The sequence below is a fragment of the Trichomycterus rosablanca genome, chromosome 2 (assembly GCF_030014385.1).
Source record: "Trichomycterus rosablanca isolate fTriRos1 chromosome 2, fTriRos1.hap1, whole genome shotgun sequence".
NCBI classification, from domain to species: Eukaryota; Metazoa; Chordata; class Actinopteri; order Siluriformes; family Trichomycteridae; genus Trichomycterus; species Trichomycterus rosablanca.
In genome coordinates this window covers 8,695,714-8,826,584 of record NC_085989.1, presented here as the reverse complement: position 1 = coordinate 8,826,584, position 130,871 = coordinate 8,695,714, and the positions used below count along the sequence as shown (strand labels likewise).

At 39.5% G+C, this 130,871-nt stretch overlaps 2 protein-coding genes and 1 long non-coding RNA gene across 3 annotated transcripts in view; all 3 read left to right on the top strand.

Moving 5' to 3' along the window:
• The first annotated feature begins 9,617 nt into the window (after window positions 1-9,617).
• Window positions 9,618-34,452, top strand: dbpa (D site albumin promoter binding protein a). The gene is made up of 4 exons (XM_062990031.1): window positions 9,618-9,970; window positions 15,627-16,034; window positions 30,604-30,851; window positions 32,833-34,452. The coding sequence occupies exons 1-4, from the start codon at window positions 9,790-9,792 to the stop codon at window positions 33,046-33,048; spliced, it is 1,053 nt and encodes a 350-aa protein (XP_062846101.1). The 5' UTR covers window positions 9,618-9,789; the 3' UTR covers window positions 33,049-34,452.
• A 9,695-nt stretch (window positions 34,453-44,147) lies between these two features.
• LOC134329599 (uncharacterized) lies at window positions 44,148-56,353 on the top strand. The gene is made up of 3 exons (XR_010014893.1): window positions 44,148-44,226; window positions 55,133-55,221; window positions 56,182-56,353. It is a non-coding gene; the product is annotated as an uncharacterized LOC134329599 (long non-coding RNA).
• A 54,698-nt stretch (window positions 56,354-111,051) lies between these two features.
• The window catches only part of grin2da (glutamate receptor, ionotropic, N-methyl D-aspartate 2D, a), a 232,600-nt gene continuing 212,780 nt past the window's right edge, over window positions 111,052-130,871 (top strand). Inside the window, exon 1 of the mRNA XM_062985506.1 lies at window positions 111,052-111,207. The gene's annotated coding sequence lies outside the window, so the exon portion shown is untranslated. The remainder of the gene's footprint in view (window positions 111,208-130,871) is intronic.

Genomic DNA, 130,871 nt, shown 5'->3' with positions numbered 1-130,871 from the left:
CCCGACAACATTCAAGTATTGAGAAAAAATGGCCTATAGGTTTTACTAAGAAAAACAGAATAACAGGTTTAAGAAGTGATCAGTCACTTTCTGGAGCCACATTTGTCTTTAATTACATCTCTTAATCTCTGAATGTGTCTCTACCAGCTTTGCACACGTCAATTTGGGAATATTCACCTATTTTTCTTGCAGGCTTATTTCTTTTTCGTCACATTTCATACTAAGTGGCCACTGATTGTTCTTCAGGATTTAGGTCAGAGCTCTGACATGTCCAAGACTAATCAATGTATTATTCTTAAGCCAGTATGGTATTGGTATATGGTATTTTTGTTTTCCGCAAATCAGGGTTGTTGTGCTTGTTTTCCTCAATAATTTGGGTGCACTTGGGAGCATCTATTTTATATTTAATCCTGACCAATTGCCCAGTTCCCACTGAAGAGTGACTCCCTAGCAATATGTCGCTTTGCAGTAGGTATGGTGTATTTTGGCTGGTGTGCTGATTGGTTCAAAGTAATTTTGGCCCGAAAAATTCGGTCAAGTGCAATCGAGACACTTCTACTTGCCACCTTGCTGTACTAAGCTTGTCAAGTTCGTGTGTAAAACTGGACTGACCGGTATCAGCTGGAAAAACTTGTAAGTCCTTCAGAGTTGCTGTTGGCCTCTTAGTAGCTTAATAGCAATATTCTGTTTAAAAAAACCGCCCAATGTATGGGAATGGTGCCATAAACTGTCCACTTCTTAATCTTGCTCTGTACGGTACTCAGAAAGATATCTCCCGACTTTAAAAACTAAATCATGGGAACCGGTTTTATTCTGAATGCATCAAAAACACTGCAGTTCATGCCAGGTTGGGGCCAAATAATCTGGCGTGTGATCCAGAAGGCAATTAGCTGTACCTGACTAAGCAAGTTAAGATAATAGTTACCCTAAGGGGCTGATCACTTATCCAAACAAGGTATGTTCCAAATTCAATTTCAACAATACAGTGGATAAGAAAATGTTTATGCTGTAATGTGGATTGATTAAAATACAGCTGGAAAAAAAGTTTGATGTCATGTATAATAAGGATTTAACAAGAGGTAAGCATTTTCACTGGTGTATACTTTGTTATTAATAATATATACACTGATCAGTCATAACATTAAAACCACCTCTTTGTTTCTACACACACTGTACTGACTGTAGTCAATCTGTTTCTCTGCATGCTTTGTTAGCCCCCTTTCATGCTGTTCGTCAATGGTCAGGACCACCACAGAGCAGGTATTATTTAGGTAATGGATCATTCTCAGCGCTGCAGTGACACTGACATGGTGGTGGTGTGTTAGTGTGTGTTGTGCTGGTATGAGTGGATCAGACAGCAGCGCTGCAGGAGTTTTGTTCACTCTATTAGACACTCGTACCTAATTGGTCCACCTTGTAGATGTAAAGTCAGAGACGATCGCTCATCTATTGATGCTGATTGAGTTGGTCATCTTCTGGACCTTCATCAGTGGTGGCAGGACGTTGCCCATGGGGCGCTGTTGGCTGGATATTTTTGGTTCTCAGTCCAGCAGTGACAGTGAGGTGTTTAAAAACTCTTGCTGTGTCTTATCCACTCATACCACCACCATGTCAGTGTCACTGCAGTGCTGAGAATGATCCACCACCTAAATAATACCTGCTCTGTAGTGGTCCTGTGGGGGTCCTGACCATTAAAGAAGAGCATAAAACGGGGATAACAAAGCATGCAGAGAAACAGATGGACTACAGTCAGTAATTGTAGAACTACAAAGTGCTTCTATATGATAAGTGGAGCTGATCAAATGGACAGTGTATATAGAAACAAGAAGGTGGTTTTAATGTTTTGGCTGATCACTATGTATACTGAAGGTTGTATTATTTAACTAGTGTGTATCATGTATATTTTTGATTTACCTTTATTGTTTTATTACCGTTTTTATTGCAGTTTTATGTGCGTATACATCTTGGCCCTTTTCCTTACTACATATTTTTGTAAATGTGCCCCCCTTAAGCCAGGTCAGTAGGATACTAAGTGTAAATGTTTTACCTTTGTGGCATTAGTGTTTATGTTGTATGACACAGCTTTATGATTAAAGAAGACTGACAATCCCAAGATTCGATGCTTTAGGATTAGGACTAGGAAGAGTAGGAAACTATTTACCTAGTTGAATAGGATAAATTAGTAGATACATAACATGCAGTACATATAGGGTGCACTAGATGGGGTAAAAGACCCACGTGTGACTATTGTTTATGGTGATTCTGAGGGAGAATATGGAGGTAAAATTCTCCTTCCACAGCAATATAACTAACAATATGCATTAGAATATGTGTATAACTTTTGTTTATGGTATCATATGTCTTACACGATAACTGTACATTTATTGTTTAAAATTAAATTTGATTATACAGTATGATGATATTACAAAAACACTATACTGTACATTACCATCATGATAGACTCAACAAAGTATCATCAGAACCGTTTTAAAGAAGGCCAGAGCAACTAAACATCCCCTGGCAGTTATTTCTCTCATACCAAGCCAAGGGTCCTATTTTTCTGACTGGAGGTAGAACTATATCGTTAAAACTCTAAGCCAAATTCAACAAAACAAAACAGAAATCATACAAATTGTCTCTCAAGTAACAAGTCTAACTTTTGGTTAGACTTTTTTATGCCTCTCACTGGTAGTGACTCCTAAGGAAGGCTGTATCCCAAACTGCCTTATCCTTGCGCATCATTAAATAAAACAAAATAGCTTGTACACTCCAAGTAGCTCACTACTGTATAGGGTGGCCAGTCGTCCGGCTTTAGGTCGGACAGTCCGGTTTTTCAGCTGCCAGTCCTCCGCCCATGCAACGCTAGGACGGACACTTAAAGATCCTCCTTTTGGAGTGAACTGGTTACATTTTTGATCGATATTATCGGTCATTGGCTCAGGTACATGTCAAAACAAATGCTTTGTTTTTCATTGGTTTAACAATCTCATTTGACTGCTTATAGTGCTACCTATCGTGGCTTGTCCACCACTGGCCAATCGCAGAAGGTCCGCCCTCAAAATGCTAGTCTGTGATTGGGTGGTTGAATTTCGCCCGCTCGCTGTGTTCTGCATACACCTCTACCTGAGTCAGTTATGAGTTAATATAATAATATGAGTTGATAATGTCAAGGCAGAACTTTAGATTTGTGTGAACCTCACATAAGGGTGTACAGAGATGTACCACAAATTCCTGGCCAATAGTAAACTTTTGGAGGCGGCGAGGAACGGACTTAAATATCAAAAGTAGACACAACATTTGGTGAGTGAAACAGTAATTTGTTATAGAATTCTTGCTTAAATTGGTCAAAAACTCTGTTATATGGGTTCTGGTTTCATTCTATGTGTTGCAGTATCATGTCCCCCTGTTCCTGGTATGACGTCCTCCTTTTTGTGACTATGAATGTGGCCACCCTACTACTGTAGCTACTACAAAGCCATTTAGGATTCACTACATTTACATTTTTGGCATTTAGCAGACGCTTTTATCCAAAGCGACTTACAGTATACAGTCTAAGCAATTGAGTTAAGGGCCTTGCTCAAGGGTCCACCCGTGGCAACCTCGAAGTGGTGAGGCTCGAACCAGCAACCTTATGGTTACAAGTCCAGTACCTTAACTACTAGGCTACAACTGCCCTACACTCGTTAAATTTTAGCTATTGTGCTAAGTAGTTGCTGAGACGTTCAGCGAGGCAGATTTTAAACTGGTATTGTTCTGCCATCAATATCAGTGCTTTAATTTGAAAGCTAAAATCTATGTTTGTTCAGCACATCATGCACATCAGGAACAAGAATAGGTCATTTAAAAAGTTAACGAAGGTCTCAGATGACAGGGAGCTGTGCACCAGTGATGCGCTGAGCAGTCTTCTCCACCCTTTGTAGAACTTTTCTGTCAGCCATAGTGGAGCTGCTGTACTACACGGCCACACAGTTGGTCAATACGCTCTCGATGGTGCAATGGTAAATGTTTTTAGATGATCTAAGGCACGGGTCATAAAATTTTTTGTGAACCTGAGAGCTACTTTCAGAGATACTGAGTACCAGGTGCCCGGGCACCGTGTTGGTGACCCCTGAGCTAAGGAGATAAATGGTACTTTGCTTAAAAAGTCTCAAGAAGTAAAGACAGTGTTGCACCGCCTTTACCAAACAAGAGGTATTGAAGGTCCAGGAAAGCTCCCCAGAAAAATGGACGCCCAAGAACTTGAAGCTGGAGACATGTTCCATCTCAGCTCTGTTGATATCGACAGGAATGTGTTTGTGTAGCCTTTAATTTTATTGTAGTTCACAATTAGCAACTGGTCTTTTAGGTGTTGATTGAGAGGTTGTTAGGTGCTGGATCTCCTCCCTGTAGGCTGATTTGTTGTTGTCACTAATGTGGACAACTACTGTGGTGTCATCTGCTACCTTGGGAAACAATAGCCTGGGCTTACTGTTTAGCACACGCTCTGAGGGCATGTCCAGTTATACTGTACATATACCACAGGAGCATTTGTGGTATGTTGTCCGATGCTGTTCTAAACAGATGTAGAACCGATTAAGCTGGTGTTAGACAGATGTTGCTTAATTAGAAGGTTGTAGGTGATGGTCTGAGTTGTGGAAGTGCTTCTTAAAAGACAGTGGCTGAACTCGTCCTGGCACTAGCCTTGAAAAAAGCCAATGAACTATTATATTGGGTGCCAAATAGGGTGGCCACATTCATAGTCACAAAAAGGAGGACATTACACCCCCAAAGGAGGACGTCATACCAGGAACAGGGGGACATGATACTGAAACACACAGAATGAAACCATAACCCATATAACAGAGTTTTTGACCAATTTAAGCAAGAATTCTATAACAAATTACTGTTTCACTCACCAAATGTTGTGTCTACTTTTGATATTTAAGTTCTTTTTGGCATTTTTACAGTGTTCCTGAGCATGAGAGCTGACATTGACTTAAGTAGAGGTGTACGCAGAACAAAGCGAGCGGGCGAAATTCAACCACCCAATCACTGGCCAATCGCAGAAGGTCCGCCCACGATAGGTAGCACTATAAGCAGTCAAATGAGGCTGTTAAACCAATGAAATACAAAGCATTTGTTTTGACATGTACCTGAGCCAATGACAGATAATATTGATCAAAAATGTAACCAGTTCACTCCAAAAGGAGGATTTTTAAGTGTCCGTCCTAGCGTTGCATGGGCGGAGGACTGGCAGCTGACAAACCGGACTGTCCGACCTAAAGCCGGACGGCTGGCCACCCTAGTGCCAAATGTATGGCTTGGTAAAATTTGAGTTAAAAGGTTAAACCAGTTGCGAACCATTGCTGTAAATACTACATGCACGTCTGATTTAGCCAGTATATATGAAGTACTGTGTTCTTTGTACATAAATGAATGTGATTTATACTAGATTGATATAGACTACCTTAAAAGCTGTACTTATCATTTTGAAATGGCATAAATAATACCCAAATCAGGCTAGTCAACAAATACACGTTTTCATTGGTAGGCATGCAAGGACACATTTGATTGTGTGCTTTCCACACTAATCCATTGGATCTCACCAGGCTGCATGCGCGTGCTGCTTTTCTCCCCGTCTCACGTGGCTCTAGCATGGAGGAGGAGCGAGTGCCTTCGATCTGGCCAATGGGATGCGGTGGAGGGCAACGATGACCTACTTTAATCCAATCGGATCGCTGCAAGGTGAAGGTAGGCTGTAACTACGCGTGGCTGGGCCATGTGCTCGCTCGCTCTGAGTACTGCTGATGGGTTTCAGGCTGTGGGTGAGATTTGAATCGGTTGAATGAAAATGTTCATCCTTGTCTTCTCCTAGTAATCGTTTACCTTCTGTTAATGATGTTAAATCACAATTAATACTTAAAATGTTTTATTTTCAGTGAAACATTTTTTTTTTACAAGTATTTAAGGCAAGGGTGGACATAATAATAATAATAATAATAATAAAGTGTGGGTGCATCTTACACCTGAATTATTTAACACTTATTATAGCGCCATGTTCATAACAGGTACAACATTACAAAGTTAAATCAAATTTGTGATTCAATTTTTAGAGTCGATTCACTTACTATCAATGCCCTAAACAAAGAATCGACTCCTATTGATCGACTCTCTTCCTTTTTGGGGCAGGTCCCTATTATATTATAAACTACAATGACTATATATATATATATATATATATATATATATATATATATATATATATATACCAAACCACAGATCATGAAATACATCAGAAACAAATGGCAACCTGAATTGGAAACACAACACAACAATACCCCAATATCAACACATACCACAAACCTACGCCAACAAACAGAATGGAGCAATCTGTATGGACTAGATGCCGCATCGGACACACCAAATTGACTCATTCACACCTATTGAGAGGAGGACCCCCACCAACATGTGATATATGTCGTACCATCATAACAATAAAATTCATAATTATTGAAGGTCACAAATGCAGTACAATAAGGAAACAACTAGGAATCCTAAATCCAACGAATTACCTTTCAGCCACGATTATTAATTTCATGTAGACATGGTGTTAAACCCCTCAGTCAACCAATCATTCACGAACATAAAACTGAGGACTCGCATACGAAGATAAAACAAAAATGAAACAAGAAAGACTATGACTTGGAAAAATAAATAAATAAATAAAAAACTTCAATGTTCCAGCCATGAATGTAACCAATGTGTTAACATGGCGTTAAACAATAAAATAAAGAAACAAACAAACAAACTTAAATAGCAATGGAATCACATAGGCCATATAATTTTTGGCTGTGTATAGGACAAATGAGCAAATCAGACAGCTGTAATACAACAATGATACACATAAATGTATTACATTAATTTACCTTTTTAAGTTTTCTATGTTTAAATTACACGCCGTAATGGGAATATAACTTGTCATACTTAATGAAGCTAAAGTTGCTCAAGGATATCATGTGCAATGCTTAATACTAATGAATATTATACATAACTTAACAGTGTATAATGTAGCACAAGACAGTGGATCTGTACAATTTAACTAATAACCCTTCAATCTCTCATGTATCTCTTAGTGTCTGGGTCTAAAATGATGAGGTCCTAATATTATCTGCTGAACTGTGAAACAATTTTTGTCCTTGTCCTAATGTCATCCATTCGTACATTATTGTCACAATTGTATGTTTCCGATTATATAATAGACAAACATAACCCAAGTAAACAAAAATGATTTCTTTAAATGATTATTGTATTTACTTAAGGGCAATGCTGTTCAGCCCTACCTTTTTTTTTTTTAAAGCGAATATGGCGAATATGTTAAATTTCTATGTAATAAATGCAAGTTACATGCATTTGCTAGTTTCTACCCAGCCTATAGCAACATGACACATTTATTATGTTACATATCAAAAGAACACTAACAACAGAGGTACATTGCAGTACTTTTTGAGGCAACGTTTTAATAACTATTCAATTCTGTAAGTAAAAACTATAAAGGAATTAAAAGGGACGAGTCCCCATCACGAAAAAAGAGCCCTCTTTGAATTGAGTTTGATCCCAACAAGATTCTGTGCATTAAGAATGGGTCATTCGAACCTAAGCCAAGTATGGCCAGGCTATGTCCAGACCTCTTTCTCAGCTCCTACTTTTTCCAGATCTCTCATCTGGGGGTAGTGCACTATTTAGCTTTACTAATGGAGCGACCAGTGGCCACCTAAACTCTGGCTAGTCTAAAGCCTCTTCTCCAGCTTCCCATCAAAGGAGACGTTAGAGGGAAAGACTGGCTGTCAAGGTTAGGCTTTAAACAATAACCCTTCAATCTCTCCTGTATCTCTTGATTTGTCTGGGTATGATGATGGTGTCTTAATATGATATGCTGTACTGTGAAAAAATATTTGTCCCCAATTAATAACTATTTAACTCTGTATGTAATAACAATATAAGGAATTAAACAAGATCCCAACAAGAGTCTGTGCATTGAGAATGGGAGTCGACTCTGAAGCTTTGGAGTCATGAGCTCAACAAGATTGTGTGCATTAAGCATGGGTAATTGACTATGAAGCTTTAGAGTGCAATCCCAACAAGATTCTGTGCGTTGAGAATGGGAGTCGACTCTGAAGCTTTGGAGTCGCGATTCCAAAAAGATTCTGTGCGTTGAGAATGGGAGTCGACTCTGAAGCTTTGGAGTCAAGATCCCAACAAGATTCCGTGCGTTAAAAATAGGAGTCGATTCTGAAGCCTTGAATTTGCGATCCCAACACGATTCTGTGCATTAAGAATGGGAGTCGACTCTGAGGCTTTGAAGTCGCGATCGATGCCAGCAAGATTCTGTTTATTAAGAATGGGCAATCGACTCTGAGGCTTTAGAGTCGCGATCCCAACAAGATTCTGTGCGTTAAGAATGGGAGTTGACTCTGAAGCTTTGAAGTCGCGATGCGAACACGATTCTGTTTAGTAAGAATGGGAGTCTCGATCCCAAGACGATTCTGTGCATTAAGAATGGGAGTCGACTCTGAAGCTTTGGAGTCGCGATCCCAACAAGATTCCGTGCGTTCAAAATAGGAGTCGATTCTGAAGCTTTGAATTCGCGATCCCAACACGATTCTGTGCATTAAGTATGGGAGTCGACTCTGAAGCTTCGAAGCTGCGTTAGCTCTATTTCGCAATATTACGCATGACACGGACATTACGCTGGACATATAAACTAGACGCTTGATCACTTTTTTTTTTTTTTTTTTACTTTGCACGCTTATGTACGGTGAGCACGGTGGTGCTTTCGTGATTCCTTTCACTTGGCTCTTCCTGCACAAACGCGCTAACCCGTGTAGGCGTGTTGTGTTATTAATATGAGTAAGAAGCGTTTGGCTATTTGCTGTAATCTGCGGGGCGGTATAAGGCGTACTCGAGGCGTACCCGTGTAATATTCATGAGCACCCCCCGACCGGGTATTATTCATGAGCAATGCCACTCAGCGCCGCTCAGTCCCCGTGAGTGGTGACGTCACGGGAGCTCGCCCGTGTTCGGTGCAGCTGACCGTATAGTCGCGATTCCAAGCGCGGCTCCGCTTCACCTCACCAGCAGCCTTCAGCCAAAAACAAGCCGAGCTCAGCTACTGAATACCACAACACATCGACGCGGTGAGTGCATGGAAACGAGCTTATATAGGGGGGAATTATTACGTCATTTCGGACATCGGTTTCAATTAGATTTTCTTGCATTTCTGCACCACGTTATTGCTATTTGTAATAAGCAGCAGTTGCGACTATTCACTGGAGTGTCCGTGTGCTGTTTTATTATAGCCGTTTTGTTGCCCGTGAGTCCAATGGACGCCTGTCGTTTCCAACCGAATCGCTTTTTTGGGAAATATTTTCGCGTCGGCCTGCAGGAGCCCCAGCTCAGCTCGATGCCCAAAGTCAACAAATGCGCGCACAAGACGAGAAGCGCAATCTTCATCTGAACTCAACTTAAAGACTTAAAAACAATCCAGCCTGCAGGTTTCAAAAACAAGATGGATAGATTGTGCACCAATGCGAATCACGTCCTTTCCACTTCCATATGAACATGGAATAAGTGCAGTTTTGCAAACATTGTGGGTGCACTCCAAGCTATAAACCAAGTTCATGTTTTCTTATCCTCTAATGGTCAGCTGAGGCATTTCCGCAAGCACTTCTTAGTTAATCACCGGATTTCTTCTCCCAAACTTATCAGCTGGGTCCATCGACTATTCGAACCTAAGCCAAGTATAGCCAGGCTATGTCCAGACCTCTTTCTCAGCTCCTACCTCTTCCAGATCTCTCATCTGGGGGTAGTGCACAGTTTGGCTCTACCAATGGAGCGACCAATGGCCACCTGAGCTCTGTGACTAGTCTGAAGTCTCTTCTCCAGCTTCCCATCAAAGGAGACGGCAGAGGGAAAGACTGCTGTGAGATGATAGGTGAGTACATTTCACTCTATTTACCTCATCTGTCAAGGTTAGGCTTGAACTAATAACCATTTCATCTCTGCTGTATCTCTTAGTGCCTGGGTATGATGAGGTCTTACAATTGTATGTTTCAAATTATATATTAGACAAACATAACCCAAGTAAACGCAAAATTATTTCTTTAAATGATTATTGTATTTATTAAAGGAATATGATGTTCAGCCCACCTGACCCTGTGTAAAAATTGGTCTCTCTTTAGCTACCAAATCAACCAGTTAAACAAATGTAATTACCGGTTACTACTACTACTAGAATCCAGGGTTTTATCTCCAGACGTTCAATCAGCTGGTCAGGTGTCAACATACGGACATAGTTGGATTGGTGTCCTGTCCCGGTTTTACATAGGAACCCTATATTAAAACCGCCCCTTTAGCTACCAAATCAACCAGTTAACCAAATGTAATTACCGGTTACTAGTTCTACTAGAATACAGGGTTTTATCTCCAGAAGTTCAATCAGCTGGTCAGGTGTCAACATACAGACGTAGTTGGATTGGTTTCCTGTCCCGGTTGTAAAACCCTATGTTAAAACTGCCCATTTAGCTACCAAATTGACCAGTTAACCAAATTTAATCAATGGGTCCTACTACTACTAGAATCCAGGGTTTTATCTCCAGAAGTTCAGTCAGCTGGTCAGGTGTCAACATACAGACATAGTTGGATTGGTGTCCTGTCCCGGTTTTACATAGAAACCCTATGTAAAAACCGCCCCTTTAGCTACCAAATCAACCAGTTAACCAAATTTAATTACCGGTTACTACTACTACTAGAATCCAGGGTTTTATCTTCAGAGGTTAAATTAGCCGGTCGGGTTGGTTATACCTGAGGAAGGGATGGCCAAGGCCTTACGTTGGATTGGTGTCCTTTCCCGGGTGTGTTATTGCTTTGTGCCCAATGACCAGAAAGTATTGGTGGTAAAACATGCAAATAAAATGAAATAGAAATTTAACACCCAGGTATGATTTCCAGCAAACCTATTCAATCTAAACATCACTTAAATAGAACCTGTCTGGCCATTTCTAGGGCTATGGGACTCCAGTAAACTACTGTGAGAGTCATTATACAAAAATGGAGAAATCCTGACCTTCAAGGATATGTAATAGACTTTTAGCAAGTTATTATAATCATTTGACTGTGGCACAACCTGTTAGCATACTTTCATTCAGCAACCATATACATACTTTTAAGAGACAGTCTCAATTGCGTAGTGGTGAATGATGTAGTCTTGATTATCTAATTTAAAATGATGTAGTCTAGATAAACTAGAATTGTGTACTCATGCATATGCAGTCTATAGATCTATAGATAGTATCTATACTTTAGGCCTAGAATCTCTATTACTTAGTAGGCTTGTCTGTAGTCCACAATATAGCTTAGAATAACATAGTATACATTTCCTAGAATAAAGTCATCATGGCAGCATGGTGGTGCAGTGGGTTTGATTCTGTAGTGTTGTTGTCTGGTCTACAAACCCTATTTTCAGAAAAGATGGGACAACACCCGCACAGCCAATGGTCTCTGTTGTCTGATTTTCCTCTTCGTTATGCCCCAAACATTTTCAATAGGGAACAGATCTGGACTGCAGGCAAGCCAGTCAAGCACACGCACTCTGTGTCTACGAAGCCAATGTGTTATATTTGTCACAGCATTTGTCTTGCCGAAATAACCTTGGACTTAACGGAGACGTCGCATAGATGCCGGCATATGCCGCTCTAAAATGTCAATGGAAGCTTCACACATACGCAAGTCACCCATGTCATGGGCATTAATGCACATCCATTCCATGACAGATGTTGGCTTTTGCGCCTTTGTTTGGTAGATGGTGAAAGACCTACATTATTTACAGTATTGCATCAAGAAATGTTCGTTTTAAATTGATTTGACAATCTCTCACATAAGTGGTGAGCCATGACCCATCTTTGCTTACACAGACTGTCCCCCAAAGGGTACACTGTTCCCAATTTAATACACTTGTCTGGATTGTCCAGTGTAAACTAACATAGTCTGAATTGTCCATTCTAGAATGATGTAGTCGTGATTGTTCAAAATAAAACGTCAAAACGTCTGCATTGTCAATTGTCTAGAAGGAATTGATGTCTACATTGTCTAGTTTTGAAAAATGTAGTCCAAATGCCCATTTTTACCATGGCTGTGTTAAAAGCCATTAGTTAGTTTTTCAACGTTCTAAACTGCTGGTGTTTTAGTCAGAAAATAAATGGGTGCAGTATAAGAACTCTAACTCTACCATAGACCAATGATCCATTAGGGACTAAAATGGGGTTGCTTCAAGATATAATGTTAAAATATGGGAGAATAAAGCATTTATAAACAGTTGAAGGGGTCCATCCATTTCTGACCACACTGACTGGGTTTAAACATTTTTTTACCTTGTCATTTTTAAGGTAATATTAACAAGAACCGTGTAGATTTCACATATAAAACATGGTTTTACCCTCACCCAGAGCTGATTCTCTGTGGTTCTTTTCAACGCCTTCAAATCCACCCACGCTTACTCCTTTTCTGCTTCTCGTCCTACTCTATTTAGCTTCCCTCCCATTACGCCTCTGTCTGTCAGCCTCTCATCCTGTTCTCTTGTCAGCTCTTCACTCATTGAAGTCTTGACATTGCTCACTCATCTCCCTCGCTTTGAGCCAGACTCATTGCCAATGCACCGTTCCCCTCTTGTCATGTACTTTCGTCCCTCAGCCCAGAGACTTGTTTTGGCCTGTAGCACTTCACAGCTCTCTGCCTGGCTTTGTGACCGTCCAAGTGCGATTCAAAGCCCACAGTGGACACTTCACACTGGAGTCTGCACGAATGTGTTCTTCTTTCTTATTAAAGCGTTTTGCACCGGCTTCTTCATAAGCAGTCTGAATTTTATTTTATTTTAGTGTTTAGGTATATTGGGAATCCTCTAAACTATACAATTCTGTAAAAAAGCAATTGCTTTTTTTTTTCAGAATCCTTCTGTTATTACACATTTGTAACACTGTATAGTCTTGGATCATTAAGCAAAACATGATAATAGACAAAGAGAAATTAAGTAAAATAACAAAAAATCTCAATACATTGTAGAGGCTTTTTTGTCCTCCTGGGCGGCACGGTGGCACGGTGGGTAGCACTGTCGCCTCACAGCAAGAAGGTCCTGGGTTTGATCCCCAGGTGGGGCGGTCCGGGTCCTTTCTGTGTGGAGTTTGCATGTTCTTCCCGTGTCTGCGTGGGATTACTCCGGGGTGCTCCGGTTTCCTCCCACAGTCCAAAGACATGCAAGTGAGGTGAATTGGATACACTAAATCGTCCAGGACTGTGTTCGATATAACCTTGTGAGCTGATGAATCTTGTGTAATGAGTAACTACCGTTCCTGTCATGAATGTAACCAAAGTGTAAACCATGACGTTAAAATCCTAATAAACAAACAAACAAATTTTGTCCTCCTGGGTGTCTCTACAAGCTTTTTCATACCTGTATTTGAGTAGTTTATCCCTATTTTCATGGAGAATGATAAGTCTTGTCTTTGGCTGGGCAACTCGGCGTTGTTTTGGCTGTATGCTTTGGGTCATTGTCATTGAAAGGTGTTTTTTCAAGTATGGCTATTTGGCTGTATTTATCCATCCCTCAATTCAGTGTCCCTGCTCCTAAGAACTACCACATATCATGACGCTGCCTCACAGCAACAAGGTCCTGGGTTCCATCCCCAGGTGGGGCGATCCGGGTCCTTTCTGTGTGGAGTTTGCATGTTCTCTGCGTAGGTTTCCTTTGGGAGCTCCGGTTTCCTCCCACAGTCCAAAAACATGCAAGTGAGATGAATTAGAGATATTGAAATTGTCCATGACTGTGTTTGAGATTAAACTTGTGAACTGATGATTCTTGTGTAACGAGTAACTACCTGTCCTGTCATGATCGTAACCAAAGTGTAAAACATGACATCCATTAAATCCTAATAAATACATTATCCCCAATCAGTTTGAACTAATGTTTATGCATAAACAAAAAATGGGAACTGCTGAAAGGCATAACAACATTACAACATTTCATGGTAAGATGAAATTGCTGGTCAAAAATTGCTGAACTGGGTGCCCCCAGCGGGCCCAGTTGACAGTGCCTGCAGCAGGCAAAATTGGCCACTAAAGTCTGCTGGGTGGGAAAAGACCAGACTGAAAAGTGGACGAGGTCTTCGACGCTGTGTAAGGACTCTAGTTAGTAGCCCAAGGCGTCTGCATAGGACGTAGAGCTGGAGGAACGTGGAGATCAAAATCCACCGAAGTGGTCGGTAGTCAGGCAAATATACCTTCCTCGGATGCGATCAGGGTCTCCAGCAGTGGCACAAAATTGGGAGAAAATGCAAAAATAATGGAAGAAATTAGCCATTATCGAGGGACCCATGAATTTCACTATTTGTCAGATCATTTGTAAATGAGCTGGAGCTGAAGCTGAGGCATAATTGGCTCTTGAAGCGGTACACTGATCCAATTAATGAAAGCAAGGTCACATCTTAAAAGCAAAAATAAACAAATTAAACACTGAGTGGTGTATGGTGTAGTCAAGTCCTTCCTTAAATCCAGTAGAGATACTGTGATGAGTAATTATGTCCAAAACTTAAAAAGCAGTGTATCTGATTTGAATCAATTCTGCAAAGAAAAGTGGACCTAAGGTGCTTCACGGCTATGTGAAAAACTAAAATCGTATTATATAGTGTTCATTTGGTTTAGTTTATACGTCAGTTATTAAATTATAGGGCTGTTACTTCGCAAGGGTGATATGCATTTTGTATGACCTCGTTCTCTAGCCACATAAAATCATGTTTTATAAAATGCATTCTGTTTTTCTAGTTCTCTGTTTAATAAAATGTCTTGTTTACCAAATATGCACCAACTGAAGCAAGCAGAAAAGAGACAAATCCTTTTTTATACACTGTGTATGAAATTGTATGTAATTGCATTTACGTTATAAAAGTTGTAGTGACACTGATGAAAGATCATCAGCATAAACAGCCTAATACATTCTCAGCACTGCAGTGACTGACATGGTGGTGGTGTGTCAGTGTGTGTTGTGCTGGTATGAGTGGATAAGACACAGCAGCGCTGCTGGAGTTTTTAAATACCGTGTCCACTCAGTGTCCACTCTATTGGACACTCCTACCTAGTTGGTTCACCTTGTAGATATAAAGTCAGATACGATCGCTCATCTATTGCTGCTGTTTGAGTTGGTCATTTCTGAGATCTTCATCAGTGGTCACAGGACACTGCCCATGGGATGTGGCGCTGTTGGCTGGATATTTTTGGTTGGTGGACTGTTCTCAGTCCAGCAGTGACAGTGAGGTGTTTAAAAACTCCAGCAGCGCTGCTGTGTCTGATCCACTCATACCAGCACGACACACACTAACACACCACCACCATGTCAGTGTCACTGCAGTGCTGAGAATGATCCACCACCTAAATAATACCTGCTCTGTGGTGGTCCTGATCATTGAAGAACAGATGGACTACATTCAGTAATTGTAGAACTATAAAGTGCTTCTATATGGTAAGTGGAGCTGATAAAATGGACAGTGAGGTGGTTTTAATGTTATGGTCGATTGATGTATAATCCAAATGTCTTTTTTATTTAGACAAAGACAAGCCCTTGGACTCTGATGAAGACTCGCTTGGTGGAGTTGGAAATGGCTCCATGCGGACCCCCTCCCAGGCGACGTTCACGGGCCCATTACTGTGGGAACGCACCCTACCGTGCGATGGCAACCTGTTCCAGAGGCAGTTCATGGATCTGGAAGAGTTCTTGACAGAGAATGGCATGGGGTGCATGCCAGTGGGGAACAACTCCAGCACCCAGACCCTGATCCTCTCTCAGAGCACACAGTCTGCCATGCCCAGCCAAAGTTCCTCACCGTCTCCGGTCTCTTCCTCCGCCTCGTCTATTTCTTCCTTGTCCTCGTCATCCTCACCGGCTTCTCTTCTGGGCCTAGACGTGCCGCAGGGCCCGACTTCAGGGATGCTTGGAGGTCCTGAATGTCTGCATGGTAAGTGTTTGTGTACATTTCTGTGGGTTTACACTTTTATAGGTTGGAAGATCTGTTCTTTTCTATGGCTTCCTGATTATTTCAGTTTGGAAGTGCACTTTATAGAGCGGTACAGCTGCAGTTTTGCTCCATATGGTGATGTGTGGATGCTTTTTATTTAATGAAAATTGCATGTGCATAGTTTTATTAAAGACAAACACAGGCTTAGCTATTCATGTTGAATCTATCAAGACGAATCAGCCTGCCTGGTGCAGCTGGGTTTTGCTGTCTATTATAATAAGCACCAAACTGAGGCGAGTTCCAATCTGAAATATGGACCACATTGCCAGTCTGCACATTATTTCTTGGTATCCAACACTGTTGGTAGGCAGTGGTAGCTCTGCACTTTAAGCACTGGACTAGTAATCAGAATATTCTCTGGTTGTGAATCAGAAGGTTGCTATTGTGCCCATTAGCAAATCTGTTATTCATCAGTTGCTTGAATTGTATTCAGTCTTAATTGTAAGTCACTTGGGCTAAATGCCAAAATGTTGATGTGAAAATCCCTGCTGGCTGGAGTAAGTCCATTGGGTTAGAATAGTGGGAAACAAAAAATATCCAGTGAGCGGCAGTTCACCATTGTGACTAGGAATGCTAATCCTTGTCAATATTTTAATCAAATAACATGTGATCTGGACGGCACGGTGGCTCAGTGGGTAGCACTGTCGCCTTACAGCAAGAAGGTCCTGGGCTCCATCCCCAGGTGAGGCGGTCTGGGTCCTTTCTTTGTGGAGTTTGCATGTTCTCTATGTGTCTGCGTGGCTTTCCTTCGGGAGCTCCGGTTTCCTCCCACAGTCCAAAACTGTGTGCCTTGCGCCCATTGAAAAGCTGGGCTAGCACCCCCTCCACCCGCGACCCTGATTGGATAAGCGGTCAAGATAGTGAGTGAGTGAACATGTGAGCTCAGTGACACTACTGGTAACAGCAGTGTCAAAGTTCCAGGGTTTAAATCGTGGTCCGGGCTCACAAATACACAAGGCACACGGTGTTATGTGAATCTAGCCATTGAAAGGGACACAGCACAAATCAGTGCACTTTTAGTGCCGGTCCCAAGCCTGAATAAGTAGGAGGGTTGTGTCAGTAAAGGTATTCAGCGTAAAAACCATACCAAATAAAATGCACGGTCGAATGATTTACTGTGGCAGCCCCAACCTGTTATTAATTGTATTTAATTTGATTAACATCATTAGTTGATACTTAGCCAGTAGTCTGACAAGTTTATAGAGTCCAAATCTAGAACACACAGCTAACATAGCAGCCATGTACACGGGATCTTCAAAAAGTTTCCGCACTTTAAAATTTTGGGTTGGAAACTGTCAGGGTGAGAGGAGTAGTAACTGGTCGTGTCTGAGAGACTGAGAGAGCTTATAGTCAGGATTTAGCGCTATCTGATTTCCAGAGGTGGAAAGAGTACTAAAATATTGTACTCAAGTAAAAGTACTATTACTTTAATGAATTTTTACTTAAGTACAAGTAAAGTTATTAGTCTAAAAATCTACTAAAGTAAAAAGTAACTCATTTAAAATGTACTCAGAGTAAACGTTACTTTTTAACAGGAGAGGGTGACAAGTGGATATAAATCTCACAATAGTTGTTTTTTATTCAAATATGATAGAAAAAACATGTTGATACAACATTTAAAACATTTAGGGATGTGTAATGTGTCATTTTAGTACAGACCATCCTATAAAACTTTTTCAAACTGTATAACCACTAGTGATGGGTCGTTCGTGAACGACTCGATTCTATTGAACGGCTCTTTAAAATGAACGAAAGGAACCGAGTCGTGCCTTTGGGAGTCGTTGCCTCGCTGCCTGAACAAAAGAATGAAGAGCCATTTTTTTGAACGTCTCTTTAAAAGGAACCGAGCCAAAAGATCCGACTCCCCATCGCATAATTTACTGCAGCAGTTTCCCAGACGCGATTTTTTTAGCGTTTATTTTACTCAGTAACGGATCTTATTTAAAATCTAGTGAATTACAATTCTTAATACAAAACATACTTAAGTAAAAGTAAAATTACTGGTTGTGAAATCTACTTTAAAAAGTACAAGTACACAAAAAATTACTCAATTACAGTAACGTGAGTAAATGTAATTCCTTACTTTCCACCTCTGCTGATTTCCACCTTTTTGGACGCTCAGAGAAGCTGTAATGGGAAGAAGATTTTCATGTGATGATGATGTGAAAGCAGCCTCAGTGGCTACACGCTCAACCAAAAACATTTTTTGCTGATGGCATTAAAAAGCTGGTATGACGCTGGCACAAATGCATCGGAAGGTGACTGTGTAGAAAAATGATGTCATTTGTTTTTGAAATTCTTAATAAATAAAGTTTAAAAAGTGCGTAAACTTTTTGAAGAACCCTCGTAGAACATTAACATGCATAAACACCCCGACCAAACGTAGTTTGGCAAGTATTAATGTGTTTAATTAATGTGTTAATTAAGAAAATAAGAAGCCTGCATTCCAAGACATTACAAGACAGAGCAAACAAATCGTGCTTATAATTAAACACTGAGGGTGTAAAATAAAGTTTGATTTTAGCACTGCTTTGTTTGAAAGGTCTGCAGCTCAGTACTGAATTTAAATCAATCGTTAGCTAGTGGACATAAATCAAAATGATCTTTTTAACCCACAGTAATAATTAAAAAAAATGACTTATTTGTTTCATTGACATTATGCTTCATTTAAAATCTCATGGTACTTTATGGCAGTGGTCCCCAACCTTGTTTGCACCACGGACCGGTTTCATATAAGACATAATTTCACGGACCGGGTAGGGATTTAAAATAGAATAACTATAGATCGAAAAATGTAATTGCTCTTGTAGCGATCTCTAATTATTTATTCTTTTTGTGTGACCTGATAATAAATTACCCGCGGACCGGTACGGTGATTGGGGACCACTGCTTTATGGAGTCTCTGATGCCACGTGTCCTAACAAGCATCCCCAGTCGTTTGAAAAACGTCCCAAAACCTTTTAAAAGTCAAACGTCAATGGCATTTATGTCTTGGAAGTCTTGGGGTTTTAATGATTTCCACATCATATTTATTTTCTTTCTGAGACATACTTTGAGTTTTTTGTGTGTCCAAAATATTCATACAGCTGCCACGCACAAAATAAGTCCCAGCTCTAGCTCGTTCTATTTCCATGTGATCAACATCAAACTTCCATCAGACTTTAAGATGTCGCTTTGTGACAGTGGTAACCTAGTGGGTAGAGCTTTAGGCTATCAATCGAAATCCCGGCTCTGCCATGTTGCCACTGTTGGGCCCCTAAACAAGGCCCTTAACCCTCTCTGCTCCAGGGGTGCCGTACCGCAGCTGTGCCTGCGGTGTGACCCCTGTTTCTGAACAAGCTAGGATATGCGAAGAAAATTTGTTCTTGTACTGTACATATGTTTATATGACAAATTAGGGCATTCAATTCCATTCTAAAGCAGCTTAAATTATGGCAGATCTGTACTATCTCTACTATCGGGCACAGTTGGGGGACAGTTTGGGGTTTTTTAACCCTACCAAGGGACCAGGAATCTAATGGGTGCAATGGGTACAGTCAAACATAGTGTCAATCAATCCAGGGCTTTAAATTTGTAATTAGACTGGGATTTCTTCTGGCATACATTCCATATACAATGTGGTGACTACTTGAGGGTTTAGAGATGTGTTTCTTGTATTCTCCAAAGGCATTTTTTCCCTAACATTTTGACCCAACTTAAACAAGGATGCGAATAATTGTGGACACTTATACCGCAGCATTTCTTGCAACTGCAATTGATAGATGTCTATATTAATGTCCAACTGAGCTCATGGTCATTGCCATATACACTGATCAGCCATAACATTAAAACCACCTCCTTGTTTCTACACTCACTGTCCATTTTATCAGCTCCACTTACCATATAGGAGCACTTTGTAGTTCTACAATTACTGACTGTAGTCCATTGGTTTCTCTGCATACTGTGTTAGCCCCCTTTCATGCTGTTATTCAATGGTCAGGACCCCCACAGGACCGCTACAGAGTAGGTATTATTTAGGTGGTGGATCATTCTCAGCACTGCAGTGACACTCACATGGTGGTGGTGTGTTAATGTGTGTTGTGCTGGTATGAGTGGATAAGACACAGCAGTGCTGATGGAGTTTTTAAACACCTCACTGTCTTTGCTGGACTGAGAATAGTCCAGCAACCAAAAATATATCCAGCCAACAGCACCCCGTAGGCAGCGTCCTGTGACCACTGATGAAGGTCTAGAAGATGACCAACTCAAAAAGCAGCAATAGATGAGCGATCGTCTCTGACTTTACATCTACAAGGTGGACCAACTAGGTCTAATAGAGTGGGCAGTGAGTGGACACAGTATTTAAAAACTCCAGCAGCACTGCTGTGTCTGATCCACTCATGACACACTAACACACCACCACCATGTCAGTCACTGCAGTGCTGAGAATGATCCACCACCTAAATAATATATACTCTGTGGTGGTCCTGAGAGAGTCCTGATCATTGAATAACAGCATGAAAGGGGGCTAACAAACCATGCAGAGAAACAGATGGACTACAGTCAGTAATTGTAGAACTACAAAGTGCTTCTATATGGTAAGTGGAGCTGATAAAATGGACAGTGTTTGTAGAGACAAGGAGGTGGTTTTAATCTTATGGCTAAATGTCGAAAATGTGCATGTAAACACTGTTTACCGCATGCTGGGATTTAGCCAGGCTTATAAGTTGATTTGGATAAGACAGATAAAGAAATAAACAGTATATATTTGTGTTCAAATTGAGGTCTTTGTAGTAAATGTGGAGAAGAAAAACAGCTGCAGAACGAGCAAGGAAACAGAAAGAAAACGAAAGCGAAGGGGAGGGAAGGAGAGGGCAGGACTGTTTTCCACTGTGTTTTCTTTGCATGTTTTTGAAGCTTGTTCCCGAGTCCTCCCTCTCGCTGCCTGTCTCACACGTTGAGGCCATGTGCAGGCGACTGGTCACGTGCCGATGCAGAGCCGAGTGGAGGGAACTAGTGAAGGGAAGGGAGGGGCATAGGAAGACCTAGAGGCCCAAGCAGCCTACCGAAGGCAGGAGAGAAACACACAATCAGCAAATCCCTATGAGCTCTGTCAGAGGTAGCTTTATGATCGCTGTGTCATTACTGTCTGACACTGACAGTTGGCATGATTAGACACCTGAGGATAAAGCAGATTGGTTCTGATTGAGAACTGAAATTGTGTTGTATGCTCGAGCAATAGGTGAATGCAAAAGTGAGCGCTGCGGGAGGTTGTTCACATTTATGTCAGTGTTAACTCATCACATGAATGCATGTGTCCCCATGTGAGTTGTGGATGTGTTTGGAAATATAAAGAGTCGCCTGTTAAAGCCTCTGATTTTCACACAAATACAGTAGTACCTTGAAACTCGACGTCAGCTTCAAGGTATTTTTTACCTTAAGGTTGTATGGGAAACCTGTTAATGCGTTCCATGGTCCCGTGGACTTGCATATATTTTATTCTAATGTAAAATAATGGGGTTGTTTTGGCACTTATACACTGAAAATAACACAAGTTTAATATAAAAAACACTGAAATACAAATCCCGGAGCGGCTCATAAAGTACACCGGATTCACCTAATTGCTGCTCAGTTTGCTGTTGACCTTTTCAAAGTGCCTCCAATGAGACCAAGTGTTTGATGTGACACGAACCTGTACGAACAAAATTTAATGTGACGTATTGTACTAAAACAACGAGCGAGGAATTTCATTAGTGGAGAGAACTTATGAGCAGTAATAATTAAGAGAGGTTAAGTGTTTCTGTGTCTCTCGGAAAAGCGGATTCTCACAATTTCTCAGCACCTCGAGCTATAACACAAGTTTAAAAGTGAAACAGTGAGGAAAATCCAGATAAACACAGATACATGTGGACGGTTATTCCACACAAATGCAGGTTCGTCTCATATTCGCACTTTTTTATGTATAAGTATTTTGTTTATACATTTTCTCCCTTTTCTCCCCTTTAGCACGTCCAATTGCCCGATTGCGTCATGCTTCCTCTCCACCAATGCCGATCCCCGCTCTGATTGAGGAGAACAAAGCTAACCCACACCCCCTCCGACACGTGGGCAGCAGCCGTATGCATTTTGTCACCTACACTTTGATGAGTGCAATGCGGATGAGCACTGTGTACTGAGAGACACACCCTGACAGCACTCTTTTCCCCGTCTCTGTGCAGACGGCATCAATCAGCCAGCAGAGGTCGTAGTTGCATTAGAGAGACTCTATCCGACTTTTAATATCCCAATCGTTGTTCATGTGGCTGCTCAGCCCAGCCGGCAGGCAGAGCTGAGATTCGATACGATGTATTCGAGATCCCAGCTCCGGTGTTCAGCGCGTGTTTTACCGCTGCGCCACCTTGATGACGTTTTACCGCATCGCTCACACCAAGCACTGAACGAAGTGGCAGTTGCACACACGTCAAGTTAAAGGGTACAAATATTTTTAGTTCAAGAGAGTACAATTAAGTTTGTGGCTAATGAATGTAATCTTACATGCGGTAAATGTTATGCTAGTGGTAAACTTTATGCTAGCCCACTACTGCCTGAATCCAGGGTTTGAATCCCCTGCAGTGCTATCAGACAGTCAGGCGTCTACATACAGGCTCAGGTGCCTTCGTCTCTGGATTGCCGTCCTATATGGGGTGCATTGTGGCCAGTGATTCCAGGCAAACCAGACCCACCATCTGTAATTTGTTTTTCTGGCAATACAGGACAAAGTGTTTTCTTATGATCCTCATTGTTAATTCTCCTATTCAGCTTATTCCACAAGTCCATAGAGGTGTAGGTCAAGGGACTAAACTGGCTATGACAAAAGCCATATTCTATCAATTGACATGTAATTCTTCTATTTGTCCATCTGCTTGACGGAGGGGCTGCAGGTATTATGGCGGCATTTTGTGGGCACTAGGTGCCAAATAAACAGCATTTAATATACAGCCACACAGGATGCATGCTACAACTAATTCCAAGTTTAAAATCGTTGACAAAGCCTGTCATTATCAATCTGTCAGTCTGTTGTTCATTCCACACCGACGCGGCTAAATATGGAACTGCTGATTAATTGTTTTGGCCACGCTAGCGTCAACGTCATTGAGTAGAGCGAGCGAGAAAAACTGAGAATGAAAATGATGAGCATCACAGAGAGTACGGTGGCTCAGTAGGTAGAACTGTCACCTCACAGCAAGAAGGTCCTGGGTTAGATTACCTGTCCTGTTACGTATGTAACCAAAGTGTAAATAAATACAAAGAGCACACAAGTCAGGGGAGGTCCTGTATCCCAAATACCATCCTATATACTAAATAGTGTGCTAAATAAGAGTTCGGCCAAATAGTGACGCTACTAGTGTAAGCACACTGTAAAGGATGTTGAGTGCAGATTGAGACACATCCCACCAGTGATGTCTTCACCAGTGAGTTCTAATGCGGATCAGCACTGTGTACGGAGAGACACACCCTTATCAACACACTCCTTTCCCGCCCCTGTGCAGCCAGCATCAATCAGTCCCTATCCGGCTTATTACTACCCCACCCCAATATGAACAACAGGCCAATCGTTGTTCATGTGGTCGCTCAGCCCTGTCAGATGGCAGAGCTGAGATTCGATATGATGTATTCGACATCCAAGCTCCGGTGTGCTAGCGTGTGTTACTGCTGCGCAGTTCATCCATCACTCTCCGATGGAACTTCATGGTCAGTCCTCATACCCAAACCTATAGCTGGCATTAAAAAAAGAGGATGTCCATGAGACAGGAGGGAGCTGTTCTGGCATTGTTTGAGAGGAATAATTGCTCCGTCCCAGTGAGCGGCAGAGGATGGCACACCTGTCGAGGAGGCTTATTATCTCTCCACGTGGACCACCACTATCCTTCAGCTCTGGATCCCGCAGCTGTCGACTTGGTTCTCAAAGAAAACAGGTCTCTCAGAGAGGGGATCCTCCAGCTGAGGAAACAAATCGAGATGTGTACTCTGCAGCAGCGGTTGTGGATTTACCGTTTAAGCTTAGGGATTCTGTTTTTTAAATTAGGCACAGGTAGTGTATACACGTCATGCTTTCAAGTACATTTCTAAAAGACACTGATAGTGGCTGCTCAGGTGGCGCAGCGGTAAAAAAACAAGCTGGAACCAGAGTTGGGATCTCAAATACATCATATCGAGTCTCAGCTCTGCCTGCGGGCTGGGCTGAGCGGCCACATGAACAACGATTGGCCTGTCGTTCAGGTATGGGTGGGATCTTTAAAAAAGCCAAATAGAGACTCTCTCATAACTAATGCAATTATGACCTCTGCTGGCTGATTGATGGCGCCTGCACAGAGATAAGAAAAGAGTGCTCTCAGGGTGTGTCTCTCCGTACACAGTGCTGATCCGCATTGCACTCGTCAAAGTGTAGGTGACAAGTTTTTCTCAATCAGAGTGGGGATCGGCATTGGTGGAGAGGAACCATGATGCAATCGAGCAATTGGACATGCTTAAAGGGAGAAAAAGGGGAGAAAATGCATAAACAAAATATATATATATACGTATATATATAAAGACACTGATAGTATCACTACACTAGCATTGACTAGTAAACAAACATTGCTAGCTGAGGGGTAACATTACACATCTTACCTTCGTGATTGTAGATGTAGCTTGAAACGTAATGTTTGAAGACTTTCTCCTTCTTGATAGCTTACATCAGCCAGGATGTAATAGTGCGACTAACGTGTTCGACCACAAACCTGGGCGGGTTTTGAAGTGGCCGTGTGAAAAACACCATAGGTACTCTGTTAAGTGGCTGGCTGACTTGGTATGTGGAAGAGTGTGCTTATAGACTTCTGGCAGCATCCATTCAACTTTTAATCCTGACAATTAAGCCTGGACATTCCATTTAAAAAACAAATGGTATTAAAATAGAATGACTTGCCGCTCAGGTGGCGCAGCGGTAAAAACACACGCTGTTCACCGGAGCCGAGATCTCGAATACATCGTATCGAATCTCGGCTCTGCCTGCCGGCTGAGGCTGAGCGGCCACATGAACAACGATTGGCTTGTTGTTCAGATAGGGGCGGGATTCAGTCGGATGGGGACTCTCTCTCAGACTAGTGCGATTACGATCTCTGCTGGCTGGTTGGTGGCGTCTGCACGGAGATGGGAAAGGAGTGCAGTAGCGGGTGTGGTTCTCCGTACACAGCGCTGTACTGCACTGCACTGCACTCATCAAGTGTAGGTGATAAGATGTTCGATTGCTGTTCATGTGTCGGAGGGGGCGTGGAGCAGCCTCGTCCTCCCCAATCAGGAGCAGGGACCAGGATTAGTGAGAGGATGATTGACGGGCAGAAATTGGATGCGCTAAAGTGGGAGAAAAAGGGGAGGGGGGAATAGAATGACTTGTATTAAGACTTTGAGTATGAATGTGGGAATTGAGTCAGAATTGTATGGCTGGGCACTGATGTTGGTCAAGAAAGCCTTGATTGATGTATCTTTAATTTCCTTTGGGATCCATGAAGTATCCATCCATGAAGTATCCATCCATCCATCCATCCGTTCATTCCAGAGCTGTTCAGTGGGGCTTAGTTTACAACTCTGTGCAGGCCACCGGAGTTTCTATAAACCAAGTATTCCTTTATGTTTTTATAGATCTTGCTGAAACAGGGAAGGGCCTTCACTAAACTGTTGCTTCACCACTGATAGCATATAATTCCCTTTTATAATTGATTTATTACAGCTGTTACCAATTGCTGTATCTAAAACACATGAATTCAGTAATTAGAATTGGTGTCCCAATACTTTTGTTCATACAGTGTATGTTGTGTGGTGTGCTGTGTTTGATTTTGGCCAGACATAGCTTGGAATTCAGTCCAAAAATGGATGTAATTTTAAATTAACTAGGAGAAAAGAGTACACTGTTAGAGTTGTGAAACTTGGGATGATGTGGGATAACAGTTTCACAAAATCTTTTGCCAACCAGGAACTGTTTTTGTGGATTGTGTTAAATTTGAGCAGATCTAAATATATTATGTATTTACAATCAGTACCCAATAACATTAAAACCACCTCCTTGTTTCTACACTCACTGTCCATTTTATCAGCTCCACTTACCATATAGAAGCACTTTGTTGTTCTACAATTACTGACTGTAGTCCATCTGTTTCTCTACATACTTTTTTAGCCTGCTTTCATGCTGTTCTTCAATGGTCAGGACCCCCACAGAGCAGGTGTTATTTAGGTGGTGGATCATTCTCAGCACTGCAGCGACAATGACGAGGTGGTGTGTTAGTGTGTGTTGTGCTGGTATGAGTGGAGTTTTTAAATACCGTGTCCACTCACTGTCCACTCTATTAGACACTCCTACCTAGTTGGTCCACCTTGTAGATGTAAATCCAGAGACGATCGCTCATCTATTGCTGCTGTTTGAGTTGGTCATCTTCTAGACCTTCATCAGTGGTCAAAGGACGCTGCCCACGGGGCGCTGTTGGCTGGATATATTTTTGGTTGGTGGGCTATTCTTAGTCCAGCAGTGACAGTGAGGTTTTTAAAAACTCCATCAGCACTGCTGTGTCTGATCCACTCCTATTAGCACAACACACACTAACACACCACCACCATGTCAGTGTCACTGCAGTGCTGAGAATGATCCACCACCCAGATAATACCTGCTCTGTAGTGGTTGGACAAGTTGGAAAAACAGCATGAAAGAGGGCTAACAAAGCATGCAGAGACATAGATGGACTACAGTCAGTAGTTGTAGAACTACGAAGTGCTTCTATTTGGTAAGCGGAGCTGATAAAATGGACAGTGTAGTTGTAGGGCAGGAAGAGAGGGTTCCACACATGTCAGTATGGACCCTGAAGACCTTGGTTTCAATCCCTTTGGCAGAATAACAAAAGACAATATTTTGTGACAGCAAACTCTAACTTGCCCCCAGGTGAAAGTGATTAAATGTGTAAGTATGTGGTTTCCTGAGATAGATTGGCACCCTGTTCAGGGTGTAAATCTGCCCTGCACTTAATCCTGCTTTTCCCACCCTGACCAGGATTACGCATTTCATAAAAAACTGCATGAATGCATCATTACTGCAATTTTATTTAACTTAAGAGGCTAGAAATGGATTACCAATATATCACATGCACTGTCAACTGTACAGTAGTATTATATTCTGTGAAAAGTAAGGTGGAGATTGTGATGCCTACTTTGGTGTCCACCCAGGCACCCACCACTCAAAACATTCCAGTAGGTGGATAAGCTGCTTTTAATAGTCCTTAGTTTGAGCGAACAGTGTCTGGACCCACCTTAACTCTAACCAAAATAAAGCAGTTACTGAATACAAAACACAAAATACACGTTCTTTAAGTTAGAAATTTCAATTCTAATTCTAATTTCAATTCATGACTGTCTAATATATACTGTCAAATATATTTCTGTGTTATTTAAAATAAGATTAAGACAAAGTGTTTCTTTACATAAATTGAAATGTAGAGAAAGGTAATAAAGGTAATAAACTTCATGTTGTTGTGATCATGACAGCTGGAGGTGTAGTTTGGTTTTTTACTGACCCCTGGTGGATGTAGTGCGTAATTGCATCAAGCCTAAATAGAGACGAGACCATGCCAACTCTTCATCCGTTCCAGTTCATGCATTTGACAAACAGATTGATTGAATTATTTAACAGCACCATGGTTCAGCTCGTAAAGTGGATGCTGCACAGCAGTGTGCTTTCTGAAATTCTGGGTTTGAGGAGTTTTGTGTGCTCTTCATCTTTTCTGTTCCTCCACATTCCGAAAGCATGCAGAGCGCAAATTGGCTGCTGTACTTTTTCCACAAGGTGTGTGTGAGAGTTTTCAGGGTGTGTTCCTGCTTTGAACAGGATTGAATATAAACAGATTTTGAATTTGACGCCAGCAACACGCCTAGAAAAGTTGGGATTGGGTAAAATATTAGCGAAAGGTTACACTGTTTTGAAACATTCCACAATAAACAGGTGAATTGATAACAGGTAAACAGGTAAGGGTATCATGATCGCTTGCAAAGACTAAGACTTGATCCTCCTTTTGTACTCAATGATAGTTTGTGGCTCGCCACTTGAGAAAATTATGAGAGAGTTGTTCATCAGTTCAAAAAGAACTGTGGAACATAGAGAGCCCATGTGGCTATATTTATAACAGTTACATTATTTATGCAGTGCCGTCTCTGGACTTAAAGGTCACACACATTTAACAATGGTTTCCAGTCTTGCCATATATGGGCTGAGATTTCCACCATATTATGTATGGTAGATGGTAAAAATCTACAGTATTTGCAATAAAGTTTGGCACAAAGTGTTGAGTCTTCACACATTTTTGCTTGCAAAGACTAAGCCTTTGGTTGATTCTTCTTTAATACCCATGCATGATTCCCTCACCTGTTACCAATTTACCTTCTTATCATGTAATAAATATTGTATTCAGGCATCAAATTCAAATTTGTTTTTTATTTACAAAATACAATGAAGTTGGTAATTGAAATCATAACGTGTGTCAGTTAAATAAAGGTTCAATAAAATGAACAAAACTTTCTTGTTTTTATTAATTACATTTTACAAAATGTCCTAACTTATCCAGAATTATAGATTGGTAATAGTGACTTAATTCTAACTGGACTGGGGCTAGTACGTTTTGTAAGTAAAAAACCTATAGTAATTTCTACCCTTTCAACTATTTCCTTTGTGCGTTCCCCCAGCTGTTTTGGCATATAAATAATTGTCACCATCAAGAATTAAAAACATTTAACCCAGTCGCAAATTCTCAGTAAAGACAAAACAATATATCTGCTTCCTAATGCTATAATTAATTATTTTGCTCTATGTATTAGAGCAGTTGTGGCCAATTTGTCTTTACAAAATTCTGCCAGATTAGATTAGCAATTTTAAGGTCTCCACAGAGAGTTTGATGGGGCCTCTCAAGAACATCAGTGTTCTTCATTAAAATATATTCCAGTGTTGCCTTGACAGGGGGCTTTGGGTCTAGCAGTAGAGAACAAATTTCAATTCAGACCTAACCACATTTGTAGTTCTTGCTGATGAAAAAGCAGCTTAGTAACACAGTGCTACCACCACCATATTTTACAGTGGGAATTGAATCATGTATGTATTATTTCTAATGTGCATTGATAGATTTACACCACATTAAAGCTGGGTGGTATGACGGTACGTTCGGTATACCGGCTTTGATTTCTCGTACGGTATGGATTTTTCATATACCGTCATACCGTCGCACAGGTAATGCAACAGCTGTGGCTTCAGTAGGCTGCAAATCATCTAATATCGTTCGGCGCTAAAGGTGCTATGGAGCGCAGATTAGATACAGCTCACTTGTTAACCAGGTAGTGTTAGCATAACAGTGTTAACAGATGAGAGAGGTTTACTCAATATGGTGGAAAAATAAACAAAAGCAGCAAAGAAATGAGCCGTGTCTGCAGTTTAGAAGTTGTTTTTTGTTCCAACACAGATTTAAAAACTATATACTGTACGCTTTGTTGAAGCACGTTTGTTGCAAACGGTTAAGCGACGTTAATGCCGTGGCCTCAGTTTAAGGGTATAACTGCACTTCATCAGTGGTAACTGGAAGACTGCAAACATCGTTTTATTTGTTAAAGAGAGAGCTAAAGATAATTGTAGAATACTTAAATATTATATTAATAATAAACATTGTATATATAATGTGTCGTTTTGTGGGGCCAAGCAAAGCTTATACAGTAGTACTCAAAACTTTCATTATATACATTGTGAAATGAAAAGTGAGAAACAAAAAATAAACCATACCGTGATATACTGTGAAACCGTATACAAAATTTTGGTCATATCGCCCAGCCCTACACCACATATATAGTTTAATTTGAGTCTTATAAGGCTGCTAGACTGCTATTTTGTTAGAGCATCCTCCGAGTAATCTTTTGAAATGTTTTCTTTTAGTAGTGGCTTGTTCTTTCCAACATTTACACATGTACCCTATTGGTGTAACACTGTAGATATTGATAATCATATTTTTTCCAATTCATAATAGGCTGAAGTCTGCTTGAATGATACTACTCTCTTTGGTGGTGGGGTATTGCATGAAAACTGCAGAAAAAAATGATTGAGGCTTTCACGATGTGTAAAAAAAGGTGTTCATTCCATCTGGAGGTCATAAGTTTGAGCTCAGAAGATGCAGTGAGCTGTTTGTTGGCGGTAACTTTCAGTAATGCAATGCTGCTGTATCTGAGTATATGTATACAAACAAGCTGTTAGTGCCTCTAGTGTGTCAATATTCCCAATGATAGAGCATGAAAAAGCTCTCTGATTTCAAATTAGGCTGTTGGTGATAGGAACGTTTGAAAATTGTGAATCAGAATAATTGGGAATCTTTTTTGCTTAATAAATTATCTGTTAATGGAATAAATTTTCCTCTATATGATCCTTTGAAAAGGAGAGCTAAAGTCATCACAGTGAACAAAGTCCACTAACCATTTCTTTTTTTCTTGCTTTTTCTGTCTACAGGTGGACAGGCAGTGCAGCAGGACCCCTCACTCAGCTCCAGCTGCCAACCTCCACCCGTACCCAACCCTGGTGCTCCGGCGGCAGACGTCATGGTAAATTTTGACCCAGACCCTGCTGACCTAGCCTTGTCAAGTGTGCCTGGCCAGGAGGCATTCGACCCGCGGCGGCATCGCTTCTCTGAGGAGGAACTAAAGCCTCAGCCCATGATCAAAAAGGCCCGCAAAATGCTAGTGCCTGATAATCAGAAGGTACCACACGTGGTAATGTAGTATATAACATTGCTTAAATATTTATACTCTGTCAGAATATTTAATCAAGCTAGATTGTTGTGTTTGCACAAAATGATGAAATACTTTACATGGCTAAAAATGGTAATTACTGAACATCATGACTATACATGCTTGTAGAAACAATTTATTCCAAAACCACTAGTACTAGTAATCGAAAGGTTGCTGGTTCAAGCCCCACCACTGCCAGGTTGCCACTGTTGGGCCCTTGAGCAAGGCCCTTAACCCTCAATTGCTTAGACAGTATACTGTAACAGAACTGTAAGTCGCTTTGGATAAAAAGCATCTGCTAAATGCTACAGCCATAAATCCTTTGGGATTACAGTTGGTGTTCTCATTCATTCTGAAGATGTGGGTTGTAATTGATGTTAGGGTTGACGTGACAGACCTTTTTCTTAAAAAGCCATGCTTAGTACTCTTGGACCTTGTGATACCTATACTTTCCTGGTACCGGCTGCTTTAGAGTCCAGTAGTTCCAGAGTCTGGTTGCCCATGATGATCTTGGACATTTGTTTGGCTACTTGATGACATAAACCCACGCCATGAACATCCCAACTTACAGCGCTTGTGCTGGCGTCACTTTAAGAGGCGATTATTAGAAACTCAGTAGCATGATGATCTGCAATCTATTGAAATTTCATAGGTTGCTTGATTGTATTTTATGCATGTCCAAAAGCATGTGAGTTTGGTTTGGAGCAGTGGCGATTTCTCTAAGACTGCAAGGGAAGCTCAGCTTCCCCTAAAATGTCAAAAATTAAATGGTCAAATATGTACAGTTGTGTTAACATTTCATTGACTACAAATGCGTTAGAACACGTTCATCTCGAAGACGAGTTTGTTCAGAATCAGCTACTTATCACAAATCGACTGACTCGAACTTCTCATACATTCCCGTAGCGTCAATGTATTTGCCGGCAGAAGCTGAGCGTCTATTAACTTTAATGGGGCTGCATGGGAGGGTTTTATTCATTGCTTCGAAACTCGTCGGTCATTGGATAAATGCCACGATTTTGTCCCGCCCCCGGACGCTGAGCGTCTCTGGGGGTGAATGGAGCTGTGGGCGGGTCTGGACGCGGAGCTTCTGCAAGTTGATTGGAGGATCAGTCGAAAGGCTGAATCCCGTTTTGATTGACAGCTATCACTTAAAGCTTCAGTCCCATCGCGGATTTTGCGAGTGAAGTCTAAAGACAAACTGCAACCCATTTCAGGCCATTTTCTTGAAAAGGAACAGAGGGCACAATTTATATATAAATAAATTGACAAATTTTATGATGTAAGCCGACAATGAGCTTCCCCTGTTTGAAAGACCAGCAGCCGCCACTGGTTTGGAGGAACTCCAATGGCGTGCATCAAGCCCTGACTTAATCACTTGATCACCTTGGCACAAATTCCCATGACACAATCCAAAAACTTATGGAAAAGCTGAAAGTGTGGAGACTGTTATAGCCTAAAAAGGAGAGAAGGACATTTTACATTATTGGCCATTGTGCATTGTGTTGCCAGAGGGGGCGGCATGGTGGCTCGGTGGGTAGCACTATCACCTCACAGCAGGAAGGTCCTGGGTTCAGTTCCCAAGTGGAGTGGTCTGGGTTCTTACTGTGTGGAGTTTGCATGTTCTCCCCGTGTCTGTTCCGATTTCATTCAGGAGCTTCGTTTTTCCCACAGTCCAAAGACATACAAGTGAAGTGAATTTGGAGATACAAAATTGTCAATGTCATTAAAAGACTTAAACTGATGAATCTTGTGTAACCAGTAACTACCTCTCCTGTCATAAATGTAACCAAAGTGTGTAACATGACGTTAAAATCCTAATAAATAATAGCTAGAATTCTGGTCAGTTTTATTTTCACCCCTGTACTCAACTAAACTTAAATGAAACTGTCGCAGACTTAACTGAAATCAAGTCCTAATAACTCTGAACTCTTATTCTGTACTCTTGAAGGACGAAAAATACTGGAGCCGGCGCGTCAAAAACAACGAGGCCGCCAAACGCTCCCGAGACGCCCGCCGCTTAAAGGAAAACCAGATATCCGTCCGCGCCGCATTCCTCGAACGCGAGAACGCGGCGCTACGCCAGGAGGTGGCCGACATGCGCAAGGAGCTGGGCCGCTGTCGAAACATCATCAACAAGTACGAGAACCGCCACGGAGACTTATGAAGAGAAAGAAGCGCTTTGAGAAACTGGTAAATGGAGAAACGGCGTACCAGCAGGTCTGATGAACTATTCAGAACTAGAAGTTAGAGTTTTAAACCTATGAACGATGGTGTTTCTTGATGAGTGTGGTGTCTTGCATGAATGCAGCAAATACCTGCTAACAGATGAGTAGTGTTAGTAAAAGCGAATGCTCACTAAGTCTACCAGAACCGTCGTCCGTTCTAAACTCTGTGATACCACGCCAGATCCTAACTTTTGCTGGACAAATCAAACTTGTATACTATACATTTTTAAAGTTCAAAACGAGTTCGTGCAGTGTTGCTCAGATCTTATGAACATTCCTTCATTATTGTGGCTTTTCATACAGAGAAGATTATACAGGTTAATATACACAGGTGTAATATTTTCTATGATTAAAAATGACTTGTATATTTTTGAACCGGCTACGGAAAGAAAGAGAGAACAGAGAATGAAAGCACAAAGAGATTTTGAAATAGGTATATTGTATATTTTTATACTTGCAGATGCTGACAGGGAGTGATACGTTGGTATTGATTATTTTCCTCTATATTTTGTATATGTGTGGGAGTTGTAAAGACAGAGGGCTATATGAAGACGTTTTCTGAAATCAGGTCGACAACTCGATTACCTACTTTTGATGTGAGGAACAATCTGGATGATTAGAGGAATGGAAGAATACGGTGTAAATTCAGTATAAGCGATGCACAAAGAAACATTAATGAACTTTGCTGAAAGGAATAATGGTGAACTTTGCTGAAAAAAAGCTAACTAACTTTCATTTTTATTGCTTTGGATTTAATTACGTCTAATTCCTTTTTTTCAATTTCCGCGTTCCGTCTTGAGTTGAACAAAGAATACAGCGAGAGAGAGAGAGCGAGAGATAGAATACACTACATTGTATAACAATAACAGATGATTTAATGTCGAGATTTCTTAAAGGTATGTATTTAATTGTTTAAAACGCTGAACTGGACCTTGTCTTGCATGTGCACAGACCAGACTGATTTTAGGAAAGGCAACACACACACAGATACACACACAAACGCACAAAACGAAAGCTATTTCTGCACAGTGTTCCCCTTTTCTTTACTCTATCTCTTCCTTTGAAATTCTTCGTTCAGCCTTTTACGATACTGTAACGTCGTTTTGATTTTTTTGGACGTTTATTTGGACGTGATTTGCATGGTGGTCGTTTTTCCTTACTATTTGATCAGCACGGAAAAAAATACCCATATACTCGCGCAATCCTTGCACTAACTTTGTTTTTTACTCTTTACTCTTTATTATTTCATATTGTAAGAGAAATATTATATTAATATTAATGTTATTACCTCCACAATATACATTTTAACAGCTAGAATGCACCCTGATACTACTGTAATAAACAACAGACCCTTATATATAGAAGATTAAACTATTTTCTCACTAGGTATGTGTGTAAATATTAATATATGTGATTACGTGATTATATCCTTTATATAACTTAAATATTTACAGAAGTATTGATACCGAAACCCCAGATGTTGGGCAAGAGAAAGATGATTATATAGACTTTGTGGAGGCAGAGAAGTGAAACGTTTATACCAGTGCAAATTCTTTACACATTTTTCCTCAGTTTGACATTAAAGCAGCAATTAACAGTGACCATCTACAAAGTAAAGGAGGTCTAGTACTATGACAAAACATAATAATATCCACATCGACATGTATACCTAGACATAAGCTTTTCTACCACTGCTTTGTTTGTTTTTCTTTTCATACCAAGCTTGGGAGATAAAGCCATGAAGCCTAACTGGTGAATATTTGCCAAATCTATCAATCTATTTTTATTAATACGCCCATTTCGCCCTAGCTTTACCTACCCAATACATATATTTTCTTGAAATAAATCAATTTTGGGTGATGGGTGGCGCACGTACCCACCCAAATGCAATAGCCCACCACCACTGACATCTGAGCTCTCAAGTTTGAATCTCTGCCGCTTAGGTGGTGCAGCGGTAAAACATGCTAGCACACCAGAGCTGACATTATGAACTTTTCAGTTTGAAACTCGGCACTGCCATCCGGCTGGGCTGGGTGGCTACATGATCAAAGACTGGCTTGTTGTTCATGCAGGGCGGGAAGCCAGTTAGGGACCTCATAATTGATGCAGTTATGAGCTCTGCTGGCTGGTTAATGGCACCTACACAGAGTCGAGGGATAATGTGGACAGGGTGTGATCCGCATATGAACTCGCCTCATGCAGGTGAAAAGATGCAGTTGGCAGTCTCGCTCACCTCAATCAAAAGTGGGGATCAGCATCAGTGGAATCATAATGCAATCAGGTAATTGGATACGACTAGATTGGGAGGAAAATTGGTAAAAATGCTAAACGAAACAGTTTGAATCTCAGTCGTGCTGTCAACCAGCTAGGTTTCCATACAGACACGATTAGCTGTGTCTGAAGGACAGAATGATCGAACGGGTCCCTTACTTTTGGTGCAGTTGTGGCTTCTGCTGGCTGATCAAGGCACCTGCATGAAGGATGGTTGGTTCACGGATAGCAGTGCGTGACTCTCCATACATGATACTGCTCTCTGTAAGATCTTGTCTCTGGTAGTTGAAAAGAAGCGGTCGTTGACTGCATGCAAGTCGGACTCAGCGTGTCAGTAATGCAAGTCAATTGGGGGGAAAATGGGTAAAATAGTTTAATGATTTTAAGCCCTGTGAGATTTTGCAGCAGAGATTTTATACAGTGGGGTAAACCATGGTAAATGTGTTCATTAGTGGTGCTAGCATGCTGCCCTCTTTATTTATTAAGTGGGTGCCACAGAGCAATATGGTTCCTGGGGACCAGGGTAGGAGCTTGCATGTTATTACCATGTCCGTTTGGGTTTCCACCTTCCTCTTTTGCCCCGTCCAGAAAGTATTCCTGTCCTGCACCCCAGTGTTTCCGGGTGCCCTGGACATATGGCAGAGGAGAGAGATTGCATTTATACAGGACTCCAACTGAACACGATTAGAAATGGTTATTCAAAGGTGCAGTGGAATTCATACCAATACCATATACTTCTCCTTTTCCAGAAAAGTTGGGACATTTTGTAAAGTGTAATAAAAACAAGAATCTGTGATTTATTAATACAGTTGAACCTTCTACAGAAGTAGAAAGATAGATGTTTAATGTTTAGGCTAATAAACATGATAGTATTTTGTAAATATAAACAAAATTGAAATGTGATGTCTATAATTCACTGGAAGAATTTATCATTGGTTCAAAAAGAACATTTCTCAGAGCAAGATTGCTAATAAGTAAGGTTTTTCACCATCTACCATGCATAATATTGTGGAAAGATTCAGGGAATCTATAGAAATCTCAGTCTGTTCAGGTCAAGGCCAGAAACCACTGTTAAATGTGACACAAAGAGAAAGCCATACGTCAATCCTATGCAGAAGCACTGCTGAGTTCACTGGGCTCGAACTCATCTCAGACCAAAAGAGGGACAGAGGTCTTTGTGCTGTGTGCTTTGGTCAGTCCACGTTTAAGCTGTAAGGTTCTCCATGCCAAAGACAAAAATAACCATCCAGACTGTTAACAGTGAAAAGTGCAAAAGCCATCATCTGTCATGGTATGACGTGTCAAGGCACCATGGATACAAGGCCATGCCATGTCCCAAAAAGTCTATGGTTATTTCAGCCAGACCTTTTGTCTAGGGTTAAAAAAAGGTTCAAGAATATAAACAAATTACAGATTCTTATTTTTCTTGCACTTTACTAAACATTTCAACTTTTCAAACTAAGAACGATAAAAAATAGATCATTTTTTTCTACCATCTTATAACACAAATATTTTACAATACATCGATTATTATGCCTCATACACCATTTATACCAATATGACGCTACAGTGTCATAAACCTCTCCCATGATATACGAGGGTTCTTTAAAAAGTTTCCGCTGCTTTCACATCATCATCACATGAAAATCTTCTTTCTCTTAAAGCTTCTTTAAGGGGCGCCCAGGTGGTGCAGCGGGATATTCCGCTAGCACACCAGCGCAGAGATTCTGAACTCTTTGGTCGGCTGGGCGCCATCCGGCGGGCATAATTGGTAGTGCCTGCAGCAGATACTAATTGGCCACCGTATCTGCTAGGGCGGGGACGACCGGACTATGTGTGGGTGGGATCTTCATACGCTGTGTAAAGACCCCTTATTGGCAGGAGCCCCATGTGCAGAATCCTGGGGCGAGAAGAGGAGGGCTGTACTTGTGTCGGAAAGGGGCGTGGGCAGTGACGTGCTCTCCTCGGATGCAATCGGGTATCCCTCAGCAGCGGAAGACAAATTGAGTGCGCTAAATGGGGAGAAAATGCATTAAAAAATGCTTCTTTGAGCGTCCAAAAGAGTGGAAATCAGATGGCGCTAAATCCGGACTATAAGCTCAATCAGTCTCTCAGACACGACCAATTACTACTCCTCCCACCCTCACCGTTTCCACTGAAAATATAAAAGGGCTGAAACTTTTTGAAGATCTCTTGTATAAACCACATTTCCGGAAAAGTTGGGACATTTTGTAAAGTGTAATAAAACAAGAATCTGTGCTTTATTAATACTGTTGAACCTTTACTAACAAAACTAGACAGATAAAGTTCTAATGTTTTGGCTAATAAACATAATAGTATTTTGCAAATATCACTCACTCACTTTCTTAATCGCTTATCCAATTAGGGTTGCAGGGGGGTGCTGGAGCTATCCCAGCTTTTCAATGGGCGCAAGGCACACACTAACACCCTGGACGGGGCGCCAGTCCATCGCAGGGCAGACACACATACACACATTCACCTATAGGGCAATTCAGTGTCTCCAATTAACCTGACTGCATGTTTTGGACTGTGGGAGGAAACCGGAGCTCCCGGGGCAAACATGCAAACTCCACACAGAAAGGACCCGGACCGCCCCACCTGGGGATCGAACCCAGGACCTTCTTGCTGTGAGGCGACAGTGCTACCCATATTTTGTAAATATAACAAATGTAATTTAATTTAAAGGTCCAAACGTACAAAAGATTTGAGAGTGTAAACAAATTACAGATTCTTATTTGTCTTGCATTTTACTTACTATTCCAGCTTTTCTGAAAATTAAGTTTTTAAAATGACAAACTGTGATTGATTCTTATTTGGCACACGTCTATTTAAATACATTTTATTTACAGACCTGATGAGTAAAGCAGTAACAAAACCTTGGCCTTGTTCTGCTTCAAATCATCCCCTGTTAAGGCTGATTTTTTTTACACCAACGTATACACCGATCATCCATAACATTAAAACCACCTCCTTGTTTCTACACACACTGTTTATTTTATCAGCTCCACTTACCATATAGAAGCACTTTGTAGTTCTACAATTACTGACTGTAGTCCATCTGTTTCTCTACATACCTTTTTAGCCTGCTTTCACCCTGTTCTTCAATGGTCAGGACCACCACAAAGTAGATATTATTTGGGTGGTGGATCATTCTCAGCACTGCAGTGACACTGACATGGTGGTGGTGTGTTAGTGTGTGTTGTGCTGGTATGAGTGGATCAGACACAGCAGCGCTGCTAGAGTTTTTAAATACCGTGTCCACTCACTGTCCATTCTATAAGACACTCCTACCTAGTTGGTCCACCTTGTAGATGTAAAGTCAGAGATGATCACTCATCTATTGCTGCTGTTTGAGTTGGTCATCTTCTAGATCTTCATCAGTGGTCAGAGGACGCTAACCACAGGGCGCTGTTTGTTGGATATTTTTGGTTGGTGGACTATTCTCAGTCCAGCAGTGACACTGAGGTGTTTTAAAACTCCATCAGCATTGCTGTGTCTTATCCACTCACACCAGCACACAGCACAACAAGTGTCACTGCAGTGCTGAGAATGATCCACCACCTAAATAATACCTGCTCTGTAGTGGTCCTGGGAGAGGCCTGACCATTAAAGAACAGCATGAAAGGGGGTTAACAAAGCATGCAGAGAAACAGATGGACTACAGTCAGTAATTGTAGTACTACAAAGTGCTCCTATATGGTAAGTGGAGCTGATGAAATGGACAGTGAGTGTAGAAACAAGGAGGTGGTTTTAATGTTATGGCTGATCAGTGTATCACTACAAATCTGACAGCACAAACTTGAATGTTTACTGACCTGCGACGGCGGCTATCGGAATCATTTGTAATATAGATTTGTGCTGCAAGGTGATGTTCCAAAATGTCCTTTTTCAATCTGCAATCTGCATGCAATAATATATGTGTTCCAGAGAGGTCTTCAAACCCCTGAAGGTTTATCACTGCGGCTTTGAATTCAGTCTCTCTTGATTTACATTCGCTGTACTTTTCTTTTCCCTGTGTACTTTTCCCTCTTCCCTCTTTATTAATATTGCTTGTATGATCATTGTTGAAACTATTATGATGACTTTTCTTCGATTTCCTTTCAGTGTTTTCCTGCAATGATGTTTAAGTTCAATGCTAACACTTGTAGTTGTACCTACACCTTGAAAAACTTGTATTTTCACTAGACTGTTCACTGTTGGCACCATCCATACCGTCCCTGCACCGAGGTGCATTGTGGGGGCTGTAGTATATTGTCCTTGTTTGAGTATGTGTGAGTTTATACAGTATAAGCTAATACAAACCATGATTTCTTGAAAGAATTTGATCTACCCCTTCTGCCAGCATTGGTGCTGCTTGGTGCTGATTTTGCTGCCAGCAGCCATACGTCACAGGGGTACGCTTTTTGTTACACCGGAACTGTTTGTAGAAGCTTCAATCAAAATTTTGACAGTGCTATTTTTCTATGTAATCTTGTGTACACGTCGAAGAGGTCGCACAGGCGTTGGTAGCCTATCCTCTCTTTCCAGTGACAGTAACCTACCAAATGTTATTGCGGGTATTGTATTCATTATATTTGCCTCTTTACATGTAGAATATTAACAACTCCCTGGTTGTGACTGTTATGAACTACAAATACCGACAGCATACCACTATTGAACTTAATATAACCAATAATGTCCACTGTTTGTACCTTTAGAGATGCTGGGAAATGTAGTTTCACTTTTCCTGACACACCAATAAATGATTATCTTTATTCACTGATACGAAATCCTGTTTCATCTCGTGTATTATTATATATTTATGAAATGCAGATTTTGTTTTTGCCATTTGGCTCACTTAGGTGAATCATGACTCACTTAGGTGAGTTGATTCTATCAAAGTATAATTTAAGGTAAATAAGATAATATTTATAAAGCCATAAATCAATTCTATGCAGAACCACTGCTGAGTTTACTGAGGTAAGTCATGAGGTGAATCAAGACTCAATTGAACTGATTCTTTCTCAACGTCATTTGAGGTAAATTGTATAACATTTATGAAGCCATAAATCAATTCTATGTAGAACCACTGCTGAGTTCACTGAGGTGAGTCGTGAGGTGAATCATGACTCACTTGAACTGATTCTTTCTCAACGCCATTTGAGGTAAATTGAATAACATTTATAAAGCCATAGTTCAATTCTATGCAAAATCACTGCTGAGTTCACTGGGCCCGAGCTCATCTGAGATGGACCAACAGACAGTGGTCTTTGTGCTGAGGTCAGGTGAGTCCATGTTTTCTTGTTTCATCTTGTGTATTATTATGAAATGGAGATTTTTTGACATTTGGTTCCCTTTGGTGAATCATGACTCGAACTGATTCTTTCAAAGTATCATTTGAGGTAAATTAGGTCATATTTCTAAAGCCATACATCAACTCTATTCAGAACCACTGGTGAGTTTACTGGGCCCTTACTCATCCCAGATGGACCAACAGACAGTGGGAAGGTGTGCTGTGGTCAGATGATGATGATTCTTTCAAAGTATCTCTCTGTTAAGGTAAATCAGAGCAAAATACATTTGTTTGACCTATTCAAAAAGAATGATCAGACATGTTGGATCAGAAGCCTATTCTGCAAGACAGGAATACACCCTGAACTGGGCATAATGGGATTAACTACTCTAAATGCCCCTAGCTGTGAATTAGTGTGTGATGCCCTGTGAGGGATTTGCTCTCCGTCCAGGATCTATTTGCCTTATGCCCCCTGTTTGCAGGATATACAATAGACCCACTGTGACCCTGATCAGAATTAAGTGTTGACCACACTGTCAGAACTTTTTAGGTTAACAGGTCAACAAAAGGGCGCTTGGGTGGCACAAGGGTTTAATGTATTAGCCCACCACCAACACAGAGATTTGAGTACAGAACTTAGCTGTACTATTGACAAACTGGGTGCCCACTCACAGGCACAATTGGCTGCAGTACAATAGTGGCCTCAGCTGTCTGGGCAAAGCGCCTGCGCTAGCATTGGATGAACCAATGGGACTCAACTGCAGGCAGGTGAAGAGACTATGCGACTACGCACGTGTTGGAGGAGGCGCACAATAAGCTCAGCCTTTTTAAAAATGAATTAATAAATGTATTAATTAAATTTAGAATAAATTAACTGTTTATTCTTAATGTGTATGGCACACGATGAGAGGAATCCGAACCCTGCAACTACCGACTGTTATTGGTTGAGCAGTATAAGTAAATAAAGCTGTTACACAAAGACAAGAGGCTTCTAGAATCTATAGAAAGACTAAAGCTTAGGACAATAGCAAAGCCAATTGGTAGTGCTGGCACGATGCCTGTCCTTAATACAGCATTGCTTAAAACAAGCACACTCTGTTTGAGGACAGCTGGACCCAAACTTAACAACCTCTGTGGGTTGAAATATCGTGTACAGAAAATGTTTGCTAGTGGTAGAAAAAACATCCTTCAATTCATACTGGCAGCGTTTCCTGAACTATAGTGCCATATGCTAACGGCTAAGAGAAAAGTGTAAACCACACACACACAAGGAAGATAATTAGGATTATACAGCTGGGTCATTGTTCCACTGTTTGGCAAGAGCTGTCTGAAACTGAAGCAAAGAAGTAAAAATGTAGCAGTAGCACTTGCAAGGAACCTGGAATTCCATATAATCTGCCAATAATTAATAATAATACAAAATAAATCAATGTAAGAATGCTCTTTATTAAGCACAGGAAGGACTTTCTAACTACTTCCTGTGCATACAGCTGACAAAAGAAGCAGGTTTGGCAAGTGCATGGTGAGTAAAACCACTTCTTACTAATTAATAGAGCTTAATTGCTCCATGTTTTATATTATGTATAAAATGGTATAATATGGCATAATTTTCTTCATAGCAGGTAAACTTACACGCTCTGACATTGTTAATTCAAGTTTGATAGTGTACAGTATATTGTATGTTTCTATTCTATGTTTACGTACTGTATATATGGTATTTAATTTTTCTATTTTATTTAATAAGATCTACAATATGTTGACACTTGCACCAAGTGAAATTCCTTGTACACCTGTTACTTAGTGAATAAGAAAATCTAAATCTTAGAACCTGAATTTGCAGCAGACATAAATTATGAAAACACTCTGTGTTACCGTCAGTGGGTCATATAGTGGTGCTGTTAATTTCTAAAACCACTGAAGTACAACTGAATTTGTACTTACCCACCTGGAAATGTAATATATGACATATATGCCCCTATATCAATAACGTTTTTTTCACGTATGATACATATAAGGTGATATATTATTATAGCATACATGTATCCTCTGGCTAGATATAAGTTTATAACATATATGAAATACCCATAATAAAATGTGTGCATGTACATATATTAAATATATCTATAGAATAAATTTTATATGGTATTATATGTTGTATCCATATATGTTAGCATATATATGTTATATATACAGTATATGCAATTTTATTAATATAACATATATAAAAAGCCTGTATGCCAACATATGATTTTTCTTATTTCTAGGCATTCATGTATTTGTTTTGACCTTGACCTTGCAACAATGCTGTTGGTAAAAATGCACCCAATAAAACACATTTAATGCTTCTAAATGTTTTTATTTCATTTAATGTATAATTTGTCTTGTAAACTAAACTCAACAAGCTCCTCAAAAAATTTGCTCGATTTTTCTCCAGAGCAATATTGATATTCATGCTGCAACACAAGCACCAAAACCTTATTTTGAGTTTAAAAGAAGTTGACTTTATAGAATTAAAAGATTGTATTTAGTATGATCAGGTGGTGCGGCGAGATAACGCGCTAGCACACCAGTGCTGAGATTGTAAGCTCCCGGGTGCAAATCTTGGTTTTACATAATATATAGTATAGAAATAAACATTTTTGACATACAGTATGTCGAGATGTATTACACATAAATGAGCATACATATTTCTATGGGCCACACATATATGTCAATAAATGAAATTGTTCCAATTTCTTTTAGGTTTCATATATAGTTTGCACAAATATGGGCATATATGTTATATATGAAAATTGTATATATGTACATGTATTACATTTGCGTATGGGTAAAACCCTTTTCCCTTGTTTTCCTCCACCTAATGGGGCAGCTTTCAAATACTACTATAGTAAAATAGTAAACTGATTGTCAAATAGGTATAAATGCATGGAAGTTTGCTTAATACTGAATATATAGAGTTTGTGGCAGGGGTGGCAGGTGCACTGGGGCCCATGGAAGGGGGGGGGGGGGGGTAATTGACATGAACTCAACCCCCGATTGCTGCACATTGCTTTTATAAATATGAAATTTGTTGAGGGGGCCCAATTTTTTTTGGCACTGGGACCCATGAGCTCCTAGTTATGCCACTGGCACAAACCATGTATTATTAAATGTATTTGTTAAACTGTGATTAATTCTAACACACTTTTCTACATCTGACTTAATTACACCAAATCATCATAACAGTAACTGTGCACACATAAAGTTCTTCAGCACCTTCTGCACACACAGTACACAGGAGCTGCACCGAGCTTTAAGAAAGGGAAAAAAAACTGGATAAAAATTCCAAATGTTAAGTTGTACATTTAATTTTTTATTTTGGTATATATAATCAAATGTGTTTAACAAATATTGTATGCTTTTAATGGTGTGTGTTATTTCATTTCATTTTCATGTTGTTACCACCATTTCGTCCTGGTCAGGGTCGCGGTTGGTCCGGTTTCTCCGGCAGCACTGGGTGCAATTCATCAACACACCCCGGAGAGGATGCCAATTCATTGTGGAACCTGTGCAAGTAAGACATTTGAGTTCATTTGAATTGAACTGCATCACATTTTTTGAACACCCTCCTCCCATTGTCTTTGTTTACAGTCAGATCTAAAATGTATGTTAGATTAGAAAAACAGTATTGTTAAAAATGTACACTGATCAACCATAACATTAAAACCACCTCCTTTTTTCTACACACACTGTCCATTTTATCAGCTCCACTTACCATATAGTAGTATACCGTATTGTAGTTCTACAATTACTGACTGTAGTCCATCTGTTTCTCTACATACCTTTTTAACCTGCTTTCACCCTGTTCTTCAATGGTCAGGACTCTCACAGGACCACCACAGAGCAGGTATTATTTAGGTGGTGGATCATTCTCAGTACTGCAGTGACACTGACATGGTGGTGTGTTAGTGTGTGTTGTGCTGATATGAGTGGATCAGACACAGCAGCGCTGCAGGAGTTTTTAAATACCGTGTCCACTCACTGTCTACTTTATTAGACACTCATACCTAGTTGGTCCACTTTGTAGATGTAAAGCCAGAGATGATCGCTCATCTATTGCTGCTGTTTGAGTTGGTAATTTTCTAGACCTTCATCAGTGGTCACAGGACGCTACCCGTAGGGCGCTGTTGGCTGGATATTTTTGGTTAGTGGACTATTCTCAGTCCAGCAGTGACAGTGAGGTGTTTAAAAACTCCATCAGGATTGCTGTGTCTAATCCACTCATATCAGCGCAACACACACTAACACACCACCACCATGTCTCACTGCAGTGCTGAGAATGATCCACCACCTAAATAATACCTGCTCTGTGGTGGTCCTGTGAGAGTCCTGACCATTGAAGAACAGCATGAAAGGGGGCTAACAATGCATGCAGAGAAACAGATGGACTACAGTCAGTAATTGTAGAACTACAAAGTGCTTCTATATGGTAAGTGGAGCTGATAAAATGGACAGTGTGTGTAGAAACAAGGAGGTGGTTTTAATGTTTGGTATATATGAGCTTTCGGGAACCAACCTGATTGCTGCATTATATGTTTTCTTACACCTCTTAAAAACAGGTGGATGTTAAATTGGCTACTGAGGACCACCTCTGGTTGCAAATGGGTGAGTGGGTGGATGTGCAGCAAGTGCTTCTGGGTGGTGCTAAACACTGTGACTGATTTGGATGATGTGGCTACAGAAAATATATGAATAGTGATGAACTATCACAATTTACATATATGTCAGTAGTTGCTGAACAATATCTAAAAATACTATACATAATAATTTCGTTTGCTTTTTGACACCTGACCGCCATCTAATTTTTTCATCCCATAATCCTCTCTTTCTCACCCATCCTCTCTCTTCATTTCTCTTTTTCATTGTCCTTTGCTGTTACAGCTCAGACTGGCTTCCTTCTCTTCTGGTATTTTGCTGTTTTGCTGGCAGGCCTTTTAAGAGACTGTTCTCTTTTCTCCATTGGTTGTTGCTATGGAAACCAGAACTGTATCAGACAGGGCCTGTGTACCCCTGCAGAGGTAGATGAGGTTAAGAGCCAAATGAGTACTCAATGTGTATGTGTGTGTGTGTGTATGTGTGGGCACAGTAAAAAGTTGCTGTTGGCTTGTAACTCAATCATTTACTCACTGTACACTGTACACTAACTTAGGCAGGTAGAGTGGGTGCCACAAATCAAAATGGGTTCTGAGGAACTGGTAACCAACTAGTAATGGGTTGCACAACCTTTGGCAGCATTGACGGCCTCCAAATGATATTCGTAGCCATCTGTGTGCTTCTTGAACCTGTATGCTGGTAGTTTCTTCCACTACAGTTCCCTCAAGCATTTGAATGTTTGCCTGGTTCCTTTTCCCGGTAGCAGATTGGATTGGATTGAAATCAGGACTCATTGCTGGCCAGTTCATCTGTTGCTCATTGCTGGCCAGTTCATCTGTCCATTGAACATTTTCCCAGAATGATTGTGGTTTGTCTTGGTAACTTGTGGTAAAGATCCTTTTTTAAGCAGTGAGGTTTTACTTACCCATAGATCATTGTTTTGGTCAGTGTGCAGCATATGGTCGCGGGATGAAACCCTCACTGGTTCTGGCATAGAATGTCCAACAAGCTCGTGGTCAGGCGCCCATATACTTTGTGTGTGTTGGAAAGAGTGAGGCAGCTTGAATGAGGGTAATGAGGCTATGCTGGGTAATGAGGCTACGTCTGTCTGCTAACCCTGTAGCCAACTCTCGAGAGGACTGTCCACGATCGACTGTGTGTTTGTGTGTGTGTGTAAAATTTAGAGATTTAAAAGCTTAGTAGGTGGACAAATACAAGGTTGCATGTTCTGTTTAGTCAGACCACTGAAATTAATTGAAGGGGGATAAAAGCCTAAAAAATTAACTATTCATTCTATTCCGTGATCACACCAGGTCTGACTCCCAGAAACTCTGGCTGCAGGACAGGATTATACATTTGACAGGGCACCAGTTTATTAACTCTTGTAATCTGTTGACACTGACTTTACTGCCTTATTCTTTGGGGGTCCCATTGGCCCCAGTGTTGTGCGGGTAAAATAAAGTCAGTATTCTAGTTGTGGGGTCTCTGAGACACCAAAATTTGTGTAGAAATTAGGGGGTAAATATAAAAATATTGTTTATTTGCAGTTTCCATAAAATTAGGAACAGTCATGAAGTATCAAGCTGATTGAAAAGAGCTATAGATATTTTGTGAGCTGTTAAATAGGCTCTGCGGTCTCAGGTCTCTAGTTCCCCAAATAGAACATGAGGGTTATGGGAAACACAATCACAGGGCAGTTTTAAAAGCCACTCCACCTTCTGAATGTTTTTGGGAATCATAAGGAAACAGAGCTTGGTAGGTTAGCCCCAGGTCCAGGAGTGTTTCAAGGTGGACTGCCTGCTTCAAATTGGTCCATGTGATGCCCTGTCTAGGGTGTAATCACACCTTACGCACTGTGTTTCCGGATAAGATCAGAACCCACAGTTACCCTGAGCTTGACCCAATTACAGAAAATGAATGAGTATGGTGACGGCACCACAGTCTTGGAATTGGGTATGTTCTTTTCATGTTAATGTGGATTTCCTCTAGATAAAATAGATAGGCAAACTTGAATTGAATTTCAGCATTTGAATTTGAATCTCAGTAGTGCCAATGACCTAGCTTGGTGTCCAGTTGACACTATTGGCTGTGTCTGGGTTTGTTTTTCTATTGTGTCTGGACTGGTCAAGGTGCCAGCACGAGTGGTGGAGGATTTATATAGTTCATATTTTAAGAAATTGAGACAGCACATGTGTTGGTGTTGGGGGTGGATGCTAGCTTGTGTTCTCCTCAGCCTACAGGGCTGTGGGGGTGGTGCAAGAGGCAAGGGAGTTGCGATAAGGAATTGGACATGACCACATTGGAAAAAAATGCAGAATTGAACTGGCTGCTCAAAATTGACCACCAGTGTGAGAGACTGTATATGTGTGATTGACTGCAATGAATTGGTTCCAGTGCCCTGTCCTGGATGTATATCTGTCTCGCGCCCATTGTTACCGGCTAGGCTCTGGACCAACCGTGACCCTCGTTAGGATAAAGTGTTTACTTAGTGTGAATAAATGTGATGATTTTAGCAGTGCATTTTTGTGAGCAGTCAGTAGGAAAATGGATTGGTGCCTGAATGATGGAGTGGGCATATGCTCATGCACGTGATTGAGAGTGCCTGTGTGGGTGGCAGCTGGAGCTCAGGGAGGTTTAGAGCCTGATTGCTCTTTTAATGCACTGTGCAGCAGATTCTCTTCCTCACGCTCTCTCTCTTTCACCTTCTCACACACATGATTGCAGTGACATACTGGATTGTGCAGGGACAGCCTCATTGTTTTGTCAAAAGTTTGTGGACATTCGACGCTTGAACATCATTTGTATGCCTTACAGTCTTTTTGTAAAAGAAAATGGGCAGCTGAGTGTTGTTATAGGGTGAATGGGGGCATGTGTATTTGTAATTGATTACATGACATGACAGTGGGGCAGTCTGGTGGCTGGTAGTAAATTACACTAGGCTACTAACGCCGGGTGCCAAGGTTCAAATCCACAGTGGTGCTATGGACCGAATGGCCATGTCTTGGTCGAAGCCATTCAATGGATTAGCGTTCTGTCTGGGGTGTGTTATTGCATTCTGTGGAAGTCAGACCCATTGCGACCCTAATCAGGACTAAGCAGTGGTAAAACATTGCGATCATGATGACATGACAGTGTATTCACATGCCTGGATAAAAAATTTAATTGACACAATGTTGCAGAGCGTATGTCTAGGAGGTGCACTCTCAGTGCTGGTCCCATGCCTGAATAAAAATAAGAGGGTTGTGCCCGGAAAGGCATCAGACATAAAAAGTGTGCCAAGTATGGAATGCAGTCCAGTTTTTGTGGGAATTAAATACAAAAAATCCTGCATAAGCTGTAAAAATTCCATCTAACTATACATACTATTCAGTACTGTACTGCGCCAGAAGTTTGTAATGGTGAGCCGCTCAGGTGGCGCAGCGGTAAAAACACACGCTGGAACCAGAGCTGGGATCTCGAATACATCGTATCGAATCTCAGCTCTGCCTGTTGGCTGATTGATGGCGTCTGTACAGAGATGAGAAAAGAGTGCTCTCAGGGTGTGTCTCTCTGTACACAACGCTGAGCTGCACTGCACTCGTCAAAGTGTAGGTAATAAGATGCATACGGCATGCTGCCCACGTGTCGGAGGGGGCAGTTTGTAAGTTTGTAATGGTGCACCTTAGTTATTTTTCCACCTTGCGCCCAGTGTTTCCAAGTACGTTTATGGATAACCATACTCTCAGACCCACGGCGACCTTGGATAGTGTGGTCACTAAAGATGAATGAATAATTAATTAATTAATGACTTGTTGCATGATTTTCTTTACCTGTTTGCAATTGGTGTCATGCTTTTAGCTTTGTAGTGTAGACGTCCTCCAAAGACTGATTAGACAGACAAGAGTAACTGAATTGCACAACCTATAAATGTTCTCTTGTGACTGCCATGGTTCACTGACATCATTTCTAATTAACCATTGGTAATTACTTTGTCTCAATGGTTGGCTCAAGGCTGCTTTGCATAAATGTTACACACACACCCTCCAGCTCCTTCATTCATGTTTTTTTAACATCTCTTTTTCCCTATGGATGTATCCCAAATGTCAGTGTTTTGATAAAACATTAAACAAAAAAGTATGTTTGCTGAGTGCAGCACTTGATGGAGCAGAAAGATGCACATCATTCTGACACACCTACAGTATATACACTATATGGCCACAAATATGTCAACACCCTTTCTAATTAGCAGATGCAAATAGGTGTTCACTACTACACAAGTTGAGGTCAGGGTGTCGTGCACATTACTGCTAACTGGAATGACACCAATCTTTTCTTTACACCAAGCCACAGTCATGCTCAATTAGGAAAGAGACTTTCCCAAACTGTTGCCACAATGTTGGAAGTACAGTGGAACCTCAATTTAATGGACTAAAAGGGGGGTGCACTGCTCCGTAAATTGAGGTTGTCCCGAAACAGCAATTTTTTTTTCCAGGTGGTGCGAAAATACATTTACATTTTCAGCATTTAGCAGATGCCTTTATCCAAAGCGACTTACAGTACAGTTACAGTATACAATCTGAGCAATTGAAGGTTAAGGGCCTTGCTTAAGGGCCCAACAGCAGCAACCTGGCAGTGGTGAGGCTTGAACCAGCGACCTTTCGATTACTAGCCACTAGCGTAACCACTAGGCTATGGCTTGCCCTACACAAAAAATACACAACAACACAGCACTAAGGTGCACCAAAGTGCTAAACATGCACATATAATAAACAGTAAAATAAACAATGTGAATAGATATGTAAATATGTAATGTAAATATTAGAACCAGTGTAATGTACTACTGGGGAGAAATTTCATTTACCCTGTGTGGTGGAGGAGATTTTCCATGATCATATAGTGGGGTCTCAGAGTATCTATTATTCTGAGGCTGAAGCACTGCTGGTGGCTACTGGAACGGTGCTGGTGCATAACTAAGCAAAAAATTGAGCATAAAACACCAAGAGAAAGGCGAGAACAAAGCAAGCCTCCTGACAAAATAAAGCCTATCACTCATGTTTCTTTGTTTATTAGGATTTTAACGTCATGCTTTACACTTTGCATACATTCATGACAGGAACGGTAGTTACTCATTACACAAGATTCATCAGTTCACAAGGTTATACCGAACACAGTCATGGACAATTTAGTGTCTCCAATTTACCTCACTTGCATGTTTTTGGACTGTGGGAGGAAACCGGAGCACCCGGAGAAAACCCACGCGGACACTGGGAGAGCATGCAAACTCCACACAGAAAGGACCAGGACGCCCCACCTGGGGATCAAACCCAGGACCTTCTTGCTGTGAGCCACCGTGCCGCCCCTATTGGCTTTCCAGATTTTGTCCGTTAAATCCGAAATTCGTTAAATAGAGGTCCGTTAAATCGAGGTTCCACTGTATTTCATTTTCTATAACTGATTTTATATCCTTAGAAATAGGCACCAGTTTCAGCTTGCATCCCGGTATATCTGGCCGGCTTTTCTCTTAATAGAAGTCATTGAGCCATCTCTTGTCACTTCCAAGCTAGACTACTGCAACTCCATCCTGACATGTCATCCAGTGGCCACCATCAGACCTGCAATGGATTCAGAAACTCGGGTCCAATTTTTACCCAATTGCGTTATGCTTCCTCTCTACTGGAGCTGACCCCCGCCCCAATTGAGAAGAGCAAACTGACACACGGCCCCCTCCGACACGTGCGCAGTAGCCGACTGCATCTTTTCAACTGCACAAGGCGAGTTCATATGCGGATCAGCCTTGTGCACGGAGAGCCACATCCTGATCAGCATTATTTCTCTACTCTGATGCAATTACGGCCAAACGTTGTTCATATAGCTGCCCAGCCCAGCCAAATGGCAGTGCTAACTTCTATGGAATAACCTCTGTAAGAAAGAAAGAAAGCCTTTATTTGTCATTATACATATACACTTGTACAGTACAACGAAATTCTTTTTTCACATATAGTTGGGGTCAGAGCACAGGGTCAGCCACAGTACAGCACTCCTGGAGCAGAGAGGGTTAAGGGCCTTGCTTAAGGGCCCAACTGTGGCTGTATGGCAGAACCTGAATTCGAACTCTCAACCTTTCGTTTGATAGCCCAAAGCTCTACCCACTGGGCTACCACTGTCCCAAAGTTGCTTTGGATAAAAGGGTCTGTTAAATGCTCTGTATGTATAAGATGTGGCTACAAGCATCTAATTAGGATCTTATTAAGAGGGGTGTCTACATAGTTCTGGACAAATACTGTATATGAAGCTGTAGCTATAGGTGTTTCCTCTGTAAGAGGTGCTAGGGCATCACTGTCCCTGTTCTTACTTCCAAAAAAGCCACATTTGAGAATAAATATCATGCTTCTTTATTAATTTAGAAAGAAGCAGTGTAATTGCCCCTTGGTGTCTGGGTACACAGTTTTCCTGCAGCCCTGAGACAGTTATGATTCTGTATACTTCTGTTCACTGGAATTGTAGTAATCTGCATAGACCCCTGCCCTTAGCCTTGCATATTGTCGACTGCAGACCAAGCCGTCCTGTTTAACCTCAGTCTCTTGTCTCACAAATGCATTTTAACTAAAAGGACACATATTCCCACAAGCACACTTAAAAATCCAGACATTATAGCTGCAAAAGGGGGGCATCTACTTATTAATATTAATTATTCCAAAGCTTCTACTGTAGATTAGAAGCAAGTAAATGTTCTTTCAGCCCAATTCAAATGTCATTAATTAAAATAAGGGTTTTTTAATGTTAAGAAACTAGTGCAGCTTTATATACACAGAAAAATATTCACAGAAAAAAACAGCTTTGAAATGCAGACACTGATTGTAGGTCACATAATCAGGCACGGTGGTTCAATTAATCCAAATCATGATGGTTCATTAATTTACATTTCAAACCGGGTAGCACAGCATGAGACTCTGGCACGTTGCTAAATCTGTTCATTTCCCCTAATTCCAGGCAGAACATCAGTATTAAACCTGGATTGATTTTTATCTGTATTATCAGTTATAATGCTGTTTTAATGTTTTTATATATTTATCCATCTTCACTAACTGCTTTATCCTGTGGCGCTGGACCCACCATGATCTTAAACCTACATTTTAGAATCGAGATTCTAGATTAAAGACTAATCAGTACATTGAGAGGCTTAAAACAAATACAGACAATTAATGTAATTCCACATACACCAATCAGGCATTACATTTAAACCACCTCCTTGTAGTCCATCTGTTTCTCTACATATCTTTTTAGCCTGTTTTCACCCTGTTCTTCAATGGTCAGGACCACCACAGAGTAGATATTATTTAGGTGGTGGATCTTTCTGAGCCCTGCAGTTACAATGACATGGTGGTGGTGTGTTAGTGTGTGTTGTGCTGGCATGAGTGGATCAGACACAGCAGCGCCGCTGGAGTTTTTATTAATACCGTGTCCACTTACTGTCCACTCAGACACTCCTACCTAGTCGGTCCACCTTGTAGACCTTATTGCTGCTGTTTGAGTTGGGTCACCTTCTAGACCTTCATCAGTGGTCACAGGGCACTGTTGGCTGGATATTTTTGGTTGGGGGACTATTCTCAGTCCGACAGTGAGGTGTTTAAAAACTCCATCAGGATTGCTGTGTCTTATCCACTCATACCAGCACAACACGCACTAACACACCACCACCATGCCAGTATAACTGCAGTGCTGAGAATGACCCACCACCCAAATAATACCTGCTCTGTAGTGGTCCTGTGAGAGTCCTGACCATTGAAGAACAGCATGAAAGAGGGCTAACAAAGCATGCAGAGAAACAGATGGGCTACAGTCAGTAATTGTTGAACTACAAAGTGCTTCTATATGGTAAGTGGAGCTGATCAAATTGACAGTAAGTGTAGAAACAAGGAGGTGGTTTTAATGTTATGGCTGATCTGTGTATATCACCATACAATTGTAACACATCTCATTTAATATAAAATACCTCAATATTTCCATTTACTTACTCATAATTTTGTATTCAGAAACTTCTAAACATGAATATTTAATGACAGAATTTAATCTAATTATGTATTGATGCATGCGACCTAGATCTGCTGCAATTTTTCTTTCTGCAGTGCCCAAAGTCCCAGTTATTAGTTACATTTCATTTCTGCTTCATTCATTTAGTTTCAATAGCTTGTTCAAGCTGATCTGGGTTGTAGTGGATCCAGTGCCTTCTGGTAACCATGAGTACAACACAAGGATACACTCTAATATTAAGTAAGCAGTATGCTTTGTTTTGGATTGGGGGATCTAACCCTCCTAATTAATATCTTGCTTCCCCCCTCCAAAAGAGGTAAAAAGAACAGTTTGGGGTGTTGTTCATTAGCTAAACTGGTTATGACATTAAAACCACCTCCTTGTTTTTACTCACTGTCCATTTTATCAGCTCCACTTACCATATAGAAGCACTTTGTAGTTCTACAATTACTGACTGTAGTCCATCTGTTTCTCTGCAAGCTTTGTTAGCCCCCTTTCAACCTGTTCGTCAATAGTCAGGACTCTCCCAGGACCACTACAGCGCAGGTATTATTTAGGTGGTGGGTCATTCTCAGCACTGCAGTGACACTGACATGGTGGTGGTGTGTTAGTGTGTGTTGTGCTGGTATGAGTGGATCAGACACAGTAGCGCTGCTGGAGTTTTTAAATACTGTGTCCACTCACTGTCCACTCTATTAGACACTCCTACCTAGTTTGTCCACCTTGTAGATGTAAAGTCAGAGACGATCGCTCATCTATTGGTGCTGTTTGAGTTGGTCATCTTCTAGACCTTCATCAGTGGTCACAGGACGCTGCCATGGGGTGTTGTTGGCTGGATATTTTTGGTTGGTGGACTATTCTCAGTCCAGCAGTGACAGTGAGGTGTTTAAAAACTCCAGCAGCGCTGCTGTGTCTGATCCACTCATACCAGCACAACACACACTAACACACCACCACCATGTCAGTGTCACTGTATTGCTGAGAATGATCCACCACCCAAATAATACCTGCCCTGTGGTGGTCCTGTGGGGGTCCTGACCATTGAAGAACAGGGTGAAAGCAGGCTAAAAAAAGTATGTAGAGAAACAGGTGAACTACAGTCAGTAATTGTAGAACTACAAAGTGCTCCTATATGGTAAGTGGAGCTGATAAAATGGACAATGTAATGTCCAATGTAATACTATACTGTATATACATATATATAAAGTTGGCCTCCCCAATTATCACTGTATAATTTGCACTCTGAGGTTTGTGTCAGTTCAGCCAACTGTTTTCTGAAGAGCAATGTTTGTTAGTGGTCTTCTATTACAATTATTTGGGTGTCCTCTATTGTAAATCTTTTGTTTTAACTATGAATTGGTTTGGTATGTGGACAGCTTTGAAAGTGAATATAGGTACAATAGGTGGGTCATTGGTGCCAGTTTTACCTTTTCACTGTCTTAAACAGACGCAGCTAATGTTCCCACTGTCAGAAAGAGAACTGTCCTTTTCACATCCGTTTTACAGCCTCCCACCTTCCCAAAAATCTGTCATCAAGTAACTCCCACCCTTCTCTTCTTGTACTTTATGTGCACAATATGTACTCTACTTAAAAGATATACCTGTACACCTCAAAAAATGTTGGTGCCAAATGGAACCAAACTGTTTTTTTGGAGTTATGTTGCCAGGGTAATGATAATAATTCCTTTTATTTTAACAGCTTTTTGTTCTAGTCTCAACAGCTTTGTTTTTTATAGCATTATTGGTTCTATTAACCTGTGAGAAGCTTAGAAAAATCCCTGACAGGTTTCTTTCTTTCTCTCTTATCTTGTTTAAAGATCAAGCATGTCTTCACAAGACTAGTATTTGAAGACGCTATATTTCCTACATGTGAAAAAGGTCAAGAAGCTTAATACGATTTTAACAGGTAATACAATTGGAATTCACGGGAGATTAGATGCTTTGTGTGTTTTAGTATTGACACTGATCAGGCATAACATTATGACCAACTCCTTGTTTCTACACTCACTATCCATTTCTACAATTACTGACTGTAGTCCATCTGTTTCTCGACATACCTTTTTAGCCTGCTTTCACCCTGTTCTTCAATGGTCAGGACCACCACAGAGCAGGTATTATTTAGGTGGTGGATCGTTCTCAGCACTGCAGTGACACTGACATGGTGGTGGTGTGTTAGTGTGTGTTGTGCTGGTATGAGTGGATCAGACACAGCAGCGCTGCTGGAGTTTTTAATTACTGTGTCCACTCACTGTCCACTCTATTAGACACTCCTACCTAGTTGGTCCACCTTGTAGATGTAAAATCAGAGACGATCGCTCATCTTTTGCTGCTGTTTGAGTTGGTCATCTTCTAGACCTTCATGAGTGGTCGCAGGACGCTGCCCACAGGGCGCTGTTGGCTGGATATTTTTGGTTGGTGGACTATTCTCAGTCCAGCAGTGACAGTGAGGTGCTGTATCTTATCCACTCATACCAGCACAACACACACTAACACACCACCACCATGTCAGTGTCAGTGCAGTGCTGAGAATGATCCACCACCCAAATGATACCTACTCTGTAGTGGTCCCGTACCTGTAGTGGTCCTGACCATTAAAGAACAGCATGAAAGGGGGCTAACAAAGCATGCAGAGAAACAGATGGACTACAGTCAGTAATTATAGAACTACAAAGTGCTTCTATATGGTAAATGGAGCTGATAAAATAGACAGTGAGGTGGTTTTAATGTTATGGCTGATCAGTGTACGTAGTCATTGTTAACTCACAATACCTTTTACCTCATATCTTACTGTCTGTCTTTCTAAATGATGTGGGTTTTAGCATTACCATATTATTCTCTCGCTCTCTCTTTTTCTCTCTCATATTAGATGTGTTGGCCACTCTTGGGAGAATGATACTTGGCAGTGGTATGTCCCATCTGTCAGATAGAAGAGAACGGGTAAGGCTGAGTGAGTGTATATGCACTGGTGTGTGAATGAAATGTTTGATATGGATGAGAATCTGTGGGGGATGGTATCTTGTGTCAGGATATATAGATTATAGCTGTGTGTGCATGACAGGAATTACTAAAAGGTGTGAACAAGTCATGAACTCTATATATTCAGAAAGTCAGTTCTGTTAAAATATATTATGTGTGGTAAATGCACATTCTTATAGTGTTATGACTGATGTATCTGTGAATATAATAAAGATATTTAACATTTTGATTTGTTAATTCTCTTGAACCTTTATTTAACTAAGAAAAGACTGTAACACACTCAAAAAAGGTTGGGACGAAGGTAAGGTTATTACTGTATTACATCCACTTTTTGTTAGTTACACTTTTTAATCATTGATGACACAAACTGATGACACTAATTGTTGCAGTTGTGCAAGTAGAATTTTTGCCCATTCTTGCTTGATACACGACGTCAGCTACTAAACAGTTCCGTGGTCACTGTTGTCCGATTCTCCTCTTCATAATGCCCTACATTTCCAACAGGAGACAGATCTGGGCTGCAGGCAGGCCAGGCAAGCACACTCATCCTGTGTCTACACAGCCACTCTACTGTATTATAGAGCTGGCACTGTCTTCTGAAATGACCACAGACTTTAATCATAATAAACACCAACTTATTGGCAGCATACAGTGTATCACAAAAGTGAGTACACCCCTCACATTTCTGCAGATATTTAAGTATATCTTTTCATGGGACAACACTGACAAAATGACACTTTGACACAATGAAAAGAAGTCTGTGTGCAGCTTATATAACAGTGTCAATTTATTCTTCCCTCAAAATAACTCAATATACAGCCATTAATGTCTAAACCACCGGCAACAAAAGTGAGTACACCCCTTAGTGAAAGTTCCTGAAGTGTCAATATTTTGTGTGGCCACCATTATTTCCCAGAACTGCCTTAACTCTCCTGGGCATGGAGTTTATCAGAGCTTCACAGGTTGCCACTGGAATGCTTTTCCACTCCTCCATGACGACATCACGGAGCTGGCGGATATTCAAGACTTTGCGCTCCTCAACCTTCCGCTTGAGGATGCCCCAAAGATGTTCTATTGGGTTTAGGTCTGGAGACATGCTTGGCCAGTCCATCACCTTTACCCTCAGCCTCTTCAATAAAGCAGTGGTCGTCTTAGAGGTGTGTTTGGGGTCATTATCATGCTGGAACACTGCCCTGCGACCCAGTTTCCGGAGGGAGGGGATCATGCTCTGCTTCAGTATTTCACAGTACATATTGGAGTTCATGTGTCCCTCAATGAAATGTAACTCCCCAACACCTGCTGCACTCATGCAGCCCCAGACCATGGCATTCCCACCACCATGCTTGACTGTAGGCATGACACACTTATCTTTGTACTCCTCACCTGATTGCCGCCACACATGCTTGAGACCATCTGAACCAAACAAATTAATCTTGGTCTCATCAGGCCATAGGACATGGTTCCAGTAATCCATGTCCTTTGTTGACATGTCTTCAGCAAACTGTTTGCGGGCTTTCTTGTGTAGAGACTTCAGAAGAGGCTTCCTTCTGGGGTGACAGCCATGCAGACCAATTTGATGTAGTGTGCGGCGTATGGTCTGAGCACTGACAGGCTGACCCCCCACCTTTTCAATCTCTGCAGCAATGCTGACAGCACTCCTGCGCCTATCTTTCAAAGACAGCAGTTGGATGTGACGCTGAGCACGTGCACTCAGCTTCTTTGGACGACCAACGCGAGGTCTGTTCTGAGTGGACCCTGCTCTTTTAAAACACTGGATGATCTTGGCCACTGTGCTGCAGCTCAGTTTCAGGGTGTGGGCAATCTTCTTGTAGCCTTGGTCATCTTCATGTAGCGCAACAATTCGTCTTTTAAGATCCTCAGAGAGTTCTTTGCCATGAGGTGCCATGTTGGAACTTTCAGTGACCAATATGAGAGAGTGTGAGAGCTGTACTACTAAATTGAACACACCTGCTCCCTATGCACACCTGAGACCTAGTAACACTAACGAGTCACATGACATTTTGGAGGGAAAATGACAAGCAGTGCTCAATTTGGACATTTAGGGGTGTAGTCTCTTAGGGGTGTACTCACTTTTGTTGCCGGTGGTTTAGACATTAATGGCTGTATATTGAGTTATTTTGAGGGAAGAATAAATTTACACTGTTATATAAGCTGCACACAGACTACTTTTCATTGTGTCAAAGTGTCATTTTGTCAGTGTTGTCCCATGAAAAGATATACTTAAATATCTGCAGAAATGTGAGGGGTGTACTCACTTTTGTGATACACTGTATGTCTCAAAAATCCCAAATATGCCCCTGCATCCATATGCGAGTCTTCCATGCTGTGGACACTGATGCACCCCCATACCATGACAGATGGTGGTTTTTGCACTTTTCATTGAATAATCCCTTTCTTAATAGTCCTGAAAATGGTCCTGATGGTATCTTATGGAAAACGTGTGGGGCATTATGAAGCACACTACACCAACTAGGCATAACATTATGACCACTGACAGGTGAAGTGAATGGCACTTGTTAGTGGGTGGGATATATTAAGCAGCAAGTGAACATTTTATCCTCAAAGTTGATGTTAGAAGCAGGAAAAATGAACAAGCGTAAGGATTTGAGCAAGTTTGACAAGGGCCAAATTGTGATGGCTAGACGACTGGGTCAGAGCATCTCAAAAACTGCAGCTCTTGTGGGGTGTTTGATAGTATCTATCAAAAGTGGTCCAAGAAAGGAACAGTGGTAAATAGGCGACAGGGTCATGGGCGGCCAAGGCTCATTGATGCACGTGGGGAGCGAAGGCCAACAGACGAGCTACTGTAGCTCAGAATGCTGAAGAAGTTAATACTGGTTCTGATAGAAAGGTGTCAATACACAGTTCATCGCAGTTGCTGGACTGTTTTGGCAGCTAAAGGGGGACCAACACAATATTAGGAAGGTGGTCATAATGTTATGTCTGATCGGTGTATATGACAATAGACTTTCGTGCAGCTACATTTAATATTACAATATGTATAATAAGGTATAAAAAGGTGAATATAATAAGGTGACTTAATACTTTGGTAAACGCTTCTGTCCTAGGATTTTTGAACATGCTGCAGCCATAAATGTTTAACAAATGTATGTTTTTTTTAAACCCAGAACCACTGACACGTTTATTTGTGGAGGTGGTATTTTATGGCCCTCAAAATCCATTATTATAGGGATGTAGCATGAAAAGGAAAAGCGTGGGAGGCTTTTGCCTCGGCTGATGGTGCAGATGGTAAGAGTATAATTTCCTATTTGGGCACACTACTGTTCTACAGCACGAATTCTATTTGTGTGAATGGTGTACAGTGCATGCAAGCTGTTGCAGTCATACAACACGAACAAGAATTGCATTCACTGTACAGTGGTGTGCAAATAAGATGATTATCTTTAATGTATTGCATAGCTTTGGGGGCATTGGTTTGAATCTTGCTGTTGGTCAGTGTATTTAAGAAGGTTGGCAGATTCTATTCATGTAAATCCTTGTTCTCTGGTTTTCTTCCATCCTAAAACATACCTGAGATGAAGATTAGCTACTATAAATCACCCCAAGAGCGACAACACCGATCAGGCATAACACTATGACCACCTCTCTAATATTGTGTTGGTCCCCCTTTTGTAGCCCCATATGCAACAAACTGTGATGCACTGTGTATTCTGACACCTTTCTATCAGAACCAGCATTAACTTCTTCAGAAATTTGAGCTACAGTAGCTCGTCTGTTGGATCGGACCACACGGGCCAGCCTTCGCTCCCCACGTGCATCGATGAGCCTCACGACCTTGTTGCTGGTTTACCAACGTTCCTTCCTCGGACCACTTTTGATAGATACTGACCACTGCAGATTGGGAACACCCCACAAGAGCTGCAGTTTTGACCCAGTCATCTAGCCATCACAATTTGGCCCTTGTTAAACTCGCTCAAATTCTTACGCATTTTTCCTGCTTCTAACATATAAACTTTTTTTTCCCTCTAATTTCTTTATGCATTTTCTCCCCTTTTTAGTGCGTTCAATTACCCGATTGCGTCATGCTTCCTCTCCACCAATGCCGATTCCTGCTCTGATTGAGGAGAACGAAGCTAACCCACGCCCCCACCGACACGTTGGGCAGCATGCCGCATGCATCCTATCACCTACACTTTGACGAGTGCAGTGCAGCTCAGCACTGTGTACGGAGAGACACACCCTGAGAGCACTCTTTTGTCATCTCTGTGCAGGCGCCATCAATCAGCCAGCAGCCAGCCGTATTTGCATTAGTTTTGTGAGAGAGACCCTATCCGGCTTAATCCCACCCATATCTGAACAACAGGCCAATCGTTGTTCATATTGCCACTCAGCCTCAAGCCGGTAAGGCAGAGCTGGATTCGATACCATGTATTCGAGATCCAGCTCTGGTTGCAGCGTGTGTTTTTACCACTGCGCCACTTCCGCTTCCTTGGACCACTTTTGATAGATACTGACCACTGCAAATCGGGAACACCCCACAAAAGCTGCGGTTTTGACCCAGTCGTCTAGCCATCACAGTTTGGCCCTTGTCAAACACGCTCAAATCCTAACGCTTGCCCATTTTTCCTGCTTCTAACACATCAACTTTGAGGATAAAATGTTCACTTGCTGCCTAATATATCCCACCCACTAACAGGTGCCGTGATGAAGAGATGATCAGTGTTATTCACTTCACCTGTCAGTGGTCATAATGTTATACCTGGCCGGTGTGTGTGTCAGTGAACGATGCCCTATGATGGATTAGTGTCCAGTGTTTTTATTTAGGTCCCACCATGACCCTAATCAGACTGAAGCAATTACTAAAAATAAGTAAATTAATAAATAGATGTATGATTTTCTGACAGTCAGGATTAGCAGCTTTGCTAAAGGTACAAACACTAGCAGCTTAGCTGTAACAGTAGCAACCTAGCTTGGAAATACTCAAATACAAAAAAAAACATACATTAAATGTATTTTATTACTTCCCAAACTAAAATATATTGTTAATCATGTAAAATGCTTGAGGGAAACTGTAATGAGGAACATAAATATGGTGAATATTGTACATTCTGCATTCATTAATGTGGAGAATCAAGCTGTGCGTTTTCGGTTTGTTGTTCGGTTCTGCCACCCACTGGAGATTTAGAGTAAGTGTTAGTATCTACAATATCTACAGTTATCACACACTACAAAGTTTTATTTTCTTTATACTACCTACATACAATATTAATCACTGTTACCATTTTTATTCTTATTTTATTTGTACATGTCTAACTATTTTGTATATATAAGAAACTCCCTATTTGTCATGCCAATAAAGCTAATTGTTAGCAATTAGCAAGTTAGCAATGCAGGGGTGCTTGCTTATTGTTTGATTGTTTATTAGGATTATTGTTTATTAGGATTTTAATTAGGATTTAATTAGGATTTTGTTTATTAGGATTTTAACGTCTGGTTCTAGGCCCACCTCTGCCAGACTCTCACTGCTGGGCCCTTAAGCAAGGCCCTTGACCCTTAATTGCTTAGACAATGTACTGTCACAGCACTGTAAGTTCAGCTAAATGCTAAAAATGTAAATGTTTTACACTTTTGGTTACGTTCATGACAGGAACAGTAGTTACTCATTACACAAGGTTCATCAGTTCACAAGGTTATATCGAACACAGTCTTGGACAATTTAGTGTCTCCAATTCACCTCACTTGCATGTCTTTGGACTATGGGAGGAAACCGGAACACCCGGAGGTAACCCACACGGACATGGGGAGAACAGGCAAACTCCACACAGAAAGGACCCAGACTTCCCCACCTGGGGATCGAACCCAGGATCTTCTTGCTGTGAGGCGACAGTGCTACCCACTTAGCCACTGTGGGTCTGGGTCCTTTCTGTGCAGAGTTTGCATGTTCTCCCCGTGTCTGTGTGGGTTTCCTCTGGGAGCTCCGGTTTCCTCCCACAGTCCAAAAACATGCAATCAGGTTAACTGGAGACACTGAATTGCCCTAAGGGTAAATGAGTGTGTGTGTGTATGTGTGTCTGCCCTGCGATGGACTGGCACCCCGTCCAGGGTGTTACTGTGTGCCTTGTGCCCATTGAAAAGCTGGGGATAGGCTCCAGCACCACCCCGCAACCCTAATTGGATGAGCAGTTAAGAAAGTGAGTGAGTGAGTTGTTTGCTTACTGTTACTGCCTAAATGACTATGTCTATCAAAGTAATCTTACTTGCTTGTTAATACAATTATGTGAGAGACATGCGAGCCACAATGTGTCCAGACTTTTCTTGTTGGGGGCCAGATGGAGTAAAAAAATATGCAAACACGGTCCACAGACTATTTTGTAATAAAACAAATAAAAAATATAGTGGACCTACCTGATTACTAAACAATTACACTTCCTTTTTATTTGAGTGACTAATAATATATCTGTAAACTACTACTACTAATTTCACTCACCAGTTTAAAATACTAATAGGAAGATTATTATACTTCTTTAAATTAGACAAACTCACTTCCCTCGGAACTCAGCGAAAAAATATTCATTTTCCCAGCGTGCCTGAAATCTAATGCATTCACTGTCTAGTTTTTGTTTCTTTGGAGTCGCACTAGGGAACATTAATGTAGATGTAACTTTAATGTTTTAAATTGGGGGTAAGAAGATGGGGAGCATTTTAAATTTGTTTTATGTGATAGTGACACCCAGGGTTCAAACAGTTCTAGCCATTTTTTAAAACCTGCTTAATAGCGGGTTAACTTTAATTTTATTTCTAAAATACCTTGCAAGTGGGCTGCAAATTGCCTGCGGGCCGTAGTTTGGTCATCCCTGGCATACAGGAACTTGCCGGCCATCAACAAAAGAAAATAAACACACCAGTTGCAAACCATTTACTTGATGTCATTTGCTAATTCTGCTTTCTCTCTGGACTAGCCCAGAGGCAACACTCCATCCGTGAAAATCTGCTCACTCAACACTACAGTAACAAATCAATCCTCTACCACCATTACATTTCAGAGTCATCATTATCATTTCTCTATTCTTCACAAGCTTTCCCTGAGGTATAAAAAAAGAAACAACCTTTTGAAAGATGAAATGGTTTGTTTAGTCTGACCAACCTTTTGTAACCTTTTTTTACATTACAGCCTGTGGAAATCAGCTGGAAATGCTTTTACAGTTCCATCAATTCACTCAAACGCATGAATACATGTAAATAAATAATAACAGTAATAAATAGTCTCATATTAAGCAGGAAGGCTTAGCTCTGTGTACGGAGAGACACACCCTGACAGCACTCTTTCCCATCTCTGTGCAGGCGCCATCAAACAGCCAGCAGAGGTAAGTTTCTTACTTGAAGATTAAACCTGTATTTCCTTTCTCTTGTATTCTGAAGTTTAGTGTTTGTTTAGTTGTTCTTCTGATGTTAGCTTAGGGTTAAAGGTTAGCTTTCCATGTTTTTTTTTTTATTTAGCTGAGATCTCATCCTTGTTTGCAGTGTTGGTGATTAGCATTAGCTTAGCATTTAGCATAGGGTTTAGTTTTTCATGTTTCTTCCAGTTTAACTTTGCTTAGTTTAGAAATGTTCATTTGTTTCAGTACTTAGTATAAGCAGTCAGCACTGGCTTAGCATTTAGTGTATGATTTTGTTTATCATGTTTCTACTTGCTTAGTTTAGCTTAGTTTATGAATCTGTTTGATGTTTTCTGTGTTTAGTATTAGCAGTTAGCACTAACTTAGCTTTATTGTAGGCTTTAGTATAGTTCCTTGATTTTCCTTATAGTCCGTGATTGTGTCCATAGTGGATATCTGTATTGTTCATTGTTTTTCGTCTTGCTTCCATGGTCCTAATGCTCTCCTGTTTTTCTTGCTTATTTTTGTTTAATTGAAAAAATAAATATAAGAATGTTTATTGCAAGCCCTCACAATCTTTTGTTACATTTACGACATTTAGCAGATGCTCTTATTCAAAGCGACTTACAATTTGACCAAATAAAATCCATGCAAATAAGGGTTAATGACCCTACTCAGTGGCCCAACAGTGGCTTGAACAGTCCTGGACCACGGCATTCTTCTTGATTACTAGTCCAGTACTTTAATTGGTAAGCAGTAAGAGTTGAAATACGACTTGTTCTTCAGATTTTCACGTATTGTTTTACATAAATAATGTTTAATCCATTTAATTGGGTTAAGATATAGTAAGGTGAGTAAGGTGATCACATATAACTTACATTATTGTCGTCCTCGTCAAGCCATTTAGAGATACTGTCCTGTCAATGATCAGTATCATACTGATCATGTGATCAATTAAAATGGCTTTATATTAATTTACAGTGACTCTTGCCTCTAAAGGAACACATGGACTTATAGTCCATATCAATGTAAAAGCCAAACCATCCCTTGTAAAATGACTGCCATGAAGTCTTAAAACAAAACATTCAAGCAAAATGAATTCCGCTCTCTGTACTGAATGGAAATGTTCAGTTTTACAGCTCTACCAAGACCTGTTGTAGAGCGTTAGAATCCCCAGCGATAATCTTTAGACAGCAATTAGAGATGGTATTTAAAGAGACATTATATTCACTTGATAGCAAACAGGGTGTGTAAAGCTAAATGCCAATTTACAGCAAATTGTGTGGATGAAATTAAGAGCTGATGTACCGTTATACTGTTCCCATTTAATGTAACCCCCAGGTCAATGGTTCAATTCTAGAATTCAGCATCTTAAAAATGAACATTAAGCAAAAACAGATCATTCAAGGTTAAAAAAGGAAAGAAACATGGTATAGCATGTATACATTAGTAATACAGTAGGCTAATGCTTTAAAATTCATCTTGGCTTTAAAGCATTATTCAAGAAATAAGAGATTAACCATCAGCTTCAATAAATGAGCGGAAAGATGTGCAGATGTTGGGTAGCAATTTGCTGGCATGGCTTGGTTCCACATTTCCCCCTAGAGGAAAAGGTTACTTAGATTCTATACAAAACAAGCTATTCATCACATGACTGCAACGCCAATCGATCAAACAGTTGGTACGACATTATGTATACCAATTTGGTTAATTAACACAATAAAACATTTACATTCAGGAGGCACAATGTTTCTTCCAGGATGACAATACCCCCATCTACAGGGCAATGGGTTTGGGACAGGTAGTTGAGTATAACAATAATGTAGACAATATACTAACACCTCCTTGTTTCTACACTCGCTGTCCATTTTATCAGCTTTACTTGCCGTATAGAAGCACTTTGTAGTTCTACAATTACTGACTGTAGTCCATCTGTTTCTCTACATACCTTTTTAGCCTGCTTTCACCCTGTTCTTCAATGGTCAGGACCCCCACAGAGCAGGTATTATTTAGGTAGTGGATGATTCTCAGCACTGCAGTGACACTGACATGGTGGTGGTGTGTTAGTGTGTGTTGTGCTGGTATGAGTGGATCAGACACAGCAGCGCTGCTGGAGTTTTTAAATACAGTGTCCTCTCACTGTCCACTCTATTAGACATTCCTACCTGGTTGGTCCACCTTGTAGATGTAAAGTCAGAAATGATCGCTCATCTATTGCTGCTGTGTGAGTTGGTCATCTTCTAGACCTTCATCAGTGGTCACAGGAGGCTGCCCACAGGGTGCTATTGGCTGGATATTTTTGGTTGGTGGACTATTCTCAGTCCAGCAGTGACATTGAGGTGTTTAAAAACTCCATCAGCATTGCTGTGTCTTATCCACTCATACCAGCATAACACACACTAACACACCACCACCATGTCAGTTTCACTGCAGTGCTGAGAATGATCCACCACCCAAATAATACCTGCTCTGTAGTGGTCCTGCATTGAAGAACAGCATGAATGGGGGCTAACAACGCATGCAGAGAAACAGATGGACTACAGTCAGTAATTGTAGAACTACAAAAAATAAATATATATGTTATATTATTATAAATAAAATATATATTAGGCTACTGTGGTACACAGTATATAATGCTTTGACATGAAACATTGAAGAAGTAAACTACCCAGAAAAAACATGAAAGAAAAACCAGATGACTACGGCTTACTGTGATTAATGTGATTAGAAGCATCGTAAACACCACATCATAAACAAGGTAAATTAAGCATTTTAAACGATTTACTTCGGTACATTGTTATGTACCAGCATATGCATGTTTAATTAGTTCTGCATGCTATTTTTCTATCCAGTAAACCCACTAGGGCAGCTGCAGTTAATGAGAAATTGACCGACAAGACATACTCCTCCCTGAAGAACAAGCTAGCAATTTTCAAAATGTGTCAGATGTCATTCTGATAAACTAGCTCGAAGAAACAACACAAAAAAATGTGGTTTAACTGATGTAGGATCAACCACGAGGAGCTCGGAAATGTGGAAAGAGGTTCCTCACTGTATGCTCTCACAAATGCTTGATGAGCAATGAGAATAACAGTCCATCAATCATAGCTGATGCCTCTGGCAAACAGGCAGAAAACAGAGAGATAAAAAACTGTATCATGGATATGACACATGCGCTCCTTTCTTTTGTTTCAGCCCCCATATGCACTTATGACCATTCTCAGCCCTGGGAGGATGATGGAGACGTCATCAGGATCACAGATGCACGAAGGTAGATGCTAATGAATCCATCCTCATATGATGTTAATTATAATTAATGAGACTAAAAAGGCTGGGAGCGAACAGTGTCCAACAATAGAAAATCAACCTTGTCAGTAGTAGCTTGTAGCATGTTTAAGGCGTGAAGGCTAGTTTTTCTGAAAACACATGACACATTAAAAGTGTCTTCCAAATGTTAAAGGGGTTTTAGTGAGAAGACGAACCCAAACACACATATGTAAAAGAAAATGTCTGGCCAATTAGTAATCAATATTAAATACACTGATCAGCCATAACATTAAAACCACCTCCTTGTTTCTACACTCACTTACTCTACAATTACTGACTGTAGTCCATCTATTTCTCTACATACTTTTCTAACCTGCTTTTACTTTGTTCTTTAATGGTCAGGACCCCCACAGGACCACCACAGAGCAGGTATTATTTAGGTGGTGGATCATTCTCAGCACTGCAGTGACACTGACATGGTGGTGGTGTGTTAGTGTGTGTTGTGCTGGTATGAGTGGATCAGACACAGCATCGCTGCTGGAGTTTTTAAATACCGTGTCCACTTACTGTTAGACACTCCTACCTAGTTGGTCCACCTTGTAGATGTAAAGTCAGAGACGATCGCTCATTTATTGCTGGATATTTTTGGATTCTCAGTCCAGCTGTGGCAGTGAGGTGTTTAAAAACTCTAGCAGCGCTGCTGTGTCTGATCCACTCATACCAGCACAACACACACTAACACACCACCACCATGTCAGTGTCACTGCAAAGCTGAGAATGATCCACCACCCAAATAATATCTGCTCTGTGGTGGTCCTGTGGGGGTCCCGACCATTGAAGAACAGCATAAAAGGGGGCTAACAAAGCGTGCAGAGAAACAGATGGACTACAGTCAGTAATTGTAGAACTACAAAGTGCTTCTATATGGTCAGTGGAGCTGATAAAATGGACAGTGTGTGTAGAAACAAGGAGGTGGTTTTAATGCTATGGCTGATCGTTGTACATTGTTATCTATGTAACCTTAAGTTCAGTTGAATCAAACCTAATAATAATATGGGCAGATTTCCTAAAGTTAATGTTGCCCAGACTAAGACTAATCTAATTCTGCTAATTCTGTCAGTATCTGTCATGGTACTGTGATAAATATAGCTACATAGTCTCAGAAGTAACACGGTTCGCCTCAGCATCAAGACCTGCAACCTGAACTTCTCCATGCCAAAGTTCTTCTCACCAAAAAGTGCAAAAGCCGGCATCTTTTCCCAGGAAGCATAAGGTTATTTGAGCAGGACTATACCAGGCATCCTTCTGCATGGCTTTATAGACATGGAGTGCGTGTGATTGACTGGCCTGCCTGCAGTCCATATCTGTTTATTGAAAATGTATGGTGCATCATGAAGAGGAGAATGAGACAACAACTACCAGTCTTGTATTAAAGCAATTAGTATTCTCAGTTGGTATTAGTGGTATTAATAGGGAAGGTGATGGATCACACTGGTAAACATGCTTCTGTCCCAACTTTTTTGAGCGTGTTGCAGGAATCACAATTCAAAATGAGTTTATATTTACAGAATACAATTACTTTGGTCAGTTATAGCTTATAAGAACATATTTGCTGGGCAGTAAGCAAAGTTTATAAAATGCCCCTAGGTATGTAGGAGAGAATAATGTCCTGGATTGACAACCTCCCTTAGGTGTATTCCCACTAATGCACCAGTGTTTCCATCCTTAGTTATAAGCTTTGTTTGCTTCAATTCTGTTATTACACTATGTATAAAGTAGACTGTTTATCTAAATATTGATCCTACATCCTCTGTGCCAAACAGAGTGTTTAAAGAACAAAAACAGTTGCAGAAATCATTAACATCTAATGATTGCCATGATTTACATGTCCCTTGTAAGCCATACATTTGGTAAGACAAACAAAAATCTGTCAAAACAAGTCATAAAATTTGCTGATGTGTCTACAGTTGGATTATCATGTCTATAAATAACAGTCATTATCCGAATCAACACTGACCTCCAGAAGTAACTGTAGCCAGGTCTTGTCTCTAGCTTAGTGGCTAGGAATTGATTCCAAACAATGCAGGGATTACAGTAAACACTTAAAGGAAGTCCACATGGGTCAGTCCACAATGGTTATGACATTTGGAAGGAGTGAGCTGCTAATATTTCATTATACAAGTTGACATGAGTAATGCTTTTACAACAGGGATGTCGAAACTATGGCTCACAGGTAATTTCGACCCGTTATCATTTTTAAAACGGCTTGCAAGGTATTTTATAATAAAATGAAAGTTGTCCCACTGTTAAGCAGGTTTTAAAACTGTTTTAAAAAGCTGCTAAAACTGCTTGAACTCTGGGTGATGCTATCACATAAAACAAATCTACAATGCTCCCCATTTTCCTTCCCCCAACTCAAAACAATAATGTTACACCTACATTAATGTTCCCGAGTTTTGGATAAACGTGTGCGGCTCCGTGCAGATTGTTTGTTTGTTTGTTTATTAGGATTTTAACATCATCTTTTACACTTTGGTTACCTTCATTACATGGTAGTTATTCATTACACAAGATTCATCAGTTCACAAGGTTATATTGAACACAGTCTTGGGATGTCTTGGCATGTCTTTGGACTGTGGGAGGTAACCGGAGCACCTGGAGGAAACTCACGTGGACACGGGGAGAACAGGGACCCGGACCGCCCCACCTGGAGATAGAACCCAGGACCTTCTCGCTGTGAGGTGACAGTACTTCCCACTTAGCCACAGTGCCATCCCGGGTCAATGCAGAAGATTTCAGACGTGCTGGTTAGATGAATATAATAATAATAATAATAATAATAATAATATAATAATAATAATAATAATAATATAATAATATTGTAATAATAATAATAATATAATAATAATAATTAAGTAATAATAAAAATAATATAATAATAATAATAATAATAACAATATAATAATAATAATAATCATAATAATAATTAAGTAATAATAATATAATAATAATAATGATATAATAACAATAATATAATAATAATAAGATAATAATAAGATAATAACAATATAATAATAATAATAATAATAATAATAATCTTATTAGGATTCTCAACTGGTGATTAAAATTGGCAAAATCTTAGTGTACATAAAACTGTCATAGATGGATAGACAGTCACTCAAATAAAAAGCAAGTGTAATTGTTAGTAATCAGGTAGGTCTATTACTTTTAGTCTGTGGCCTGTGTTTGCATATTTTTTTTTAACTTAATTTGGCCCCAACAAGAAAAGTTTGGAAACCCCTGTCTTACAATATCTAGTTGTTTTCCAACTAAACAGTTAATATGATCCATATTATGTTAACAATGACTAAAAGACAGTGACCAAAATTAGAATCTAACCAAGAATCTGAGGAACCATGTTGTTGTGTGGCCCTAAGTTTCCACACTCTATTAGAAGCTAGGAAGGAGTAGAAGACTGTTTGGTAAAAAGTACTAAAAATACATAAAAATGTTATGATTCCAGAAAAAAAGAAAATGAAGGATATCAGGGAGGAATATTATATCAAGAATATTAGATTTCAATGTGTACATCACTGATTGCTGCTAAAATTAGCTTTTCTCAAAAACATTCATTGGCATTAAGGCAGCTGAATATAAATAAACATGTGATCTAGAAAATTAACTGTTTTTAAGTTCTAACCCAGTTTATTAGCTTAATGTTTCTGAGTGTACTTGAATAATAGAGACATCCTTTCAAAATGATGATCTATTTTGTGCACGCTTCATTTAAATACATTTACATTTATTTATTCAGTGGAAGCTTTTATCAAAGTGACTCACAAGTAAGGCAGTAGCTGCTTAGGGAACAGGCAGTGATACAGATGTCCCAGACTTTTTTACCAGTTGACCTAAAAGCCTGCAAGATATAAGATATGAGAACTAAACACACACTGACACAGATACCCACAACTCAATGGACCAACAGGGACCTCTTGCACAATGTAGCATGATGTATGTCAAATGTCCTTGCTGCTACAGTATACTATTCACTCAATTATTTGTTTGTTTGTTTATTAGGATTTTAACGTCATGTTTTACACTTTGGTTAATGACAGAAACGGTAGTTATTCGTTACACAAGATTTATCAGTTTACAAGTTTTATGTCAAAAACAGTCATGGACACTTGCCTGTTTTTGGACTGTGGGAGGAAACCAGAGCTCCTGGAAGAAAAACCACACAGACACGAGGAGAACATGCAAATTCTACACAGAAAGACCTGGAACACCCCACCTGGGGATCGAACCCAGGACCTTCTTGCTGTAAGGTGACAGTACTACCCACTGAGCCACCATGTTGCCCCCTTAATCATTATTATATTTTTGTTTTATTTTCATTAACTGTTTGGTCAGGTTTGAGGTGGGTCCAAATCCACCGGGATGCTCTAGACACAAGGCAGGAAAGCCTTAGACAGGGTGTCAATCCATAGCCACCTCCTTCCTTCCACCTCGGCCAATCATGTCTGTGTAGACCCCGTATCTTAGCGGTAGTGGGCTAACATAATAGACTGCTCCACCCAAATGCTCCATAATTGATTACTTCCTTAACCAAAAAATAGTCTGTGGTTGTCCTGGTCACAACCCGGTCACTCTGGATAAATCCACTCATACACATTAGGTACAAAAATTCTAAAAAAAAAAAAAAAAAGTCTTCAACCTGACTAAAATCTATCCAATTGACTGGTACATATTGCACCTCTTTTAAAGTTTCTGCACAACTTCTTTAACCAACTAATGTTTTTAAGGTTGCCCTGGCCACAATGGATGGGTTTCCATTACATCAGCAGGCAGTTATCTGTAATGTGGCCAAATGATGGAGGCGTCTTCAATCGTCCTAAGAGAATTACAAGCAGGTGCAAGCTCATTAAACTCCAAATTAGAACTGGTGACTCACGCAAGGTGGACATTGAATGTGGAATTGAATTGAATATATAAAGGTGGCTAAAGACAAAAGAAGAAAGTCTTTTTCCGCTTAACATTTGATGGAGTTAATCTAGTTTGTGTTGTTGCGTTGTTTATAGAGGGTGTTTGCTGTATGATTAAATGCAACTTTTGTGGTTGTCTGAAAACCTAGTGAGCTGCCATGCTGCCTACATAGGCAACTGCCTAATTAACATCATAATTTAGTAGGCAGATTATTTAAATGCACTACATAAGCAGTGATGTGTGAGAAAATGTTAATTTACTTTAGAAACGTTAATACATAATCAAGTACTATTCAGAACGTGCAAATATGCTTAGGGCATGATTGTCAGCAGTCATATTTCAATATTCCAAGAATACCGCTACAATAGAATGTTACTGGATGTGTACGTGGTGTACGTGAAAATAAGTGCATCAATTACATTGTATGACCTTTAAAACCCATTTCTAACTGGTTTAGACCAGTTTCTATGTTCTAGTTAGAAGATCTCTATTAACAGTGGAATCTTCCATCGTCCTACAAGGTCACTTATGGGAGTATAAAGGGTGATTATTTTCTTTCCTTATTATCGCATTTGTGATCCTTCTCAGCACACAAGAATTAAACTCTTTTTAACTCATAATCCAGTCTGGTATTTCATCCTGGGTTCTTCCACCACAGTGATCATCATCGGCTGTCCCTGCCTACTGTGAAACTTGCCATTGCCACCAGTTGACTGGGTGCCATCTAGCAGGCATAATTGGCAGTGCCTGCAGAAGACACATTTCTGCCAGGGCGGGATGACCGGACTATGTGGGTGGGGTCTTCAAACACTGTGTGATTTGCAGATAGAGAGGCGCCTGTGCAGAAGGCATGGGTGAAAAAAAGTTCCGCTAAGGGCTGGGCTCGGGTTGAAGGAGACGTGAGCAGCAATATACCCACCTCGACTGCAATCAGGGATCCCCAGCAGTGGAAGACAAAATGACTACAAATTGACTACGCTTAATAAACATTTTTTGTGAGAAAAGTTGTGCCTGCACTTAAATCTGGGATTGCCTTTTCAGGGGAGGAAGCCTCATGATTCGGTCACCCTGGTTCAAATCTCAGCTCTGCTGCCGCTTTGCTGGGCGCCATCCAGCAGGCAGTGCCTGCAGCGGACACAGATCGGCCACTGTGTCTGCTGGGTGGGAAAATGACCGGACTAGGTGGGAAAATGACCGGACTAGGTGGGTAGGGTCTTCAACGCTGTCCGAGGACCCTGGTTGGCGGACCGAGGCACGGGGGTAAAAGAAGGGGTCCGCTAGGACTGCGCACGTGTCGGAGGGTGCGTGAGCAGCAATATGCCCTACTTGAGCACAGTCCACAGCAGCGGAGGATAAATTGACTATGCTAAATAGTCTATGTAGAGAGCTCACTAAATTTTCAGACTGATCCTACTTAGTCTGTAAAGAGTACATAAGTACACAGCAACCAAGGTCATTTGTTTAAAATTGAGATGATTCATGAATCCTTTTTTTGTAGAGAAACATGGCCAATAGTCCTAAATTAGCTGGCATAGCGGAGCAGCAGAGCAGAACCTGATAATCAACCAGCTTGCCAAGATAGTAATTTCCTGTGGGGAAAGACTGGAATGACAGAGGCAAGTTGTCTTTGATTAAAATACATCCAGACTGTACAGTTACTTACTTATTACACAAGTCTACTATATCTGCAGTAAGGTGCCTGTGCCCTCTTGTGGTTTAGAACTTCAGAACGTTTATTCTTGGTGTAGTGACTACTGATCACCTTAATTGCTGCCACTGCAAAATTTTTGGTGAGGCTTATAATAAGCCGAACTGTGCTCTTTATGTAGTTAAATAACACATTTGGGGGACAGTGGTAGCCTAGTGGGTAGAGATTTGGGCTATCAGTTGGAAGATTGTCAATTCAAATCCAGGCTCTGCTATGCAGCCACTGTTGGGTCCTTGATCAAGGCCCTTAACCCTGTCTGCTCCAGTGGTTGACCCTGCGCTCTGACCCCAGCTTCCAAACAAGCTGATATACGCGAAAAAAAGAATTTCATTCACTGTCCAATTTTATCAGCTCCACTTACCATATAGGAGCACTTTGTAGTTCAACAATTACTGACTGTAGTCCATCTGTTTCTCTGCATGCTTTGTTATCCCCCTTTCATGCTGTTCTTCAATGGTCAGGACTCTCCCAGGACCACCACAGAGCAGGTATTATTTGGGTGGTGGATCATTCTCAGCACTGCGGTGACACTGACATGGTGGTGGTGTGTTAGTGTGTGTTGTGCTGGTATGAGTGGACAAGACACAGCAGCACTGCTGGAGTTTTTAAACACCTCACTGTCACTGCTGGACTGACAATAGTCCACCAACCAAAAATATCCAACCAACAGCACCCCATGGACAGCGTCCTGTGACCACTGATGAAGGTCTAGAAGATGACCAACTCAAACAGCAGCAATAGATGAGCGATCGTCTCTGACTTTACATCTACAAGGTGAACCAACTAGGTAGGAGTGTGTAATAGAGTGGACAGTGAGTGGACACGGTATTTAAAAACTCCAGCAGCACTGCTGTGTCTAATCCACTCATACCAGCACCATGTCAGTGTCACTGCAGTGCTGAGAATCATACACCACCTAAATAATACCTGATCTGTAGTGGTCCTGTGGGAGTCCCGACCATTGAAGAACAGGGTGAAAGCAGGCTAAAACAGTATGTAGAGAAACAGATGGACTACAGTCAGTAATTGTAGAACTACAAAGTGCTTCTATATGGTAAGTGGAGCTGATAAAATGGACAGTGAGTGTAGAAACAAAGAGGTGGTTTTCATGTTATGGCTGATCAGTGTACACATGTAGGTGGTCTTAAACCTAAAATCCAGCAAGAAACAGACTTGACGTAGTACAATTCAAACCCCTAGAATCTGTGGAAATCGTCCAGTTGCCGGCACCAACACCTAATCAGTAAAAAAGCTATTGCTCTGTTTCTTCCACTTCCACTGCCACACTATTAGCAGTCCTGTCCTGTGCAGCAGTGGTTGAAGGCAGATGAACTGCTGAAGCGAGAGATGATGAATTGTATTCTTCGGAATAGTCTAGAATAATATTGTGATAGAAGCAGGGTGGAGTGTTTCTCATCACACTTTGGAGTTGGTGCTGAATGTAAATGTTTTGCAAAGTAACTTTACAGCACTTGATTATTACCTGGTTGATTATTGAGTGCCTTTATTTTATAAAGTGGTGTTTAAAACTATTTGTCAGGGCGCCCAGGTGGCGCAGCGGGATATTCCGCTGACGCACCAGCACCGAGTTTCTGAACCTCCCGGTTCGAGGCTCGGTGTTGCCACCGGTCGGCTGGGCGCCATCTGGCGGGCATAATTGGCAGTGCCTGCAGGGTGGGGGACCGGACTATATGTGGGTGGGTGGGTCTTCATGCGCTGTGTAAGGACCCTGATTTGCAGAAGAGACGCCCGTGCAGAATGCACGGACGAGAAGAGGAGGGCTGTACACGTGTAAAGAAGGCGTGGGGCAGCGGCGTGCTCTCCTTGGATGCAGGTCTGGTGTGCCTGTTAGCAGCGGAAGACAGATTGGAAGCGCTAAAAATTGGGAGAAAACTTGGGGAGAAAATTCGGAGAAAAATAATTAAAAAAAAAAAAAAAAAAAAAAAAAAAAAAAAAGTATTTGTCCCCTTTCAAATGACATCTGTTGTTGCATATTGGTTTGGCGCTCCTATTGGGAGGTAACCCAGACCTCTACAAGGTCCCAATCTAGTCATATCCAATTACCCAGTTGCATTATGCTCTACTGATGTTGACCTCCACTCTGACTGAGGAGAGCCTTGACTAACACGCCCTCTAAGACACGTGCAGTAGGCGATTGCCAGCAGGTCATAATTGCATCAGTTATAAGGAATCCCCTCCAGCACCCTCCCTGTGAACGAATTAATCATTGTTCGTGTAGGTGCCCAGCCCTGGTAGCAGAGCTGAGGTTCGAACCGACGAGTTCGAGATAGCAGCTCTGGTGTGCTAGCGTGTTTTACCGCTGTGCCACCTTAGCGCCCAGGTTCAGCCCATTTTTAACTTCTGTTCTTTAATGGTCAGGACTCTCTCAGGGCCACTACAGAGCAGGTATTATTTGGGTGGTGGATCACTCTCAGCATGGCAGTGACACTGACATGGTGGTGCTGTGTTAGTGTGTGTTGTGCTGGTATGAGTGGATAAGACAGCGCTTTAAACACCTCACTGTCCCTGCTGGACTGAATAATCCACCAACCAAAAATATCCAGCCAACAGCGACCCATGGGCAGCATCCTGTGACCACTGATGAAGGTCTAGAAGATTACCAACTCAAACAGAGCGATTGTCTCTGGCTTTACATCTACAAGGTGGACCAACTAGGTAGGAGTGTCTAATAGAGTGGACAGTGAGTGGACACTGTGTTTAAAAACTCCAGCAGCGCTGCTGTGTCTGATCCACTCATACCAGCACAACACACACTAACACACCACCACCATGTCATTGTCACTGCAGTGCTGAGAATGATCCACCACCTAAATAATACCTGCTCTGTGGGGGTCCTGACCATTGAAAAACAGGGTGAAAGCAGGCCTAAAAGGTATGTAGAGAAACAGATGGACTACAGTCAGTAATTGTAGAACTACAAAGTGCTTCTATATGGTAAGGTGGACAGTGAGTGTAGAAAAAAGGTGGTAGTTTTAATGTTATGGTTGATCAGTGTATAGTTACATTAACATCAGAACTTTGGCACATTGCACTGGGAGATAAATTTCTGGTAATGCCACTCATGTACTCTTCAACTTGCAAAGACGTTTTGAGGTAACACAGGAAGATGGACAGGAAGAGTATGATATGGTGTTAACATCACCCAAGAAAAAGTGGACAGAGGTGGTCCCTGCTGCTCTGGCAATGGCCTTGGCAGAGAGACATGACTTGGGATCAGAGTGCCCAAATTTGTCAATGCCACTCCAATCCCCTTTAGGATATCTCTCGTGTCCTAGAGAGCAGAGGTCGATAAATTGTTGGAGAGTTCTCAAATGTGTTCACCCCCCTTTCTGGATTCACCAACCTCACTGAACACCAAACATGGAAATATCAAGAAATTGCTCAGTGAATGTAACAGTCCCATTGTCTTTGTTCCATTGGACTTTTTCCTGATCAATGTGGTGTCCAAATTTGATTCCTACCCAATGCCTCGCATTGATGAGTACTTGGATTGGTTGGGCACTGTACCAGCAAGTACCCAGCTGTGCAGTCACAGTGAGCGATTTGAGTCAGTTAAAAACATGATAAATGGGAAAACTATGGTAAAACACACGGTTTGTAAATACAGACTAAAAAAACGTTAATAAACAATTAAATCGGACACACTGTTAGATCTTATGGCATAAACTGCTTATTTTGGGTCTCACCCCAACATCTGTATTATTAGAGCTTTAACTGGGCAACTCCAAAACTCTAGGGTTAGGGGATAGGGTTAGGGTTCTTTGTCATTCAGATCTAAATTTGCATCCATATTTTGGATCGTATTTTCCATCTGTAACCCAATTACATCAGCTTCATCTCACAGATAGCTGACCTCACATTCTCAAGTGTTGCTTTGCCCCTCAGTAATAGCCCAGGTTCTGACCCAGGACTATCACATTACTACTGCCATGCTTATATAATGTTTTAAGTTTGAAGTACTGCATTTGTATTTTGCCAAAGATAATGATGCCATTTTTTCTAATAAGAGAGACCATTGTTGACCAAAATGTTTGACTTGTCCTTTGTAGAACTGTATACCATTAGGTTTGGGGATTACCTAGGTGCTTTTATTGCAAATGTCAGAGGAATACAAATACAAACCAACAATACTAATAATCTAGTAAAACACCTGCACAGCAGGTATTGTAGGTGCTGCCCTTGTTAATGGTCTTGGTGACATGGGTTTAATTCTCACCCCTGCCCTTCACCTCTAGGTCCTTGTTCCAGCAAGTGTAGCCACATCATATTTTAAACAGCAATGCTTACCTTTAAAGGCTCTATTTTGTACCTTGTACCCTGCAGTTTTTGGCCTTTAAGATAAAAACCGAGGCAGAATGTCTTGAATGAAAGTCACCTCTTTACATTCCCTTTAGGTGTGGCTGAGGAAGTGAATAAAGGAGTGTGTGGTGCCCTTGTGATGGTTCATACAACATTCATGGTGTCTTTCTTTAAGCCTAGAGTTACTAGATTTGCTCTGATTGGGATAGATCAATTCATGATTTAAGAAAAAGTGTGATCTGTGACAGGGAAAATTAAGGTGAGATGATAAATGAAAACATAGATTACAGTTGACTGGATTGGAAGAATTAATTGGCACGATTTTTTCACAGTGGAATAGCTGAAGAACAAGAACCAGAGCTGTGGCCCTCCCTTTATACTGCTCTAGCCATATCACATCGGGAGATAGATAGATAGATAGATAGATAGATAGATAGATAGATAGATAGATAGATAGATAGATAGATAGATAGATAGATAGATAGATAGATAGATAGATAGATAGATAGATAGATAGATAGATAGATAGATAGATAGATAGATAGATAGATAGATACTTTATTTATCCCGAAGGAAATTATTGAACTTCAGAATCTAACTGTGCTAACTGTTGTTTCTTATCTGCTTACAACAGCTTAACAACAGACTTGCTTATCTCTGTACTTTAGACTCCCAGCCACATCTCAAGCAGCCACATGAATAAGGATTTAATTCACAAACAGCATAAACTAATATTCAGGCGACATCAGTAAGCATAAAATCAAATTTTTCCATAACACTTGCCATGCACAATTTTGTCAAAAATACAACCCCAAATCAGAATAATTTGGGACAGCATGAAAAATGCAAATAATAAAAAAAACACATCTTACATTGACTTTGACTTTTATTTAATTGCAGACAGAATGAACCTGAGATATTTCATGTTTTGTTGCTCAACTTCATTTAATTTATTAATAAACATCCATTCCTGCATTTCAGGCCTGCAACACAATGTACTTTTCTGCATTAATGCTGCCATCACAGAAGTGTAAATTACTTTTGCCAAGGGCACTGACACGAACCCATACCATTACACATCCTGGCTTTTGAACTTGTTGCTGATAACAGTCTTGATGGTCCTTTTTGTCTTTGGTCTGGTTTCCAAAAAAGGAATGGAATGAAAAACCTGGAATGCTGAATCATCTGACCACAATACACGTTTCCACTGTGTGATGGTCCATCCTAGATGCCTCCGAGCCCAGAGGAGTTGACGCTGCTTCTGGACATGGTTAACATAAGGCTTCTTTTTTGCACAGTAAAGTTTTAAGTGGCATTTGTGCATGTAACTCTGTACTGTAGTGCTTGATAAAGGTTTGCCAAAGTAATCCCTCACCCATGTGGTTATATCAGGTATTGTTGACTGACGGTTCTTGATGCAGTACCGTAAGCTTGCGCCCTTGCCCTTTACACACTGAAAATCCTCTCGATTCCTTGAATGGTTTAAAGATGTTATGCACTGTAGAGGGAGAAATATGCAAATCCCTTCCAATCTTTCTTTGAGGTACGTTATTTTTAGACATTTTAATCATTTTCTCACACATTTGTTGATAAACTGGAGATCCTCTGATCATCTTTGCTCATCAAAGACGCAGCCTTTCCTGGATGCTGCTTTTGTACCAAATCATGATTACAATCACCTGTTTGAAATCACATCATTAGTTAGTTTTTTGACCTCATTACTAGCCCTAAATTGCTCCGACCCAGCATTTTTTGAAATGTGTTGCAGGCCTGAAATGCAGGAATGAAGGTTGAGCAGACAAAACATGAAATATCTTGGGTTCAAACTGTCTGCAACCAAATGGACTGAATTGATGAAAGATAGCCAATGCTTCCTGAGCTTTGTTAGTCCTTACTCAATGTGATGCACAAGCCACTGATGGCACCAATTTCTCTCTCTACTGCCTTCTTGATTACTACAGCACTAAAACACTGTCATTTAAGCTCATGCACTGCTGCAACAATGTTCGCAGAATTGACCATAGTGATGTTGCTGTTGCCTGTTCATGCACTCACTCATGATTAGCATCTGCACAGCGATGCCTGTACAATATCGATTTTTCCCTTTGGGTAAAATACAATTAACAATTACATTGTCTGGGGAAGTGGAGTGCAAGATGAGTTCTTTATAATGAGAAGTGGAATCATAACATTTGTTTATATTTTATTGGCACTTTATATTATATTTTAACCGGCACTTCAATTTCCTCCCACCACCCAGTAACAGTCAAGTGAAACGGCTGCTGTAAATTGGCCCATGCGGTGAGTAAATGAGAATGCGATGCCCTCCCTGTCCAATGTAAATTCCTGTGACCCTGATGAAGAAAAATAAACTGTAACAGGTGTGGGCACAAGAAGCGCTTGTGTTTGGAACTTAATTTCTCTAATTTTTTTTTTACCAGAGAGGCATATGGGGCTGTAGGTTTCAATTTAAAAATGGAAATTGCTAGAACTGCTCATAAAATCATCAGGGGAGATTGGATTTGCTCAAAAATCAAGAATCTGGAAAGATCTTGTTCCTAACTGTGTGGTGGGCTGATGGGAAAGCAATACCACTGCAGGAGTTGCAAAGACACTCCATCACAGGACTTACGTTGGACTCACTAAAGCCAAGTCTGTGGAATTTAGCACCCATTCACTTTAAAGAGGGCAGGGAAGTGGTAGCTCAGCGGCTGAGGTAGTTGACAAGTAATTGGAAGGTTGCCACTGATGAGACCTTGAGCAAGGCTCTTGACCTTCAATCACTTAGATTCTAAGGCACTTTGGTGCCATACATGTAAAAGCACAAGAGGTTTTATTAGGCCCTGCCTGTCAATCAACATTTCTATTAATTCCAAAGGTGTTTGGTTGATGTGAGGGCTTGATTAAACAGGAAAGCATAATAAATGAGAAAACGATGGTAAATACATATTTTGTAAGGAAGGACTAATCAGTATCAGACTAAAGACATCAGTATCTTACTTCTTACTTAATATTCTAAAAGCTACAATAGCCTCCCTTACAATTTTATCACTAGACAAGTACTTAATTGCTCTAGTATACAGCCTCAAATCAGAAAAAGTTGGGACAGCATGGAAAATGCAAATAATAAAAAAAGAGTTTCTTACATTACTTTGACTTTTATTTGATTGCAGACAGGATGAACCTGAGATATTTCATGTTTTGTCTGGTCAACTTCATTTAATTTATTAATAAACATCCATTCCTGCATTTCAGGCCTGCAACACATTCCAAAAAAAGTCGTCGTCACATTTTTTGTTTCAAAATTCTCCACACATTCACTATTGCGGACTGGTCAGGACTGCAGGCAGGCAGGCCAGTCCAGTACCCGTACCCTCTTCTTCCGCAGCCATGTCTTTGTAATGTGTGCACCATGTGGTTTTGCATTGCCTTATTAATAAATGCATGGACATCCCTGGAAAAGATGATGTCTTGAAGGCAGCACATGTTGCTCTAAGATCTCCATGGTGGTGATGGTCCATCCTAGATGCCTCGGAGCTCAGAGAAGTCGACGCCGCTCTGGACATGGTTAACATGAGGCTTTTTTGCACAGTAAAGTTTTAAGTGGATGCTGCTTTTATACAAAACCATGATTATAGTTTTTTCACCTCATTACTAGCCCTAATATTGCACCTGTCCCAACTTTTTTTGGAATGTGTTGCAGGCTGAAATGCAGGAATGGATGTATATTAACAAACGAAATTAAATTGAGCAGATAAAACATGAAATATTTCAGGTTGATCCTGTCTGCAATCTAATAAAAGTCATAGTAAATGTAAAGAACACTGCATTTTTACTTTATTTGCATTTTCCATATTGTCCCAACTTTTTCTGATTTGGGGCTGTAGAAGCTGGGAACATTTTGCACCATGATTTGTAAATCTAACGTTCAAATCTGCATTTAACATAAGATAAGTACTAGCACTGATGGTCTGTAAATGGTTACTCTAATCTGACCACATTTTTCAGTAACGAGTAATCTAACGCGTTACTATTTCCAATCCAGTAATCAGATTAAAGTTACTTATCCAAGTTACTGTGCGTTACTATTTTTGTCATTTTCCTTAGTGAAAAGATATTTTTGCTTTCTTCTTGGCAGGGGCTGAGCCAGGGGGTGGCCAGTGGTTGCCATGGCCACCATAAAGTAATCTTCGGCCACCCCTCTGGCCCCCCCACCACCGCTTTGCCGGTGTTCTGTCGATTTATCCTACCCATCGATTTGTCCTACTGAGCATGCGCACATCGGTTTTGACTCGTTGCGGGGAACGCCTATAATTCTGTGCTACCTTTGCCTAATTTATTTGTTCTAGCGGTTAGTAACGTATGGTTTCGTTTTAATTCTTTAAAAAGTTTAAAGTTTAAGTGTATGTAATGATGTTATTATGTGACTTTAAAAAAAAAAGCTATATAAAAATATTCAAAGTGCTTAAATGAGCTGTACTTGATTGATTACAGTTAAATAACTGTGTATCTTAATAATGCTGTGTTAACGTTGTATTTAACCACGTTTATACATGCCTTTGGTAATTTTAGATGCGTTTTTCATACATCTAGAAAAGCCAATCATTTTTAAATAACCATCTGCGACCTTAACATTATGACAACACAAAATGTATTAGGTTATTTTTCAGTTTTGTGCTTTATTAGCAGTTCAATATGTACAGTAACGGTTGTTTGAAGTTAAAGTTGAGTTTAAAGTGAATTACTGAATGAATATGTTGAGCATTTATTACGTTTTTTATGTACTCAGTTATTTGTATATGTACAACTATTTTTTGCTGCTCCCCTGTCAGTTTAGTTCTAATTATTTGAGATTAAGATGTTCTTCGGGTTAGAATATTATTTACTACAAAATCAAAATGTACATACATCATACACATATATATATATATATATATATATATACATACTGTATATACATACATATACTGTATATACATATAATACTCACTACATAGCCAACACTACATATACACACTACATAGCCAAAAGAACTCGCTTGTAGTTCTACAATTACTGACTGTAGTCCATCTGTTTCTCTGCATGCTTTGTTAGCTCCCTTCATGCTGTTCGTCAATGGTCAGAACCCCCACAGAGCAGGTATTATTTAGGTGGTGGATCATTCTCAGCACTGCAGTGACACTGCCATGGTGGTGGTGTGTTATTGTGTGTTGTGATGGTATGAGTGGATCAGAAACAGCAGTGCTGCTGGAGTTTTAAAATACAGTGTCCACTCACTGTCCACTCTATTAGACACTCCTACCTAGTTGGTCCACCTTGTAGATGTAAAGTCAGAGACGATCGCTCATCTATTGCTGCTGTTTGAGTCGGTCATCTTCTAGACCTTCATCAGTGGTCACAGGACACTGCCCACAGGGTGCTGTAGGCTGGATATTTTTGGTTGGTGGACCAATCTCAGTCCAGCAGTGAGGTGTTTAAAAACTCAGCACTGCTGTGTCTGATCCATTCATACCAGCACAACACACACTAACACCATGTCAGTGTCACTGCAGTGCTGAGAATGATCCACCACCCAAATAATACCTGCTCTGTAGTGGTCCTGTGGGGGGTCTGACCACTGAAGAACAGGGTGAAAGCAGGTTAAAAAGTATGTAGAGAAACAGATGAACTACAGTCAGTAATTTTAGAACTACAGAGTGCTTATACATGATAAGTTTTTCAGGATGAACTCAAGTTCATATGCATGTATAAATAGCTGGAGGTAATATTGTTATTGAACATTTTAAACTAGTTAGAATTTTGCTAAACCAGATTTTGCCACTGTCTCCATTAATTAATAGGAATTATAAAGCCAAGTGAACTTCATGACAGCAGGGCTGAGTGGTGATTTAAGACAATGCAGAGGATTACTGCATAAGTTGCTCCATGCTGCAAGACAGAGCTGACAAGAGCATGATTGAAATGATAGATATTTAGAGCAGCTATATTATACAGATATACAGATATATTTTATCTAATTTTACCTTTATTATTAAAAAGTTATTGTGAACATTATTTACTGATTTGTACAGCATTGTTACCTGTTTTACTCAGGTGCAGTGTGACAGTAGATGGGTACATTTTAATGTGCAGAATATAACAAATCACACCCAAAATACATATGTAAAAAATGTAGACACATCCACCAGAGACTCAGGATGTGTTGTTGTTAATAAACTAGTTTAAAAATTACACAATTATTTGAGATGTATGGGCTGTATAGTGGCTCAGTGGGTAGCTTTGTTGATTCACAGCAAGAAGGTCCTGGGCTCCATTTACAGGTGGATTCTTTCTGTGAGGAGTTTGCATGTTCTCCCCATGTGTATGTGGGGGGTTTTTTCCGGGTGCTCTAGTTTTCTCCCACAGTCCAAAGACATGCAAGTGAGGTAAATTGAAGATACAAAACTGTCTCTGACTGTGTTTGATATTAAATGTGTGAACTAATAAATCTTGTGTAATGAGTAACTACCTGCCCTGTCATGAATGTAACCATGATGTTAAAATCCTAATAAATAAATTAAAAATTAAGATAAATGTCTGAGAGACAGGTCAATAAATCAAGTGTGCTACCTATCATTTGTAATAAAATATAAGCCCATCGAGATGTGCTAACACTATTTATAATAAGACATAGATCTATCGAGATGCGCTGTCTATTGTTTATAATAATATACATACCTATCGAGATGTCCTACCTATTGTTTATAATAATATACATACCTATCGAGATGTCCTACCTATTGTTTATAATAAGATACATACCTATCGAGATGTCCTACCTATTGTTTATAATAAGATATAGAGCTATCGAGATGTCCTACCTATAGTTTATAATAAGATACATACCTATCGAGATGTCCTACCTATAGTTTATAATAAGATACATACCTATCGAGATGTCCTACCTATTGTTTATAATAAGATACATACCTATCGAGATGTCCTACCTATTGTTTATAATAATATACATACCTATCGAGATGTGCTACCTATAGTTTATAATAAGATACATACCTATCGAGATGTCCTACCTATAGTTTATAATAAGATACATACCTATCGAGATGTCCTACCTATTGTTTATAATAAGATACATACCTATCGAGATGTCCTACCTATTGTTTATAATAATATACATACCTATCGAGATGTGCTACCTATAGTTTATAATAAGATACATACCTATCGAGATGTCCTACCTATAGTTTATAATAAGATACATACCTATCGAGATGTCCTACCTATTGTTTATAATAAGATACATACCTATCGAGATGTCCTACCTATTGTTTATAATAATATACATACCTATCGAGATGTGCTACCTATAGTTTATAATAAGATACATACCTATCGAGATGTCCTACCTATAGTTTATAATAAGATACATACCTATCGAGATGTCCTACCTATTGTTTATAATAATATACATACCTATCGAGATGTGCTACCTATAGTTTATAATAAGATACATACCTATCGAGATGTCCTACCTATTGTTTATAATAAGATATAGAGCTATCGAGATGTCCTACCTATTGTTTATAATAAGATATAGACCTATCGAGATGTCCTACCTATTGTTTATAATAAGATATAGACCTATCGAGATGTGCTACCTATTGTTTATAATAAGATATAGAGCTATCGAGATGTGCTACCTATAGTTTATAATAAGATACATACCTATCGAGATGTCCTACCTATTGTTTATAATAAGATACATACCTATCGAGATGTCCTACCTATTGTTTATAATAATATACATACCTATCGAGATGTCCTACCTATAGTTTATAATAAGATACATACCTATCGAGATGTCCTACCTATTGTTTATAATAAGATATAGAGCTATCGAGATGTCCTACCTATTGTTTATAATAAGATATAGACCTATCGAGATGTCCTACCTATAGTTTATAATAAGATACATACCTATCGAGATGTCCTACCTATTGTTTATAATAAGATACATACCTATCGAGATGTCCTACCTATTGTTTATAATAAGATATAGAGCTATCGAGATGTCCTACCTATTGTTTATAATAAGATACATACCTATCGAGATGTGCTACCTATAGTTTATAATAAGATACATACCTATCGAGATGTCCTACCTATTGTTTATAATAAGATACATACCTATCGAGATGTCCTACCTATTGTTTATAATAAGATATAGAGCTATCGAGATGTCCTACCTATTGTTTATAATAAGATACATACCTATCGAGATGTGCTACCACTAGTTATAATAAGATACCTATAATTTATAATATGATAGACATAATTTTAATAAGAATAGATCGATAAAACTTAAATATTTACTACAGGAATACATTTCGATAGGGTAGGACAAATCGACAGATAGATCTATAAATCTGCGCTACGGTAGGAAGTTTCGATAGGGTAGGACAAATCGACAGATAGATCTATAAATCTGCGCTACGGTAGGAAGTTTCGATAGGGTAGGACAAATCGACAGAACACCGGCAATTTTTTTGCGGAAGCATTTCTGCAGGCAGGAGCAGCGCACCTCAGATGAGTAGTTCTTCACCAAAACAGTGCAGTAATACACTCAACATTAATGTCAACCACCAACACAATTACAGAAGTACAGTAGTACTATTTAGTAGTATTCGTGGCGCGCTACGAGTAAAGGCGCCAGCTGGCTCTGCGCATTCCAGTGTTGCCAGATTGGGCGATTATCCGCCAAATTGGGCGGATTTTGTTGGAAAACAATTTAATAGCAGATAAATAACACTTCTATTTAAAAGAAAATCTTCCGTTTCAAGAAGCTCCAGCATTGTAGAAGGCTATTAAAAGTAAAGTCAATTTTCAATGCTGATTTAGCGTAATAGTGTTGGTCAGTCTGTATCATATTCTTGAAAGAAAATTAAAATTTGTTTTCCATGCATTCACACTAGCATGTTCTGGGATTCAATTGAGTCTCATCAGTACACACAAGTTGGCAGCCAAAGGATAAAGTATTGCAAAGGAATATCTTTGAAATATTCCGCATTATATAACTAATAAAGTAACTTGTAATCTAACTTAGTTACTTTTAAAATCAAGTAATCCATAAAGTAACTAAGTTACTTTTTAAAGGAGTAATCAGTAATCAGATTACTTTTTCAAGGTAACTATGCCATCACTGTTGACTAGGCAGACAACACCAATGTATAACATTTTTTATTATTTATTTTATAATTTTTTCGCTGCCTCTTCAAGGTGTAGACTTGAGAGTTAACAGATCTAGAATTTTATATTAAAATGATAATTTATTTTTTTTAAATTTTATTAGAAATGTTTGTATGGTGCTGTTAAACGCTAATGCTGCTAAATGTTTTGTGTGTAAAAGTATTTATTCATTTAGAATACTTGTTTCACAGTCTGAGCATTGTTAATTAGATATTGAGTTTAACCATGGTGCATTGAGACATGTATTATTACTGCTTAGTTGTTTGAGAGGAGAAATAACGGTATCGGACTGGTATCGTTATTGGCAGATATTCAATTTGCATTATCGGTATCGGACATAAAAAAGTGGTATTGAGCCAGCCCTAATAAAATTGCTTGAAATTCAGTGACGATGGCCTGCACCAGCTCGGATGAGACGTTTAACGAAGCAGCCGCCGAAGTGCACGTCTCTGCTGGAGGTAAAGCGGCACCTGCAGGGAAGGATGTAATTTATGCAACAGGCCGGATAAGTGATTAGGTCGAATTTGACATTTTATTTGTCCTTGAAGACACACGGTGTCAGCAACTAATTAAACAAATAAAATGAAAATAAAAAGCGTTAAAATATAGTGGTAAAATACACTAGCACACCAGAGCTGGAATTTCAAATACATTGTATCGAATCTCAGCTCTTCAATCCGGCTTGGCTGGGCGGCTATATGAACAACATTTGGCTGTTGTTCATACAGGGTTAGGGAGCCGGATAGGGAACCCATAACTGATGCAATTACGACCTCTGCTGGCTGGTTGATGGCGTCTGCACAGAGTCGAGGAATAATGCTGATCAGGGTGTGGCTGTCCATGCACAGGGCTGATTCGCATATGAAGTCGGCTGGTGCAGGTGAAGAAATGCAGTCGGCTACTGCACACGTGTCGGAGGGGGTGTGTGTCAGTTCGATCTCCTCAATCAGGGGCGGGAGTCAGCACCAGTAGAGAGGAAGCATGATGTAATTGGGTAAAAATTTTACACACTAAAAATGGGAGAAAATGCCTATATATTTATTTATTTATTTTCAATTTTGTCCCTAATCTAGTCTCCAATTACCCTGATTGCATTACGCTTCCTCTGTACCGATACAACCCTCCACTGCCGCAACTGACACACGCCCCCTCTGACGTGTGCAGTACCGATTGCATCTTTTTTTAAAATAAATTTATATATAGTGTTTATTAATTTTCTCCCTTTTTAGCCCGTCCAATTGACTGATTGCGTCATGCTTCCTCTCCACCAAAGCTGATCGCCACTGATTAAGGAGAACGAAGCTAACCCCTCTGACATGTGGGCAGCAGCCGTATGCATTTTGTCACCTAGACTTTGACGAATGCAATGCGGATCAGCACTGTATACGGCGAGACACACCCTGACAGCACTCTTTTCACGTCTCTGTGCAGGCACCTTCAATCAGCCAGCAGAGGTCGTAATTGCATTAGTTATGAGAGAATCCCTATCCCTTTTAATATCCCACCCCTATATGAACAACAGGCCAATCGGTGTTCAGCATGTGTTTTTACCGCTGCGCCACCTGAGCGGCCCTAACACGTACTTTTAATATTTAAATTACTTAGCTAACATTTATAAAATATTAATGTATTTACTGTACAAAAAGTTGTGGTAAAATAAAAAAATAATAATAACAGCTTTGAGCTCCTAAATTGATCTAAGGGTGGAAGTAATGTGAAAATCACAATTTATATTTATGTCGTATAATAATCTGTAGTATTTTAATGTATTTTAATGTGAAATGATCAACTGAGTGTATTTGTCAATTGGTGACCTGCCCACTTTCTACATCTACAGGTGCTTCCTATGATGTCAGTTCCTGTTGGGGTTTAGTGAGAGTGAATAGTGTTTTGTGTGTGCTTACTTTAATGTATCTTTATATTTCTTTTATATACAGTATATTACGTTGTAGAATGTTGTGTAATTATTTTAACACTCCTTTATGCTTAAAATTGTTAGCATATACTGGGATTCATTAGTGCTAATGTAGACTAATTAGCAGGTGCTCCTACTCCCACGATTTTTCCTCATTAACTTCTGTTCCAGACTCCTTTGCACTGGGTGACACATGGTAAGTTTAATATATTCTACTTTATATTATAAATCTTTGTGTGACAGAGTGAAGTGTAAGTTTAGCTGTAAAAAGCCAAGCTAGCAGGCCTTAAAGCTGATTGATTTGTGTGTAAAATAGATCTGCACTTGTTTAGGATATATAATATAATCTATAGCTTTTGTTCTATGGTATCTAGGATTAGCCTGCAAGTTTTTCTTGATTATTTTGATTAAGCAAGACCTTTTGTTGTTATACTTGTTTAGCTTGGCCTATTTGTTGACTCCAGCTTGGTTTGCTTAAATGTGTGTAGAATTCTGTTGAATGTTCTGTTTAGCTTGTATTTCTTCCACCTTTATCTCCTAGTCTAGTCCATTTTCAGTTCTTGATTGTGAATTCACTGCTGCTTGCACAACCTCCAATCTGATCAAGGAGAGCCAGATCACTACATGCTCTCTCTGACACACATCCAGTCTGCTGCTGATTTTTATTACCTGTTAGTTAAATGACTGTAATGACACTCACTGTCCATTTTACTTTGTAGTTCTACAATTACGGACTGTAGTCCATCTGTTTCTCTGCATGCTTTGTTGGCCCCCTTTCATGCTGTTCTTCAATGGTCAGGACCATTAAAGAAAAAATATTATTTGGGTGTTGGATCATTCTCAGCACTGCAGTGACACTGACATGAGTGGATAAGACACAGCAATGCGGGTGGAGTTTTTAAACACTAAAAAAATCAGCATATTATTAACTTCAATAGCTTTTAAATTAATTAAATATTCATCAAATTGCTCCAAAACAAATTGTATTTTATCGAGTGTAACCCACATTGCATACTACAACTGTTAAACTGACACACTTACCTTTTAATTAAATAATAAAAAAGTGATTTTTATTCATGTTTTCAATAGTTTGAAGTATTCAGCATATTAAAAACTTCAATAACTTTAAAAGTATTCATCAAATTGCTTCAAAACAAGTTGTTTTAATCAAGTGTAACCCACATTACACACTACAACTGTTATACTGACACTTTTACCTTTTATTACATTACATACAACAGTTGTATTGTATTAAATATAACCCACATTACATACTACAACTGTTATAATAACATTTTACCTTTAATAAATAATAAAAAACTGATTTTTGTTCCATATTTTAAATTGCATACACATGATTCACATAGAAAAAATTCAGCATATTTTTAACTTCAATGCTCTAAAACAAGTTGTATTTTATCAAGTGTAACCCACATTACACACTACAACTGTTAAACTGACACTTTCACCTTTTATTAAATAATAAAAACGGATTTTTGTTCCATATTTTTAATTGCATACACATGACACATTGAAAATATTCAGCATATTTTAAACCTTAATAACTTTTAAAATATTCATCAAATTGCTCTAAAACAGTTGTATTTTATCAAGTGTAACCCACATTACACACTACAACTGTTAAACTGAAACTTTTACATTTTAATGAATAAAAAAAACAGATTTTTGTTCCATATATTAAATAGCATACACATGATTCACATTGAAAAAATTCTGCATATTTTAAACCTCACTAACTTTTAAAATATTCATCAAATTGCTCTAAAACAGTTGTATTTAATCAAGTGTAACCCACATTACACACTACAACTGTTAAACTGACACTTACCTTTTAATAAATAATAAAAACTGATTTTTGTTCCATATTTTTAATTGCATACACATGACTCACATTGAAAAAATTCAGCATATTTTAAACCTTAACTTTTAAAAAATTTATCAAATTGCTCTAAAACAGTTGTATTTTATGAAGTGTAACCCACATTACACACTACAACTGTTAAACTGACACTTACCTTTTAATAAATAATAAAAAACTGATTTTTGTTCCATATATTAAATAGCATACACATGATTCACATTGAAAAAATTCAGCATATTTTAAACCTTAACTTTTAAAATATTCATCAAATTGCTCTAAAACAAGTTTTATGTTATCAAGTGTAACCCACATTACACACTACAACTGTTAAACTGACACTTTTACCTTATAATAAATAATAAAAAAGTTTTTGTTCCATATATTAAATAGCATACACATGATTCACATTGAAAAAATTCAGCATATTTTAAACCTCACTAACTTTTAAAATATTCATCAAATTGCTCTAAAACAAGTTTTATGTTATCAAGTGTAACCCACATTACACAATACAACTGTTAAACTGACACTTACCTCATAATAAATAATAAAAAACTGATTTTTGTTCCATATATTAAATAGCATACACATGAGTCACATTGAAAACATTCAGCATATTTTAAACCTCACTAACTCACACACTCAAACCCACATAACACACTACAATATTTATTTTTAAACTTTTACCTTTTAATACCTAATAAAAAACCGATTTTATCCAAAATATTAATACCATTGAAATACAGCTTAGCCAAAACCTCAATAGCATTGTAAGTATTTAGCTATTTTAAAACTTCAATAGCTGCTAAATTATTCATCAAATTTATCTAAAACAAGTTTTATTGTATCAAGAAAAACCCACATAACACACTTCAATATTTATTTTTAAACTTTTACCTTTTAATACCTAAAAAAAAAACTGATTTTATCCAAAATATTAATACATTGAAATACAGCATAGCCAAAACCTCAATAGCATTGCAAGTATTTAGCTATTTTAAAACTTCAATAGCTGTTGACGTATTTATCAAATTTATCTAAAACTAATTATTGTATCAAGAAAAACCCACATAACACACTACAATATTTATTTTTAAACTTTTACTTTTAAATACCTAATAAAAAACTGATTTTATCCATGACTTTAACACCATTTAATATTTAGCATAGCAAAAACGTCAATTGCATTGCAAGTATTTAGCATATTAAAAACTTCAATATCTTTTAAAATATTTATCAAATTTCTCTGAAACAAGTTTTATTTTATCTATTGTAACCCACATTACAAACTACAATTTTTATTTTTAAACTTTTACCTTTTAATATCTAATTAAAAAATGATTTGATCCATGCCATTAATACCATTAAAATATACAGCAAAGCAATAACCTCAAAAGCATTGCAAGTATTTAGCTATTTAAAAAGTTCAATAGCTTTAAAAATATTTATCAAATTTCTCTAAAACATGTTCAATTTTATCAAGTGTAACCCACATTACACAAAACAATTTTTATTTTTAAACTTTTACCTTTTAATATCTAATTAAAAACTGATTTGATCCATGCCATTAATACCATTAAAATATACAGCAAAGCAATAACCTCAAAAGCATTGCAAGTATTTAGCTATTTAAAAAGTTCAATATCTTTTAAAATATTTATCAAATTTCTCTAAAACATGTTCAATTTTATCAAGTGTAACCCTACAATTTTTATTTTTAAACTTTTACCTTTTAATATCTAATTAAAAACTGATTTTATCCATGACATTAATACCATTTAATATTCAGCGTAGCAAAAACCTCAATAGCATTGCAATTATTTAGCTATTTAAACTTTAAAAGCTTTTAAAATATTTATCAAATTTCTCTAAAACAAGTTTTATTTTATCTATTGTAATCCACATTACAAACTACAATTTTTATTTTTAAACTTTTACTTTTTAATACCCAATAAAAAAACTGATTTTATCCATGACATTAATACAATTGAAATATACAGCATAGCAAAAACCTTAATAGCATTGTAAGTATTTAGCTATTTAAAAAGTTCAATAGCTTTTAAAATATTAATCAAATTTCTCTGAAAAAAGTTTTATTTTATCAAGTGTAACCCACATTACACACTACAATTTTTATTTTTAAACTTTTACCTTTTAATATCTAATTAAAAACTGATTTGATACATGCCATTAATACCATTAAAATATACAGCAAAGCAATAACCTCAAAAGCATTGCAAGTATTTAGCATATTAAAAACTTCAAAAGCTTTTAAAATTGTTATCAAATTTCTCTAAAACAAGTTTTATTTTATCAAGTGTAACCCACATTACACACTACAATTTTTATTTTTAAACTTTTACCTTTTAATATCTAATTAAAAACTGATTTTATCCATGACATTAATACCATTTAATATTCAGCGTAGCAAAAACCTCAATAGCATTGCAATTATTTAGCTATTTAAACTTTAAAAGCTTTTAAAATATTTATCAAATTTCTCTAAAACAAGTTTTATTTTATCTATTGTAATCCACATTACAAACTACAATTTTTATTTTTAAACTTTTACTTTTTAATACCCAATAAAAAAACTGATTTTATCCATGACATTAATACAATTGAAATATACAGCATAGCAAAAACCTTAATAGCATTGTAAGTATTTAGCTATTTAAAAAGTTCAATAGCTTTTAAAATATTACTCAAATTTCTCTGAAAAAAGTTTTATTTTATCAAGTGTAACCCACATTACACACTACAATTTTTATTTTTAAACTTTTACCTTTTAATATCTAATTAAAAACTGATTTGATACATGCCATTAATACCATTAAAATATACAGCAAAGCAATAACCTCAAAAGCATTGCAAGTATTTAGCATATTAAAAACTTCAAAAGCTTTTAAAATTGTTATCAAATTTCTCTAAAACAAGTTTTATTTTATCAAGTGTAACCCACATTACACACTACAATTTTTATTTTTAAACTTTTACCTTTTAATATCTAATTAAAAACTGATTTTATCCATGACATTAATACCATTTAATATTCAGCGTAGCAAAAACCTCAATAGCATTGCAATTATTTAGCTATTTAAACTTTAAAAGCTTTTAAAATATTTATCAAATTTCTCTAAAACAAGTTTTATTTTATCTATTGTAATCCACATTACAAACTACAATTTTTATTTTTAAACTTTTACTTTTTAATACCCAATAAAAAAACTGATTTTATCCATGACATTAATACAATTGAAATATACAGCATAGCAAAAACCTTAATAGCATTGTAAGTATTTAGCTATTTAAAAACTTCAATAGCTTTTAAAATGTTTATAAAACTTATCTAAAACAAGTTTTATTTTATCAAGTGTAACCCACATTACACACTTCAATGTTTATTTTTAAACTTTTACCTTTTAATACCTATTAAAAAACTGATTTTATCTATTACTTTAAGACCATTTAATATTCAGCATAGCAAAAACTTCAATAGCATTGCAAGTATTTAGCTTTTAAAAACTTCAATAGCTTTTAAAATATTCATCAAATTTCTCTAAAACAAGTTTAATTTTATCAAGTGTAACCCACATTACACACTATAATTTTTATTTTTAAACTTTTACCTTTTAATATCTAAAAAACCGGATTTTTTTCATGATTTTAATGCCATTAAATATTCAGCATAGCAAAAACCTCAATAGCATTGCAAGTATTTAGCTATATAAAAACTTCAATAGCTTTAAAAATATTTAAAAAATGTATCTAAAACAAATTTTTTTTTATCAAGTGTAACCCACATTACACACTACAATTTTTATTTTTAAACTTTTACCTTATAATACCCAATAAAAAACAGATTTTTTTCCATGACATTAACACCATTTAATATTCAGCATAGCAAAAACCTCAATAGCATTGCAAGTATTTAGCTATTTAAAAAATTCAATAGCTTTTAAAATATTTATCAAATTTCTCTAAAACAAGTTTTATTTTATCAAGTGTAACCCACATTACACACTAAAATGTTTATTTGTAAACTTTTACCTTTTAATACCTAATAAAAACTTGTTTTATTAATGACATTAATACCATTGAAATATATAGCATAGCAAAAACCTTAATAGCATTGCAAGTATTTAGCTATTTAAAAACTTCAAAAGCTTTTAAAATATTTATCAAATTTCTCTAAAACAAGTTTTATTTTATCAAGTGTAACCCACATTACACACTACAATTTTTATTTTTAAACTTTTACCTTTTAATACCTAATAAAAACTGATTTTATCCATGACTTTAACACCATTTAATATTCAGCATAGCAAAAACTTCAATCATTGCAAGTATTTAGCTTTTTAAAACTTCAATAGCTTTTAAAATATTCATCAAATTTCTCTAAAACAAGTTTTATTATATCAAGTGTAACCCACGTTACACACTACAATTTTTATTTTTAAACTTTTACCTTTTAATACCTAATAAAAACTGATTTTATCCATGACATTAATACCATTTAATATTCAGCATAGCAAAAACCTCAATAGCATTGCAAGTATTTAGCATTTTAAAAACTTCAATAGCTTTTGAAATATTCATCAAATTGCTCTAAAACAAGTTGTATTTTATCAAGTGTAACCCCCCATTACACACTAAAACTGTTAAACGGACACTTTTAGCTTTTAATAAATAATAAAAACTGATTTTTGTTCCATATTTTAAATAGCACACACATGATTCACATTAAAACATTTCTGCATATTTTAAACCTCAAAAACTTTTAAAATATTCATCAAATTGCTCTAAACCAAGTTGTATTTTTTCAAGTGTAACCCACATTACACACTACAACTGTTAAGCTGACACTTTTACCTTTTAATACATAATAAAAAAAACAGATTTTTTTTCTATATATTAAATAGCATTATAGTAGCATATAGTTATTATAAACTTCAATAGTTTTTAAAATATTCATCAAATTGCTTTAAAACAAGCAATTTTATCAAGGTTACCCCACATTACATACTACAACTGTTATACTGACACTTTTACCTTCTAATAATTAATAAAAAAAAACTGATTTTTTCCATATTTTAAATACCATACACTTGATGCACATTGAAAACATTCAGCATATTATTAACTTTAATAGCTTTTAGTTCTTCAGTGAAATATACAGTACACTGAACACAACAAAGAAAAAGTGTAGCCTAACTACACTGAGACTGAATTTTATTGATTGATTTCATTTCTGTTAAACAACTGTCAATTTACAGCGCTAGCTAAATTAACCCTCTTGGGCTAAGTGTGAAAGAAATAGATTTCTACTCTTGGTTCGTAGTCAAGTAATTGACTTATCATTGACACTACACATTCTAACCAACCTAATGTGAATAACTTGTTTAATTATATAAAAAGCAAGAATTGTGGACATTTAGAAGAAGTAATGTTGCAGTGTTTTTGAAGCTACATGAACTCAAGTGTCTGTTTTAATTGTCTAATTGCTGATTTTACCAGGGCGTTTAAAATTATTAATGATCATTTAGCTATTAGTTGTAAACACTGCACAGAACTTAAGAGCAATAGCCATTGGGAACACATTGAGGTTTTAGTGTATGTATACTGTACACTGATAAGCCATAACATTAAAACCACATCCTTGTTTCTACACGCACTGTCCATTTTATATAGGTACTATACCATATAGAAGCACTTTGTAGTTCTACAAATACTGACTGTAGTTCGTCTGTTTCTCTACATACTTTTTTAGTGTGCTTTCATCCTGTTCTTCAATGGTCAGGACCACCACAGAGCAGATATTATTTAGGTGGTGGATCATTCTCAGCACTGCAGTGACACTGACATGGTGGTGGTGTGTTAGTGTGTCCGCTCACTGTCCACTCTATTAGACACTCCTACCTAGTTGGTCCGCCTTGTAGATGTAAAGTCAGAGACGATCGCTCATCTATGGCTGCTGTTTGAGTTGGTCATCTTCTAGACCTTCATCAGTGGTCACACGATGCTGCCTACAGGGCACTGTTGGCTGGATATTTTTTTGGTTGGTGGACTATTGAGGTGACAGTGAGGTGTTTAAAAACTCCAGCAGCGCTGCTGTGTCTGATCCACTCATACCAGCACAACACACACTAACACACCACCACCAAGTCAGTGTTACTGCAGTGCTGAGAATGATCCACCACCCAAATAATACCTGCTCTGTAGTGGTCCTGGGAGAGTCCTGATCATTAAAGAACAGGGTAAAAGGGGGCTAACAAAGCATGCAGAGAAAAAGATGGACTACAGTCAGTAATTGTAGAACTACAAAGTGCTTCTATATGGTAAGTGTGTGTAGAAACAAGGATGTGGTTTTATTGTTATGGCTGATCAGTGTATATGTATATATTTTAACCACAACATTGGCATGTTGTAGCAGATTTTAGTATTCATTAAGACAACCAATGTTTTCCTATTTTCATCTGTCCAGTTTTGCTGCACCTATGCTCTTTGTAGTTCAAATTCCTGTTCTTGGCTCCATGTTTTTGGCTCTGTGAAACCCATTGTGGTTTTCTGTTGTTCTAGTCCAATTTGCATCAACGGTCAACGTGTTGTGCATTTTAAGATGCCTGTATATAGTATGTGTCCAAGGGCTGGTGTGAGTGCAGGCTTTACTACCAACTTGTCACAAGTGTAGTTTAGTAAAGTACTGGAATCAGTTGTATCTTGTCTTTGGTTGTTATGGAACCCAGCAGCCATATGCTTGATACTAGAGGTTTAAGGACAACCTGCCTTGCTTACCACTTCTCCCAGCTAATAAAGGGCCATAATATTAGGACCACCTGTTGAATATGCTGTCAAAACAGCTCTGAGGGAGTTATGGTATCTGCTACCAGCAGGAGCTATAATGTCTGTGCCTAGAGGTGGATCGTCCTACAGTGCATCCTGGTGCCATCTCTCCCACATGTGCCTATCCATCCACACAATCTTGGAGAAAACAGGATCTGACCTTCCTTTATTCTGATTACCAGTTCTAATGGGCAGTTCTAATTATCTGCATTTCGAGCCACAGTAGCTTTGTCATCGCCTTTATGTCCTCCGACATTAATGAGTCTTGCCACTTGGCAACCTGCCAGCGATTCCGGGCTTGAATTATTTTGAACCACTGTCAGTGGGTACTCACCATGGCTGTCTAGTATTGCAGGTACTACAACCTATTTGTATGGACATAATAATTTGACTTCTGTTAAAGCTTTTCAGGTCTTGACCATATACGCTGACCATATACACCAATCAGCCATAACATTAAAACCACCTCCTTGTTTCTACACACATTGTCCATTTTATCAGCTCCGCTTACCATATAGAAGCATTTTGTAGTTCTACAATTACTGACTGTAGTCCATCTGTTACTCTACATACTTTTTTAGCCTTCCTTTAAACTATTCTTCAATGGTCAGGACTCTTCCAGGACCACTACAGAGCAGGTATTATTTAGGTGGTGGATCATTCTCAGCTCTGCAGTGACACTGACATGGTGCTGGTGTGTTAGTGTGTGTTATGCTGGTATGAGTGGATCAGACACATCAATGCTGATGGAGACACCTCACTGTCACTGCTGGACTGAGAATAGTCCACCAACCAAAAATATCCAGCCAACAGCGCCCCGTGGGCATCGTCCTGTGACCACTGATGAAGGTCTAGAAGATGACCAACTCAAACAGCAGCAATAGATGAGCGATCGTCTCTGACTTTACATCTACAAGGTGGACCAACTAGGTAGGAGTGGCTAATAGAGCGGACAGTGAGTGGACACGGTATTTAAAAACTCCAGCAGCGCTGCTGTGTCTGATCCACTCATATCAGCACAACACACATTAACACTCCACCACCTAAATAATACCTGCTCTGTGGTGGTCCTGTGGGGGTCCTGACCATTGAAGAACAGGGTGAAAGCAGGTGCTTTTATATGGTAAGTGGAGCTGATAAAATGAACAGTGAGTGTAGAAACAAGGAGGTGGTTTTAATGTTATGGCTGATCAGTGTATATGGAATACATAAAAGTAAAACTGATTTCCTAGAACCCTACCAACCTGTTTTTATTACAATTAACTTCACTGCATGTTTTTGGACTGGGAGGAAACCGGAGCTCCCGGAGGAAGAGGCTGCAAACTTTGCTGCTGAAACTATAGATGTGAATTCAATTCCAGGTCCCTTTCATCTGATGAAATGTAGGGTGCACCTGACATGTGACACACTGACAGAAAGCTAATTCCCAACAGTGAAAGATCTGGGATGGGTTTTTGATCTATTCACACTAGAACAACAATGGAATATTTAAAATGAATGGATCAGCCAGCAGTACAATAATCCAAAACATACATCCAAGTCCACACAAGTGGTCTGACAAGGACAGAATCAATCTTTTGTCATGGCTATTCTATTTCCAGGATCTAATCCCCATTGAACAACTGTGAGGAAGGATCAAGAGGAAAATAAGAGAGAAAACCTGTAAGTCTGAAGAGATTGAATGAGTGTTCACATTTTTTTTGCTCTGGTTTCCTCAATATCATTAGAGAATTCTAAGAAAAACCCTGCACCAAACAGAGGTCATAAAGGTATTTTTAGATACTTGATTCAATTTAAGCTTAGATTGCTTTTATTTATATTATGAAATTGAGCTAATTACCCACACATATTCCCTCATGATCTTTCCGTCCATCTTTACAAGGAATGCCAATTTTTCTTTTGAATTTTCTATCCCCCCCCCAATCTAGTCATGTCCAATTACCCTACATGCGTCCTCTATACTGATTCGACCCTTCACCGCTGACTGAGGTCGCCTCTCAACTGACATACGCCCCCTCCGGCACGTACAGTCAGTACAGACTGCATTTTTCACCCGCACGAGTCGAGGTCATACACCGACAGGCACTGTGTACGGAGGGCCACACCCCCATTAGCATTATTCCTCAGCCCTGTTCAGGCGCCATCAGTCAGCCAGCAGGGGCCGCAGTTGCACCAGTTATGAGGACCTATGATCCGACTTTTTACCCCTAACCCTGAACAACAGCCAATCGTTGTTCATGCAGCCGCCCAGCCCAGTCAGTAGGCAGAACTAAGATTCGATACGATGTATTTCAAACCCCAATTCTGGTGTGCTAGCGTACTTTTTTACCGCTGCGCCACCTGAGTGGCCTCACATTTTACTAATTTTAGTATTCAGTTCAGTTGTTCTTAATAGCTTTAAGTCTTTCACTTTTAGAATTTCTTTTCTTTTCCATTTTAGCTTTTTATTACATTTCATTCGGGAACAATGACAGTATTTTTTCTTAAGCTTTTGAATCTCAACACTGTTATGTATAGAAACAAAAGCACACTGGAACCCAGTACTGTAAACAAAAAATGCCTACATTTTTACTAACTACTAACTATTCTTGTCAGGGTCACTGCTGGTTTGACACACTTACCAGTGTAACATGACCAGTGGATACACCGGGGAAAGACATAAGCACAGCTTAAATAGCACTAATATCACATTCACTAATAACTTGCCATTATACATTAGCCATAACATTAAAACCACCTCCTTGTTTCTACACTCACTGTCCATGTTACCATACATGAGCACTTTGTTGTTCCACAATTACTGACTGTAGTCTATCAGTTTCTCTGCATGCTTTGTTAGCCCCATTTCATGCTGTTCTTCAATGGTCAGGACCCCCACAGGACCACTACAGAGCAAGTGTTATTTGGGTGGTGGATCATTCTCAGCACTGCAGTGACACTGACATGGTGGTGGTGTGTTAGTGTGTGTTGTGCTGGTATGAGTGGATTAGTCACAGCAGCGCTGCTGGAGTTTTTAAATACTGTGTCCACTCACTGTCCACTCTATTAGACACTCCTACTCAGTTGGTCCACCTTGTAGATGTAAAGTCAGAGACGATCACTCATCTATTGCTGCTGTTTGAGTTGGTCATCTTCTAGACCTTAATCAGTGGTCACAGGACGATGCCCACGGGGTGCTGTTGGCTGGATACTTTTGGTAGGTGGACTATTCTCAGTCCAGCACTGACACTGAGGTATTTAAAAACTCCAGCAGTGCTTCTGTGTCTGATCCAGTCATACCCACACAACACACACTAACACACCACCACCATGTCAGTGTCACTGCAGTGCTGAGAATGATCCACTACCTAAATAATACCTGCTCTGTGGTGGTCCTGTGGGGGTCCTGACCATTGAAGAACAGGGTGAAAGCAGGCTAAAAAAGTATGTAGAGAAGCAGATGGACTACAGTCAGTAATTGTAGAACTACAAAGTGCTTCTACATGGTAAGTGGAGCTGATAAAATGGACAGTGAGTGTAGAAACAAGGAGGTGTATATGTATCTGCTTTATGCTATGGTAATTTATTGTAAGGCATTATAACAGTTCTGGTATTTTATAAAGAATGCTTTTTCATTGCTCTGCAGTCTTCTGCAGGCTAAGTATATTCTCAACCTCATTTCTCTACAGGAATGTAAAGAGAGGCCGAGTGTAACTCTAAGTGCAATGTAAATTGATTGAATATACAGGGAGATAGTAAATCAGGTGAATCAGCCTTTTGAGCCTGAAATTAGATTTGTTTCTGTATATAATTTTATGCTTGACCAGTGACAGACAAATCAAGCATCATTGGTCAGACAGCACCAGGGGGAAGCTGTTAATTGACAAAGAATGCTGTATCTATTATTCATTATTCAAAGTAGATGAGCAGCCAGAAAAGAGTTATCTGTGGTTTGTGGTTTATTATGGCTAAGCTAGCTATAAACATGTCTCTGGAGAGTGGCCCTAAAGCTTTGACAGCTAGTCGTAACCTTACAAATAAATATAGGCCTCCGATATAAGCAAACCCATCAGTGACACTGGAGGCGGATTGCAGGTTTCCAGCCTTAACCTGTTTTTGTTAGTGCACTGACCAAAGTTAGACATTTTTAATCTACTGTACTATTAAAACCCTAAAAGATATGCTCGTCACCCCACTTAATCTATCAAACAGTGTGTTCTAAAAATAGATTCATAGAATTTATAATTAACAAGAGAGACCTACGTATTCACTTGCTCTTTTACTATTCAATTTGCTTTGAGCTCGCTAGCTCAGTTAATTGATAGTCAGCACATGTGTAAACATTTGTACATTACAAGAATAAACGGTCATCTCTTCAGTATGTTCGATCAGTATAGTAGTGACCGTCCAGAGGACAAATCAAGGTCAAGTCAAGCCATAACATTAAAACCACCTCCTTGCTTCTACACTCACTGTACATTTTATCAGCTCCACTTACCATACACTTTATAGTTCTACGATTACTGACTGTATTCCATCTGTTTTACTCTGTTCTTCAATGGTCAGGACCCCCACAGGATCCCTACAGGACCACCACAGAGCAGGTATTATTTAAGCGGTGGATCATTCTCAGCACTGCAGTGACAACGACATGGTGGTGGTGTGTTAGTGTGTGTTGTGCTGGTATGAGTGGATCAGACATCTTGGACATTTTGACTAACAGATTGCTAGTGTAACCGAGCGTCTTTAGAGTTTGCTGAGGTTTTTGAAGTAAGAAATAAACTGTACATAGTAGGGATGTAACGATACACTCTACCCACGATGCGATTCACGATACTGGGTTTTTCCTGATTTTTTTTTAAACAAAATTAAATTGAAGACAAATTATGACAGTTTCCTTTTATTATTTCTCTTGAAACAAAAAATACTGTATTTGTGCTTATCTTTTATTTATCTAAATAATGAATGCTCTTTTATTTTTGAGGTAGGTACAAACTATGCAAAACAATGCTGCATATTTCCCTTTTTGTGTAAAAAAAAACAACTAAAATGAAATCAACAAATGAATAATACAAATAAAGAAAGTATCCTCACATAAATAAAGTTGGCTGGAAAATTCCGAACCTGGCAACCCTGTAGTGACATCAACCAGGCGAGGTTAATAGCACCAGTGCCCTCTGCTGTTTAAAGTGAATATCGATTCATTATACATGTAAACCCATTTGAATCGTTACACATGTGAATCGATTTTTAACTGCCTTGTGGTGCATCGTTACATCCCTAGTACATAGAAAAACTATTGGGAGCATAATACTTTACTGGCTTGTTCTTTTGAAGCGCAGCACAGACTACACAGAGATGATCACATGTGTAAAGAAGCATACTTTTCCATTGATTATTGAATCTTCAATGTAACAAAATGCACTCAATATGTGAACACACAAATCAAACATTGTCAGCACACCACACCACAGAAAAGTCTGTTACACTAACTTAATTGTTGTATGATTGCTAGGATGCCTCATATTGCACAATTTTTAGGGTGGTGAATTAAGTAGTCTTAATCATTATGTTAGTGGCATTGGATCTTTTAAAAGAAATAATATTGCATAGCTCTGTTCTGTAGAAGTCTGTTCTACAGACTTCTACAAGTGCATTAAAGCTATATTTAAGGCTTGTTATGACCCATGAACTTGACAAATCACTTAGCTGACCTCTGCTTAGATTGTTTTCTACAATGTGCTATTTTCGATACATAAAATAAGCTGCTGTTCTGATGCAACATAACTTTCCTCAAAGCATTGCACAGATCTTGACTGATGACCATGGCTGTGTTATTAATAGGTTTATTCATGTTACTACTGCATGAGAATATTTTTCAGTTTTATTGTTGCAAAGCTGCACACAAAGGTCACTGATCTGTCCTCCAATTACCAAGACAACTGTAAACTAACATGATATAAATCTTGATCTTTTAATTTAATTAATTCTATTTTTAACCTTGGAAGAAAATGAAGGGGCATTTGGTATTTATGCACAATCACAGCCGGGAAGAAATATGAGGCATGTTACCTCTTCCAGCCATACACCAGCCATCCCCCTGACCCACCACACACACACACGGACACATAAGGCGTTGTGAATGATTACCTCAGGATAAGGCAGGAGTGTGCTGGATGGCGGGAACAAACATTGTTGCTCTATATACTCCAGCGTTCAAGTAGAGGACAAGACTGGCTAGGGGTGAAACTACTTTAGTTTAGCCTGATTCTCATTTGCGTTATCTATACAGCACAAGCGCCGAAGATAAAAACACTGAAAGACTGTGGTCTCGTCTGTACAAACATAAATCGGTCACATTTATAGTTTATACTAACCAGAAAAGCAGGTTGCAAGTTTTTCCCCCACATTGACACAAATTGGCAGAAAATGGCATAAAGGTGTTTGAACCATGCGGTACCATTAAGTAATTTCCAGCCCTTTTATTCGATTTTTGCTGTGGTAAATGAAATAGCATCCTTTCTATTTTAGTCCTCTACATATTTGTCAACTATAAGGACTCCTGCTGAGGGCTTTTACATTATGTACTGCACTTTAAAACCTATATGAAGTCATTAGAGATGTAGTCGGACACCTGTCTTACATATTAAAACTTACTTTACTAATACAACCCCAAATCAGAAAAAGTTGGGACGGTATGGAAAATGCAAATAAAATAAAAATGCAGTGTTCCTTACATTTACTTTGACTTTTATTTGATTGCAGACAGGATCAACCTGAGATATTTCATGTTTTATCTGCTCATCTTCATTTCACTTGTTAATAAACATCCATTCCTGCATTTCAGGCTTGCAACACATTCCAAATAAAGTTGAGATGGAGCAATTTAGGGCTTGTAATGAGGTGAAAAAACTAAGTAATGATGCGATTCCAAACAGGTGATTGTAATCATGGTTTGGTACAAAAGCAGCATCCAGGTAAGGCCGAGTCTTTGATGAGCAAAGATGATCAGAGGATCTCCAGTTTGTCAACAAATGTGTGAGAAAATGATTGAAATGTTTAAAAACAATGTACCTCAAAGAAAGATTGGAAGGGATTTACATATTTCTCCCTCTACAGTGCATAATATCATTTAACGATTCAAGGAATCAGGAGGAATTTCAGTGCATAAAGGCCAAGGGTGCAAGCTTAACCTGAACGTTCGTGATCTTCGATCCCTCAGACGGCACTGCATCAAGAACCGCCACTCAACAATAGCTGATATAACCACATGGGTGAGGGATTACTTTAGCAAACCTTTATCAAGCACTACAATACAGAGTTACATGCACAAATGCCACTTAAAATTTACTGTGCAAAAAAGAAGCCTTATGTTAACCATGTCCAGAAAGGGCATTGACTTCTCTGGGCTCTGAGGCATCTAGAATGGACCATCACACAGTAGAAATGTGTATTGTGGTCAGATGAATCAGCATTCCAGGTCTTGACGCCATGTGCTCCTGACCAAAGACGAAAAAAACCATCCAGACTGTTATCAGCAACAAGTCCAAAAGCCAGGATCTGTCATGGTATGAGCCTGTGTCTGTGCCCTTGGCAAAGGTCATTTACACTTCTGTGATGGCAGCATTAATGCAGAAAAGTACATTGAGATCTTAGAGCAACATGTGCTGCCTTCAAAACGTCATCTTTTCCAGGGACGTCCAGCATTTTTCAACAAGACGATGCAAAACCACCTACTGCACACATTACAAAGGCATGGCTGCGGAAAAAGAGGGTACGGGTACTGGACTGGCCTGCCTGCAGTCCTGACCTGTCCCCAATAAAGAATGTGTGGAGAATTTTGAAACTAAAAATGTGACACGACGACCCCCCGTACTGTTACACATCTTAAGACGTGTTTGTCTGTGCCAAAACGCCAAAATGTCTTTTAAGTGTGGTGAAAAGGAATGGCAACATTACAGAGTGGTAAATGCTTTACTTTTCCAACTTTTTTGGAATGTGTTGCAGGTCTGAAATGCAGGAATGAATGTTTATTAATAAATGAAATGAAGTTGAGCTAAAGAGATAAAACATGAAATATCTCAGGTTCATCCTGTCTGCAATCTAATAAAAGTCAAAGTCAATGTAAGAAACTCTGCATTTTCCATGCTGTCCCAACTCTTCTGATTTGGGGTTGTAAATTAATTCAATTAATTTGCTTTCTTTGGTGAGGGAGGACCATCCAAATAACTAGCCCTCGAGCTCGAATCTCAGTTCCACTATTGACTGTCCGAGCACTCACACGGACACGATTGGCTGCGTCTGAAGGGTGGGATGGTCGAAAGAGTTTCCTATTGCTGCTGTTGCAGCCTCTGCTCAACTTTTTATTGTTGCCATCTTTGCACACTGTTTCGCTAACGTTTGCTATGCCTTCTGTCGCCAGAAAATGTCAGCTTTAATTAAAAATGAATCACAGCTGGTCTCTTTGTCGCATCACATCTCTGTCGGTCTGAAGTTAGGGTCACAGCCCCAAGGACTGTCTGTATAGATTTCCTCCCTGTACATTCTTCTTTAAAATCTAAAGCATTTAATGTGTTCGCTTTGTTGAGTTTATATTTATAAGGCACATGCCATCAGTCAATAAGCATTTAGCATAGTGCCATGTAACATTTGCAACTCTAAACTTAATTAAGCCATAAAAAATGTGCTTACTTTTGCTTCACTGCACCACAGAGCAAAACTTATTGAATTGAATGGAGGCCAATGCTTACCACTTACTCCAGTTATAATACCCCAAAGGTCCAGGGTGTATTCTCACCTGGCAGCTGTTTCTGGTAAATGCTCAAGGGTAAAGCTGTAACTGAAGAGGAATAAATTAATCCTCTATCCTAATTATATTTTTTCAGGTGACATTACAGCTTTAGAAATTAAATACTGTGTGAACTACTCACACTTAACCCACTCCAAAAATAATGTAGCAAAAAGCAGAGGGACTCTACAACCTGGTCCCACTCCACCACCATAAGCACCATAAGTAAAGAAAGCAAATCAACCCACTACTCTGATGTTTAAAGCTTGCCATGATAATAGCCATTGCAGCTGACATGGCATTAAGAATTAACAAACAAACAAACAACCTGGCCCCTGGGATGTCTTTACTGATCTACACTGATCAGCCATAACATTAAAACCACCTCCTTGTTTCTACACTCACTGTCCATTTTATCAGCCATATACCATATAGAAGCACTTTGTAATTCTACAATTACTGACTGTAGTCCTTCTGTTTCTCTGCACGGCAGGTATTATTTGGGTGGTGGATCATTCTCAACACTGCAGTGACACTGACATGGTGGTGGTGGTGTTAGTGTGTGTTGTGCTGGTATGAGTGGATCAGATACAGCAGCGCTGATGGAGTTTAGTCCACCAACCAAAAATATATCCAGCCAACAGCGCCCCGTAGGCAGCGTCCTGTGACCACTGATGAAGATCTAGAAGAAGACCAACTCAAACAGCAATAATGGATGAGCGATCGTCTCTGACTTTACATCTACAAGGTGGACCAACTAGGTAGGAGTGTCTAATAGAGTGGACAGTGAGTGGACACGGTATTTAAAAACTCCCGCAGCGCTGCTGTGTCTGATCCACTCATACCAGCACAACACACACTAACACACCACCACCATGTCAGTGTCACTGCAGTGCTGAGAATGATCCACCACCTAAATAATACCTGCTTTGTGGGGGTCCTGACCATTGAAGAACCGCATGAAAGGGGGCTAACAAAGCATGAACAAACAGATGGACTACAATCAGTAATTGTAGAACAACAAAGTGCTTCTATATGGTAAGTGGAGCTGATAAAATGGACAGTGTGTGTAGAAACAAGGAGGTGATTTTAATGTTATAGCTGATCAGTGTATATTTGTGTGTTCATGTATGTAGATTGGAACAGTTATCGCCCAATCCCTCCTTCCCCAGTAGGGATACCATTGAATTCAGACCAGCAATCACTTGCTGAATTTTATTTTATTTATTTTTTTGGTTAAATTTGAGACCTATTACCTTTTGCCACTTAGTGATGGATGTTTTTTACACTTACGATCGATTTTTGCTGAACTTTTAGGTCATTTAGCAATTATCCTTTAAGGTCTCCATTTATCCAATGTTTGTGAGCTTCAACTTGAGACTTGCTTTGGTGAGAAACATGGTGGCAAAGTCCCCATAGTTTAAAATAGCTGTTTCGTGGGTGGGCCCCCCAATAACTTCCTAAACAATTGCTGGCTTCTATATCTCTCTGTCTCTGTTTCTTCTGTTTCCTCTCTCAATAACAGAATCTGTTTAGTGGTCTTTCCCAGTCAAGCCCTTTTGGTTTTTGATAGCACTGCATTGTCACCAGATGGTTTTCTTGCCTTTATGTTTAAAACATTTGTCAGGTCAGTAAGAAGGAGGATGAAATTCATAAGATCCTGGCTTAACGCCGCAGCTGGTGAGTGGGTGGAGAAATTAATCATGAACAGGCACTCTTGTTTGAAACAGCAAAGGAGGATTGCTGGAGTAATGAGTTGCTGTCCAGGGAAGGGGTCTGTCTGATGTACTTTTTGAAAGGAGGGAACCAGTTTGTTAAGTACATGCAGTTGGTTTGTCGTGAAAGTCGATTTGGTCGTGTGTGGTAACCTAGCAAAGTGGTCTGGAGGTTACCGTGTAGAAATTTACACCAGAACAGAGCAGAAGGTCAAGAGTTGAAGCACCAGCACAAACAGTGGAAGAACATGTAGGGCGTAACTTGACTCTACTAATTTATAAACACATCCAGCTTAGGAGATAGGTTGGTGTCCACATTGTTCACAACCTAGGATGTTTAACCCAAACACCTCAAAAATCCCTGATTAGCTGATGCCCAGTGACTTGTTGAGTGAAGGCTTCTTGACAACCCAGCAAAAATGATATTGCGCTCATGAATGGTGGATTATACAGTAAATACATCAGGTATAATCTGGTGGAGAACACAATTCTGTTATAGACTTTCATTTTCTACATATTATTGATTGTATGCGATTGCCAAGAATGGTGTTTCACTCCTGTTTCGTACTGTTGCGTCCAAGCCAAAAATAAGCTCGGAAACCAACGTTTAGTGGCTTTTTGATGTCCAAAACAGCAGAGTTGCAACTTGTCATTGACCGAACGTCCTCTGTCCATGTCAGAGGTAGCGGGAAGAGGATGTGTAACCCAAACACCACCCAAAAATAAGCTTGGGAACCAAGGTTCTAGTGACTTTCTGTCCAAAATGTCAGAGTAAACAACTTGTATCATTGACCGAAGATCCTCTGTCCATGTCAGACTTTATGCGGTTGCCAAGAATGGCGTTTCACTCCTGTTTTGGATTATGTCCAAGCCAAAAATAAGCTCGGGAACCAAGGTTCTAGTGGCTTTCTGTCCAAAATGTCAGAGTAAACATCTTGTATCATTGACCGACCGTCCATGTCAGAGATAGCAAGGAGAGGATTTTAGGCTTATTATTTCTACATATTACTAATTGTATGCGGTTGCCAAGAATGGCGTTTCACTCCTGTTTCGGACTGTTGCGTCCATGTCAAAAATAAGCTGGGGAACCAACATTCTAGTGGCTTTTCGCTGTCCAAACCAGCAGAGTTACAACTTATATCATTGACCAAACATCCTCCACCAATGTCTGGGGTAGCAATGAGAGGCTGTGTAACCCAAACACCCCCAGAAATGAGCTTGGGAACCAAGGTTCTAGTGACTTTTTGTCCAAAATGGCAGAGTAAACAACTTGTAACATTGACCGAATGTCCTCTGTCCATGTCAGAAGTAGCGGGAAGAGGATGTGTAACCCAAACACCCCCCAAAAATAAGCTTGGGAACCAAGGTTCTCGTTACTTTTCACTGTCCAAAATGTCAGAGTAAACAACTTGTATCATTGACCGAACGTCCTCTGTCCATGTCAGAAGTAGCGGGAAGAGGATGTGTAACCCAAACGCTCCCAAACAAGTTGTTTACTCTGCCATTTTGGATAGCGAAAAGCCACTTAACAACTTATCATCGACCGAACATCCTCGGTCCATGTCAGAAGTTGTGGGAAGAGGATGTGTTACCCAAACACCCCCAAAAATAAGCTCGGGAACCAACGTTCTAGTGGCTTTCTGTCCAAAATATCAGAGTAAACAACTTGTATCATTGACCGAACGTCCTCTGCCTATGTCAGAAGTAGCGGGAAGAGGATGTCTTACCCAAACACCGCCAAAAATAAGCTTGGGAACCAAGGTTCTAGTGGCTTTTCCCGAGCTTATTTTTCGGGGTGTTTGGGTTACACATCATCTCCCCGCTACCTCTGACATGGACCGAGGATGTTCGGTCGATGATAAGTTGTTAAGTGGCTTTTCGCTATCCAAAATGGCAGAGTAAACAACTTGTTTGGGAGCGTTTGGGTTACACATCCTCTTCCCGCTACTTCTGACATGGACAGAGGACGTTCGGTCAATGATACAAGTTGTTTACTCTGACATTTTGGATAGCCAAAAGCCACTTAACAACTTATCATCGACCGAACGTCCTCTGTCCATGTCAAAAGTAGCGGCAAGAGGATGTGTTACCCAAACATATCTAAAAATAAGCTCGGGAACCAGGGGTCTAGTGACTTTTCACTATTCAAAATGTCAGAGTAAACAACTTGTATCATTGACCAAAGGTTGGCGGTTGCCAAGAATGGCGTTTCACTCCTGTTTCGGACTGTTGCGTCCAAACATCTCCAAAAATAAGCTGGGGAACCAACATTTAGTGGCATTTCGCTGTCCAAAATGGCAGAGTAAACAACTTGTATCATCGACCAAACGTCCTCTGTCCATGTCAGACTTTTTTACTGTCTGGTGCAGGTTATTTTGTGAATTATTTTATTCCTCCCTTTGGTGAGGGAGTAAAAAAACAAGGCTGGCGACTAAGAGGAGTGAGGAGAGGAGAGTGGTTATAAATTGTATACAGTGGTGTGCCGGTGAGCGTTAGCATAGGCATTTTGGCGTCGAGAATTCTCAACAAGTTTAGCATTCAACACGTGTCGCGAGCGCGAGTGATGAAGTGAGGGAGAGGGAGGTTGCTAGGTGACGGGGCATATATACTGAATTTTAACTAAATAAGAGAGAGAGGCTGAGGGAGAGAGACACTCGAAGAATGAGAGGAGAGATAGAAAGCTACTCGCATAGGTAGAGATAGAGAGAGAGAGAGAGAGAGAGAGACTGAGAGAGCAACATGTAGCGGCAGACTGACTGACTGAGTGCGTAAAGAAAGGTCGAGACTGTATCCACAGCTCCTTATTTTGAACAGAGATATCAGGGAGAAACGGGGAAAAATGGACGGCAGTGGAATGAAGCCTCGGCGGAGCAAGAGCCGCTCGGAGGACGCAGTCTCTGGATCCTGAAACGGTGAGTCGGCTTGTTTTTTGTTTTTTTTTGGAGGGAGCGGGGAACCTTTTTCTTTTCCTCTCGTTTCATTACAAGTGTCTCACGGTTTGCTTTGCCTTTCACTAAACCTCGAGCGTTTTATCTGGGTGTGTGTGTTCTGTGGTACACTTCAAGAAACGCAGCTTTGACCCTTCTGTCATTGATGCGCGTGCAGACTGGAACACACACACACGCGCGCGCGCACTTTTACTCAGTATGTTGGCACACGCACGTACTCGCACTCCCGGTGCACTTATTTCCTCACACACACACACACTTATCATACACCGTCAACACACACACACACCACGTTTGTGTCCTCACTCTTATCCTCACCCTTAGGACACAAACACACACGCACACCAACCCACGTATTTAACTATGCGCGCGCGCGCACGCACTCACACTTTACCCTCATGGCTAGCTCAGAACTTTACCTCAGTGCGCTGGTCACTGTATTCCGCACAGTACGGACTAATTCGGTTTACTTTTTAATTGCAAATAGAAATACGCGTCAATTTGACGACTCTGCAGCTGGACGAACCGTCTCCAATACCGCTGTAATGTGACATTTTCGTTTTTACCTGTCGAATGAGGGTAAAAAGTCATTTAAAGCCTTCTCTAAACTGACATGGGGCTAACATGATAGCATACAGTGACAGCTTCTCCAATTATGTCCAACGTGTCCGTGTGTTACGAATTAATAAAAGTATTTACTCCTATTATAACCGTGACAGTGCGCAAAATGTTGTTTAAATAGTAAAGTAACCATAAGGAAAATTAATTCTCAGTTTTATTTATTTAGTTTATTGGTATCAGAAATCATTAAGTGGTCGGAGCACTGTGCGGAACACTGTGACCTCACGTTACTTGTTGGATAACATATGATTAATAGACTATTATGAACAGTAAGGGGGCTTTTTTTTTATTGCTTTTTATACTCGTACGGTGTAGCATGACATTACAATTTAATGCCGAAAACGATGAATAAGTAGTGTTCGCAGTGTCGTGTGTGTCGGCCAGAATGCGTCGCTTCGGCACCGTGCAAAACCCGCATACTAGCATACTAATGAGTATGTCAGAACCACGACTGGCGTGCTGTTTTGACATACTACTTATTACGCTAGTGTAGTATTTGTGATGCGCGCTGTCTTGTTAATGAGGACATGGCTTTCTGCTTAAAGCGCAGAGGAATGCACAAAGGACTGCACAGAAGGTCAGGATTCTGCTTTCTTTCATTTATTTATTGAATTTAGATAGTTAAAAAAAAAAAAGTAAATAGCTTTAAATGATTAGCTATACAAGTCATATATACAAGAAAATATAAAGGCTTTGGTCTGCCACTTGTTAATGAACAGTCATGATTAAAAGCAGGGGTGAGCAATATAGCCAAATACTTTTATTGGATACATAATATAAGGCTAACCATATATGACCATATATATCATATGATTGATATATACAGTATATATATATATATATATATATATATATATATATATATATATATATATATATATATATATATATATATATATATATACAGTACAGGCCAAAAGTTTGGACACACCTTCTCATTCCTGTGGTTTTTCTTAATTTTTTTAAATTTTCTACATTGTAGATTAATACTAAAGACATCCAAACTATGAAGGAACACGTATGGAATTATGTAGTAAACAGAAAAGTGTTAAACAAACCAGAATATGTTTTATATTTTAGATTCTTCAAAGTAGCCATCTTTTGCTTTAATGACAGATTTGCACACTCTTTGAAATTTTCTCAACCAGCTTTATTAGGTTTCCACCTGGAATGGTTTTCAATGAATGTTTGTGCCTTGTCTAGAGTGAATTTTTGGAATTTGTTGCTTTTTTAATGTGTTTGAGACCATCAGTTGGGTTGTGCAGAGGTAGAGTTGGTAAAATATAAAACATATTCTGGTTTGTTTAACACTTTTTGGTTCACTACATAATTCTTCATAGTTTGGATGTCTTCAGTATTAATCTACAATGTAGAAAATAAAAATAATCAAGAAAAAACATTGAAGAGAAGGTGTGTCCAAACTTGGCTGGTGTGTCCAAACTTTTGGCCTGTACTGTATATATATATATATATATATATATAATATATATATATGACACCAAAATGGCTTATGAGAAGCTGTACACACATTTTGCTTATGTTTGTGTATAGATAACCAGCATCAGTGGTCTTACTGTATACTCACTACCAGTGGCATTACTGGAATTGAATGGGCCATGGTGCAAAGAATATCAGTTAAAGACGGTGCAATCACTTGTCATTGATAAATACGAGTCAAGTATGCAATCTAGACATGCCATGAACAAAAATAAAAAGCTTTAAATGATTAGCTATACAAGTCATATATGTTAGGAGGGAAGAGACTTTTCGCTCGAAGCAAAGAAAATGTAAAGGCTTTGGTCTGCCACTTGTTAATGAGCAGTCATGATTAAAAGAAGGGGTGAGCAATATAGCCAAATACTTTTATTGTATGCATAATATAAGGCTAACCATATATACAGTGTATCACAAAAGTGAGTACACCCCTCACATTTCTGCAGATATTTAAGTATATCTTTTCATGGGACAACACTGACTAAATGACAGTTTGACACAATGAAAAGTAGTCTGTGTGCAGCTTATATAACAGTGTAAATTTATTCTTCCCTCAAAATAACTCAATATACAGCCATTAATGTCTAAACCACCGGCAACAAAAGTGAGTAATAATAATAATAATAATAATACATTTTATTTATATAGCGCTTTTCAAGATACTCAAAGACGCTTTACATAAGACAAATAATCAAAAACAAATACGTACATACACCATACAAATCATAGTACAAAATCAAAAAAGTACATCAACATCAAGAATAATTAAGATAAAAACAAAGAGAGCAGCATAAGACAGTTCATTAAAAATTAGCTAAATTATGAGAGAGAACAACAAATATAGAACAATTTCTTAAAATTAGACAGAAACAGGACAGATTTACATGCAATCAGGAAACTGAAAACTTTACAAGTTTTAGGATCTAGGACTTCACATTTCTGTCGTGATCTAAGTATAAAAACTATTAAAAAGAATAGCAAAAATAAAAGCACCCCTAAGAGACTACACCCCTAAATGTGCAAATTGAGCACTGCTTATCATTTTCCCTCCAAAATGTCATGTGATTTGTTAGTGTTACTAGGTCTCAGGTGTGCATAGGGAGCAGGTGTGTTCAATTTAGTAGTACAGCTCTCACACTCTCTCATACTGGTCACTGAAAGTTCCAACATGGCACCTCATGGCAAAGAACTCTCTGAGGATCTTAAAAGACGAATTGTTGTGCTACATGAAGATGGCCAAGGCTACAAGAAGATTGCCAACACCCTGAAACTGAGCTGCAGCACAGTGGCCAAGATTATCCAGCATTTTAAAAGAGCAGGGTCCACTCAGAACAGACCTCGCATTGGTCGTCCAAAGAAGCTGAGTGCACGTGTTCAGCGTCACATCCAACTGCTGTCTTTGAAAGCTAGGCGCAGGAGTGCTGTCAGCATTGCTGCAGAGATTGAAAAGGTGGGGGGTCAGCCTGTCAGTGCTCAGACCATACGCCGCACACTACATCAAATTGGTCTGCATGGCTGTCACCACAGAAGGAAGCCTCTTCTGAAGTCTCTACATAAGAAAGCCCGCAAACAGTTTGCTGAAGACATGTCAACAAAGGACATGGATTACTGGAACCATGTCCTATGGTCTGATGAGACCAAGATTAATTTGTTTGGTTCAGATGGTCTCAAGCATGTGTGGCGGCAATCAGGTGAGGAGTACAAAGATAAGTGTGTCATGCCTACAGTCAAGCATGGTGGTGGGAATGCCATGGTCTGGGGCTGCATGAGTGCAGCAGGTGTTGGGGAGTTACATTTCATTGAGGGACACATGAACTCCAATATGTACTGTGAAATACTGAAGCAGAGCATGATCCCCTCCCTCCAGAAACTGGGTCGCAGGGCAGTGTTCCAGCATGATAATGACCCCAAACACACCTCTAAGACGACCACTGCTTTATTGAAGAGGCTGAGGGTAAAGGTGATGGACTGGCCAAGCATGTCTCCAGACCTAAACCCAATAGAACATCTTTGGGGCATCCTCAAGCGGAAGGTGGAGGAGCGCAAAGTCTCGAATATCCGCCAGCTCCGTGATGTCGTCATGGAGGAGTGGAAAAGCATTCCAGTGGCAACCTGTGAAGCTCTGGTAAACTCCATGCCCAGGAGAGTTAAGGCAGTTCTGGGAAATAATGGTGGCCACACAAAATATTGACACTTCAGGAACTTTCACTAAGGGGTGTACTCACTTTTGTTGCCGGTGGTTTAGACATTAATGGCTGTATATTGAGTTATTTTGAGGGAAGAATAAATTTACACTGTTATATAAGCTGCACACAGACTACTTTTCATTGTGTCAAAGTGTCATTTTGTCAGTGTTGTCCCATGAAAAGATATACTTAAATATCTGCAGAAATGTGAGGGGTGTACTCACTTTTGTGATACACTGTATATGCCACACCAACCTTTGTAGCTGAACAAAATACATATAAGAACGACAGGTATGGAATGCAAGATAATGTTAATGCAGTTCATCTTAAGCAGATCCAAATAGACACTTTCTTTTAAATTAACCTCTTTAACCTCTTTAACTTGTATGCATATAATAAATATAGCTTTTTGTTAATGTATCAATATTTTTTAGGTTAATGTCTCATGAAGTGAGGCTGCATTTGGTCACATTTATACGGTCATCCAACTGACCTGGATATGGTTAGTTAATGTGGGAAGCCTGTAGACTGGTCACTGCTTTAGAATCCTCAAGCTTAGCTGATTATATACGCTAGACATCCAACAGGTAGAACAACTATGCAACTAGTGCATCTACGGCTTTTTTTTCTAAGGCATTGAACATTAATCACATGTTTGATTACCTGTGTTGTGTGCAGTTATGATATATCATATGTAGCAGTCGGTCACCCCACTGGCCAAATGAGGTTGCATAGATTTTTCCAGTACTCTTGCTTTGTGTTCTATTACAATTTTAAGCAATTAATTAATACATATGTAATGTTTCCATTATTACAAATGAATACATTATGGCTTCGACAGTCTAAAACAGCCTGCATGCATATTCAGTAACATAATTGGATGTGCATTTCCAACTGACCTGGAGATGGTTAGTTAATGTGAGAAGCTTGTAGACTGGTCAATGCTTTAGTATCCTCAAGCTTAGCTGATTATATAAGCTAGACATCCAACAGGTAGAATGGTTCAATTCATTTAAATTCAAATCAAGTCCTGCTGTTTTTCTTTTTACTTCTGAGCTCCACTTTTGTGCAACTAGTGCATCTATGGCTTTTTTTCCAAAGGCATTGAACATTCATCACATGTTCGATTAACTGTGTTGTGTGCAGTTATGATATATCATATGTAGCAGTCTGTCACCACACTGGCCAAATAAGGTTACATAGATTTTTCCAGTACTCTTGCTTTGTGTTGTATGTTTTGAGGCAAAAAAAAGCATTTTTAAATATTATTTGGGAGGACTCATTTTGTTCTATTACGATTTTGGGCATTTAAATAATACATATATAATTTTTCCATTATTAATAATGAATATATTATGGCTCCGGCAGTGTAAAACAGCCTGCATGACATATTCAGTAACATAATTTGATGTACAAAAAAGAAAAAACCCTGATGAATTTGTATGAATACAAAATGAAATCCAATCTGTAGTTGAAAATTGGAGGGAGCTGCTTATTGCAAGAAGTAACTACTAGTTCTGCCCCAGGCATGCACTCTTCTGGAATATCCAAGTAAAAATAGATTCAACTTTCAGACATCATGATGTCTTTATTACAAAAAAATAAAGACAAGTTTATAAAGAGTTCCAGCTTTATTTAGGGAGGTGACTCAGCTGCTTAACGTGCACATATACTGTAATATTTAATAACATTATTATACCACACATGCAAATAGAATATGACCTCAGTTTGTTAGAATCTTGATCACTGCTCTGGTTTTTAATAGCATTTGTGATTTATGATTGAAGCTCGATGTTGGAATTTTATTTGTTACTACTGTTTAGTTTATTGATTTTGATGGTGATCTTGAATGGCTGGAATGCAGGATTGTATTTATAATTGTATTGTTTCATATTCTTGAAGTTCTAGCCAATTCTGGACTGTATTTTGTACCACATTGTTGACTGCCAAAAATTTTAACAAGAATTTTATCAAACACGCTTTGTCAACTTCTATATAAAGTATTTGTTCTTCTATGAGTGTGTTGTTTTGCTATTTCCGTGCTTTTGCCTCCAGCAAATTGGAAATTGAGTAATATGGCCCATCTAGAGAAAGGAGTTCAACTCTGTTCCAGCTCCATTTTCTTCTTTACAGATTTCTTTAAGATATAAAGAAAATGGTGTGAAACATAGGTGATGTGAGCTTTTAGGCGTTTGTTAGTAATAGCTGGAATTTTTAACTTAAAGCAGTAACAAATCTTTATTTGAGCATATAGTTAAATTCAAAGGTTCACATCTATATTGAAATTGAGAGTTAAGGTTAAAGGTGTCCATTCTGGTACAAAAGCTACTCTTTGGACGGCAGCCTCTAAGGCCAATGCTTGCTTGACTGTGGACAGTCTAACCTGTGTTTCAGACTGTCATGATATACATGTCCCTAACAAGTGTATGTAAACATTTGATCTTACCACGCTATAGGTTGTCAAACAGTATATACATTGAATTCAGACCCATGATATTTTGTGCACATTTTATAGTGTTGTGGAATTTATTCTGAATGGATACAATTCCTATTTACAAATTTATATTTAATAGTTGAAATCATCAGGTCTGAATACTTTACCTAAAAGTTCTGAAGTCACTTTTAGATGTTTTTAGAGTTTTATAGTTTGTAAATGCCCCTCTGGCAGCAGCAAGTCTTGGATACATCTCTACAAGCTTTACACACCTGGATTTGGGCAGTTTATACCATTTTTCATGACATCCTCTTCAACTCGGTAGTCGGTGTGGATGGTAAACTGCCTCTACACAGATGTTTGATGGAGCTTAAGTTTGCACTCAGGCTAGGCCTCTTAAGAACATTCAGATACTTGCCCTTAAGCCACGTTTAAGCCATGTTGTTTAGGCTGTATGCTTTGGGTCATTGTTTTGCTGAAAGGTGAACTTTTGTCCCAGTGAGCTTGCATGCACCTTGCAGGAAGTCCCTGCCACTAAGAAGCACCCCCGTAGCATAATGCTGCAGGGATGTTATTAGCCAAGTGAGTGCTGTTTTTAAAAAGATATATTCTGCTCAAAGAGTTTTTATCTCATCAGACCAGAAAATCTTTTTCTTTTTCAAGCATGCTGTTACATGCCTTTTACTCAGCAGTGCTGCTCTGTGGTTGTCCAACATGTTCTCCCATCTCTGCAAAGGACTGATTTGATTGATTGTTGGGTTGTTTCTTACCTCCTTTGGCTGAATTTGGCTGAATGGCCAGGTTGCAGGTTGAGCCATGCTTCTTCCGGTTCAAAATGATTAAGTCTGTGGTCTTGGAAACACTCAAAGCCTTTGATATTGTTACCCTACCCTAATGGATTACCCTAACCTATGACTTGCGGCAGTTTAATTGCAGAGATCCACAGACTGTTCCTTGTACTCCATGCAGTGTAAATGTGGGCTACACCCAGTTGAGTACCTTTTCCAGTCAATTAAAATAGCTACAGATGGACCTTAGTTGAAATAATGCTTTTATAAATAAGAGATTCCAGTGTTAGATTTTAAACTGACATTCCGAAATGATAAAAACAAGTTTCCACTTCATTACAGGTGATTAAGTCTAGATTGATGGATAATTAAGGTTACTTTTATCAATTCAAGGTTAAATCCACAACACAAACTGTGCAAAAAAAAAAAAAGTCAAGCGGTGTGAATGCTTTCTGATATATGTATATTCATATCCCCCAGCCCTACAAAAAAAATCTAATTACATTTAGTCTTAAAAGGGACTATGGAGTCTATTTTCAAATTTAGAGTTTAATAACTCTTTTACATGCTGATAAACACATGAACGAAATGAGGCACTGCTTAACATTCATTGTCTGTTTTACCACCACTTTATCTTAGTCAGGGTTGTGATGGGTCCAATTCCCTATGCGAAAGGTAGAAAACATCCCAGACAGGTCGCCAGTCCATCACAGGGTGCACGCACACACACACAGGGCAATTTTAGTAGTGCCAATTAACCTGACTGCATGTCTTTGGACAGTCTGCACAGACACCCAAGGATCAAGGACCTTCTTGCTGTGAGGCGACAGTGCTACATACCAAGCCACCCACTACTTAACATGCCTGGTGTTTCACCTCTGCTGTTGCAGAGGGGTTTTTATACATAATACTAAACCATCCCTTCAGCTTTCATTGATCTGTAGTGACTGGTAACACTGACAGTATTTGATCAACCCCTCAACCTTGGACTGTACTAAAGTTGAAGGGGTGAGCTCTGGAAGCGGCAACCTGCTGAAGAAATCATTAGCAGCACGACAGCCTGTGAAAAATCCCTGCGGAAAAGATTGTTCTGCTAGATCCAGGTGAAAGGTTGTCTGACGAATGGCAAAATAGGGGAAACTGGCATCAACAGGTGGCAGTAATAGCTCAGCGGTTAAGGTACTGGACTAGCAATTAGAAGGTTGTCTGTTCAAGTCCTGCCGCCGCCAAAACGCTACTGTTGGGCCCCTGCAGGGTTTTAACCCTTCATTAATCAGTAAGTTGCTTTGTATAAAAGCTGCTAAATGTCGCATATGTAAATACAAACAGCTTGGTGGCAGTGGGGTCGCATGGGCATGATCCTTGAATGCTGGGACATCAAATAATCCAGTTGTTGAATGTAATGCAACAATTTCACACTCACTAGCTTAATAGTCATGTAGTACTCGAATATTTCTTTGTTTATCTCTTTATTTTTGCCAACCCGTTTATCCCAATAAGTTTATCCCGATACTGCTCAGGCTGTTTAAATAATAATTTAGGTCTGGTTCACACTAATAAGAATAAATCCTTACCACATTTTTGTGGTTTGCCAACACTAGCCATTTCCCAAAATTTTCTAAAAGGTTCTCATTCATAATTAAATGTAAAAACTAGGGCTGTCAAACGATTAACATTTTCAATCGCGATTAATCTCAGAATTTCATATAGTTAATCGCGATTAATCGCATTTAAAAAAAATCTGTGTAAATGTTATAGAAAACAAGCATTTTTAAGTGAAATGTTACAATTAAAATGGTGAACACATTTTATGCTAAATGTACTTATGTTAAAAACTGCTGGGACAGGAGAAAACTGTAAGGTTGTTTTATTCACTCACATACTAGGCAGTAATACTATCCAGCAGAGACCCCTGACTTCGTATATACAGTGTATCACAAAAGTGAGTACACCCCTCACATTTCTGCAGATATTTAAGTTTATCTTTTCATGGGACAACACTGACAAGATGACACTTTGACACAATGAAAAGTAGCCTGTGTGCAGCTTATATAACAGTGTAAATTTATTCTTCCCTCAAAATAACTCAATATACAGCCATTAATGTCTAAACCATCGGCAACAAAAGTGAGTACACCCCTAAGAAACTACACCCCTAAATGTCCAAATTGAGCACTGCTTGTCATTTTCCCTCCAAAATGTCATGCGACTCGTTAGTGTTACTAGGTCTCAGGTGTGCATAGGGAGCAGGTGTGTTCAATTTAGTAGTACAGCTCTCACACTCTCTCATACTGGTCACTGAAAGTTCCAACATGGCACCTCATGGCAAAGAACTCTCTGAGGATCTTAAAAGACGAATTGTTGCGCTACATGAAGATGGCCAAGGCTACAAGAAGATTGCCAACACCCTGAAACTGAGCTGCAGCACAGTGGCCAAGATCATCCAGCGTTTTAAAAGAGCAGGGTCCACTCAGAACAGACCTCGCGTTGGTCGTCCAAAGAAGCTGAGTGCACGTGCTCAGCGTCACATCCAACTGCTGTCTTTGAAAGATAGGCGCGGGAGTGCTGTCAGCATTGCTGCAGAGATTGAAAAGGTGAGGGGTCAGCCTGTCAGTGCTCAGACCATACGCCGCACAATACATCAAATTGGTCTGCATGGCTGTCACCCCAGAAGGAAGCCTCTTCTGAAGTCTCTACACAAGAAAGCCCGCAAACAGTTTGCTGAAGACATGTCAACAAAGGAAATGGATTACTGAAACCATGTCCTATGGTCTGATGAGACCAAGATTAATTTGTTTGGTTCAGATGGTCTCAAGCATGTGTGGTGGCAATCAGGTGAGGAGTACAAAGATAAGTGTGTCATGCCTACAGTCAAGCATGGTGGTGGGAATGTTATGGTCTGGGGCTGCATGAGTGCAGCAGGTGTTAGGGAGTTACATTTCATTGAGGGACACATGAACTTCAATATGTACTGTGAAATACTGAAGCAGAGCATGATCCCCTCCCTCCAGAAACTGGGTCGCAGGGCAGTGTTCCAGCATGATAATGACCCCAAACACACCTCTAAGACGACCACTGCTTTATTGAAGAGGCTGAGGGTAAAGGTGATGGACTGGCCAAGTATATCTCCAGACCTAAACCCAATAGAACATCTTTGGGGCATCCTCAAGCGGAAGGTGGAGGAGCGCAAAGTCTCGAATATCCGCCAGCTCCGTGATGTCGTCATGGAGGAGTGGAAAAGCATTCCAGTGGCAACCTGTGAAGCTCTGGTAAACTCCATGCCCAGGAGAGTTAAGGCAGTTCTGGGAAATAATGGTGGCCACACAAAATATTGACACTTCAGGAACTTTCACTAAGGGGTGTACTCACTTTTGTTGCCGGTGGTTTAGACATTAATGGCTGTATATTGAGTTATTTTGAGGGAAGAATAAATTTACACTGTTATAAAAGCTGCACACAGACTACTTTTCATTGTGTCAAAGTGTCATTTTGTCAGTGTTGTCCCATGAAAAGATATACTTAAATATCTGCAGAAACGTGAGGGGTGTACTCACTTTTGTGATACACTGTATGTCAGATTGTAGGTTAAAATTTCTCCATCAGCAAACATTGTGAGTGTGTTTTGACCCTTTGGGGCTTCCATAGTGCATGGAATAGCATGCTTGGCTAACAGTATGACTCTAGCTGTTTGCTATTCGGTACCGTAACAGAAGAAGTAATAAAGTGTTATGATCCCGACAACTTGTGAATATAGCGTGTATTTATTTCTTTATTAAGCAAGTGCATCACTACAATGCTCGGTTACATTATGTTAACAAACCGCAAATGAAACAAACGGTGGCAAGTCCGACGTTAAAACGTTGGTGCACGGTCAAGTCTCAACATGAACTACGGATGACTCGCAGGGCCAAATAGAATTTGCGTTAATGGCACACTTTTTTTTAAATCGCGTTAAATTGAGATCGCATTAATGCGTTATTATCGCGTTAACTTCGACAGCCCTAGTAAAAACCTATAAGCCGCCTTTTCCCGATAACTGCCCCACCCAATGCTTTTAACCTATTTTTGGTGCTTTACTTTTTTAATGTGATTCTTTTAAGTGGAGTAGGTGTCCAAATTCGAAATTGTCTGCTTGGCCAAAGGTATTTGGACACCTGACCATGAGCTTTTGTTGGACATTCAATTTTTGAAACAAATGGTATTATAATAGATATATAACAGATCCCGTTGTGATCTTTTCAGCTATAACAGCCAGTATGTTTGTGAGAATTTGTGCTCATGGGCACTCCTCAATTGGCATGGTCGACAGTATCTCCTCTGATTTTAATGATCCTCTGATTCTCCTCTGACCTGATTCTAATGGCTTACTGAATTTAAAAATACTTTTCTGTGATTAAAACAATTGTTTTAGTTGATTTTAATGGTAAGATTCAATTTGTGGTTAAAATAATTGTTTTAGGCTGATTATAATGAAGATGCATTTCTGTGGTTCTGGAGTGTCTTGTGTGGCTGTAATGGCAACACTGGATCAAAAAACCTTTTGTGGTCAGTGACGCATTCAAAAACACAGTTGGTACGTTTGAAAATATTTGGAATCGGTTTTGTTTTTAAAAATCACAGTTAAAAACACAGTAAAACAGTGTTAGCATGGACCAGGCATTGGAAGCCTTTGTTTAATTTAGTGAGCCCAGGGCCAGATACAAGAAGCTCATTTCAAAGCAAATCAGACCACGTCCTTCCTGGTTTAACTTCTTTCGCAGGATGTGAGGTTTGTCAGAGCCCAGCTGCTCTGAGTAGTCAACCACCCACAGCCTCGTATAGCCTTGTGCATCAGAACCAGGCTGCATCATACGAGGTGTGGGAGGCAACGAGCGACTGACATTATTGTCCCTTAAACTCATCAGCATGGCTCAGTGCTGAGAGCGTTATCCACTCAGCTGGGTTTTCATTTCACTCGGCGTTGGCATTCAGCGTTTAACGGATATTTTCATGCGTTTTAGAGTTTCAGAGCAAAGGTTTCCCCTCACATACTCTGTAAAACACTCTGGGTAGAACAGATCCTCCCCTGAGATGTTAACTGCTTTTAACTTAATATCAGAATGAACGCTGTCATTATTATAACCATATTATGAGCTTGATTTTATACACTCTGCAGTGGGTGATTTATCTTTAGCTGTTAAAGAAGCTTATTTCAGAGCCTAAACTGTTACTGACAGTCTGAGAGCAGAATGTTGAATTGTTATTGCTATTTGAACTTGCTATTTGTATATGTGAAGCTTACAAAATGAAGATTTGATTTAGCAATTAGTAATTAATGCATGTTTGCACATTATACTTAATCTTCCATAGTACACTGAAACCCCACCAAGTATATAATTTCATAATGTCAGTCACTCGTTGCCTCCTACACCTCTAATGATGCAATGTAGTGTGTGTTGTGTGTGTGTGTGTATATATATACATACACACATATACATACACACTGATCAGGCATAACATTATTACCACCTTCCTAATATTGTGTGGGGTCCCCCTTATGTTGCTCCATGCGCAACAAACTACGATGTACTGTGTATTCTGACACTTTTCCAGCATTAACTTCTTCAGAAATTTGAGCTACAGTAGCTCGTCTGTTGGATCGGACCACACGGGCCAGCCTTCGCTCCCCACTTGCATTGATGAGCCTGTCGCCGGTTTACCACTGTTCCTTCCTCGGACCACTTTTGATAGATACTGACCACTGCAGACCGGGAACACCCCAGTCGTCTAGCCATCACAATTTGGCCCTTGTCATTTTTCCTGCTTCTAACACATCAGCTTTGAGGATAAAATGTTCACTTGCTGCCTAATATATCCCACCCACTAACAGGTGCTGTGATGAAGAGATAATCAGTGTTATTCACTTCGTCTATCTGTGGTCATAATGTTTTGCCTTGTCGGTGTGTGTGTGTGCGTGTGTGATTTTACTTTTGTTCTATAACGTATGCAACACTTTTACTAATAGTTTAAATATGTACTCCATTCAGAAACCAGTCTTGAATTTTGCTTATAGGTTTGAGGGTTTGGAGCTCAGTGTTCAATACAGTGAGTTCAATTTGGTTGTCACTTTGGATTAAAAAATGCTGGCATTTGGAATGAGATGTCCAACGAACACATGTTTATTAGTTTATTTAATAGGATTTTAACCTCATGTTTTACACACTTTGGTTACATTCATGACAGGACAGTTAATTACTGGTTCATCAGTTCAAGTTTAATGTCAAACAGTCATGGACAATCTTGTAACTCCGATTCATTTCACTTGCATGTATTTGGACTGTGGGAGGAAACCGGAGCTCCCGGAGGAAACCCACGCAGACATGGGAAGAACATGCAACTCCAAACAGAAAGGACCTGGACCGCTCCACCTGGGAATCGAATCCAGGACCTTCTTGCTCCAATGAGCACATGGTCAGGTGTCCACTAACACAGACAACCCTTAAAATGGTACCTGTATGGCACCATGTGTTCATAGATATGCTATGAAAATATTAATACATGTGTTGGCTGGTAGGTCTTGTAAATGTTATACTTATATACTTAAAGTAATTTTATATTAACTCGTGTGAATTGAATTGTTTAGTCTTTTTTAAATACAATTACAATGTCATTTATTTTATCTCATGAATTGAGTTAATCTACATAATTGCAATAGACACGGTTCTGTGCGCTGTTATGCTGCAACCTTTTGGTGGATAGGCTACAGTTCAGGATGAGGCAAATGTGGCCCATGAGGGAGCTTTAATTGGCTCAACATATTGCCCAATTTCATCATGTTTTAATTAAGCAGAGCAAAAATATGAATCAATTTGATTTGAGCTTAAGATTTACTGCATGGCAGGGGAAATTGGCCATAAAAGGCAAAGCCACAAAATGGCTTCATATTCTAGCAGAAATGCAGGACAAATTTACTAATAAATGTACTCCATATCAAAACGATCAAATAATTAAATATTTTGTTCATACTGTATGGCGGCACGGTGGCCAGGTGGGTAGCACCGTCGCCTTACAGCAAGAAGGTCCTGGTTTCGATCCCCAGGTGGGGCGGTCCGGGTCCCTTCTGTGCGGAGTTTGCATGTTCTCCCAGTGTCTGCGTGGGTTTCCTCCGGGAGCTCCAGTTTCCTCCCACAGTCCAAAAACATGCAGTCAGGTTAACTGAAGACACTAAATTGCCCTACAGGTGAATGGGTGTGTGTAGGTGTATGTGTATGTGTGTCTGCCCTGCGATTGACTGGCCAGGGTGTTACTGTGTGCCTTGCGCCCATTCTTGCGCCCATTGAAAAGCTGGGATAGGCTCCAGCACCCCCCCCCCCCCCCCCCCCCACGCGACCCTAATTGGATAAGTGGTTGAGAAAATGAGTGAGTGTGTTTATACTGTTTTTTTTAATGTTCAAAAGTAAACAAGCCAGTGTCTATTTAGATTAGGATTTTGTATCAGATTTTTGGTCTGTGCTCAGTGGTAACGGCAGTGCCTGAATTCTAGGGGTCTGAATCCCGGACTGGGCTCACAAATACAGACGGTGTCTGGCATTACATGAACCTAGTCACATCAGTGCACCCTTAGTGCCGGTCCCAAGCCTGGATAAACAGGAGAGTTAGGTAAAGCGTCAGGAAGGGCATCCTGCTGGAAAACTGTGTCAAATTAAATATGTAGACGAATGATCTGTTGTGGGGACAGGACAGCCGACAGGAATATTTCATTCATTTAGTCTGGGCTCAAGCCTTTTATCAACTGGTAGATATTTTTACAAGTGGCCTCCATGCATGCTCCACCGGAGAAGCAAGCACGTTTTATAAAACCATCTGAAGCCTCTTACAGGGTGAATATTTTACAAACACACCTATGAAAACTGACACCTCAGTGCGTTCTCTCTGGATGAAGGTGTGTATGTGTTCTCTGTCAGGCGAACTGCTTTTGTTAGCAGCTGCTTCCTAATAATCAGCACATCCTTTGGTTTCTGAATCAAAACATATACATACAGTGAGGATGATAAAAGAATTCTATTGATTAATCTGCATCACTCACTGCTGCTTTAAAAGAATCTACAGATGCTCCTCTTGATATGATGTTACGATGAAACCCGCACTGGGATGACATGCCGAGGCTTCAGTCTTGCTATTGATCAGCACGGTTAGTATCGTTGTGGTTATAGCAAGCATTTCTTTTGTGATATTTGTTATCCAACCCATATAAGTGTGCATTCTACAAAGACACTTATTGATGAGTCCAGTACCGACACAGAATAATGCATGTTACTGCTCACAGGTTATGCATCAGGATTTTTTCCTTTACCTTAAACAATAAATGTTTTAATAATTATTGTAAACTTCTATTGTTATTATGAAGCTTCCCCAGCATTCACAGAGCTATATTAAAAGTTTAATTTAAAAAAAAATTGGGAAATGTGACAAATTACTGATCACTGTTCCGAGACTTTGGGCTAGGCTTAGGTTAGGTAGTACTGTCTTCGATTTATGATATGTTATGATGTTTTCCATTCCAATAACCCCATCGTAAGTGGAGGAGCACCTGTACTGTGGATCAGATCAACATTTGTCATTAATATCTATATTTCATATAGATATTTCATATTTTTGGTAATAGTCCAAAAATCCTTATGCTTGAACATTTTTTCTGCTTCCAGTACACCAATTTGAAGAACTGACTGCTCACTTGCTAATACAGTGGTACCCTGAAACTCAACGTCAATTGGTTCTGTGAGTGCCATTGAGTTTAAAAGGCGTTGAGTTTCAAGGTATTTTTTCCCATAAGGATGTATGGGAAACCTGTTAATGCATTCCATGGTGAAAATAACACAAATATAACATAAAAACACTGAAATTAAAAGCTGATTCTTACAATTTCTCAGAACCCCGAGCTGTAACACAAGTTTAAAAGTGAAACAGTGAGGAAAAAGCTTTCAGAGTGAATCTGACGATTATTCCACACAAATGCAGATATTCACACTTTGATGACGTTTTACCGCACTGCTCAAGCCGAACGCTGTTCATTGTTAATTTGAAATTAAATAAATTTATTTTTAAAACACAAAGTAAATCCGTTGAGTTTCAGGGAAACGTTGAGTTTAAGGGTACAAATTTCCAGACGAAGGGTGTTGAGTTTCAAAGATTTTGAGTTTAGGGGATGTTGAGGTACAAGGTACCACTGTATAGCCATGAGAAAACATAGTCAGTGAACAAACTGACAGTGTTGTAAATAAAAACTTTGTTTGTTTGTTTTATACTAACAAACACTGTAGAGCTTCCTTTTTGCTACTCAGTAGTCCAGAACTCTTAATACCTCCTTGTAGACAGAGCAACTTAAAATGCCAGTACACATGAACTGAATATAGACAAATCATGCCTGGTAATACTTCAAATACTTCTGTATACTCAAGGCACTATTACCTAACTCAGGTGGGCAATTCAATTTTCCAAGGGGCCACATAAGAAAATGGGACTGTTGTGGAGGGCTGGACCAATAGGATGAACTTAATTCTGCTCAATATTAGTTGCAGTAAATTATACAGTTCTGATGAGCTTTTTTCTTGTTAAGAGTAGATGTTACAATCAGTTCATGAAAAGGAGAAGCAGGAGAAGTAAAAACATTAACATTATATCACTATATAATCAACTTTCACGAAAAAATGAGCAGGTTTTTAAATTAACAATACACAAAGTGCTATTGCTAGTTTGTTTGGAGTGTAATTACCTCATTTGCTGTTTTCCAGGCTCTTGTTGGAAATCACAAAGCTGGTCTTGACTGCTCCTGTTCTGGATGTGTAAAACTTGTGTAAAAACCTTGTTGCTTTTGCAGTTTAGCTAGCAAAGCTTTAGATGTATCTGTTTTGCATCGTTAAAATTCTCGTATTTCTCTGTGTTTAGTACCGTAATGGCGATTTAATCCTAGATTTAAAAATTGTGATCCTGCAACAGCTGTACATCTGACTTTAGTAAATAAATACGTAGAATATCTTGTATCTTGTGACTGACCTCATGCGGGCCGGTTGGGGACAGTTAAAAGGCTGGATGTGGCTCGGGGGCCGTACTATGCCCATGTGTGACTTAAGTGTTAAAAACCTAGAGGCAACATGCCAGTGTTTTTGTTTAACTGTGTCGACAATCTTTAGTCCAACTTGAGTAAAAACCACATGACGAAATACTTTACATTCACATTTTCAGCATTTAGCAGACGCTTTTATCCAATGCGACTTACAGTACTGTGACAGTATACTGTCTAAGCAATTGAGGGTTAAGGGCCTTGCTCAAGGGCCCAACAGTGACAACCTGGCAGTGGTGGGGCTTAAACCAGCGACTATTTGATTACTAGTCCAGTACCTTAACCAATAGGCTACAACTGCCCATAAAATAGGCTTACTATTCGATGTAGTTTTTCATATGAAACAGTTAAAGCTTAGCTCCAGTACAAATCCTAAAAATACGTTATTAACAGTGGCTTCCCATTACTCTAGCATCTATTTACTGCTACTGCATGGTCTCATTAATGAACAGCAGGGAACCCAAACTCCATTATTCATCTTTACATCCACGCTAACGCATCATTTTCATCACATCATTTTATTTACTTGTTTACGACGATTAGACATTGTTTACACAGCACACAAATGTGTAGTTTCCTGGCTGAATCCTAAACCACATTCTGTGTTTCACTATTGTGTTGGTGCTGCGCTAATTACACATACTAATCAGTGCAGTAGGTCTCCGTTTGGACTTCAGCTTGTTTTAAAAACTGCTGGTTGTTGGAGCTCTCGCTTCAGTAGGAACAAATTGGCTCATTAATTTTAAAGTATGTTTAGTCAAACTCTAGTCAGACTCGGTTTTTCCCTCACCTTTAAACAAACTTGACTAAGGTTTTTTAATCAAATGCTGCTTTTCTTCTGGTCACTGTGGACAAATAGGTCCATTTTTACTTTTAGTCATTGATTGTCAGGCCTTGATCAGCCTCATTTTAGGTTCTTATTCCCAATTCTGGACAAACTGCTGGTTGTTGGAGCTCTCGCTTCAGTAGGAACAAACTGGCTTGTTAATTTTAATTTATCTAAGTTTTGTCAAACTCTATCTAGACTTTTTCTTTACCTTTAAACAAAAAAAAGTCAAATGTTTTTTTTCTTTTTCTCTAATTTTGTCCCCTAATCTAATCGTATCCGATTACCCTGATTGCGTTACGCTTCACCTCTACCGATACAACCCTCCACTGCTGACTGAGGAACTTCACAACTGACACACGCCCCCTCCGACACGTGTGCAGTACCGAATGCATCTTTTCACCTGCACGAGTCGAGTTCATATGCAGATCAGCCTTGTGCACGGAGAGCCACACCCTGATCAGCATTATTCCCCAACTCTGTGCAGGTGTCATCAATCAGTCAGCAAAGGTCGTATTTGCATCAGTTATGAGGAACTCTGGTCCGGCTAGTCCCACCCTGTGAACAACAGCCGATCATTGTTTGTGTAGCTTCCCAGCCCAGCTGGATGGCAGAGCTGAGATTCGATACGACGTATTCGAAATCCCAGCTCTGGTGTGCTAGCGCAATTTACCTGAGCAGCTTGTCAAAGGTTTTCAATCAAATGCTGCTTTTCTTCTGGTGTACTATGGGCAAATAGGTGCATTTTTTACTTTTAGTCCACTGCACTTGTTATCTTATTCTGCTTTCTAGGCATTGATCAGCTTCGTTTTTAGGTTCGTACTGCTAATTCTGGATAAATGATTTAGACTTGTTTTAAAAACTGCTGGTTGTTGGCGCTCTCGCTTGAACAGGAACATATTGGCTCATCAATTTTACACTACATTTGGTCAAGCTCTAGTCTGACTCAGTTGGTTTTGCTTCACCTTTAAACAAATTAATACTTGATAAAGATTTTTTAATCAAATGCTGCTTTTCTTCTTCCCCAAACATATCTTCAGTCACTATGGGCAAATAGGTCCATTTTTACTTTTAGTGCACTGCACTTATGTTATTCTGCTTTCTAGACATTGATCAGCTTCATTTTTAGGTTCTTAGTCCCAATGTCACACATCCTAATAGGATGCTCCAAATACGCCAA

What these genes read in the sequence shown, in the direction of transcription:
- dbpa (XM_062990031.1), top strand. Translation starts at nt 9,790, where the DNA reads ATGTCCAGACCTCTTTCTCAGCTCCTACCTCTTCCAGATCTCTCATCT. An exon ending in AGGTCCTGAATGTCTGCATG is followed by an intron (nt 16,035 to 30,603) that starts GTAAGTGTTTGT and finishes TTCTGTCTACAG; the next exon opens with GTGGACAGGCAGTGCAGCAG. An exon ending in TAGTGCCTGATAATCAGAAG is followed by an intron (nt 30,852 to 32,832) that starts GTACCACACGTG and finishes GTACTCTTGAAG; the next exon opens with GACGAAAAATACTGGAGCCG.